This window comes from Heptranchias perlo, unplaced genomic scaffold (genome assembly GCF_035084215.1).
Source record: "Heptranchias perlo isolate sHepPer1 unplaced genomic scaffold, sHepPer1.hap1 HAP1_SCAFFOLD_54, whole genome shotgun sequence".
NCBI lineage: Eukaryota > Metazoa > Chordata > Chondrichthyes > Hexanchiformes > Hexanchidae > Heptranchias > Heptranchias perlo.
Window position 1 is genome coordinate 1528478 of NW_027139559.1, and position 144179 is coordinate 1672656.

Below are 144179 nucleotides of genomic sequence, written 5' to 3' on the forward strand. Positions count from 1 at the left end.
TAAAGAGCAACCTGTGGAATTATTGTCACTGGGATATATGCTATCAGTTTTTTTTGTACTATCATTTCTTGTTTCTTGTAAAAGATTGACTACAACCTGTAGTTTTTGGTCATTTTACCAACTGTGCTTGGATGAAGTTTACACTTTAGCGAATATCGTCAACACAGTTTCATAAAGCCCTGATTTATCAAGCGTATCAGAGAACACAGAGTGCATTCTCGGAGGATTGGACAGAATATGGGAAGAATTGAGTTATGACGATGGGTCATGAGGGATACAAGGAAGTAGTGGAGATGGCTTATCTGTGATCGAGACAATGGGAATAGAGATGCCACATAAGATGACAAGGTCAAGCATGTTGCCGTGAATATGGATTTTATATGGAGCGAGTCCAAGGTGGATGTCTGAGTCCTGTGGTGGGAAGAAATTGAGTTGCAGACCAGGTGGAGACAGCTTGAAGCATCGACATTCAATGTTCGCCTTCGTGACAGTATGGGATAGGAAGTGATCCCAGGAGGTGTTCGACGTGCAGAGTATCAGTGGGCGTACAGCTGGAGGTGAGCGGGAAAGGTAACAGTGTCTGTCCCTTTAACTGGCGACCGCACAGTAACAGAGGGCGCACTATCCCTTTAAGAGCCGACCCTTCCTCGCTACAACATTTTCTTTTGTCTAAAATTAATAATAAAACTCCAGAAAATCCAACACATTTATTTATAAATACTATAATATTCTGGCTCACCACACTGTTGCCTTTTTCATTTGTTGTTAAAAACGTCATTCTTTTTCAATAATTAATATTTTGAAAAATAATCCTTTATTTAAAAGATAAATGAATAAACATCCCCGGCCCGTCTCCTTTCGTGTTCAAGACAAAGAGACACTGGGTTTGGATCCATCGCACTGGTCAGCAGAATCCCGCCCCCTCCCTACTGTGAGTGGACGATGAACAGACTATCGGACTCCAGTCCATCTCCGCGCTTACTATTGGTAATGAACTAATGTCAATCATCTACACCCGCCAAGTTTGATTTGGGGGGGAGGGGGCGTCGGTGGCTGGAACTGAGGCCCCAGAACAGAACTCCGGCCAAGCAACAGAATCGGTAACAATCGAATTTTCAATTTGCCAATTGAAATAAAGGGCTCAGGCGGAGGGTCACTCCGGGTCTCAGGTTTCTGATAGGGGAAAGAGTGGCGGGTCGCTCCGGGTCTCAGGTTTCCGATAGGGGACAGGGCGGCGGGTCGCTCCGAGTCTCAGGTTTCTGATAGGGGACTGGGCGGCGGGTCGCTCCGGGTCTCAGGTTTCTGAAAGGGGACAGGGCGGCGGGTCGCTCTGGGTGTCAGGTTTCTGAAAGGGGACAGGGCGGCGGGTCGCTCCGGGTCTCAGGTTTCTGAAAGGGAACAGAGCGGCGGGTCGGCTCCGGGCCTCCGTTTACTGTTTAGTGTTAAATAAAAAGAGAAAACTCTGCAAACACTCAGCAGGAATGTTTAGTGTCGCCTCTTCACTCGGCGCTGAAAACCCGCTTCTCGCCACGGTAAATTTCAATCAGGAATTCGGGATCTCAATGGCAGGTGCTAGTACCCAGAATACCCGGGAGCTGGAAAACGGCCTATTCATACCAGTGTAACCCAGCGCGCAGGCTCAGTATATGTTTGTTGCCAGTTGCAATGTTGTCAGGGGGTGCAGACAGAGATCGAGGACCGGGGATCGATACACACCACGATGGGGTGGGGCAGGCGCCGGGAGATAGAGAGCGAGGGCCGGGGATTGATACAAACCACGGCGGGGTGGGGCGGGGTGGGGAGATAGAGAGCGAGGGCCGGGGATTGATACAAACCACGGGGGTGGAGACAGCGAGCGAGGGCCGGGGATCATTTGACACCCCGAGAGGTGAGATAGTGAGCGAGGGTCGGGGATCATTTTAAACCCCGAGAGGTGGAGATAGTGAGCGAGGGTCGGGGATCAATGCAAATCCCGAGGGGTGGAGATAGTGAGCGAGGGTCGGGGATCAATGCAAATCCCGAGGGGTGGAGATAGTGAGCGAGGGTCGGGGATCAATGCAAACCCCGAGAGGTGGAGATAGTGAGCGAGGGTCGGGGATCAATGCAAACCCCGAGAGGTGGAGATAGAGAGCGAGGGTCGGGGATCATTTTAAACCCCGAGAGGTGGAGATAGTGAGCGAGGGTCGGGGATCAATGCAAATCCCGAGGGGTGGAGATAGTGAGCGAGGGTCGGGGATCAATGCAAATCCCGAGGGGTGGAGATAGTGAGCGAGGGTCGGGGATCAATGCATACCCCGAGAGGTGGAGATAGAGAGCGAGGGTCAGGGATCAATGCAAACCCCGAGGGGTGGAGACACACTCTTCGGAAACACGACTGTGGGTCTGAGGACCCTGAGCACACGGAACACGTGCGTGTCCAGAGGGCGGCATCTGCGATGATCTCTCCCATGTGATGGCACCGGTATACCAGATAACCAGCCGCCATCTTGGAAGAGGAAGTTGGGAACAGTTCAGTGATCAGCACGGCGCATGTGCGGCCCACTTGCTACAGGAACAAGGAGTGGGCGCGGATTCAGGGTCTCAGTGACCAGGAGTAAAGTTTGGGCGAGGCTTCCGGATTTCAGTGATCAGAAGCAAAGCGTGGTCGGGACTTAAGGGTCCGAGAAAACAGGAACGAAGACTTGGGAGGTTTCAGTGTCCCACTAACCAGGAACAAGTTATGGGAGGCGGGGGGGCGGGGGGGGGGGCGGTGGGGGCCGGGTCACTGTGAGCAGGAACAAAGCCGGGTCGTGGCTTTAGGGTCCCAGTGGCCAGGAACAAATTATGGGCTCGGGTTCCGGGTCCCAGTGAGCAGCAACAAAGCCTGGTCGGGGCTTCATGGTTCCAGTGACCGGGAAGGTGAAGTGAGAGTGACTGCCCTTGACATCAAGGCAGCATTTGACTGAATGTGGCACAAAGCAACCCAGTAAAATTGAAATCAATAGGAATCGGGGGAGAACTCTCCAGTGGCTGGAGTCATACCAAGCACAAATGGAGATGGTAGTGGTTGTTGGAGGCCAATCATCTCAGCCCCAGGACATGGCTGCAGGAGTTCCTCAAAGCAATATCATAGGCCCAACCATCTTTAGCATTTTTTTATTATTTCATGAGATGTGGGCGTCACTGGCAAGGCTAGCATTTATTGCCCATCCCCAATTGCCTTGAGAAGGGGGTGGTGATCCGCCTTCGTCAACTTCTGCAGTCCATGTGCTGAAGGTTCTCCCACAGTTGCTTCATCAATGACCTTCACTGCATCATAAGGTCAGAAATGGGGTTGTTCGCTGATGATTGCACAATATTCAGTTCCCTTTGCAGCCCCTGACATAATGAAGCAGACCGTGTCCGCATGCAGCAAGAACTGGACAACATCCAGGCTTGGGCTCATAAGTGGCAAGAAACATTCGCGCCAGACAAGTGCCAGGCAATGACCATCTCCAACAAGAGAGAGTCTAACCAACTCCCCTTGACATTCAAGAGCACTACCATCACCGAATCCCCTACCATCAGCATACTAGGGTCATCATTGACCAGAAACTTAACTGGACCAGCCATATAAATACTGTGGCTACAAGAGCAGGTTAGAGTCCGGCTATTCTGCGGCAAGTGACTCACCTCCTGAGTCTCCAAAGCCTTTCCACCATCCACAAGGTCAACTCAGGAGTGTGATGGAATACTCTCCACTTGACTGGATGAGTGCAACTCCAACAACACTCAAGAAGCTCGACACCATCCAGGACAAAGCAGCCCGCTTGATTGGCACCCCATCCACCACCCGAAACATTCACTCCCTCCACCATCAGCGCACCGTGGCTGCAGTGTGTACCATCCACAGGATGCACTGCAGCAATTCGCCAAGGCTTCTTCGACAGCACCTCCCAAACGCACGACCTCTACCACCTAGAAGGACGAGGGCATAAGGCACATGGGAACAACACCACCTGCACTTTCCCCTCCAAGTCACACACCATCCTGACTTGGAAATATATCGCCGTTCCTTCAACGTCGCGGGGTCAAAATCCTGGAACTCCCTTCCGAACAGCACTGTGGGAGAACCTTCACCACACGGACTGCAGCAGTTCAAGAAGGCGGCTCACCACCACGTTCTCAAGGGCAATTAGGGATGGAAAATAAATGCTGGTCTTGCCAGTGACGCCCACATCCCATGAACGAATAAAAATAAAACAAAGGGTATGCGAGGCTTCAGCGCCCCAGTGACCAGGAACAAATAGTGGGCGGTGATTTCGGCTCCCAGTGAACCGCAACAAATAGTGGGCGAGGCTTCAGGGCCCCACCGACCAGAAACAAAGTACGGGCGGTGTTTCAGGGCCCCAGTGACCAGGAACAAAGAGTAGTAGGGCCTTCAGTGTCCCAGTGACCATGAACAAAGTATGGGCGGGGTTTCAGGGTCCCAGTAACCAGGAACACAGAATGGGCGGGGCTTCAGAGTCCCAGTGGCTAGGATCAAATAGTGGGCAGTTTTTCAGTGTCCCAGTGACCAGCAGCAAATAGTGGGCAGGGTTTCAGTGTCCCAGTGACCAGGAACAAATAGTGGGCAGGGTTTCAGTGTCGCAGTGAACAGGAACAAATAGTGGGCAGGGTTTCAGAGTCCCAGTGACCAGGAACACATATTAGGCAGGGCTTCAGGGTCCCAGTGACCGGGAACAAATTGTGGGCAGAGTTTCAGTGTCCCAGTGAACAGGAACAAATAGTAGGCAGGGTTTCAGGGTCCCAATGACCTGGCGCAAATAGTGGGCAGGGTTTCAGGGTCTTAGTGACGAGGAATAAATTGTGGCAGGGTTTCAAGGTCCCAGTGACTAGGAACAAATAGCGGGCAGCGTTTCAATGTCCCAGTGACCAGGAACAAATAGTGGCAGGGTTTCAGGGTTCCAGTGACTGGGAACAAATAGTGGGCAGGGTTTCAATGCCCCAGTGACCAGGAACAAATAGTAGGCAGGGTTTCAGGGTCCCAGTGACCAGGAACACATATTAGGCAGGGTTTCAATGTCCCAGTGACCAGGAACAAATAGTGGCAGGGTTTCAGGGTTCCAGTGACTAGGAACAAATAGTGGGCAGGGTTTCACTGTCCCAGTGACCAGGAACAAATAGTAGGCAGGGTTTCAGGGTCCCAGTGACTAGGAACAAATAGTGGGCAGGGTTTTGGAGTCCCAGTGACCAGGGACAAATAGTGGGCAGGGTTTCAGAGACCCAGTGACCAGGAACAAATATTAGGCAATGTTGCAGGGCCCCAGTGACCAGGAACAAATAGTAGGCAGGGTTTCAGGGTCCCAGTGACTGGGAACAAATAGTAGGCAGGGTTTCAATGCCCCAGTGACCATGAACAAATAGTAGGCAATGTTTCAGGCTCCCAGTGACCAGGAACACATATTAGGCAGGGTTTCAATGTCCCAGTGACCAGGAACAAATAGTGGCAGGGTTTCAGGGTTCCAGTGACTAGGAACAAATAGTGGGCAGGGTTTCACTGTCCCAGTGACCAGGAACAAATAGTAGGCAGGGTTTCAGGGTCCCAGTGACTCGGAACAAATAGTGGGCAGGGTTTCGGAGTCCCAGTGACCAGGGACAAATAGTGGGCAGGGTTTCAGAGACCCAGTGACCAGGAACAAATATTAGGCAAGGTTGCAAGGCCCCAGTGACCAGGAACAAATAGCAGGCAGGGTTTCAGGGTCCCAGTGACTAGGAACAAATAGTGGGCAGGGTTTCAGAGTCCCAGGAACCAGGAACAAATAGTAGGCAGGGCTTCAGGGTCCCAGTGACCAGGAACAAATAGTAAGCAGGGTTTCAGAGTTCCAGTGACCAGGAACAAATATTAGGCAGGGCATAAGGGTCCCAGTAACCAGGAACAAAGAGTGGGCGGGGCTTCTGCTTCCCAGTAACCTGGAGAGAAAATCAGTCACACATTTATTGTATTCTCACTCTGCACACAGTGGGTGTAGAACTGAACCCAACCAGAGTAGAGCGAGGGACAGAACTGGGAGTGGAAGAGAGGAATGTTGGAGATGGTGCGATAGGTTTGGATTTCAGCACAGGGAGGAGGGAGAGTGTGTGGGACGGGGATTTACAGCTTTGGGGGAACAAGAGAGGAAACATGTTCCATAGAAACTAGAATTCTGTGTTCTGAATTCCTATCCTGTATTTACAGTGATGACAGGGTATTAGAAGGGGAGGATTTGCAGACGGGAAACTTAAACCAAACATCACATCAAGCTCTGACAGAGGCACTCGATTCATCAGGACCTCAATATCATCGGCCTTTGAATGTGGAAGAACAAATGTTTCTCTGTTCTGTCTGTGGGAAAATGTTTCAAACATCAGTGTGACTAGAAAAGCACGGAGACAAAAACCCGAGTGAGAGTGTTCCAGTGCACTGACTGTGGGAAGAGCTTCAACCAGTTACAGAGCCGGAAAAATCATCACACCATTCACAGCGGGGAGAAGCCGTACACGTGTTCTGTGTTTGGACGAGGCTTCAACCGATTGTCCGACCTGTAGAATTACAGGGACAGCCGGACCACGGAGAAGCCGTGGAAATGTGGGGTCTGCGGGAATGGATTCAATTAACCATGTGAGCTGGAAACTCATCATCAACGCAGTCACACTGGGGAGAGGCTGTTTACCTGCTCCATGTATGAGAAGAGATTCACTCAGTCATCCCACCTAGTGAAACACAAGAGAGCTAAAACTGGGGAGAGGCCGTTCACCTGCTCCGTGTGTGGGAAGAAATTCATTCATTCATCCCACGTCTCTGCACAGCCAGTTGACATGTGACTGCAGGCGTTGGATTCTGCTTTTATTGTTGCTGTCAATCACATTCAAGATTGAATCATGTGCATTCTGGCAGATGGGCTATGGATCTGCTGATGTTAAGAACCCCAATAACTGGGCTAGAGTTTAATAGTATGATATCGGTCAAATAAATCAGCTTTGCGTCAAACACACAGTGTGTGGAGTCCTTAATCTCTCCGGGATAAGACGAGAATATTTGATGTCCTGTTACTCATTTCCTGATATTGAGAAGAGCAATTGTTCCAACACCACTCTCTGTTTTCTGGCCTTTACCCAACTTCCTATCCATGTTGTTATGATCTGGAATTCACTGCCTGAAAGGTGGTGGAAGCAGATTCAATAGTTACTTTCAATATGGAATTGGATCGGACGAATTTGCAGGGTTATGGGCTAAGTGGAGGAGAGTGGGGCTAATTGGATCGCTCTTTCAAAGAGCCAGCACCGACACGATGGGCTGAATGTCCTCCTTCGGTGCTGTAACTTTTCTTTGATTCTTTCTATGATTCTATGATTCTACCTGCGTCTTTTCTCCTCATGCCTCTGCGTAATATCATGGCACTTTTCTCTCGAGTGCTCAAGTTCGAGCTTTGTGTTGCTGGTGTCACTGCGGGGCATTTCCTGGATCGCACGTTTCCCGAGGTGGTCACCCCACAGCTACAGAGAGTTCAGGAGGATAGTAAGTGGGTGGTCATCCGACAGGGTAGGAAGAGGCAGGCAGTTCAGGAATCCTCCTGGAGTGTGGCGCTCACGGACCGGTTTCAGTGCTGAATACCAGTGATGGTGACGCGAACTAGGGGAATCCAATCTGGAGCACATCCACGGCACCGTGGGGCAAAGGACTACACAGTGGTGGGGGGGGGGGGGGGGGTGCACAGCCATGTATAGAAATGCACACAAATGATAGGTGATTGATAGTCAGTGGGATAGTCAGGCGTTTCTGCAACCGCCGACATGAGTCCTGCAGAGTGCTGTCTCCCCGGTCCCAGGGTAAAGGACGTCATGGAGAGGTTGCAGAAGATTATGCGTCTGGGAAGGGGAACAGCCAGAAGTCGTGGTCCATGTTGCAATCAATGATATGGGAAGGAAAGGGTTTGAGTTCCTGCACACAGAGTTTCAGGAGCGAGGGAGGAAGTTAAAGAGCGGGACCTCAAATGTGATAATCCCTAGATTACTCCCAATGCCACGTGCTGATGGGTATCGGACCAATGTCCTCGTGAAGTGTTTAACTGGTGCTCTGGGTGAGGATTTAAACTAAATTGGCAGGAGGAGGGGCACAAGGATAAAGAATTAGAGAGGAGAAACAAGGTGCATAGAGGACTGGGAAAGACAAACAGCATTAGCATAAAGAGTATTTCAGAAATTGGAGGGAGCATACAGGGGGTAACGTGAGGCAGACTAAGATGAGTTTTGAGTGCATGTGCATAAATGCACGGAGCGTGATAAATTCAGTTCGTAAGCTGCAGACGCAAATTACCACGTGGGATTATGAAATAGTTGCAAATTGGAGGCCTGGCTCATACATATCAACTTAATATTTCTGGCTACAAGGTATTCAGGACAGGTAGGGAAGGAAGACTAGGAGAGAGGGTGAGGGGGCAGGGTTGATCAGTGATATTGTTACAGAACTGGAAAGGGTGATATAGAAGAGGGTTCAAAGACAGAAACTATTTGGTTAGTATTGTGGAAAAAAGAGAAGATATTACGATCCTGGGTGTATACTGTCGGCCAAAAAATAGTGGGAAGGAGATCGAGGAACAAATCTGCAGGCAAGTTGCAGAAAGGTGCAAGAAATATAGAGTCGTGATAATGGGGGTCTTCAATTATCCCAGTTTCGTCTGCGAAAGTAACAGTGTGAAAGGAAAAGAGGGGGATGAATTTCTAAAATGTGTACAAGAGAACTTTTTGACCAGTATGTTTCCAATCCAATGATGAAGGAAGCAGTGATGGATCTAGTACTGGGGAAGGAATTGGCGCAAATGAACCATGTTTCAGTGGGGGAGGATTTGGGAAACAGTGATCATAATATCAAGGGGTACTTATGGAAAATGACAACGAACATCAAATGTGAAAATACTCAACTGGAGGAGGGCTCATTTCAGCGAGTTGAAAGGGGACGAGACACTTTCCCACGAGGGGGAATGGGGAAGCATCGAAAGCTAGAAATAGATGATTAAGGATATAGCGACGAAAAAGAAACATAAAAAGGAGGCTGATGATAAATGTTAGGCTCATAATACAGTGGAGAATCAAGCTGAATACAGGAAGTACAGAGAAGAACTGAAAAAGGAAATAAGACGGGCAAAGAATATGTATGAGAATAGATTACCGGGTAACATAAAGTGGAACCCAAAAGTCTATTCTAAACATGTAAATAGTAAAAGGATAGTCAAAGGAAGGCTGGGGCCGATTAGGGAAAACGAGATCTTCTTGTGGAGTCCGAAGGCATGGCTGAAGTCCTCAATGAGGAATTTGCATCTGTCCTCACCAAAGAAGAGGATGCTGCCAATGTCACAGTACAGGCGGAGGTAGAAGAGCAATTTGAAAGGATAAAAATAGATAATGAGGAGGTACTTAAAAGGTTGGCAGCGCTCAAAGTAGAAAAGTTACCCGGTCCAGAGGGGATGCATTCTAATTGGCTGAGGGAAGTAAGGGTTGAAATTGCGGAGGCTCCGGCCACAATCTTCCAATCTTCCTCAGATATGGAGGCGGTGCCGGAGGACTGGGGGATTACAAATGTTACACCCCTGTTCAAAAAATGGAAGAGGGATAAACCTGGCAACTACAGACCAGTCAGTATAACTTCGGTAGTGGGGAAAGATTCAGAGAGAATAATTGGAGACAAATTTAATTTTCATTTGGAAAAAGCATGGGCGAATAAATCACAGCCAGCATGGATTAGTTAAAGGAAAATCGTGTTTTACTAAATTGATGAAGTTCTTTGCTGAAGTAATGGACAGGGTTGAGGAAGTTAGTACAGTTAATGTTGTGTATATGAACGTTCAAAAGGCATTTGATAAAGTGCCACGTCATAGACCTTTTGAAAAATTAAATCCATTGGATTAAACGGGCAGTGGCAGCTTGAATAAGAAATTGGCTAAGGGACAGAAAGCAAAGAGTAGTGGTGAAATATTGTTTTTCAGACTGCAGCGAAATATATAGTGGTGTTCCCCAGGGGTCGGTAATATGACCACTGCAGTTTTTGATATATATTGATGACCTGCACTTGGGTATAGAGAGTATAATTTCAAAGTTTGCAGATGACACAAAACTCGGAAATGTAATAAACAGTGAGGAGGATAGTAACAGACTTCAGGAGGACATAGATAAACGGGTCAAATGGGCAGACACATGGCAGATGAAATCTAACGCGGAGAAATGTGAGGGGGTGTAGTTTGGTAGGAAGAATGAGAATAGGTTTTATATATATATATATATATATATATATATATTCGTTCATGGGATGTGGGCATCGCTGACAAGGCCAGCATTATTGCCCATCCCTAATTGCCCTTGAGAAGGTGTTTGTGAGCCGCCTTCTTGAACCGCTGCAGTCCGTGTGGTGAAGGTTCTCCCACAGTGCTGTTAGGAAGGGAGTTCAAGGATTTTGACCCTGCAACGATAAAGGAACTGCGATATATTTCCAAGTCCGGATGGTGTATGACTTGATACAAATCGTTCACTTTTAAAGGTGGTGCAGGAACAGAGAGACCTGGGGTGCACGTGCACAAATCTTTGAAGGTGACAGGGCAAGTTGAGAAGGATGCGCAGTCAAAGGGTCTCCACACCTGCCATATTCCTATTCCTGCTCCCTAATGTAAAGCAGTCACACAAGTATGTGGCCCTAGATTCTTCGAAACATTCTAAACTCATATTATTAGAGACATAAACGTCTTCCAGTTGCGTTAGTATGTTTAGTTCTTCAATGAATCGTGTGTCGAAGTGCACACTCCTGGCGAGACACCTGAGAGCTGCGTTTTGATAACCCGACGCCGACCCGGAAGCAGGTTCCGATCTCTGAAGGGAAATGATGAACCAATTGGATCTTTGTGACAATCCGGCAATTTTTTTTTGCATATTCTTTTCCAAGATTATTATCTTTAGCTTTCCAACTCGCAATGATATAATTGGACCTCACTGCCTCTGATTTCTAGTTCCCGATATTAATAAAGTACACAACACGGATTTACTTACAATACAGTAGTAGGACAGGCCTGAATATCCTCAATTTAAAACATGAATTAACTTATTTCAAAGATAGTCTGACTTCGTAATATGAGGTCCTGATATCACTGTAATAGTATATTGTTAACGTGGGCATTTTTAACTTTCAGTTAACACCCTGCTGCATTTCCTATGCCCTATGCAAGGGTATTCGATATTTAGGCAGGACAGGCAAAAAGGAAAAGGAGGTGGGGTGGCGTTGTTAGTAAAGGATGAAAACAGAACAATAGTGAGAAAGGATATTGGCTCAGAAAATCAAGATGTAGAATCAGTTTGGGTGAAGTTAAGAAGCACCAAGAGGCAGAAAACACTGGTCGGGTTGTCTATAGGCCTTCAAACAATAGTGGTAATATAAAGGATGGGAACAAACAGGAAATTAGAGATGCGTGTAACAAAGCTACTGCAGTAATCATGGATGACATTAAGCTGCATAGAGACTGGCCAAACCAAATTAGCAATAATATTGTGGAGGATGAATTCCTGGAGTATGTACGAGATTTTTTTTTTAGACAAGGACACTAAGGAGCCAACAAGGGAACAGGCCATCCTAGATTGGGTATTGTGCAATGAGAAGGGGTTAATTAATAATCTTGTTGTGCAGGGTCCTTTAGGCAAGAGTGACATAACTTGATAGGATTCTTCATTAAGACGGAAAGTGAAGTAGTCCAATCCGAAATTAGGGTCCTAAATCTAAACAAAGGAAACAACGAAGGTATGAGGAGTGAGTTGGCTATGATAGATTGGGAAGCTTCATTAAAAGGCATGACAGTTGATAGACAATGGCTAACATTTAAGGAACAAATGCATGCATTGCAATAATTATACATTCCGTTCTGGCACAAAAACACAAAAGGAAATGCGGCCCAATCATGGATAACAAAAGAAATTAAGGATAGTATTGTAGCCAAAGAGGATATAAAGTTGCCAGAAAAAGTAGCAAGACTGAGGATTGGGAGCAGTTTAGCATTCAGCAAAAAAGGACCAAAAGATTGATTGAGGGGAGAAATAGAGTATGAGAGTAAACTTGCAAGGAACATAAAAGTGGACTGTAAAAGCTTCTACAAGTATGTAAAAAGGAAAAGATTAGTGAAGACAAATGTAGGTCCCTTACAGTCAGAAACGGGAGAATTTATGATTGGGAACAAGGGAATTGGAGAGCAATTAAACAAATACTTTAGTTCTGTCTTGACTGAAGAGGACACAAATAACTTCCCAGAAATGCTAGGGAACCAAGAGACGAATGAGAAGGAGGAATTAAATGAAATTAGTATCAGTGAAAAAAATAGTGCTGGAGAAATTAATGGTACTTAAAGCCGATAAATCCCCAGGTCCTGATAATCTACATCCCAGAGTACTAATAGAGGTAGCCATGGTAAGAGTGGATGCATTAGTTGTCACCTTCCAACACTCTATACAGTATGGAACAGCTCCTGAAGAATGGAGGGTGGCAAATCTAATCCCATTATTTAAAAATGGAGGGAGAGAGAAAATAGGGAACTACAGACCGGTTAGCCGAGCATCAATAGTAGGGAAAATGCGAGAGTCTAATATAAAGGTTGCGATAACAGGACACTTCGATACTATCAACGGAATTAGGCAAAGTCAACATGGATGAATGAAAGGGAAATCATGTTTGACAAAGCTACTGGAGTTTTTTGAGAATGTAACTGGTAGAATAGATAAGGGAGAAACAGTGGACGTGGGTTATTTGGATTTTCAGAAGGCCTTTGACAAAGTCCCATGTGGAAAACTCAAAGCACATGGGATTGGTGGTAATATACTGGCATGGATTGAAAATTGGTCAACATTCAGGGAACAGAGAGTAGGAAAAAATGGGTCTTTTTCTTGGTGACAGGCAGTGACTAGTGGGGCACAGCAGGGATCAGTGCTTGGGCCTCAGCTGTTCACAATATATATATGAGAATACCTACGAGGTGCCCCTCTAATGAAATGCATATGTAGTAAGCTTTCAGTAGCTCAATAAGATGCCTCCATAACAAAATGGCAGTATGGTAAACCAAGGGTTCATATAAGTGGCCCATTTTGCTAGCTAGAATTAGAACAATGAGCTTTTCAATTAGCTTTTCTTTGATCATTCGTTTATGTTATTAATTTTCTGTATGAAATGTATGCTTTATGATCAATCAAGCAAAGAGATACGATAAAGCTGAATTCTGGGGTAAGGAGTTGTAGGGAGTGTTGTTTTGCAGCTACCAAATGAATGGATCCTTATTTCAGAAAAGGTCGAAAAACATCCCAGGCCTGAGATAAGCAAGACTCCCTTTCCTTTGACCTACGCACGAACAGGTATCACCTGTGAGTGGTCGGTCATTATGTCAGTTAGTATGGCTTGCCCAGACTCAGCTTATGATTGGTTTTAACCCCTTGCTAATCATGTCCCTCCCCACTCTGAAAATGTAAAACTGTGTGAACTCTGACGATGTAATTTGCCTGTTCTATGAGATTGACCAGACTCTGTCAAGAGTTGAAATTAATTCTATAGATGGGTCAGCTGCAGCTAATAAAATTGTGTTAAAACTTTCAAGTGTATTCGCTTTCAGTTTTTGCTGAAACAGACTAAGAGTAAAGAATCCGGTCTCGTCATTTGGGGGCTCGGGTCCGGGATCTCAACGGTCGATCGCCGAGAGTTCGCGGCATAAGAGACGAATTGTCTTGGACACGGACGAAGGAGAGGGCGCCCCGGGTGAGTAAACACTTCTTTACCATTCCGGCTTTCCTAAATCTGTCACGTCTGACGACGAATCGTCCCATCGCTAACTCTTGCGTGGCGTCCTTACGAGATTCAGCCTAGTACATAGTCTGGCGAATACACGGATATAGGTTCGTGATTAACATCACTTCGGTTCAGTCGGCGTACTGAGGGAGTGGTAATCAACATACCACTAGGTCAGGCTTTGAGTTCCGGGTCATTGAGTATAAACCGAAACTCTGAAGCGGTCGGTCAGTGATCAACAAACATCACTGAGTCCAGTTCGCGTTCCTGGTCATTGAAAATAAACAGGAAGTGCGAATACGGTGCGTTAGTGATCAAAATATCACTCGGTTCGAGTTCCTGGTGATTGGATATAAACAGGACCTTTGAACACGGTGGGTCAGTGATCAATATCACTAAGGGTTAGGTTTCAAGTCTCTGGTGATTGGGTATAAACCAGTACTTTGAATCCTTGGGCATTGGATACAAACAGGAACTGATTGCTTGTGCTGATCGACTACAGAAGGAAGTGCCTGTCACACACCCCGCCTTAGACTGGTTGTTAAGAGAGGAGATCCTCCACGCGAAGGTCAGGACCCTGAAGTGGGTGTAGGCACAAAGGGCACTTAGGATTGTGAGGCACAAGCAGTCAGGACCATCATTAAATCCAGTAAGTAACTGGGTGGCGACATACGGTAGCGTTAACTAGTTGACTTGACTGGGTAGCGACCAATACAGTTGTGTTAACTGGTCGACTAAGGGTAACAAAACAAGATAAGATGGGTAATTGTTTGGATGTCACTACGGAACCGGGAAGTCCCTTACAAATTTTGTGTGAAAAATATCGAGACAAGGTAAAACAATTAAGACAGTTGTCAGGGGGGCTGAATAAAAGACTGGGCAATGAGGAATGGCCATTGGGGGGCAATAAAAACCTAGATGCCGTCACTGAGGCTGAGGAACTAATTTGGAAAAATAAAGGAGGTAAACCAGCCAAATGGTTAATTGCTTTATGGAAACAGCACTGTCAGGAATTGAGAGGAGCGTCAGTATAAGCCAGCTGGCAAGATAACGCGTTAAAGTTAGGAATAGGACTCACTGAAGGAGGAATAGTTAAGTCTGCAGAACTCCTAGAAAAAGAATGTGCTCATGCAGAACGGGAGTCTGAAAAGACTTCGGTCGAGTCGAAAACACTTGATAGGAATGGATTACGTCATCCAATGGTTGGCATGGCTTTGACCGGGGAAGACGATGAATTCGATGAATGGAACTTCAGGTCCCATGTAACTCCCCAGGGTCCTAGTGCTCCTCCTGCATACAGTAGTCTCTATCCCTCAGCAGCTCCGAGACCGGTTGTTCAAACCGCTGTCATAACGCCTCAAATTGTTTCCCCAGTCTCCTCCCGTACCAGAAGTCAAACTAAGGGCTTATTGGCTCCAACTTTTAAACCCTCAGCCAACCCACCTAGTTCCGGACAGCAGCTGACACTGGACAGTCAGGGACTTAGAGACACAGACACTGGAGAGCCGGGTGACGACTTGATATCACTAGACTCAAGACGTAATACTGAGACACTAGTTAGATATGAACCGACCCCTCGTCAGTTACCAATGAGACAGGTGCCGAATCTTGCCTATGTCGCGGCTAACGCCGGAGACGCTGACAACCCCCAAACGATAAATGTGTACTGTCCATGGAGACCCCACGAAATAATGGCCATTCTAACCGGGATACCGGATAGAAAACAAGCACCTACCTCATTCGTGGACTTTCTTCGGACTACCATTTCCGTCTATAATGCCGAATCAAGGGACTTATGGTCGCTAATACAGCAAGTTTTAACCCCTGCTGAACATACTAAATTCCTAGCAAAGTTCACCTATCAGAATCATGCCGCACTGGTGGAACAGATAGCAAATGATGAACAACGCCAGCAGCGTCTTTTTGCTGCCCTTAGTGCTATTCTACAAAAAACAGTTGACATAACCAAGATCTTAGACACCAAGCCTAAAAAGGGAGAGGGAGCAGAAGAATATTTGGAAAGATTCTCTGAAATATACCAGAATCAGTCAGGGGATGTAGCATACCGTGACAAAAAGGACTCACCACAGTACTGCGCTATGCTATTGAACTGCCTACCGAGTCAGGTTGCTCAAGCAATTAAGACTAATAATATGAACTGGTCAGAGAATACTCCCACCCAGATGAATAGGGCAGTAAAATACTACTGGACGAAGAATAAGCACCAGGAAGGTCAAGCCCAGGTTAGGGTCAAGACTGAGTATGTGATGAAAAAGGAAGAGCCAAAACTCATAACAGGATATCAGATGGAGCCTCAGTCTTGTGTCCCAGGATGGGTGGACAGGGAAGGGAATGGATATGTTACACATCCTAACGGACCAACCGCCCCTAATTATGGCCCACCCTATGTTCCCCCGAGACGTAATTCTGAACCGAGAAGAGGAGGAGGGAGACAGACAGGGTCAGATGGCTGTTTCAATTGTGGTCAGCGGGGCCACTGGAGCAAGGAATGTCCCTCCCGTAGACAACAAAAAGGGGAACAGATGCAGGGGCAGCGAAGAGGAGGTTGGCAAGGGAGTCAAGGACGAGGAAGATATACGGACTTTTCCCAAAATAATCCCTTCCCCCAGTATTGACTAGCTAACCTTGTGGTGAACGGGATCCAGTCAGAACAGGAGCCCGTTCTGTCATTAATGATCGAAGGAAACCCACATACATTCTTAGTAGACACCGGAGCAACTATGTCATCTGTCCGATCGGAGCTCAATCTCCCTGAGTCCGGGCAAAGACAGAGTCTGTCTGATTTCCAGGGACAAGTGAACCAATACCCGATATCTAAACCAGTGGAAGTATATTTTGCAAAATGACTCAATAAAACACCAATTTATAATCACAAATGGACTAGACTGTAACCTCATGGCTAGAGACTTGCTCTGTACATTTCGCCTGAGCATTGAGTGCGGGGACAAAGGACTGACTGTGAAACCATGGGCCCCCAAAAGGCAGTGTTATGTTTCTATCACCCCACAATGGTGGTCTCTAGATTTTAAGGATGAGGGTCCCCTTCATGTAACCTTGGCTTACGATATGAGTGGGAAGAATAAGGAATTGGAGGACTTTTACCGAAGCTATGTAGGAACGGAATGGGAAGTTATCCGTCGAGCTGTGGTTACAGGACCAGAAGGGAGAGCAGAGTATGTTGAGATCCCCTCAGAGTTGTGGAAGGAAGCACCTATTATAGGTTACATCGCTCGACGTGCTGCAAAAACAATGGGATGGGATCCAGGATACTTTGAAATAAAAGGAGCCCCACATATCACCCGGGAGGTGAATTACCCGCACCATGCGAGGAATCTAGGACCCATGGTAAATCGGGCAGTCGAACAAGCTGATCCAAATAACCGGCAGAAGCAGATCCTGTCAAATGGCTGGACTATTCTGTTTTATCAGACACCAAAGATTAACAGGGCACAATTGCACCACCATGTGGGCAAAGAAAAACCAGAATATGTCAATCCGCAAGTGTGGGCAGAGGACCCCACACAAGTAGGATGCGTTAAGATGACGCCTATTCATGTGGCCCTGCAGGACAATGTTGCATTACCCCCTATTCGACAATATCCACTAAAGCAACAGGCAATACCAAGCATTGACAAACTGATCGCTGGGTTGTTAAAGCAAGGGATTTTGATTAAATGTCAGTCCCCGTGTAACACGCCCATTCTTGCAGTTCCGAAGCCAGGGAAACCAGACCAGTACAGATTAGTACAGGACTTACGATCTATTAATGCTATTGTACAATCGCTACACGCACTTGTACCCAATCCGGCCCATATTCTGGCTCAAGTCCCGGCAGCAGCTAAAATCTTTGCAGTAGTTGATCTCCAACATGCCTTTTTCGCCTTGCCGCTTGCCCCATCGAGCCAGTATCTTTTTGCCTTCACTTACAAGGGACAGCAATATACGTGGACCCGACTGCCACAAGGCTTCGTTAACTCCCCAACGTTGTTTTCTAGATGCCTACAGGAACAATTACAGACATTGACTTTAAAACAAGGGTCTGCTCTAGTCCAGTATGTGGACGATCTGTTGATAGCCAGCCCTGATGAGCAGAGTAACCGGGAAGACACTGCCCAACTGCTAAATCACTTATCCTCGCTAGGGTACATAGTATCCCAGTCGAAAGTACTGGTGGCCCAACAGAAGGTTAAGTTTCTTGGCGTCTTGCTATCAGCAACTGAGCGAGGCTTAGAAAGAAGCAGGATTGAACCAATCTGTCAATTCCCTGAACCTCGCACTGCAAAGGAGGTACGGCAGTGGATGGGAATGGTAAACTATTGCAGACAGTGGATCCCTAATATTGCCTTGGACATTAATTATTAACGCCATATACCAACAAAGAGGGCGAATTTCAACTAGATTCCGAAGCTTTAGAGGCATTCAAGAGATTAAAGGCAGCTTTGTCACAAGCACCCGCATTGGGGAGAACCCTGTACGACAGACCCTTTCAGTTGTACTGTACTATCCTCACTGATTGCTCGACTGCTGTTCTGACTCAAAAACATGGAGACAAGCATAGACCGGTAGCGTACTACTCTTCGAAGCTAGACCCGGTAGCACTGGGACATCCAGTTTGTACTCAGATTTTAACGGCCATTTACAATAGCCTGCAGTCGGCTGCTAATCTGACTTTACAACAGGACATCACTGTATACAGTTCACAATCGGTAACTGCATTATTAGGACAGCTGCAGACTCAACATCTTACCATGGCCCGACAAAATAAGTATGAGATATATCTGCTGAATAATCCTAAGCTGCGATTTAAACATTGTACTACCATCAACCCAGCATGTTTTCTCACAGAACCACCCTTTGAACAAACTGACCCAGGACACGATTGTTTATCTTTAATTAAGGAAGACACCTCTGTCAGAGACGATCTGTCTGATGTCCCAATAAAGGATCCAGACTTAACTATGTATGTAGATGGGAGTGCCTCTATTGGTTCCTTTGGGGAGAAACTTTCGGGATATGCAATCGTGAATCAATACCGTGAAACTATTGAATCTGCTGCTTTTGAATTTCCATATTCTGCCCAACAAGCGGAACTGTTTGCATTAATAAGAGCCTGCATTTTAGGAAAAAACTTGAGAGTGAACATCTATACAGATTCGAGATACGCTTTCGGGGTAGTTCACGATTTTGGACAGTTATGGAAAAACAGGGGATTTCTGACTTCTGCAGGTACGCAGATTTCCCATCAGATGTTAGTCTCAGATTTATTACAAGCCCTTATGCTACCAAGACAGATCTCGGTTATGAAATGCTCCGCCCACACGAAAGGACAGACCTCAGTAGATATAGGGAATAGATATGCTAATCGGGAAGCAAAGGAAGCGTCCCAGACACAGAGGGTGGTTGTCCCTAGAATGATGAGTCAGACTAAAAGCTCAAGCAAGAGCAAGTCTCCCTCTGAAAAACCAATGCCAACCATCCAAGACGTCATTAAGTTACAGGAGGACGCTCCTGGCTGTGACAAGAAATTGTGGGAACAACTTGGTTGTACTTATGACTGTGTATCTAAATTGTGGCTTACCACTGCGGGGCAGACTTGTATGTCGGATGAATTAGCAGTATGGGTTATTGAATGTGTACATTTTGCAACTCATTGTGGGGCCAAAGCTGCTAGCGATACACTGCTGGCCACTTGGTGGCATCCTAGGTTGCAAGCCCTAGCCCAGGGCATCAGCAGTCGTTGCCTTATTTGTCAGAAACACAACCCTGGAAAGGCAGTGTCTTGCGAAAAGGGAAAAACCCTTTTCCCTGAAGGTCCCTTTGAGACCCTCCAAATGGACTACATTGAGCTGCAAAGATGTCAGGGTTATAAATATGTTTTAGTTATTGTTGATGTATTCAGTAAATGGATAGAGGCCTATCCGACAACGGATAATAAAGCCTCCACTGTTGTAAAAGTTCTGATGAAAGAGATCATTCCTAGATACGGAATCCCAAATCAATTGAGTTCAGATAACGGCCCTCATTTTGTAGGCCAGGTGAATAAGGAATTCTGCACCCAGATGGGCATCAAACAACAGCTACATTGTGCCTACAGGCCACAGGCCGCTGGGTTGGTTGAGCGTGCTAACCAGACTTTGAAAAATAAACTGACCAAGCTACAGGCTGAGACTGGTACTACTTGGCTCAAACTTCTTCCTATAGCCTTATTTCAGATACGTACTACCCCGGCTGGGGCAATGCGGTTAAGTCCTGCTGAAATTATATATGGGAGACCCCTCAAGACCCCGTGGAATCAAAACGTTCCGAAGACTGTCCATTTTCACCACATGACAACAGAAATGACTAACTATATTTTGTCATTAACTAAGGCATTGAGAAGCCTTCACTCTCGGGTACGAGCTGCCTACATCGAACTTCCTCCTATAGCCAGTCCATCTAAAATCGAACCTGGAATGTATGTGTTAATCAGGAATTGGACAAGGAAAGGACTGGAACCTCGTTGGGAGGGGCCCTATCAAGTCTTACTCACCACCCCTACCGCTGTGAAAGTGGAGGGGAAGAGTGCTTGGGTTCACCTCCACCACTGTAAAACTATCAGTCCCACGTTTTAAATTTAAAATGCTAACTTCTCTTTTCTTTCAAGAAATCTTTCCTATACAGGTCCCGTGACCAGCCATGAAAGCCTTACTACGGATCTCCTCTATTCTACTCTGCTTCACCCTGGGAGTGAACAAACAGGATACCTGTCAGCGCGACCAGCCTGAACGCATATACCACCTATGCTCAGGAGACGTACTTCGATGCAACGACCCAGATGGATTCGGAATATGGAACGTCACCCAGGTGGACGCCTCTACCGGGCTCTTGCGGCAGCCCTACCGCACGCTGATATTGGGAGCACAACAAAGGAACAGTCACTTACCATGTTACTGGATTAAATGCAAATTTGATTTTGTTTGCCACCAAAACGAAAGTGAATTCCCAGCCCCAGATCCATGCTCTAAAGGAGGGATCAGGCGCTCTGTGACTCGGGTGTCTAGGGGACTGTATTTAAATACTTTTCTCTGTATGTCTCATCTCTATGCCCAAAGCTTAAACATGTCCTCCTGCTGGGTGTGATCCCATATCCCTACCCATTCCAAGGGAGGTATCCCTCTAAGGCCGATTCCCCGAACTTCCCCAGAAATGGCAGAATGGGTGATAAATCGGAATGAAACTGACGGGAACGGCATTAGAGACAATGGCTATGTACGAGCATACGATTTAACAGTGCCAGTTCCAGTGGGGGAGCAATGGAGAAAATACACCAACCACACCAAGTGTGGGATCAAATTTAAGGGGTGGTACCAACCCAATTACAATCGTACCTATAAGCCCCCATTCCTGATGCTCACCAACACGTCAAGGCCTCAGGGGGTAATATGCCTCTCTAAAAACACCACGGGTGGACTCGTAATGGGATGGAGCGGTTGTACTCAATACATCAATGTGACAATGTACGCCAGCCCCAGTACCATCCAATGGACCGGCTGCGGAAATGGGTCAGTATTGCAGCACAGACTCCGGGGGCGGGGGGGGAACAACCTCTGGGACCAGACGGGGTGCCCCCATTCACGGAATTGCCTTTCAATCTGACAGCCTATAATGGTACGTATTTCATATGCGGCCATAAATGGACTGGGTCCTGCTTTTTGGGATATGTGATACCATACATCCATCACTTGCCCTCCCTAGCAGATCATCGCCATTACCGACTCAAAAGGGAAATCACAGAGACAGAACGATACTTCGCTATTTTGTTCCCTGGGTATGGGGTTGGCAGGACAATCAAGGAAATTCGGCTTATCGCTTCCGTCTTAGAACAGGTAGCTAATGAAACAGCAGACGCACTGCAGGACATTAACGCCGAAATGATAGCCATGCGTACAGTGGCCTTGCAAAATCGCATGGCTCTAGACTATCTGTTGGCCGAAAAAGGGGGAACATGTGCGCTGATTGGATCAGAGTGCTGCACCTACATACCAGATAACTCAGAAAACATAACTAATCTGGCTAAGCACATACGGGACGAAGTAAAGAAATTACGCCAAACCCCAAGGGAGGGTTGGTTAGACTGGCTTTTCGGTACCTCATGGGGAGCGTATCTCGTGCATGGATTGGTTATCCTAATTGCAGCAATACTCATTTTCGCCATAACCGTTCTTAGCATCAAAATTGTCTGCAAGATAGCCATCAACCAAATCCGAGTATAGAGCCTTGACCAATCAGAACTGTTGATTGAGCAAAGATTAGTTATCATAAATGATAAAAGGGGGGAATGAGAATACCCACGAGGTGCCCCTCTAATGAAATGCATATGTAGTAAGCTTTCAGTAGCTCAATAAGATGCCTCCATAACAAAATGGCAGTATGGTAAACCAAGGGTTAATATAAGTGGCCCATTTTGCGAGCTAGAATTAGAACAATGAGCTTTTCAAATGAGTTTATCCTTGATCATTCGTTTATGTTATTAATTTCCTGTATGAAAATGTATGCTTTATTATGAATCAAGCAAAGCGATATGATAAGCTGAATTCTGGGGTAAGCAGGTGTAGGGAGTGTTGTTTTGCAGCTACCTCATGAATGGATCCTTATTTCGGACAAGGTCGAAAAACATCCCAGGCCTGAGACAAGTGAGACTCCCTTTCCTGTGACCTACGTATGAACAGGTATCACCTGTGAGTGCTCGGTCATTATGTCAGTTCGTATGGCTTGCCCAGACTCAGCTTATGATTGGTTTTAACCCCTTGCTACTCATGTCCCTCCCCACTCTGAAAATGTATAATTGTGTGAACTTTGACTGTGTAAATTGCCTGTTCTATGAGATTGACCAGACTCTGTCAAGAGTTGAAATCAATTCTATAGATAGGGTCAGCTGCAGCTAATAAATTGTGTTAAAACTTTCAAGTGTATTCGCTTTCAGTTTTTGCTGAACCAGACTAAGAGTAAAGAATCCGGTATCGTCAATGGTATTTGAACTTTTATATAATTTTATAATGCAGAATGGTGTGGATTTCATATACATATAGAGAGAGAAATATATAAAAGTTGCCAGTTTGTAATGATTGTTTTCATTCGTAAAGGCCCAAGATACTGAGCCCAGAACGGTAATACGTTTGGATCCCCAAACAACCATCATCAGGTGTGGTTGTATGTATTGCCTTTTAAGTGTATGTTTACGTGGTGTGACATGAGAACATAAGAACATCAGAAGTAGGAGCAGGAGTAGGTCATATGGCCTCTCTCAAGCCTGCTCCACAATTCAATTAGATCCTGGCTGATCTTCGACCTCAACTCCACTTTCCCGACATATCCCCATATCCCTTGATTCCCTTAGTGTCCAAGATCTATCTATCTAAGCCTCGAATATACTCAACGACTGGGCATCCGTACCCCTATGGAAGTAGATAATTCCAAAGATTCACAACCCTCTGAGTGAAGAAATGTTTCTTCATTTTGTCCCAAAATGGCCGACCCGTTATCTTGAATCTATGTCCCCGAGTTCTAAACTCTTCAGCCAGGGGGAACGGCCTCTCAGCATTTACCCTGGCAAGCCCTCTAAGAATGTTATACATTTCATTGAGATCACCTCTCATTCTTCCAAATTCCAGAGAGTATAGGCCATTTCTATTCAATCTCTCCTCAAAGGACAACCCTCTCTTCCCAGGAATCAATCTGGTGGACCTTCGTTGCACCCCCTCTAAGCAAATGTATCCATCCTCAGGTTAGCAGACCTAAACTGTACACAGTAGTCCAGGTGAGGTCTCACCAGAACCCGATAAAAATGAAGCAAGACCTCATTACTCTTGTACTCCAACCACGTTGCAATACAGGCTAACACATTATTTGCCTTCCTAATTGCTTGCTGTACCTGCATGTTAACTTTCTGTGATTCGTATACAAGGACACTCAAATCCCTCTGACTACCAACATTTCTCAGTCTCTCACCTTTTAAAACAATGTTCTGTTTTTCTATTCTTCGTACCAAAGTGGATAATTTCACATTTCACCACATTTTACTTCATCTGCCATCTTCTTGCCCCATCTTAACCTGTCCATATCTCTTCCCAGCCCTTTTGCATCCGCCTCACAGCTTACTTAACCACCCAGCTTTGGATCGTCAGCAAACATGGATACATTACACTCGATCCCTTCATCTAAGTCATTGATATATATTGTAGACAGCAGAAGCCCAAGCACCGATAATAGTAACAGTCTGCCAACCTGAAAATGACCCGTTTATTCCTACTCTCTGTTTTCTGTTCGTTCACCAAATCTCGATCCATGCTAATATATTACCTCAAGCCCATGAGCCTATATCTTGTGTAACAACCTCTTCTGTGGCTTCTTACCGAATGCGTTTTGAAAATCCAAATATACTCCATCCATTGTATGTGTAATAATTCAGTGAATCCTTTCATGTCACATTGAATGTGATAATGTTCACATGTTTAATGTTTGAATGTTGTGGAACCCTTAATGTTGAAGAACCTTATTGATAACCTTTTGCGAACAGGACTGTTGGAAAGATTTCAGATCTCCATATCATTTAATGAATTTAACAATTAGAACAAAGGGAAATTTCACCGCATTCTTCAACTGCTCTCTGAATTTCGTCTGGGTCACAGCATAAATACAGGTGTTCGTGCAGCAACTCAGGAGCTGGAACATGAATCCCAATTCTTGTATAAATTCATGTAAATATACTGAATAAAAGCCCAAATAATGCATTCGGTTCCATATAGAATACACCATGAAAAATCCCCATAACAGTATGAAATTCCCCGAGATAACAAACAGTAAAATAATGGATTTCCTTCTGCTCTTCATCTCTGGGTCACTTGGACTCTCCCAACCGCTGTGAACACGAAGTCTCCTGCGAGCTTTGCTGACCACTAAAATGTGTCGGACGGTTAAAGCATTGAGCAGCAGAATAAGAACAAATGGGACCCCCGGGGTTAGAATATAATGAAGGGCTTCAACAACAGCCCAAATCCGTGAAGCCATAACACTGGGTGTGACAGCACAGAACCAGGGTTCATTGCCAAGCATGTAGCCACTCGAATACATAAAGTACCAGAACGTATCCTTTAAACATCTCAGCACAGTCACAGTTCCTATAACCACAGCCGCCGTTTTCTCGGTGCAATACGTAATTTTCAGCTTCTGGCAACAAATGGCCGCAAATCGATCAAAGGTAAAAGTGACGGTGAACCAGACAGAACAGTCTGTAGCTGCATAAAGCAGGACGGCGTGGATATTACACACGGGGATGGACCGCACGAATCGAAACTGGGACCAATAAGCAATTGGAATCTGCCTCAATATAACATCGGTGATAATGACCAGTAGATCCGCCGCTGCCATGGCCACCAGGTAGCGAGTGACACATTTGGAGAGACCGCACTTTCCCCGAGATAGGATCACAATCGTCACTAAGTTAACTAAATGAAAAAGAAGAAATAAACGCAAAAAGGAAACATTAAGTGTGAGGAACAGTGTGATTGGGTTGGCAGTTAAATGTCCAGCTGTGTTCCTCCATTCAGTGATAGAATCTGATCATTGGGTCAGTGAGAAGCTCCTTCTCATCACTCTACAGGTGATGGGGGTTTTCATCTGATCATTGGGTCAGTGAGAAGCTCCTTGTCATCACTCCACAGGTGATGGGGGGTTTCCTCTGATCATTGGGTCAGTGAGAAGCTCCTTCTCCTCACTCTGCAGGTGATGGGGGTTTTCCTCTGATCACTGGATCATTCAGAAACTTCTTCTCCTCACTCTACAGGTAATGGGTTTTTTCTTCTTCTATCACTGGACCGGGGCCGCTTTGTTTTGGTCAGAGTCAGCGATTAAAATAGAAATAATCATTGATTAATTCGCAAAGAAATAAATAGATGTTAAGAGTAAATAATGGAATGAAGGATAATGAACGGGAGCTTCCCTCCACCACTCTGACTGGACTGACTGATCACTGTTTCATCGATCTATAAAGACCAGAAACGTTTGGTGAGTTAGTCTAACTCAGGTAGTGCGGCTATGGCAGCAGGTTTGGCCGAAATATCCACTTCCCTTGCCCACAGATTTCGGGAAGAGTTGTCTCTGTTTGTTCTTGTGATCACTGTACAGAGGTACAAGCTGAAAGGCTCCAGTGCCTGGAGGCGAGATACGGACAGGATTGGACGCGGCTGTCATTCTCCACAGTCCGATGGTCTTCAGACTTACACTGCCAGGCTCACACGAGAACCAGGTTTTGCCGAAGTTACCAGAGGTCAGTCATGGCTTTAGAATGTGACCCTGGGAAGAGGCAGCGCTTTCAGGAGAGGAAAGAAACTGAAACATCATAGCAATAATAATAATAATAATAATAATATTAAACATACTAATATAACAATAAAATTAATATTCATAACACTGGAAACAATTATTTGAACAGCTGAAATGGGCTCTTCGTCCCAACAGGCCACTGGAAGTGCACAATGGGGAAGGAGAGGAACATGAGCAGCAGAATGTGAGCAGAGTCCTCCACAGCGACAGCGATGTCAGATGTTCCATTGTGGACTGGAACATCCTTGGCTGTGATTCCCCAGAATGTACTGGAGGGGACCCAGGGGTCAGGAACCGAGCTGAGAACTTCAGGGCGGAAAGATGATCGTATCATAAGGAGTTTCACACGATTCTTAAACTGCTAATGTGGCGCCTTTCACATCTTACTGGAAACCATAAATGTTTCCACTGGACACAAGAATTATTGCAGCTCGTCAACTGGATAATATCCAACGAGGGACAGCTGGAGATTATAGAAAGTCGGGCTCGGGCTTGCTGACAGAACCATTGGTCTGAACGAAGTGGGCTCGTGTTGTTATCTCAAAACTGTGATTAAAAATAAATCCTTTGAAAGATAACTGAATATACATTTCATTAGAACATAAATTACACTTGCAATCATCGCCCCGCCATCAATAAGCAGAGAGTTACACAGTGCGGGGGTGTGAGAGGGAAATAGCTGACTGGAAACCTAATTGACAGTGAAAAATGTCCAAACTTTCTGAGTAAACTGTGATCTGTCTGTCAGGACTGGTCTCTGCAATTCGACAGAATTTCCCCTCCTGTGGAAAAGAAAATAAATCAGGTGAACACATAGACCACGTGACCAGTGTTCCACCCGTGTTCAGTGCAGCCAGCAGATTGCACGCTGTCCTGTTCAAAGATTCATCAGTAACATTGCTCGTGGTGGGGACTAAACGGACACTAAATAAAACCGGATCATACAGAGCTGATAGGGAGGACTGAGAATCTATTATTCATTCAACAGAGACCTGTGAATGGCCGACTGTGCACCAATCGCATCAAGGGATCACGGTGGATTCTCAAACACATAATAGGAATACATGAATTATAAATAATAGCTGGATAAAATCACGAGAATAATACAGTTAACAAGTTTACAGAATAAATAGTTGGATAGAATGAGTTACCAGGAACACCAATAGCAGCGAGAATGGGATAGTAAATCATCTCTATATCCCAAAGTGCGAATAGAACCTTCATATCTGCTCCTCAATCGCGACACCTAATTTTGTTGTTAATCAATGATTCTTGTTTGTGATAGAAACAGTGCTCCAATTTATACTGTGAGGTTACATATTGAATGGAACCCTGATTCATAAGGGAGGGAATCCCTCCGCAGAGACAAGCTGGGGCCATGGAGAGCTCCATTAATCACAATCCTTGAACAAACAGGTTCTGTTTGCTCATTTCAGCCCAACCTTTTTTTCTGCTTTTCTTTCTGCTGACCAAAAAACTGAAACCACCAATAACTCCTAATCTCATTTTTAGGAACTATTGGGATGGCGACTAACCGTGAAACAGAAATTTGTCCAGCACTGATGTGACGTAAGAGTCTGATATCATCTTACCATTTCAAAGAGGTTTTAATCCACGTTGTAGTGATGAAGTGTACCCACAAACAAGGGAATTTATTGATTTAAGTTACCAAGGGCGTTGTTTTTTTCACAGAGATCTCTCCTGTTTATCTCTCCTCCTCACTCTATTCACTTACAATGCGTCTGTTGATAAAGTAGAAATCAGTGTTCGGGTATTGCAGTATGAACACATAACCAGTTCGTCACACACTCCTCAGTCACTATTATAATTCTGCTGTGACAAAATGTATTAATAAATGTTTGCACCACACACTTCACATGCAGAGCAAAGCTCCACACTCTCATGTTAAGCATTTGTAAGTCAGGCATATGCTAACTGAATTTGAGTATAAGACTCGCTCGATACTGTCCCATTCTGTGCACCCAGGTCAGGGACAGAAGACATTGAGTGCGAAATAAAGCGCCCTTTTGAAAGTATGAGGCGCTGGAAACTTCCCAATATGTTTGGATACGAGGATCACTGGAAATTCTGCTGGCCTCACGAGCCCTGTTCATGGCCGATCAGGTTTTAATGTTACAGACAGGGCTTTCCGTGCGCATGTCTGTGTATGTGTGTTGGGGAGTGTGGGGGTGGAGCGTGTCATGGTGTGAGGGGAGGTGGGTTGGATTGTGGTGGGAGTGGTGTTGAGTGGGGATGTTGGTGGGGTTGGAGGTGTTGGTGGGAGGGAGTGATGGTGGGTGGGGTGGTTGGGGGTGATGGCGGGTGGGGGTGATGGTTGGAGGGGTGGTTTGGGGTGTTGGTGGGTGGTGATGTTGGTTGGGGTGGGAGTAATGGTGGGACGTTGGTTGGGGGTGATGGTGGAGTTGGGGGTGTTGGTGGCGGTGGGAATGTTGGTGGGTGGGTGTGATGGTGGGTGCGGTGGTTGGGGGTGATTGTGGGAGGGCGTGATAGAGGTTGGGGTAATGGTGGGAGAGTGTGATGGTGGGAGGGTTCGTCGGGGGTGATGGTGAGAGGGAGTGATTTTGGGAGGGGTGGTTGGGTGTGATGGTGAGAGTGGGTGATGGTGGGAGTGGTGGTTGGGGGTGTTGGTGGGAGTGGGTGATGGTGGGAGAGGTGGTTGGGGCTGATGGTGGGAGTGGTTGATGGTGGGATGGGTCGTTGGGGTTGATGGTGAGAGGGGTGGTTGGGTTAATGGTGGGAGGTGGTGATTGTGGGATGGGTGGTTGGGGGTGATGGTGGGAGGGTGTGATGGTGGGAGGGGTGGTTGGAGGTGATGGTGGGAGGGGGTGATGGTGGGAGGGGTGGTTGGGGGTGATGGTGGGAGGGGTGATGGTGGGAGGGGTGGTTGGAGGTGATGGTGGGAGTGGTTGATGGTGGGTGGGGTGGTTGGGGTGATGGTGGGAGGGGGTGATGGTGGGAGAGGTGGTTAGGGCTGATGGTGGGAGTGGTTGATGGTGGGAGAGGTGGTTGGGGCTGATGGTGGGAGTGGTTGATGGTGGGATGGGTCGTTGGGGTTGATGGTGAGAGGGGTGGTTGGGTTAATGGTGGGAGGTGGTGATTGTGGGATGGGTGGTTGGGGGTGATGGTGGGAGGGTGTGATGGTGGGAGGGGTGGTTGGAGGTGATGGTGGGAGGGGGTGATGGTGGGAGGGGTGGTTGGGGGTGATGGTGGGAGGGGTGATGGTGGGAGGGGTGGTTTTGGGTAATGGTGTGAGGGTGTGATGGTGGGAGGGGTGGTTGGGGGTGATGATGGTGGGAGGGTGTGATGGTGGGAGGGGTGGGTGGGGGTAATGATGGGAGGGGGTGATGGTGGGAGGGATGGTTGGGGTTGATGGTGGGAGGGTGTGATGGTGGGAGAGGTGGATGGGGGTAATTGTGGGAGGGGGTGATGGTGGGAGGGATGGTTGGTGTTGATGGTGGGAGGGGGTGATGGTGGGGGTGGGGATGTTGGTGGGAGGCTGTTATGGTGGGAGGGATGGTTGGGAGTGATGGTGGAAGGGGCGATGGTGGGGATTGCGTTTTTTGATGGGAGTGGTGGTTGGGGGTGATGGTGGGAGGGTGTGATGGTTGGAGGGGTGGTTGGGGGTGATGGTGGGAGGGTGCGATGGTGGGGGTGGGGGTTTTTGATGGGAGTGGTGGTTGGGGGTGATGGTGGGAGGGGGTGATGGTGGGACGGTGTGATGGTTGGATGGGTTGGTGGGGTTGATGGTGGGAGGGTGTGTTGGTGGGAGGGTGTGATGGTGGGAGGGGTGGTTGGGGTTGATGGTGGGAGGGGATGTTGGTGGAGGTGGGGATGTTGGTGGGGGGGTATGATGGTTGGAGGGGTGGTTGGGAGTGATGGTGGAAGGGGTGATGGTGGGGGTGGGGGTTTTTGATGGGAGTGGTGGTTGGGGGTGATGGTGGGAGGGGGTGATGGTGGGACGGTGTGATGGTGGGAGGGGTGATGGTGGGGGTGGGGGTTTTGATGGGACGGGTGTTTGCGGGTGATGGTGTGAGGGGGTGATGGTCGGAGGGGTGGTTGGAGGTGATGGTGTGAGTGGTGGTTGGAGGTGATGGTGTGAGGGGTGGTTCGAGGTGATGGTGTGAGGGGTGGTTGGAGGTGATGGTGTGAGCGATGGTTGGAGGTGATGGTGTGAGGGGTGGTTGGAGGTGATGGTGTGAGGGGTGGTTGGAGGTGATGGTGTGAGGGGTGGTTGGAGGTGATGGTGTGAGGGGTGGTTGGAGGTGATGGTGTGAGGGGTGGTTGGAGGTGATGGTGTGAGCGGTGGTTGGAGGTGATGGTGTGAGGGGTGGTTGGGGGTGATGGTGTGAGGGATGGTTGGAGGTGATGGTGTGAGGGGTGGTTGGGGGTGATGGTGTGAGGGGTGGTTGGAGGTGATGGTGTGAGGGGTGGTTGGAGGTGATGGTGGGAGGGGTGGTTGGAGGTGATGGTGTGAGGGGTGGTTGGAGGTGATGGTGTGAGGGGTGGTTGGGGGTGATGGTGTGAGGGATGGTTGGAGGTGATGGTGTGAGGGGTGGTTGGAGGTGATGGTGTGAGCGGTGGTTGGAGGTGATGGTGTGAGGGGTGGTTGGAGGTGATGGTGGGTGGGGTGGTTGGAGGTGATGGTGTGAGGGGTGGTTGGAGGTGATGGTGTGAGGGGTGGTTGGATGTGATGGTGTGAGGGGTGGTTGGAGGTGATGGTGTGAGGGGTGGTTGGAGGTGATGGTGGGAGGGGTGGTTGGAGGTGATGGTGTGAGGGGTGGTTGGAGGTGATGGTGGGAGGGGTGGTTGGAGGTGATGGTGTGAGGGGTGGTTGGGGGTGATGGTGTGAGGGGTGGTTGGAGGTGATGGTGTGAGCGGTGGTTGGAGGTGATGGTGTGAGGGGTGGTTGGAGGTGATGGTGGGTGGGGTGGTTGGAGGTGATGGTGTGAGGGGTGGTTGGAGGTGATGGTGTGAGAGGTGGTTGGAGGTGATGGTGTGAGGGGTGGTTGGAGGTGATGGTGTGAGGGGTGGTTGGAGGTGATGGTGTGAGGGGTGGTTGGAGGTGATGGTGGGAGGGGTGGTTGGAGGTGATGGTGTGAGGGGTGGTTGGAGGTGATGGTGTGAGGGGTGGTTGGAGGTGATGGTGTGAGGGGTGGTTGGAGGTGATGGTGTGAGGGGTGGTTGGAGGTGATGGTGTGAGGGGTGGTTGGAGGTGTTGGTGTGAGGGGTGGTTGGAGGTGATGGTGTGAGGGGTGGTTGGAGGTGATGGTGGGAGGATTTGTTTGGTGTGATGGATGTTCGGGTTGTTGATTGGTTGAGTTGGTGATGGTGTCGGTAGCTGGGTTGTGTTAAATTCTCCATTTATCCTCCTTTCGGTGATTGCTGTCATTATTCAGAGCAATTAGCCCGCAAGATTTGAACACAAAGAACAGACGTGAAAAGGTGAAAAGTCACGCCCAATACACGGGAACACCTGCCCATATCCTGGATTAGATTTCAATCTGTCTTTCAGGGTACAAAGCCCAGAATCTAACACACTTTAACATCGACTCGCTCTCTGGCCTGCACTGAACCCAGGGCCAATGGTGAAAGGGAATTCTCAAACATTACTTTGTTTGTAATTATTTTGAAACAGCCATGAAACTCACTTTTTATCAATATGTTCTGATGATGCGACTATATTTTAAAAGATGTTTTGAATAGTTAAAGGCTCACACTTGCATTGGACCCACAATTATAAGACCTTTGGCAAATGGGATCTGGCGTTGTGATTCGCTCTTTAAACAGGGTCACTGTGTTAATGGTGAGAATCTCTTCAAACAGGTTCATGATGCTGATTGTGAGACTCTCTATAAACAGGGTCATGGTGTTGATGGTGAGACACGTTCTTTAAAGAGGGTCATGATTCTGGTGGTGAGACTCTCTCTTTTTCATGGCCATGATGTTGATGGTGTGATTCTCTTCAAACAGGGTCATGATTCTGGTGGTGAGACTCTCTCTTCAAATATAATCATGATGCTGATGGTGAAACTCTATCTTTCAACAGGGTCATCATGGCGATGGTGAGAATCTATTTCAACCGGGTCATGATGTTGATGGTGAGACTCTCCCTTTAAACAGGGTCATGATTCTGGTGGTGAGATTCTCTATTTAAATATGGTCATGATATTGATGGTGTGGCTCGCTCTTTAAAGCGGGCCATGTTGCTCATGGTGAGACTCTCTATCAACAGGGTCGTGATGTTGCTGGTGAGACTCTCTCCTTAAAAAGGGCCATGATGCAAATGGTGAGAATCGCTCTTCAAACAGGGCCATGATGCTAATGATGAGACTCTCTCTTGAAACAAGGCCATGATGCTAATGGTGAGACTCTCTATAAGCAGAGTCATGTTCTTGATGGTGAAACTCTGTACAAACAGGGTCATGATGCTGATGGTGGGACTCTCTCATTAAACATGGTCTTAATGTTAATGGTGTGACTCGCTCTTCAAAACCTGGTCACGGTGCTAATGGTGAGATTCTCTTTAAACAGGATTATGATGCTGATGTTGATACTCTCTCTTTTAGCAGGTTCATGAGACTGGTGGTGAGACTCTCTCTTTATACCTGGCCATGATTTTGATGGTGAGGCACGCTCTTCAAACAAGGTTATGATGCAGATAGTGAAACTCTCTCTTTAAACAGTGTCGTGATGCTGATGGTGAGAATCTCTCTTTAAACAGGGTCATGATGTTGCTGTTGAGACTATCTTTCAACAGGGTCATGATGCTGATGATGAGACTCTCTCTTTAAACAGGGTCATGATACTGGTGGTGAGACTCTCTCCTTATAGCTGGCCATGATGTTGATGGTGAGAAACGCTCTTTCAACAGGGACATTATGCTGATGGTGAGACTCTCTATAAACAGTGTCATGATGCTGATGGTGAGATTCTCTTCCATCAAGGTCATGATGTAGATGGTGAGGCTCTCTATAAACAGTGTCATGTGCTGATGGGGAGACACGTTCTTTAAACAGGGTCATGACTCTGGTGGTGAGACTGTCTCTCATTACATCTGGCCATGATGCTGACGGTGAGACTCGCTCTTTAAAATGGGTCACGGTGCTAATGGTGAGAATCTCTCTTTATGCCTGACCATGATGTTGATCGTGACACACGTTCTTTAAACAGGGCAATGATGCTGATGGTGAGATACTCTCTTTAAACAGGGTCATGATGTTGCTGCTGCGACTCTCTCTTAAAACACGGCCGTGATTCCAATGGTGAGAATCTTTCTTTAATCAGGGTCATGATTCTGGTGGTGAGATTTTCTCTTTAAATAGGGTCATGATTCTGATGTTGAGACTCTCTCTTTAAGCACAGCCATGATGTTGCTGCTGAGACTCTCTTTTTAAAAAGGGTCGTGATGCTGATGGTGAGAATCTCTCCTTAAATATTGTCATGTTTCTGGTGGTGAGTCTCTCTCTTTAAACATGGTCATGATTCTGGTGATGAGATTCTCACTTCAAACAGAGTTATGATGCTCATGGTGATACTCTCTATAAAGTGGTTCATGTGCTGATGGTGAGACTGTCTTTAAACAGTGTCACGATGCTAATGGTGAGACTCTCTATAAACAGGGTCATGATGCTGATGGTGAGACTCTCAAAAAACAGGGTCATGATGCTTACGGTGAGACTCTCTATAAACAGGGTCATGATAATGATGGTGAAACTCTCCATAAACAGGGTCATGATGCTGATGCTGAAACGCTCTTTATACATGGCCATGATGCTTACGGTGAGACTCTATAAACAGGGCCATGATGCTGATGGCGAGACACTCTTTAAACTGGGTTATGATGCTGATGGTGAGACTCTCTTTAAACCGGGTCATGATGTTGATGGTGAGACTCTCTTTAAACCGGGTCATGATGCCGATGGTGAGACTCTCTTTAAACCGGGTCATGATTCTGATGTTGAGACTCTCTCTCTAAGCAAAACCATGATGTTGTTGCTGAGACTCTCTCTTTAAAAAGGGTCGTGATGCTGATGGTGAGACTCTCTCCTGAAACATTGTCATGATTCTGGTGGTGAGATTCTCACTTTCAATAGAGTCATGATGCTCATGGTGATACTCTCTATAAAGAGGTTCATGTGCTGATTGTGAGACTGTCTTTAAACAGGGTCATGATGCTAATGGTCAGACTCTCTATAAACAGGGCCATGATGCTGATGGTGATACTTTCTATAAACAGGGTTACGATGTTAATGGTGATACTCTCTTTAAACAGGGTTATTATGTTGATTTTGAGACTCTTTTTAAACAGGGTCATGATGCTGATGGTGATAATCTCCATAAACAGCGTCAGATTGCTAATGGTGAGATTGTCTTTAAACAGGTTCACGATGTTGATGGTTAGACTCTTTTTTAAACAAGGTCATGATGCGAATGGTGAGACTCGCTCTTTAAAGGGGTTCACGGTGCTCATGGTGAGACTCTATCTTTTTTCCCTGGCCATGATGTTGATGATGAGACACGCTCTTTAAACAGGGCCATGATGCTGATTGTGAGACACTCCCTTTAAACAGGGTCCTGATGTAAATGGTGGGACTCTCGAGAAACAGGATCGTGATGCTGATGGTGAAACTCTCTATAAACAGGGTCATGATTCTGATGGTGAGACTCTCTCTTTATAGCTGGGCATGATGTTGATGGTGAGAGACGCTCTTTAAACAGTGTTAGGATGCTGATGGCGAGACTATCTTTAAACAGGACAATGATGCTAATTGTGCGACACTCTCTTTAAACAGGGTAATAATGCTGATGGTAAGATTTTCTCTTTTAACAGAGCTACGATGCTTATTGTGAACATAGCAACATAGGAACATAGGTACAGGAGTAGGCCATTCAGCCCCTCAAGCCCGCTGCGCTATTTGATAAAATCATGGATGATCTGTGATCCAACTCCATATACCTGCCTTTGGCCCATATCCCTTAATAACTTTGGTTGCCAAAAAACGATCGATCTCAGATTTAAATTTAGCAATTGAGCTGGTATCAATTGCCGTTTGCAGAAGGGATTCCAAACTTCTACAACCCTTTGTGTGTTGAAATGTTTTCTAATCTCGCTCCTGAAAGGTCTGCCTCTGATTTTTAGACTGTGCCCCCTACTCCTAAAATCCCCAACCAGCGTAAATAATTTGTCTCTCTCCACCCTATCTGTACCCTTAATATCTTATAAACTTTGATCAGATCACCCCTTAACCATCGAAACTCCAGAGAATACAACCCCAATTTGTGTAAACTCTCCCCGTAACTTAACCCTTGAAGTCCGGGTATCATTCCAGTAAACCTACGCTGTACTCCCTCCAAGGCCAATATGTCCTTCCGAAGGTGCGGTGGCCAGAACTGATCACAGTACTCCAGGTGCGGTCTAACCAGGGTTTTGTATAGCTGCAGCATAACTTCTGCCCCCTTGTACTCTAGTCCTCTCGATATCAAGGCAAACATTCAATTTGCCTTCTTGATTATTTTCTGCACCTGTTCATGACACTTCAATGATCGATGTTCCTGAACCCCGAAGTACCTTTGGACATCCACTGTTTTTAACTTTTAACCTTTATAAAGTACCCTGTTCTATCCTTTTTTGATCCAAAGTGGATAGCCTCACATTTGTCTACATTGAATTCCATTTGCCACAATTTTGCCCATTCACCTAATCTATCAATATCGCTTTGTAATTTTATGTTTTCATCTACACTGCTTGCAATGCCACCAATCTTTGTGTCATCGGCAAACTTAGATATGAGACTTTCTATGCCTTCATCTAAGTCGTTAATAAATATTGTGAATAATTGAGGCCACAAGACAGATCCCTGCGGGACTCCACTAGTCACATCCTGCCAATGTGAGTACCTTCCCATTATCTCCACTCTCTGTCTCCTTTCGCTCAGCCAACTTCCTAACCAATCCGTACTTTTCCCTCGATTCCATGGGCTTGTATCTTAGCTAACAGTCTCTTATGTGGGACCGTGTCAAATGCCTTCTGGAAGTCCATATAAATAACATCCACTGACATTCCCCTGACCACTACTTTCGTCACCTCCTGCAGCCATGTCTCCGTAATAGCTATCATATCATATCATACCTCCAATTTGAATTTGTACCTGTAGTTCATTTAATTTATTCCTTCTACTCCGTGTATTTGTGTATCGAACTCTTAGTTGGGGCACACACCCCAGCCTGACCTTTAGCTTTGATGCTGGATTAATCGCTTTAGACCTTCTAGTTTTTACTTTATCTGTAGTGCCAAAAGTACATTTTCTTTCTGCTGCTCTACGCTTTTCCCTTTCACTTGTTCTTGAACAACCATTTGTACTGTTTGTGTTGTAAATTTCTCTTGATCCTCCTCTCCCTTGTTGCTTTCAACTTTACTCTATTATGACTCCCCGCTCAAGTTCCCATCTCCCTGCCACTCTAGTTAAAACCCTCGCCAACAGCAGTAGCAATACCCTGCGAGGATATGAGCCCCGGATCTGTTGAAAAGCAATCCATCCGGCTTGTACAGGTCCCACCTTCCCAAGAATCGGTCTCAATTCCTCAGGAATTTATATTCCTCCCTCCCGCACCAACCCTCCAGCCACGCGTTCATCTGCTCTATTCTCCGTTTCCTATACACACGAGCACGTGTCACTGGGAGTAATCATGAGATATTTACCAGTGAGGTCCTGCTTTTTAACTTATTTCCTATCTCCTTATATTGTGCTTGCAAGACCTGGTTCCTCTTTTTACCTATGTCGTAGGTACCGATATGTACCACTTTCTCTTTATACCGTCCGTGATGTTGATGGAGAGATACGCTCATTAAGCAGGGTCATGATGTTGATGGTGAAACACTCTCTTTAAACAGTCCATGATGCTAATAGTGAGACTCAATCTGAACAGGGCGATGAGGCTGATAGTGAGACTCTCTATAAACACTGCCATGATGTTGATGGTGAGACATTCTTTAAAAAGGGTCATGATGTTGATGGTGAGGCTCCTTTTAAACAGTGTCATAATGAAGATGTAGAGAATCTCTCTTCAAACAGGGTCATGATGCTTTTTAAAGTGGGCAATGATGCTAATGGTCAGACTTTTTTAAAAAAATAGGGTCATGATGCTGATGATGAGACAATACCTGTAAACAGGGTAATTATGCCATTACAGACCTCATTACATCCTTGATCCAAACATGGACAAAATATCTGAATTCCAGATGTGAGGTGAGAGTCACTGCCCTTGACATCAAGGCAGCAGTTGACCGAGTGTGGGACCAAGGAGCCCTAGTAAAATTGAGGTCAATGGGAATCAGGGGGAAAACTCTCCAGTGGCTGGAGTCATACCTAGCACAAAGGAAGATGGTAGTGGTTGTTGGAGGCCAATCATCTCAGTCCCAGGACTTTGCTGCAGGAGTTCCTCAGGGCAGTGTCCTCGGCCCAAACATCTTTAGTTGCTTCATCAATGACTTTCCCTCCATCATAAGGTCAGAAATGGGGATGTTCGCTGATGATTGCACAGTTTTCAGTTCCATTCGCAACCCCTCAAATAATGAAGCAGTCCGAGCCCGCATGCAGCAAGACCTGGACAACATCCAGGCTTCGGCTCAAAAGTGGCAACTAATATTCGCGCCAGATAAGTGCCAGGCAATGACCATCTCCAACAAGAGAGAGTCTAACCACCTCCCCATGACATTCAACGGCATTACCATCGCCGAATCCCCCACCATCAACATCCTGGGGATCACCATTGACCGGAAACTTAACTGGACCAGCCTTATAAATATTATGGCTACGAGAGCAGGTCAGAGGCTGCGTATTCTGCGGCGAGTGACTCACCTCCTGACACCCCAAAGCCTTTCCACCATCTACAAGGCACAAGTCAGGAGTGTGATGGAGTACTTTCCACTTGCTTGGATGAGTGCAGCTCCAACAACACTCAAGAAGCTCGACACCATCCAAGATAAAGCAGCCCGCTTGATTGGCACCCCATCCACCACCCTAAACATTCACTCCCTTCACCACCGGCGCACTGTGGCTGCAATGTGTACCATCCACAGGATGCACTGCAGCAACTCGCAAAGGCTTCTTCGACAGCACCTCCCAAACCCGCGACCTCTACCACCTAGAAGGACAAGAGCAGCAGGCACATGGGAACAACACCACCTGCACGTTCCCCACCAAGTCATATACCATCCCGACTTGGAAATATATCTTCATTCCTTCAACGTCGCTAGGTCAAAATCCTGGAACTCACTTCCGAACAGCACTGTGGGAGAACCGTCACCACACGGACTGCAGCGGTTCAAGAAGGCGGCTCACCACCACCTTCTCAAGGGCAATTAGGGATGGGCAATAAATGCTGGCCTCACCAGCGACGCCCACATCTCATCAATGAATTTAAAAAAATCCCTTAATACCTTTGGTTGCCAAAAATCTATATGTCTCAGATTTAAATTTAGCAATTGAGCTAGTATCAATTGCCGTTTGATGAAGAGAGTTCCAAACTCTTACAACCCTTTTGTGTCGAATGTTTTTCTAATATCGCTCCTGAAAGGTCTGCCTCTGATTTTTACACTGTGTCCCCTACTCGTAAAATCCCCAGCCAGCTGAAATAGTTTCCCTCTATCCACCCTATCTGTTCCCATTAAAATCTTATAAAGTTCGATCAGATCACCACTCAACCTTCGAAACTCCAGAGAATACAACCCCAATTTGTGTAATCTCTCCTCGTAAATTATTCCTTGAAGTCCGGGTATCATTCTAGTAAACCTACGCTGCACTCCCTCCAAGGCCAATATGTCCTTCTGAAGGTGCGGTGCCCAGAACTGCTCACAGTACTCCTGGTGCGATCTAACCAGGGTTTTTTATCGCTGCAGCATAACTTCTGCCCCCTTGTACTCTTGTCCTCGAGATATAAAGGCCAGCATTCCATTTGCCTTCTTGATTATTTTCTGCACCTGTTCATGACACTTCAATGATCTCTGTCTCTCAACCTCGAAGTCCTTTTGGACATCCACTGTTTTTAACGTTTTACCATTTAGAAAATACCCTGCCCGCAATATAATGGGAAGAGCGGACTTCAAATATCACCCTCTGAGTCTGAAGAACAAAATCTGCGCACAATATAATGGGAAGAGCGGACTTCAAATATCACCCTCTGAGTCTGAATAACAAACTCTGCCCACAATATAATGGGAAGAAGGGACTTCAAATATCACCCTCTGCACAAACACAAGATTGCAGGGTGTGAGAAAGACAAATCAACGGTCTTCTGATCGCTCGATAAATAACACATTTATCTGGGGAAGAACAGAAATAAAACTCATTTCTTGGCATTATCTATATTTAACATTATAGTTGCGGCTTTAATTTTGAAAACCGCCCTTCGCTGAGCTGTGAGTGCGACTGAAAACTCTGTCGTTCAAGTAAACGATCAGTTAACACAGTTGGTGTCGGGAACACATGAAAAAGAAACAAAATAGAATCATAGAAATGATAGAAATTTACCGCACAAAAGGAGGCCATTCGGCCCGTCGTGTCTGTGCCGGCCGAAAAAAGGGCAATCCGGCCTTCTCACACTTTCCAGCATTTGGTTTCTCGCCTTATAAGTTAAGGCAGTTCAAGTGGATATCCACGTAATTTTTAAACGCGATGACGGTTTCTGCCTCTTCCAACCTTCCAGGCAGTGATTCCTGATCCCCACCACCCACTGAAAAACATTCTACTCTCCCCTATAATCCTTCCACCAAGTCATTCTTCAAAATCATCCACCTTCTTCAAAATCATGACGGGTCCAGACAGAGCAGATTGAGAGAAGCTGTTCCCATTGGCGGAAGGGTCAAGGACCAGAGGAGATAGGTTCAAGGTGATTGGCAAAAGAACCAATGGTGACATGAGGAAAATCTTTTCGACACAGAGATTGGTTCGGATCTGGAATGCACTGCCCGAGGGAGTGGGGGAGGCAGATTCAATCATGGCCTTCAAAAGGGAACTGGATAAGTACTTGAAGGGAAAGAATTTGCAGGGTTACGGGGATAGGGCGGGGGAGTGGGACGAGCTTGATTGCTCTTGAATAGAGCTGGCGCAGACTCGATGGGCCGAATGGCCTCCTTCCGTGCTGTTACCTTTCTGTGATTCTATGAATATAAGTGGATGGAGCTTGCACGACTGAAACTGTGCTGTGTTGTCTCTGAACATCAAACTCACCGTGTCCCTTAACTGCTGTATGTTGGAGAGCTCAGACCACCAATGTGGAGACCATTGTTTTTTTCCAGCTGTTATTCACATCTTCTCTTTCAGTAATTTTCCCGGTAGCTGAGAATGAAGTGAGCTGAAATGAGCAGGTCCAACGAGCTGGTTTGGAGCACAGGCCAATGACTGATCGCAGCTTGTTACTCAGCCAGTCAGCTCCGTTACAGCCGCTCCTGTCAGTAACAATTGAAGAGAAACTGTAAATCTGAAACTAAAATAGATAATTTACAATACTTTATATCATCCCACACTTCTCTGTTTCACAGTTTGTCAAACCCAAAACAGCCTCTGTCTGAGAATTGAATGGTTATCGGGGCCGTCACTTAATATCGGAACTCGTTGATTTTTCGGGGCTGATGCTGGTTTATTTCTTTCAGTGAGTGACCCATTTTACACCAAGTGAAGGTCCAATTCTCAGATCAGAGTCTGGGACACTCTGCTATGTCCAGTCTCCGTTTTGCGAAATTCTAAACCCCTCTGGTCCGGTCATTTCTTGGGAATGAGTCCGAAGCAGTCGGGCCACTCGTTTTTAATATCTGTGTCCTCACTGCTAAATAATAAGATTGCGGGTTTCCTTATCAATAATTGTAAATTATTATACTGACTGTTGAGAATCCAATGGAATTGAGCCCCAGATATTCAGTCTGTGCATCTCCTCATAATTGTTGGTGTTTCTCCACAAGTAATAAAAGCAACCGTCTGGTGAAGTAACTCATTGCACAAATATTCCCCGCAATTAATTCCTCTCTTGTTTAATGCAAGGCGAGTGTAGCTCGAATATTATTTTGACGACTATAATTATTTCCCGAATTTCTTTCCACATTGTGCTCCATTTTTTAGGATGATTTGTGAATGATATTTACCAAATGAGCATTTCCTGCTCAGTGGTGATTTATATTTACCTCCAGCAAAAGCTGATTTCTCCTGACATATTACTCCTGCTCCTAACTACAACAACAAGCTTGGTGTGAAATATATGAACGAAAGTGTTTAATAAAATGGAATAGGGAGAATTTAGATATTCACAAAAGTTTGCCCAACATCAGATTCACAAGAACAGAGTGAAAGAAGAGGTAAAATATATTGGGTTCTGTGGCGCGACGGACAGCACATTGGACTTTTAGTTCAAGACTGTAACGACATTTGAAAGGTTCTGGGCTTGAGTTCTCTCAGAGTTATATTTCACATCACGACTCTATAATAATGATGCTGTGTTCCACTAGAGTTCTATTTCAGATCACGACTCCATAATAATGATGCTGTGTTCCACTGGAGTTATATTTCAGATCAGGCCTCCATAATAATGATGCTGTTTTCCCCCACAGTTAGATTTCAGATCAGGCCTCAATAATAATGATGCTGTGTTCCCCCAGAGTTATATTTCAGATCAGGGCTCCATAATAATGATGCTGTTTTCCCCCAGAGATATATTTCAGATCAGGGCTCCATAACAATGATGCTGTGTTCCCCAGGAGTTATATTTCAGATCACGACTCTATAATAATGATGTTGTGTTCCACTGGAGTTCGATTTCAGATCACGACTCCATAATAATGATGCTGTGTTCCACTGGAGTTATATTTCAGATCAGGCCTCCATAATAATGATGCTGTGTTCCCCCACAGTTAGATTTCAGATCAGGCCTCTATAATAATGATGCTGTGTTCCCCCAGAGTTATATTTCAGATCAGGGCTCCATAATAATCATGCTGTTTTCCCCCAGAGATATATTTCAGATCAGGGCTCCATAACAATGATGCTGTGTTCCCCAGGAGTTATATTTCAGATCAGGGCTCCATAATAATGATGTTGTGTTCCCCAGGAGTTATATATCAGATCAGGGCTCCATAATCATGATGCTGTGTTCCTCCAGAGTTATATTTCAGATCAGGGCTCCATAATAATGAGGCTGGGTTCCCCCAGAGTTATATTTCAGATCACGGCCCCATAATAATGATGCTGTGTTCCCCCAGATTTATACTTCATATCATGGCTCCATAATAATGATGCTGTGTTCCCCCAGATTTATATTTCAGATGAGGGCTCCATAATAATGACGCTGTGGGTGAAACAAAAATCCAAGCTGATGTCCATGAAAGGCAACTGCCGCCCCGACACTTCCTGTTAAGCGAGTGGCGCCGGTCCACCCCGACTTTCTCAATCCTGAATTCCCTTTGATCTGGATTGACGAACCGCTCTCAATGATGACGTTTTAGGCCTGCACTGTTCTGGTCTCCATATTACGGAAACGGATATAGAAGCACTGGAGAACGAAAATAAAATATTCACGAGAATCATAACAATTCTAAGAGGTTATACCTATCAGGAAAGACTGAACAGTGTGGGGCATTTTACTCTAGAAGAGAGAAGACTAAGAGGTGACCTGGTCGAGGTCTTTACAATTATGTCGTGGTTTGATAGGTGCGGATGGAGAAGATGTTTCAACTTACGGGGAGCCGAAATTTTCGGGTGATCAGTAGAAAATAATCACTAATACCTTCAATTAGGAATTCAGGAGAAACATCTATACTCAGACAGTAGTGAGAATGTGGAACTTACTGCTACATGGAGTAGTTGAGGAGAATATCTTAGAAATATGTAAGGGGACGCTAGATAAGTACACGAGAGAGAAAGGAACAGAAAGATATGCTGATAGTTTTAGATGAGATGGAGTAGGAGGAATATTGTGTGGAGCATAAACACCAGCAGAGACCAGTTGGGGCGAATGGCCCGTTTCTGTAAATTCTATCTGGAATCTATGTATTGTTTTATCGCAGGGTTACTCTGTCGTATTGTGTAGTGTTTTGTTTTAAACACAGGTTCTGGATCTGAGACAATATAGTACACAGGCGAAAGTAAAAGGTACTACTTTATTGTAACACTTATAACATACAAGTACTGTAACAGACAAACAAACAATCACAAGCTCACGTGCGTCTGCCCGTCGGGGACCCCTGAAGTCGACGGCTGGTAATTGAGCCTGTGGTTCTCCAAGGCACCGTATGCACTCGCAGTCCTCGGTGAAGTCCCCAGAGTCTGGAAAGTCCCCGATAGTTATACTGGGGCATAAACAAGTGCATTTGTGGCGGACGGCCAGGTCAAGCAGCTGGTGGCATGAGGCGTCTTGCGCGTTGAAAACACATTCAGCTGCTGACAACACTTGTGATATGTCATAGAGTTCACCCGAATGTTCCAGTGCCCACATGAGAACACGAAGAAGGAGATGCTTCAGGGAACAGACCAGCTGTCCCTTGAACTCCGGTGGAAATGTTAGAAGCAAAAGTTTAAACTGCTCCAGGTGAGGCTCGAACTCACAACCTCGGCATTTCTTGAGCCTGAATACTGTTATATAAGTACCGCGCGCTCACCGATTGCGCCACTGGAGCCGCGTTGCTTTAGTAGTCTCATCAAACACACTCATTTTGGCCTGTAAGACTGCATATTCTTTCAGGCAGGTTTCCAAGTGGACAGATGCCGCCACCTGCCACTTGGGCATTGGTGTTTTGGAAATCGAATTCTTTCCTGCCACACACGAAGCAAGTGTTCGATTAACGCCCAACGTCGGAGCATTTTCATTCTGCATTCATGACATCGCGTGAATTGCGATAAATTCATATTCAGCTTCGATCTGCACAACATCTTGAGACACTTTCTTTTCTCCATGTGTGTTGTTTTCAGTTCACCTCGGCTTCTCTACGCAAAGGGTGGGAGACGTTTTGGAACGCTCTTCTGCAGATGGTAGTTGATGGTAGCGCACTTGTGAATGCTAATTCTGAGATTGATAGATTTCTGTGAAACAAGGGTATTAAGGGATATGGGGCGAAGCCGGGTGCATGGAGTTAGGTCACAGCTCCGCCATGATCTCATTGAATGGTGGAACAGGATCGACGGGCTAAGTGTCACTGCCACTTGCTGCCTCCTGATATGCGCCACCTTCACCTGCAAGAAAGCGGGATGTGTGGCTGAGTGATGTGCCTGTCATGGTTAAATAGCTGCCAGTGTGTGTGACCTATGAGTTGTGGGTGGGCGGCTTGCAACAGTGGTAATGTGTAAGAGTGAGAGGAAGCCTCTGGTTACAAGAGTTGAGTGCTGATGGAAAGAGTTTGTTGGTATGTGGGGGATGGGGGTGTATTGCGTGGTGCATTTGGGCGGAGATGCCACTTGAGAGTTGCCCTCACTCACCTTGACCACTCACGTCAAAGTATTGAACGTGTTCCTGCACTGCATCCATGTTCATGATGCTGTGCGCCTGGCATTGACTTCGTACCCCGCTGCCTCCCACTGCCTTTTGGATATATGTCTGGAGGGCCTCTTGCCCGCGCCCACCCCTGTGGATAAAGCATGCTCCTCCTTCTGTTCAACTGCACCACAGTCTCTCAGCATCATCAGAGAACCTTGGTGCATGCACCCTCCAGGCCTGGTACCAAATCAGATCGGCAGATTGGTGAGGTCTGGTGTGCAGATTGGAGGATGTGGGATTTAATTGTGCACAACTTATATTCAATGTTTCAACATAACTCATCAGTTTGCAAACATTGGGATGGAACCTGCATCTGTGTTTTATGTGTACAATGTCTAATCTCCGTTCAGACTCCGTTTGGAAAGTAGACTGTTCTTTTAAGCAAATAACAGGTACCAGCGATCTTTATTCGATTTCTGAGAAACATCCTCCTTTAAAGAGATTGAGCTCCCCCCGGCGGTGGAAAGTGCGAATTGCATTGATTCCACGTCCAAGGCCCGAAAGAGAACGCTGATTGCAGGTGAGTGCTCGGGCAGCTGAATCTTGCGTCCTGCCTGCCCAAGAGTCATTGGGCACGGGGTAACAGGGCATCACACTATCTGCGACCAAAAACTACCCTTATCCAATCTTTCCCCCAACGTTTCCTGCGTGCGCCAGTCGACAGGATTCGAAAATGGAGCCACTGGAAGAATGATTGCATTTAGATAGCGCCCGTCGCCACCTCGGACGTCCCAAAGCGCGTTACGGACAATGTAGCACTTTTTGAAGTGTAGTCACTGCTGACATGTAGGAAACGAGGCAGTCAATTTTCGCACAGCAAGATCCCAAACACAGCGATGTTACAATGAACAGATAATGTATTATAGTGATGTTACTGGAGGGATGAATATTGAACAGGGCTCCGGGGAGAACTGGTTCCCCTTAAAGGTGAAGACAAGGTGATTGTATCAGTTCGAGTTTTGACCTTTGTAATGTTTTTCTTTCCTTATTTTTATCTGTTTCAGATTCCAATTGATCAGAAACTGAAAACTAAATTCTTAATGAATTTTCGATAAATCTGTCACTCAAAATAAACAATGTTATAAATAAAGAAATAAACCGGATTGAGACGGTTCACTTCACTTCACTGAAACGTCTAATTCCGGTTAAACCGGCGCGCGGAGTCACAGCAGCTCATCGCTGATCTGCACCCCAACTCCATTTAGCGAATTAGAAACTGGAAATCTCATGTTTCGAGACGAGTTTACTAATTTCCTGAAAAATGACTATCACTAAATCAGCAAAACATTCCCTGCCCTGTTTAAACACACAGCAAGGGGATGTGTCGAATATATAGCAAGAAACCCGCGATTTTATTATTACACGGATAGAATCCCGTGCTCAATATTAACATTAACACTGAGCGCCAGGTCTGGATCTGTCCCGTTTACCCCTTGGTGCGGGACCCCGTCCGCGTTTATATTTACCAAAAAAAGAAAAACAGGAAATAATAATCACACTCAGAAGAATTGGGGATTGTTCGTATTTTACAGGACAGGATGAGGCCACTCGGCCCGTCAGGCTTGGATAGTAAATTCTGTTCACATTCTCCGCTCGGTGTTGTTCTCCGTGTACATTTTTATTGTACCTGTTTGTCTTTTCTTTTATTTCCCCACTCTCTATTTTGCAGACTGAGTGCGAAAGAGATTCGCTTTCGAGGCTAAACATTTTGATCAAAGATTTGAACATTGTTTATTCTGATTGTAGGTTTCTCGCAGACCCAGCGGGAGTTCAGTTCTCAATTTCCTGATTAGTCGGAAACAGCATGGGAATTTGCTGCAAGAGAGAAAACAATAAATTAACAAAATCAACAAAATGAAAGTAAGAGAAAAATACAAGCAGAGTCTTAACCACCTCTGCCAGGAGTTTAACATCATTTGGAGAGGCGTCTGACTTCGGTATTAATCGAGTTGTTATCAGACGATTGCAGGTTCGAGTCCTGCCGTGGTTGTTTTACTCGCTGGGTGAAAATGTGTCCAATATGCGGCGGAACTGTTTTGCACCCGACCGTTTGGAACAATCGGATCGAACGGAAATCAGTAAATTCCTTTGTTTACCGAAGTTGACTCTGCACTTTCAACATTGTCGATCTGGCTGCTCGGGCAGGACAGAGTGTAAAAGTGACTTTATTTCTACTGATTGGATTCAGAAATGGTCGGCTAATCCACTGTGCTCTGTACGTATGCGTCCGAATCCCACCCTCGTCGTTATTGTTTTGAACTTATGATGCGGCCCGACATAAGTTTTATACAATCAAAATGGGCTTGAATGATATTATTATCAATCCGACAAGGGAGTTTTAAGTCTGTGTCCCTGGATTGTTTATATTTTGTTTAAATGGAGAGGGATAATTTCAATTTTTCACTTGCAGTAATGGAATAAATGTCGAGTGGAGAGGACGGATCGGAGGTACATCTTTTTCTCCTTCCTTGCTGCCTCTGGGGTTTGCAGCGAATGAAAGATTAACGGGAAATGCAAATGATAAGGGAGCTGGAACATAAAGGGTTAACTTTACCAATCAGGAAGAAATCTAATTTCAAAACTTTTTAACAATCTTGAACCAGTGCAGTTATTAGATTTGCACCAAATCTGCACATTTTTCCGTTCAATTTAATTCCTCCACCCGCTCATAATCAAGAAAAATTAAATTTCGAAGGAAGTCCGGTCCAGATTTGAGCCCCGGATCTCTCTCATTGTTAACAGTCTCCCGTTTTGAACTAGAATCTCACCCATGGCTCGGTTCCCAGTAACTGCTGCAGAGATTGAAGGACTTCGGTCCCTCTTGCATCTCCTGCATTTCACCATCTCCCGATTATTCGATCGGTATTTGGGAACATGGGAGAAAGGCTGGGTTTAATTCCCCAACATTTTAATCCCCAACAATCCGTCTGTTGATCCCATTCCACGGTGTCTTTAGTTAACAATAACCGCGGGAGCGCAATTGGAATCCAGTCCGCAGTTTGTTTCCTTCTCTGTTCCTGTTCCCTATCGGTGTCTCTAAAAGACGACACACTGTTTGGATCAGGAACCGAGTTCTGATCAGCCCTGTGACAGACAGACAAGAATCCGTCACTGAAACCCCGAGACACAGGGAATGCTGTTCATTCTGTTCCAGGGACACTTCGTGAGTCGCTGAAACGTTCGAATTCCCATTCCCACAAAGGACAGAGCCAAGCGCAGGAGGGACGTGTTTCTCAATGATCGGACATTGGAGCCCATCGAAGTGTGAGGTCCGATGGTCGATGGGAGGCTGCGGAACGCCTTGAGGGCTTTGGTTTCCTCCCTTAAACTTGGACCCTTCAGTTCGCTCTTAGTGTTCAGCTGTTTTTGGTGGTGTTACTGAGTCAGGAATTTTGGTCAAGACAGCGGGAGAATTCTCTGCGCTTCTTTCAACAGCGCTGGGGAATCTTTAACATCCACCGACAGGGCCTCATTTAATCGTCTCTTCTGAAACCTCCCGCCACTTATCCCTCAGGACTGCACTGATCTGGGACACTAAGGACATTCAATTAATCAGCATTTTAAACAGAAAACATCAATCCCTCCCACATCCTGATACATTGCGGTATCTGTACTTTCATTCGTTACCTTGTTTTCTCTCCATGAACCGACTCTCATTCTCTGCTCCTCCTTTTGCTCCGATGCTCTTTGCTTCCAAACGGTTCTGCCGTGAGCTTCACCTGCCGGCTATTTCCCATCGCGCTCCCGGTAGCCTGCAAGTTCAGCCCCTAATGGGGAGCGTTGAATCCGTCCTGACAAAGAATGGGGAAGTTTACCTGTGCGGTGTGCTGGTTGCTACTGGAATTTAGTTGTTGACATGCAGTTTTCCCCCTGCAGACACTCGGGGTCCCCAAGCCTGGGCCTTCCGAATCGGCATCAGGAGAGAGAGAGAGAGGGGAAGTTAGAAGGATAGAGAGAGAGAGAGAGTTTTAGCGAGAGAGATAGAGAGAAAGATAGAGAATGTCTGTACGAGAGAAAGAGATGGGGAACGCTCCATGTAATGTGCAAACACAATCTGTAACTGTGTAGATGATTCAGTCGCTGATTTGAGCACCCTCACTCCACAAATCACACTTGGCTTTCGAGCTGTTTATATTATAACGTGGCTATTGTGAAGTATTGGGCTTTTAGATCAAATCCAAAACAGGGATTTTAAAAGTTGTGAGCTTCATTCCCAGTGGAGTCGAATTTTAGGCCAGCTGCTTTCGGCGCTGAAATCTTGCATTAAATCTTCAACTGGTTTATTCAAGTCCTTCGAGGAAGGGAAACTGCCGCCTCAACACTTCCCGTTGTACAAGTGGATCCTGTCCCAACCGTCTTTCTTGATGTGTCATTGTCTCTGAACTGGATTGACGAGACACTCACAACAAGAAGGTTTCACCACCTGCTCAGAGCAAGTTGGAAAAAAAACAAATTTTAAAAATTGGTACAAAGAAGTCAATCCTTCCAGACCGCTTCTGTCCATCCAAATTCGCTTTCTAAACCAATGTACAGCAATATCATAGAACTATAGAATCACACAGCCCAGAAGGAGGCCATTCGGCCCATCGTGCCTTTACCTGTTCTTTGATAGAGCTATCCTGTACTCCCCTGCTCTTTCCCTGTAGCACTGCAATGTTTTATCCAATTCCGATTGAAAGTTATTGTTGAATCTGCTTCCACCACCCGTTCAGGCCGTGCATTCCAGATCACAACAACTCGCTGCATGAAACATTTCTTCCTCAAGTCGACTCTGGTTCTTTTGCCAATCACCTTAAAGACTAAGGCAGTCTTAATGCAGTTGTACGGGTTTTAGGGAGAACTCAAGTGGAGGTCTGCGTACAGCTTTATTCTCCTCATCTAAGGAAGGATATACTTGCCTTACAGGCGGTACAACAAAGGTTCAATAGATTAATTCCTGGGATGAGAGGGTTGTCCTCTGAGGAGGGAATGAGTAGATAGAGCCTGTACTCTCCCGAATTTAGAAGAATGAAAGGTGATCTAATTGAATCATATCAGAATATGAGGGGCCTTGACAGGGTAGATGCTGAGAGGTTGCTTCCCCTGGCTGACGAGTCTATGATTCGGGGGAATAGTCTGAGGATAAGGGGTCGGCCATTTAAGACTCAGATGAGGAGGAATCTCTTCACTTAAAGGGTTTTGAGCGTTTGGAATTCTCTACCCGAGAGGGTGTGGATGCTGAGTCATTGAATATATTCAACGCTGAGATCGATAGATTTTTGGACTCTGGGAGAATCAAGGGATATGGGGATCTGGCGGGAAAGCGGAGATAAGGAAAAAGATCAGCCATGATCATAGTGGATAGTGGAGAGGGCTCGAGGGGCCGTCTGACCTACTCCTGCTCCTATTTCTTATCATCTTATGTTCCGAAGCTTTGTATCAAATGTAAGCGAGATTGTTGAATGCAAAGCCGCAGAACGAATTCTGGTTGTTTTTAGATCCTGTTCTCCGCAGGAAAAGAAATAATGTTAAAAAGAGACATTTAAAATTTTGAGAGAACGCGCTACAGACCAGGCAGGAAACTGAGACGGGAAACAAAAATAACATCAACAACTTGCATTTTTATTGCGCCGTTAACCTAGTAAAACGTCCCAAGGCTCAGTGAGTGTCGAATCCAACAGCGTAACCTTTCGCCGTAACAACCAGCGTGCAGGTAGCAGAGGCTGAGGCTGATCTGTTTCATGTGGGAGCAGAACACAATATTTCTGCTGTGTATATTAATTATCCTGCAGAATATTTAATAATGTTCTCAACATCTTACATTCCTGATAGGAACTTGGAAGGGGGAAGAAGTTGTCGTGGGCCATGTTGGGAGCAATGACATCGGGAAGATCAGGGAGGAGGTCCTGCCAAGGGAATATCAGAAGTTCGGAATGAAATGAAAAGAACAGAACCTCAGGGGTGGTAATCTCGGGATTGCTACCCGAGCAACATAATAATTGGCACAGGGATAGGCAGATCAGGAAGGTGAATGCGTGTCTGAAAGACTGTGGTGTGAAGGAGCGCTTCCATTTCATGTGACACTGTCATCAGTACTGGGACAGGTTGGAGCTGCACCGCTAGGACGGGCTCCACCTGAACGTGAATGGGACCAGTGTCCTAACGGAAAGGATAAACAGGTCTTTGAATAGGACCTAGTAAAATGGGGAGGGATCTCTTCAAAATAACATAAGTCTGAAGATAAAAGAAATAGGATATGAGAGTAATGATCAGACCAAGGTAAGAAACGAGCGTAACATAAACTGTCAGGGAACAAATACAGGTATAGAATATACGTACGAAATGACTGTTAAAAATTGAGGGAGGTGTAACAAATATTAAAAATGTATTAAATTGCCTGTACAGCATCGCGTTGAGCATCCAAAACAAAACAGAGGAACTGGAGGCAATAATTCGGAGCGAGGAGCCAGATGTTTTCGGGGTAACTGAAACATGGTTACATAAAGAACAGGACTGGCAGTTCAATATTGCAGGATATGACGTATTTAGAAACGATAGGGAAGGAAGGGGTAGCTGTAATAATTAGAGACAATTTAATGGCAAGAGAACAAAAGGGACATTATTAATATTAGGATAGAAACAGAATCCATGTGGATTGAGACAACGAATATGAAGTGATGAACCACGGTAATAGAGGTATACTGCAGACCAGCTAATAATGGAAGGCAAGTTGAGGAAGAAATATGTCCGCAACTCTATGAAATGAGTTAAAAACAACGAATAATAATCATGGGACATTTCAACTACCCCCAAATAAACTGACAGGAAGAGGTAGGGAAAGGGGAAAGGGAGATGTTTTTACAGTGTGTACAGGACTCCTTTCTTACTCAGTATGTGAGAAGCCCAACAAGAGAGGAATCACTGCTGGATCTAGGAATTGGAAAATAAACCGGATCATTGGGGAACATGTAGGCAATTACGATCAGATCATTATAAGATTTAAAATAATGATTGAGAAAGGCATAAGTAAGACAAAGACCAAAGTAATAGATTGGAAAAAAAAGAATGGAACTGGTGAAGATAAACTGGAAGAAATGTAGAAACACGAAGAGTGAGAACAGCAGTCGGAAATATTTAAAATGGTGATCAGTAGAGAGAAGGAGAAATATATCCCTCTCAAAAACAAACGCAACTAGCCAATAATGAAACACCATGGATGAATAAGGAGCTGAGGGTAAAAATGAAACGAACGAAAAAGACATCTTCTAAGTATGTAGACAATAAAGGAGAAGATGACAAAAGGGAATGAGAAGAGATTAGGAAAAATGTCAAATAATAATTCGGAAAGCAAAGAGGAACTACGAAATTAAAGTATCAAGGAATGTTAAAAAAATAATTAAAGTATTCTACAAACACATAAATAACAAAATATAAACCAGGATAAGGGTAGGGCCACGAAGGGATGCACAAGATAAGCTCACAGATAATGGCAGCTAAATGGCAGAAGTATTGTTTCGTTAATTTGCCTCAGTATTTAGCAGGGAGACTGATAAGGTGGGTATGATATTAAATGAAACACAATGAATGAATAGAGAGCGAATGGTAAAATTGAAACTAAAGAGAACGGATCTAAAGATATCGAAGATAGAAGGGGTGGAGATAATTGATAAACTAATCAAACTTAGAGAGGATACAACCATCAGTCCAGATGGATTACATCCATGAATGTTAAAAGATATTAGGGAAGAGATAGCAGAGGCACTATTGCATATATCTAAAAAATAATTAGAATAGGTAATAGTGCCGGAGGACTGACGGGCAGGTAATGTTTTTCCTGTATTTAAAAAGTGAGATGGAACAAGTCCAGGGAGCTATAGACCAGTTAGCTTACCGTCTGTGGTAGGAAAGATAATGGAATCTGTACTCAAAGATGTAACAGAAAAAAAACATCTGGAAAAAGAAAATATAATAAAAAGAAATCAGCAGAGATTTCAGAAAGGAAATTCATGCTTGACCAAACTTATTGAATTCTTTGAAGAAGTAACAGAAATATTAGAAAAGGGTAATACAGTAGATGTAATATATTTCGATTTTGAAAAGGCCTTCGATAAGTTACCACCTTGCAGACTCATGAGTAAGGTCAGTGCAAGTGTAGTCGAGGTACAGGTAGCAGAATGGATAGCAAGCTGGCTACAAAACCGAAAACAGAGAGTAGGGATTAAGGTTAGCTACTTCAAGCAGCGAAGGGTGGGAAGAGGTATTCAACAGGGATCGGTGCTGGGATCACTGTTGTTCACAATTTACATTAACGATTTGGACTCATGAATTTCAAAATTTGGGGAATTCACAAATCTGGGAGGTGCAGTTAATAGAAAGGCATAATGTGTCAACATGAACGAAGACATTAATAAACTTACAGAATGGGTGTGTAATTGGCAAATTAATTTTAATATAGATAAGTGTGAGGTGATGCATTTTGGGAGGTAGATTAAGGAGGTCACATATTGCTTGGATAATAAGAGTCTAAATGGAGCACTGGAGCAATGGGTTCTAGGGGAACAGATACAAAATTACTAAAAGTAATGACGCAGGTTAATAGGGCGATAAAAAAGGCAAACCAAACATGGGTTTTATTTCGAGAGGGATAGAATTGTAAAGGAGAGCAGTAATGTTAAATTTGTATGTAACCTTGGTTAGACCACAATTGGAGTAGTGTGCACAGTTCCGGCCTAAATATTATTAAATGGAGAGTAGGCAAAAAAGTTTCAAGAATGATCCCAGGACTGAGGTTATATAATTATCAGGAAAGGCTAAACGGGCTGGGGCTCTTTCCTCTAGTAAAGAGAAGGCTGAGAGCTAACGTGATAGAGATCTTGAAGAAAATTAACGAATTTGGTCGGGTGGACGTGGAGAAAATGTTTCCATTTGTGGTGGAGTCCAAAACTAGAAGTTATCAATGTATGATCGTCACTAATAAATCCAATAGGGAATTCAGGAGTAACTTCTTTACCCAAAGAATAATAAGAATGTGGAACGCGCTACCTCAAGGAGTAATTGAGGCAAATAGCATAGATGCATTTAAGGGGAAGCTCGACAAGCACAGTCGGGGGAAAGGAACAGAAGGTTGTGCTGATAGGGTCAGAAAAAGTAGGCGGGAACAGTTTTGTGTGGAGCATAAATGCCGAAAGGCCTGTTTCTCTGCTGGACACTCGATGTGACTCGATATAAGTATTGGAGGGGTTTAGAATATTGCAATGATTGCTGAGATTTTTTCCCAATTTTATTAATTCCCTGCAAATTTAAAATAACTAAACCCGCGATACATTCTCTGCCGAGATTGTATACATAATACAGGGCATGTGTCGAGTAGAAAGCAAGAAACCCGCCATTTAATTTATTAAAGGGCGAGAGTACATATATTCGCACTGAGCGCCAGATGTGTATCGCAGCTGTTAACAACAGGTAAGGGACCGCGTCCGCCTTTAGATTTAACATAAAAAGAAAATCTGAAGCCACTCGGCCCGTGCGGATTGGACAGTAAATTCTGTTCACTCCATCAGCTCTGTGCTGTTCTAAGTGTGGAGTTTAATGTGACTAATTTGTCTTTTATTTTATTCCTTCACTCTCTATTTTCTGGGTGGAGTGTGAAATAGGTTCGGTTTGGTGGCTAAACATTTAAATGAATGATCTGAACATTGTTTATTCTGATTGTAGATTTCTCGGAGACTCAGCGGGAGTTCAGTTGTTAGTTTTCTGATAATTCGGAAGCTGAAGAGGCAACTTACCAAATGAAGAGAGAAGACAATAAATGAACAACATCAACAAAGTGAAAGGAAGAGAGAGATGGAATCTGAGTGTTTAATCACTGCTCCGGGTTTAAGATCATTTGCAGATAACTGTTTATAATTGATCGCGTGGCGTAATGGATAAGGCGTCTGATATTGGTTAGTGCGCTTTGATATCAATCAGAAGATTACAGGTTCGAGTTCTACTGCTGTTGCTTTATACACTGGGTGAAAACGTGTCTTACTTTGCCTGGAACTGTTTCACACCCGACCATTTCTAACAGTCCCTGACCTGATGCAACGAAAATACATTAACAAATCGACACAAAAACACACAGCAATTACATTTATGGAACGCCACAGCCCGGCCCCAACCGCTTCACATACAATGAATTATATCTTAACTATCATAGAAGGTACAGCAAAGGAAGAGGTCATTTGGCCCATCGTAACTGTGCTGCCTCTTTGAAAGAGCGATCCAATTAATCCCATTCTATTCCCCTGTTCTTTTCGCAGAGCTCTGCAAATGTTCAGTGACGGAGTTGATCAATTGTCTCTGTGACGCAATCGATCAGCGCGTTGGGCCATTAATTAAAAATGTTGTTGTAGATTCAAGCCCCTCCAAGGACGGGTCTTTCGAGTTTATTTATAACGTTCACAGTCTGACAATTTCACCTTTTCAATGTGCCTTTTGGCTGCAACGTTGTGTTGAGTACAGGTTAAGTTCCTGCACCCCCCGCAACAAAAGTCCCGGGAAACCTCTGCCTCCCGCCCATTAACACTCTGGTCACCGGCACCGAGAGATCCGGGATTTCCTCTTCCTCCCGCCCCATTAACACACTGATCACCGTCACTAACAGACCCGAGATCTCCTCTGCTTCCCGCCCCATTTACACAATGGTCACTGGCATCTACATACCCGGAATCCCCTCTACCTCCCTGCAATTAACACACTGGTCACCGTCACCAACAATCTCGCGATCTCATCTACCTCCCGCCCCATTCAAACACTGGTCACCGGCACCTTCAGATCCGGGACCTCTTCTACCTCCCGCCCATTAACACACTATTCTCTGGCACCTACAATCTTCCTATCTCCCCAACCTGGGGGTTCAATTACTAGCCAAATATTATTTTACAACGTGAGATACAAACTTTGACAAACGCTGCAATATGAGTTCATAAATACCCTCAGGTTACAAAGGGTTCAGTGTTTGCAGAATAAACACATCCTGTTATGTAGAATCACGGTCTGGTGGGGAGAGAATCAGACACCGTATGACACATAAATGATTCAGTTCATCGAAAATCTTCATATCTTCTCATTATTTGATGAATTTAACAATTAGAATGAAGGGATATTTCACCACATTCTTCAACTGCTTTCTGAATTTAGACTGTGTCACCGCATAAATACAAGTGTTTGTGCAGCAACTCAGGAGCTGGAGAATGAATCCCAGTTCTTGTACAAACACAGGTAGAAATATAGACCGAAAACCCAAAAACCACATCCTGTGCCATATAGTAAACACCATAAACACCACCCATAACAGTATAAAGTTCCCTGATATAGCAAACAGTAAAATGATGGATTTCCTTCGGCTCACCATCTCTGGGTCTCTGGGACTCTCCCCACTGCTGTGATTCCGGAGTCTCCTGCGGGCTCTGCTGGCAAATAAAATGTGCCTGACGGTGAAAGCATTGAGCAGCAGAACCAGAACAAATGGGACCCCAGGGGTGAGAATATTATGAATAAATTCAATTGCTCCCCACACCGGGGAAGTTAGAACATTGTCTGTTATATCGCAAAACCAGGGGGAATTACGCGGGGAATATAGACCAGTGAACATAAAGTACCAGGAGATGTTCTTCAAACAGCTCAGCACAGTCACTGTTCCGAGAACCACAGATGCCGTTTTCTCGGTGCAATATTTAATTTTCAGCTTCTGACAACAAATGGCCACAAATCGATCAAAGGTGAAAGTTACCGTGAACCAGACAGAACAGTCTGTGGCTGCGAAAAGCAGGACGGCGTGGATATTACACACGGGAATGAAGAACCTGAAATCAAACTGTGCAGGATAAACAATTGGAATGTGTCTGAGTATCAGATCGATGATAACGACCAGTAGATCCGCCGCTGCCATGGCCACCAGGTAGTGAGTGACACATTTGGAGAGACCGCACCTTCCCCGAGACAGGATCACAGTCGTCACTAAGTTAACTGTAAGGAAGGGAAATGAAGAGGGAAAATATACATCAGACAGGGCGCCCTGTGTATATTAGTACCGTCTCTAAGTCCACTGTAAATATTAGTAACGTCTCTGGTTTCGCTGTAAATGTTTGTACCGTCTCTCGCTGCACTGTAAATATTAATACAGTCTCTGGATTCACAGTAAAAAGTAATACGGTCTCTGGAACCCCACTCAATATTAGTACTCTCTATAGATCCCCTGTAAACATTGGTACCGTCTGTGTAACGCCTGTAAATATTAGAACCGTCCCTGCTCCGCCTGGAATTATTAGTACCGTCTCCGGAACTTCTGAAAGTATTAGAACTGTCTGGTTCCCCTTTAAATATTAGAACAGTCTCTGGATCCCTGATATATATTTGTAACATCGCTGGAAAGCCCATAAATATTAATACCGACTCTTGGTCCTCCTGCAAATATTAGTACTGTCTCTGGTTCCCCTTTCAATTATAGTACCGTCCCTGCATCCTCTACAAATATTGGTAACGTCCCTTTATCCCTTGTAATTATTAGTACTGTCCCTGGTTACCCCAATAAATATTCGTCCCGTTTCTGCATCCCATCTAACTATTAGTACCTGCTTTGCATCTCTTGTAAATATTCGTACCGTCTCTGGATTCCCTGTAAATATTGCACAGTCATTGAATCGCATTGAAAACATCAGTATAGTCTCTGGTTCCCCTTTAAATATTAGAACAATCCCTGGGTCCCCTATAAATATTAGTACCGTCTCTGGAACCCCCGTAAATATTTGTACCGACTCTGGATCACCTCTAAAATATTAGTACTGTCTCTGGTCCTCCTGAAAATATTGGTACTGTCTCAGGTCCCCCTTTCAATAATAGTACCGCCTCTGGGAAAACCTGGAAATATTGGTAGCATATCTGGATCATGTGTAATTAGTAGAACCGTCTCTGGATCCCCTGTAAATATTAGTACCGTCCCTGTAGCCCTGTAAATATTCGTACCATCTCTAGATCCCTGGTAAATATTAGTACCAAATCTGGATTATCTATAAATAGTAGAACCGTCTCTGGTTCCCCTGCAAGTATTCGTACCATCTCTTGATCGCACTGTAGACATTAGAACCATCTTTGGATCCCTATAAATATTCGGACTATCTCTGGAAACCACTGTGAATATTAATGCTCTCTCTGAAATCGCTATAAATATTGGCATAGTCTCTGGTTCCCCAGTAAATAATCGTACCATCTCTGGAACCCTGTAAATATTAGCACAGTCTCTGCATCCTCTGTAATATTAGAACCGTCTCTGGATCACCTGTAAATATTACTAACTTCTATGCATTGCATTGTAACTAATAGTACCGTCTCCGGATCCCTTGGAAATATTAGCGACTTCACTGGATTCCACTGAAAATATTAGTACCTTCTCTTGATTCCCCTGTAAGTGTTAGTAATTCGCTGCAACCCAATGTAAGTAATAATGCCGTCTCTGGATAAAACTGTAAATATTAATACTTTCTCCGGATCCCCTGTAAATAGTAGCACCGATTCTGGAACTTCCTGTAAATATTAGTACCGACTGTGCATCCCCTGTATACATTAAAACCATCTCTGGATCGACTTTTAAATATAAGTATAAACGCAATGTAAGGTCTTCGACAAGTATGTAAAAACAAAGAGAGTAGCAAAAGTAAACGTTCGTATATTAGAGGCTGAGACAGGAGAAATTATAATGGGGAATCAGGAAACGGCAGATGTGTTAAACAAATACATTGTATCTGTCTTCACTGTAGAAGACAATAAAAGCATACAAGAAATAAAGGGAACGAAGGGGCTCATGAGAATGAGGAACTTAAAATAATTAATATCAGTCGAGAAAAAGTACAGGAGAAACTAATGGGACGAAAAGCAGATAAAGCCCCTCGACCTGAGGGGTGGTTGGATGTGATGGTGTGAGGGGTGGTTGGAGGTGATGGTGTGAGGGGTGGTTCGAGGTGATGGTGTGAGGGGTGATTGGAGGTGATGGTGTGAGGGGTGGTTGGAGGTGATGGTGTGAGGGGTGGTTGGAGGTGATGGTGTGAGGGGTGGTTGGAGGTGATGGTGTGAGGGGTGGTTCGAGGTGATGGTGTGAGGGGTGGTTGGAGGTGATGGTGTGAGGGGTGGTTGGAGGTGATGGTGTGAGGGGTGGTTGGAGGTGATGGTGTGAGGGGTGGTTGGAGGTGATGGTGTGAGGGGTGGTTGGAGGTGATGGTGTGAGGGGTGGTTCGAGGTGTTGGTGGGAGGAGTTGTTTGGGGTGATGGATGTTCGGGTTGTTGATTGGTTGAGTTGGTGATGGTGTCGGTAGCTGGGTTGTGTTAAATTCTCCATTTATCCTCCTTTCGGTGATTGCTGACTTTATTCAGAGCAATTAGCCCGCCTTGCGGCCAGATTTGAACACAAAGAACAGACGTGAAAAGGTGAAAAGTCACGTCCAATACACGGGAACACCTGCCCATATCCTGGATGAGATTTCAATCTGGCTTTCAGGGTACAAAGCCCAGAATCTAACACACTTTAACATCGACTCGCTCTGTGGGCTGCACTGAACCCAGGGCCAATGGTGAAAGGGAATTCTCAAACATTAATTTGTTTGTAATAATTTTGAAACAGCCATGAAACTCCCTTTTTATAAATATGTTCTGATGATGCGACTATATTTTAAAAGATGTTTTGAATAGTTAAAGGCTCACATTTGCATTGGACCCTCAATTATAAGACCTTTGGTAAATGGGATCTGGCGTTGTGATTCGCTCTTTAAACAGGGTCACTGTGCTAAAGATGAGAATCTCTTCAAACAGGTTCATGATGCTGATTGTGAGACTCTCTATAAACAGGGTCATGGTGTTGATGGTGAGACACGTTCTTTAAAGAGGGTCATGATGCTGGTGGTGAGACTCTCTCTTTTTCATGACCATGATGTTGATGGTGTGATTCTCTTCAAACAGGGTCATGATTCTGGTGGTGAGACTCTCTCTTCAAATATGGTCATAATGCTGATGGTGAAACTCTATCTTTCAACAGGGTCATGATGGCGATGGTGAGAATCTATTTAAACAGGTTCATGATGTTGATGGTGAGACTCTCCCTTTAAACAGGGTCATGATTCTGGTGGTGAGATTCTCTATTTAAATATGATCATGATATTGATGGTGTGGCTCGCTCTTTAAAGCGGGCCATGTTGCTCATGGTGAGACTCTCTATAAACAGGGTCGTGATGTTGCTGGTGAGACTCTCTCCATAAACAGGGCCATGATGCAAATGGTGAAAATCGCTCTTTAAACAGGGCCATAAAGCTAATGGTGAGACTCTCTCTTTAAACAAGGCCATGATGCTCATGGTGAGACTCTCTATAAGCAGAGTCATGTTCTTGATGGTGAGACTCTGTACAAACAGGGTCATGATGCTGATGGTGGGACTCTCTCTTTAAACATGGTCTTAATGTTAATGGTGTGACTCGCTCTTTAAACATGGTCTTAATGTTAATGGTGTGACTCGCTCTTTAAACCTGGTCACGGTGCTAATGGTGAGATTCTCTTTAAACAGGTTTATGATGCTGATGTTGATACTCTCTCTTTAAGCAGGTTCATGAGACTGGTGGTGAGACTCTCTCTTTATACCTGGCCATGATGTTGATGGTGAGACACTGTCTTTAAACAGGGTCATGACGTTGCTGCTGAGAATCTCTCTTAAAACACGGCCATGATTCCAATGGTGAGATTCTTTCTTTAATCAGGGTCATGATTCTGGTGGTGAGATTTTCTCTTTAAATAGGGTCATGATTCTGATGTTGAGACTCTCTCTTTCAGCACAGCCATGATGTTGCTGCTGACACTCTCTTTTTTAAAAAGGGTCGTGATGCTGATGGTGAGAATCTCTCCTTAAATATTGTCATGTTTCTGGTGGTGAGTCTCTCTCTTTAAACATGGTCATGATTCTGGTGATGAGATTCTCACTTCAAACAGTCATGATGCTCATGGTGATACTCTCCATAAAGTGGTTCATGTGCTGATGTTGAGACTGTCTTTAAACAGTGTCATGATGCTAATGGTGAGACTCTCTATAAACAGGGTCATGATGCTGATGGTGAGACTCTCTCTGAACAGGGTCATGATAGTGATGGTGAGACTCTCTATAAACAGGGCCATGATGCTGATGCTGAAACGCTCTTTACACATGGCCATGATGCTAATGGTGAAACTCTATCAACAGGGCCATTATGCAGATGGCGAGACACTCTTTCAACAGGGTCATGATGCTGATGGTGAGACTGTCTCTTTAAACCGGGTCAAGATGCTGATGGTGAGACTCTCTTTAAACCGGGTCATGATGCTGATGGTGAGACTCTCTTTAAACAAGGTAATGATGTTGATTTTGAGACTCTTTTTAAACAGGGTCATGATGCTGATGGTGATAATCTCCATAAACAGCGTCAGATTGCTGATGGTGAGACTGTCCATAAACAGGTTCACGATGTTGATGGTTGGACTCTCTTTAAACAAGGTCATGATGCGAATGGTGAGACTCGCTCTTTAAAGGGGTTCACGGTGCTAATGGTGAGACTCGCTCTTTTTTCCCTGGCCATGATGTTGATGATGAGACACGCTCTTTAAACAAGGCCATGATGCAGACAGTGAGACACTCCCTTTAAACAGGGTCCTGATGTAAATGTTGGGACTCTCTATAAACAGGGCCATGATGCTGATGGTGAGACACTCCATTTAAACAGGGTCCTGAAGTAAATGGTGGGACTCTCTATAAACAGTGCCATGATGCTGATGGTGAGACTCTCGAGAAACAGGATCGTGATGCTGATGGTGAAACTCTATTTTAACAGGGTCATGATGCTGATGGTGAGACTCTCTCTTTATAGCTGGGCATGATGTTGATGGTGAGAGACGCTCTTTAAACAGTGATAGGATGCTGATGGCGAGACTATCTTTAAACAGGACTATGATGCTAATGGTGCAACACTCTCTTTAAACAGGGTAATAATGCTGATGGTAAGATTTTCTCTTTTAACAGAGCTACGATGCTTATTGTGAATATAGCAACATCGGAACATAGGTACAGGAGTAGGCCATTCAGCCACTCAAGCCCGCTCCGCTATTTGATAAAATCATGGATGATCTCTGATCTAACTCCATATACCTGCCTTTGGCCCATATCCTTTAATGCCGTTGGTTGGCAAAAGGCTATCTATCTCAAATTTGAAATTAGCAATTGAGCTAGCACCAATTGCCGTTTGCAGAAGAGAATTCCAAACTTCTACCACCCTTTTTGTGTAGAAGTGTTTCCTAATCTCAATCCTGAAAGTCCGGCTCTAATTAGTAGACGATGCCCCCTTGTCCGAGAATCGCCTAACACCGGAAGTAATTTGTCTCTCTCCACCCTTTCTGTTCCCCTTCATATCTTATGAACTTCGATCAGATCAACCCTTAACTTTCCAAACTCGAGAGAATACAACCCCAATGTGTGTAATCTCTCCTCGTAACTTAACCCTTGAAGTCAGGGGATCATTCCAGTAAACCAACGCAGCACTCCCTCCAAGGCCAATATGTCCTTCCGAAGGGGCGGTGCCCAGAACTGCTCACAGGACTCCAGGTTCGATCTAAACAAGGTTTTGGATAGGTGAAGCATAACTTCTGCCCCCTTGTATTTTAGTCCTCTAGATATAAAGGCCAGCATTCCATTCGCCTTATTGATTATTTTCTGCACCTGTTCATGACACTTCAATGATATATGTACCTGAACCCCTAAGTCCCTTTGGACATCCACTGTTTTTAACATTTTTACCATTCAGGAAGTACCCTGTTCTATCCTATTTTGGTCTAAAGTGGATGACCTCACATTTGCCGACATTGAATTCCATGTGCCACAGTTTTGCCCATTCACCTAATCTATCAATATCCCTTTGTAATTTTATGTTTTCATCTACACTGCTTTCAATGCCACCAATCTTTGTGTCATCAGCAAACTTAGATATAAGACTTTCGATGCCTTCATCTAAGTCGTTAATAAATATTGTGAATAATTGAGGCCCCAAGACAGATCCCTGCGGGACTCCACGAGTCACATCCTGCCAATGTGAGCAACCATCCATTATCCCGACTCTCTGTCGCCTTTCGCTCGGCCAACTTCCTAACCAAGCCCGTACTTTTCCCTCGATTCCATCGGCTTCTATCTGAGCTAACAGTCTCTTACGTGGGACTTTATCAAATGACGTCTGGAAGTCCATATAAATAACATCCATTGACATTCCCCTGTCCACGACTTCAGTCACCTCTTCAAAAAAAAACAATCAGGTATGTCAGGCACGACCTACCTTTCACAAATCCATGCTGGCTCTCCCTGATTAACTGAAAATTCTCGAGGTGTTCAGTCACCCTATCCTTAATTATAGACTCAAGAAATTTCCCCAAAACAGATGTTAGGCTAACTGATCTATAATTCGCTGGTTTCCCTCTCTCTCCTTTCTTAAAAGGCGGAGTAACAGATGCAATTTTCGAATCTGCAGGGACGTTTCCTGAATCTAGTGAACTTTGAAAGATTATATTTAGGGCATCTGCAATGTGCTCCCTTTAAAACCCTGGGATGAAAATCATCTCGTCCTCGGGATTTGTCACTCTTTTATGTTATTATTTTTTACATTACTGTAGTTTTACTTCTGTTAATTGTATTGATTCAATATTAGTTTTCTTGGGATTTCTGGCATCTATTTTTCATCTGTAAATACTGACGCAAAGTAATTATTCAACATTTCCGCCGTTTCCCATTGTCAATGACAATATCCCCCACGTTCAGTTTTTCGGTGGCCAACACTGCTCCTGACCAACCTCTTTTTCCTAATGTAGCGATAAACGTTCTTCGTATTGGTTTTGATATCCCTTGCAAGTATATTTTCATACGCCCTTGTTGCACCTCTTATTATCTGTTTTGTGACCCTTTGTTGAACTTTATATCTTTCCCATTCGCCAGGATCTGTACCATTTTTTGCTTTTTTTATGTCCTTTCCTTATGCCTTATACTGTCCCTTTGCTCTTCAGTTGTCCATGCCTGTTTTTTTGGCAAGTGCAGTTCTTGCCCCTCAGAGGTAGAAACCGGTTCTGTATCACATTAAATGTTTCTTTAAACATTTCCCACTGATCGTCAGTGGTTTTACCCATTAACAGATTTGCCCAGTTTACTGTGGACAGTCTCTGTCTCATCCCATTGAAGTTCGCCTTACCCAGTCTAGAATCTTAGCAGCTGATTCATTTATTTTTCTTTCCAACACAACTTGAACTCGATCATGTTATGATCGCTATTGGATCGATGTACAATCACAGTTAAGCTCTTCACTAAATCTGGTTCATTCGTCATTATTAAATCCAGGATGGTTTGCCCCCTTGTTGACTCTCGGACATACTGCTGTAGAAAACTATCCTGGACACAATCAAGAAATTCACTACCTTTCTGATAGTTGCTTGTCTGCTTTTACCATTAAGACCACTATGCCTTTGTTACACGCATTTCTGATCTCTGGATTTATACAAACTAGCACTTCAGAGCTACTGCCAGCAGTCGTATACACAACTCGCACCATAGCCTGAGATCATTTCCTATTTCTCAATTCAACCCATAAGGTCCCTATTTGCTGCTTACCTCTCGTTATATCATCCTTTATCATTGAAGTGGTTTCATCTCTGATTAATAAGGATACTCCTCCCCCTCTTCCATTTTCCCTGTCTCTCCAGTAAAACTTATAACCCGGTACATTTAGTTCCCAATCCTGACCATTCATAGGAACATAGGAACAGGAGTCGGCCATTCAGCCCCTCGTGCCTGCTCCACCATTTGATAAGATCATGGCTGATCTGTGATCTAACTCCATATACCTGCTTTTGGCCCATATCCCTTAATAACTTTGGTTGCCAAAAAACTATCGATCTCAGATTTAAATTTAGCAATTGAGCGAGTATCAATTGCCGTTTGCAGAAGGGAGTCCAAACTTCTACAACCCTTTGTGTGTAGAAATGTTTTCTAATCTCGCTCCTGAAAGGTTTGCCTCTGATTTTTAGACTGTGACCTCAACTCCTAAAATCCCCAACAAGCGGAAATAGTTTCTCTCTATCCACCCTATCTGTACCCTTAATATCTAGTAAACCTACGCTGTACTCCCTCCAAGGCCAATATGTCCTTCCGAAGGTGCGGTGGCCAGAACTGATCACAGTACTCCAGGTGCGGTCTAACCAGGGTTTTGTATAGCTGCAGCATAACTTCTGCCCCCTTGTACTCTAGTCCTCGAGATATAAAGGCAAACATTCAATTTGCCTTCTTGATTATTTTCTGCACCTGTTCATGACACTTCAATGATCTATGTTCCTGAACCCCAAAGTCCCTTTGGACATCCACTGTTTTTAACTTTTAACATTTATAAAGTACCCTGTTCTATCCTTTTTTGATCCAAAGTGGATGACCTCACATTTGTCTGCATTGAATTCCATTTGCCACAATTTTGCCCATTCACCTAATCTATCAATATCGCTTTGTAATTTTATGTTTTCTTCTGTACTGCTGACAATGCCACCAATCTTTGTGTCATCGGCAAACTTAGATATGAGACTTTCTATGCCTTCATCTCAGTCGTTAATAAATATTGTGAATAATTGAGGCCACAAGACAGATCCCTGCGGGACTCCACTAGTTATATCCTGCCAATGTGAGTACCTTCCCATTATCCCCACTCTCTGTCTCCTTTCGCTCAGCCAACTTCCTAACCAATCCGTACTTTCCCCTCGATTCCATGGGCTTGTATCTTAGCTAACAGTCTCTTCTGTGGGACCGTTTCAAATGCCTTCTGGAAGTCCATATAAATAACATCCACTGACATTCCCCTGACCACTACTTTCGTCACCTCCTGCAGCCATGTCTCCGTAATAGCTATCATATCATATCATACCTCCAATTTGAATTTGTACCTGCAGTTCATTTAATTTATTCCTTCTACTCCGTGTATTTGTATATCGAACTCTTAGTTGGGCCACACACCCCAGCCTGACCTTTAGCTTTGATGCTGGATTAATCGCTTTACAACTTCCAGTTTTTACTTTATCTGTAGTGCCAAATGTACATTTCCTTTCTGCTGCTCTACGCTTTTCCCTTTCACTTGTTCTTGAAAAACCATTTGTACTGTTTGTGTTGTAAATTTCTCTTGATCCTCCTCTCCCTTGTTGCTTTCAACTTTACTCTATTATGACTCCCCGCTCAAGTTCCCATCTCCCTGCCACTCTAGTTAAAACCCTCGCCAACAGCAGTAGCAATATCCTGCGAGGATATGAGCCCCGGATCTGTTGAAAAGCAATCCATCCGGCTTGTACAGGTCCCACCTTCCAAAGAATCGGTCCCAATTCCTCAGGAATTTAAAGTCCTCCCTCCTGCACCAACCCTCCAGCCACGCGTTCATCTGCTCTATTCTCCCTTTCCTATACACACGAGCACGTATCACTGGGAGTAATCATGAGATATTTACCAGTGAGGTCCTGCTTTTTAACTTATTTCCTATCTCATTATATTGTGCTTGCAAGACCTGGTTCCTCTTTTTACCTATGTCGTAGGTACCGATATGGACCACTTTCTCTTTATACCGTCCGTGATGTTGATGGAGAGATACACTCATTAAGCAGGGTCATGATGTTGATGGTGAAACACGCTGTTTAAACAGTCCATGATGCGAATAGTGAGACTCAATCTGAACAGGGCGATGAGGCTGATAGTGAGACTCTCTATAAACACTGCCATGATGTTGATGGTGAGACACTCTTTAAAAAGGGTCATGATGTTGATGGTGAGGCTCCTTTTAAACAGTGTCATAATGAAGATGGAGAGAATCTCTCTTTTAACAGGGTCATGATGCTTTTTAAATTGGGCAATGATGCTAATGGTCAGACTTTTAAAAAAAAATAGGGTCATGATGCTGATGATGAGACAATAACTGTAAACAGGGTAATGATGCCATTACAGACCTCATTACATCCTTGATCCAAACATGGACAAAATAGCTGAATTCCAGATGTGAGGTGAGAGTCACTGCCCTTGACATGAAGGCAGCAGTTGACCGAGTGCGGGACCAAGGAGCCCTAGTAAAATTGAGGTCGATGGGAATCAGGGGGAAAACTCTCCAGTGGCTGGAGTCATACCTAGCACAAAGGAAGATGGTAGTGGTTGTTGGAGGCCAATTATCTCAGCCCCAGGACATTGCTGCAGGAGTTCCTCAGGGCAGTGTCCTCGGCCCAACCATCTTTAGTTGCTTCATCAATGACTTTCCCTCCATCATAAGGTCAGAAATGGGAATGTTCGCTGATGATTGCACAGTTTTCAGTTCCATTCGCAACCATTCAAATAATGAAGCAGTCCGAGCCCGCATGCAGAAAGACCTGGACAACATCCAGGCTTCGGCTCATAAGTGGCAACTAACATTCGCGCCAGATAATTGCCAGGCAATGACCATCTCCAACAAGAGAGAGTCTAACCACCTCCCCTTGACATTCAACGGCATTACCATCGCCGAATCCCCAACCATCAACATCCTGCGGATCACCATTGACCGGAAACTTAACTGGACCAGCCTTATAAATATTATGGCTATGAGAGCAGGCCAGAGGCTGGGTATTCTGCGGCGAGTGACTCACCTCCTGACACCCCAAAGCCTTTCCACCATCTACAAGGCACAAGTCAGGAGTGTGATGGAATACTTTCCACTTGCTTGGATGAGTGCAGCTCCAACTACAATCAAGAAGCTCGACACCATCCAAGATAAAGCAGCCCTCTTGATTGGCACCCGATCCACCACCCTAAACATTCACTCCCTTCATCACCGGCGCACTGTGGCTGCAATGTGTACCATCCACAGGATGCACTGCAGCAACTCGCAAGTGCTTCTGCGACAGCACCTCCCAATCCCGCGACCTCTACCACCTAGAAGGACAAGAGCAGCAGGCACATGGGAACACCACCACCTGCACGTTCCCCACCAAGTCACATACCATCCCGACTTGGAAATATATCTTCATTCCTTCAACGTCGCTAGGTCAAAATCCTGGAACTCCCTTCCGAACAGCACTGTGGGAGAACCGTCACCACACGGACTGCAGCGGTTCAAGAAGGCGGCTCACCACCACCTTCTCAAGGGCAATTAGGGATGGGCAATAAATGCTGGCCTCACCAGCGACGCCCACATCTCATCAATGAATTAAAAAAAATTCCCTGAATACCTTTGTTTGACAAAAATCTATATGTCTCAGATTTAAATTTAGCAATTGAGCTAGTATCAATTGCCGTTTGCGGAAGAGAGTTCCAAACTCTTGCTACCCTTTTGAGTCGAATGTTTTTCTAATCTCGCTCCTGAAAGGTCTGCCTCTGATTTTTACACTGTGCCCCCTACTCGTAAAAACACCAGCCAGCTGAAATAGTTTCCCTCCATCCACCCTATCTGTTCCCATTAAAATCTTATAAAGTTCGATCAGATCACCACTCAACCTTCGAAACTCCAGAGAATACAACCCCAATTTGTGTAATCTCTCCTCGTAAATTAATCCTTGAAGTCCGGGTATCATTCTAGTAAACCTACGCTGCACTCCCTCCAAGGCCAATATGTCCTTCTGAAGGTCCGGTGCCCAGAACTGCTCACAGTACTCCTGGTGCGGTCTAACCAGGGTTTTGAATAGCTGCAGCATAACTTCTGCCCCCTTGTACTCTGGTCCTCCAGGTAGAAAGGCCAGCATTCCATTTGCCTTCTTGATTATTTTCTGCACCTGTTCATGACACTTCAATGATCTCTGTCCCTCAACCTCGAAGTCCCTTTGGACATCCACTGTTTTTAACTTTTTACCATTTAGAAAATACCCTGCCCGCAATATCATGGGAAGAGCGGACTTCAAATATCACCCTCTGAGTCTGAAGAACAAAATCTGCCCACAATATAATGGGAAGAGGTGACTTCAAATATCACCCTCTGAGTCTGAATAACAAACTCTGCCCACAATATAATGGGAAGAGCGGACTTCAAATATCACCCTCTGAGTCTGAATAACAAACTCTGCCCACAATATAATGATGTGGAGATGCCGGTGATGGACTGGGGTGGACAAATGTAAGGAATCTTACAACACCAGGTTATAGTCCAACAAATTTATTTTAAAATCACAAGCTGACGAAGGAGATAATCTCCGAAAGCTTGTGATTTTAAAATAAATTTGTTGGACTATAACCTGGTGTTGTAAGATTCCTTACACAATATAATGGGAAGAGGGGACTTCAAATATCACCCTCTGCACAAACACAAGATTGCAGGTGTGAGAAAGACAAATCAACGGTCTTCTGATCGCTCGCTAAATAACACATTTATCTGGGGAAGAACAGAAATAAAACTCATTTCTTGGCATTATCTATATTTAACATTATAGTTGCGGCTTTAATTTTGAAAACCGCCCTTCGCTGAGCTGTGAGTGCGACAGAAAACTCTACGTTCAAGTAAACGATCAGTTAACACAGTTGGTGTCGGGAACACATGAAAAAGAAACAAAATAGAATCATAGAAATGATAGAAATTTACCGCACAAAAGGAGGCCATTCGTCCCATCGTGTCTGTGCCGGCCGAAAAAAGGGCTTTCCAGCCTTATCACACTTTCCAGCATTTGGTTTCTCGCCTCATAAGTTAAGGCAGTTAAAGTGGATATCCACGTAATTTTTAAACGCGATGAGGGTTTCTGCCTCTTCCAACCTTCCAGGCAGTGATTCCAGATCCCCACCACCCACTGAAAAACATTCTACTCTCCCCTATAATCCTTCGACCAAGTCATTCTTCAAAATCATCCACCTTCTTCAAAATCATGACGGGTCCAGACAGAGCAGATTGAGAGAAGCTGTTCCCATTGGCGGAAGGGTCAAGGACCAGGGGAGATAGGTTCAAGGTGATTGACAAAAGAACCAATGGTGACATGAGGAAAATCTTTTTTACACAGAGAGTGGTTCGGATCTGGAATGCACTGCCCGAGGGGGTGGGGGAGGCAGATTCAATCATGGCCTTCAAAAGGGAACTGGATAAGTGCTTGAAGGGAAAGAATTTGCAGGGTTACGGGGATAGGGCGGGGGAGTGGGACGAGCTTGATTGCTCTTGAATAGAGCTGGTGCAGACTCGATGGGCCGAATGGCCTCCTTCCGTGCTGTTACCTTTCTGTGATTCTATGAATATAAGTGGATGGAGCTTGCACGACTGAAACTGTGCTGTGTTGTCTCTGAACATCAAACTCACCGAGTCCCTTAACTGCTGTATGTTGGAGAGCTCAGACCACCAATGTGGAGACCATTGTTTTTTCCAGCTGTTATTCACATCTTCTCTTTCAGTAATTTTCCCGGTAGCTGAGAATGAAGTGAGCTGAAATGAGCAGGTCCAACGAGTTGGTTTGGAGCACAGGCCAATGACTGATCGCAGCTTGTTACTCAGCCAGTCAGCTCCGTTACAGCCGCTCCTGTCAGTAACAATTGAAGAGAAACTGTAAATCTGAAACTAAAATAGATAATTTACAATACTTTATATCATCCCACACTTCTCTGTTTCACAGTTTGTCAAACCCAAAACAGCCTCTGTCTGAGAATTGAATGGTTATCGGGGCCGTCACTTAATATCGGAACTCGTTGATTTTTCGGGGCTGATGCTGGTTTATTTCTTTCAGTGAGTGACCCATTTTACACCAAGTGAAGGTCCAATTCTCAGATCAGAGTCTGGGACACTCTGCTATGTCCAGTCTCCGTTTTGCGAAATTCTAAACCCCTCTGGTCCGGTCATTTCTTGGGAATGAGTCCGAAGCAGTCGGGCCACTCGTTTTTAATATCTGTGTCCTCACTGCTAAATAATAAGATTGCGGGTTTCCTTATCAATAATTGTAAATTATTATACTGACTGTTGAGAATCCAATGGAATTGAGCCCCAGATATTCAGTCTGTGCATCTCCTCATAATTGTTGGTGTTTCTCTACAAGTAATAAAAGCAACCGTCTGGTGAAGTAACTCATTGCACAAATATTCCCCGCAATTAATTCCTCTCTTGTTTAATGCAAGGCGAGTGTAGCTCGAATATTATTTTGACGACTATAATTATTTCCCGAATTTCTTTCCACATTGTGCTCCATTTTTTGGGATGATTTGTGAATGATATTTACCAAATGAGCATTTCCTGCTCAGTGGTGATTTATATTTACCTCCAGCAAAAGCTGATTTCTCCTGACATATTACTCCTGCTCCTAACTACAACAACAAGCTTGGTGTGAAATATATGAACGAAATTGTTGAATAAAATGGAATAGGGAGAATTTAGATATTTACAAAAGTTTGCCCAACATCAGATCGTCCCCAGATTCACAAGAACAGAGTGAAAGAAGAGGTAAAATATATTGGGCTCCGTGGCGCGACGGAAAGCACATTGGACTTTTAGTTCAAGACTGTAACGACATTTGAAAGGTTCTGAGCTTGAGTTCTCTCAGAGTTATATTTCAGATCACGACTCTATAATAATGATGCTGTGTTCCACTCGAGTTCTATTTCAGATCAGGCCTCCATAATCATGATGCTGTGTTCCCCCACAGTTAGATTTCAGATCAAGCCTCCATAATAATGATGCTGTGTTCCCCCAGAGTTATATTTCAGATCAGGGCTCCATAATAATGATGCTGTGTTCCCCCAGAGTTATATTTCAGATTAGGGCTCCATAATAATGATGCTGTGTTCCCCCAAAGATATTTTTCAGATCAGGGCTCCGTAACAATGATGCTGTGTTCCCCAGGAGTTATATTTCAGATCAGGGCTCCATAATAATGATGCTGTGTTCCCCAGGAGTTATATATCAGATCAGGGCTCCATAATCATGATGCTGTGTTCCTCCAGAGTTATAATTCAGATCAGGGCTCCATAATAATGATGCTGTGTTCCCCCAGAGTTATATTTCAGATCATGGCCCCATAATAATGATGCTGTGTTCCCCCAGATTTATACTTCATATCATGGCTCCATAATAATGATGCTGTGTTCCCCCGATTTATATTTCAGATGAGGGCTCCATAATAATGACGCTGTGGGTGAAACAAAAATCGAAGCTGATGTCCATGAAAGGCAACTGCCGCCCCGACACTTCCTGTTATGCGAGTTGCGCCGGTTCTCCCCGACTTTCTCAATCCTGAATTCCCTTTGATCTGGATTGACGAACCGCTCTCAATGATGACGTTTTAGGCCTGCACTGTTCTGGTCTCCATATTACGGAAACGGATATAGAAGCACTGGAGAACGAAAATAAAATATTCACGAGGATCATAACAATTCTAAGAGGTTATACCTATCAGGAAAGACTGAACAGTGTGGGACATTTTACTCTAGAAGAGAGAAGACTAAGAGGTGACCTGGTCGAGGTCTTTACAATTATGTCGTGGTTTGATAGGTGGGGATAGAGAAGATGATTCAACTTACGGGGAGCCGAAATTTTCGGGTGATCAGTAGAAAATAATCACTCATACCTTCAATAAGGAATTCAGGAGAAACATCTTTACTCAGACAGTAGTGAGAATGTGGAACTTACTGCTACATGGAGTAGTTGAGGAGAATATCTTAGAAATATGTAAGGGGACGCTAGATAAGTACACGAGAGAGAAAGGAACAGAAAGATATGCTGATAGTTTTAGATGAGATGGAGTTGGAGGAATATTGTGTGGAGCATAAACACCAGCAGAGACCAGTTGGGGCGAATGGCCCGTTTCTGTAAATTCTATCTAGAATCTGTGTATTGTTTTATCGCAGGGTTACACTGTCGTATTGTGTAGTGTTTTGTTTTAAATACAGGTTCTGGATCTGAGACAATATGGTACACAGGCGAAAGTAAAAGGTACTACTTTATTGTAACACTTATAACATACAAGTATTGTAACAGACAAACAATCAATCACAAGCTCACGTGCGTCTGCCCGTCGGGGACCCCTGAAGTCGACGGCTGGTAATTGAGCCTGTGGTTCTCCAAGGCACCGTATGCACTCGCAGTCCTCGGTGAAGTCCTCAGAGTCTGGAAAGTCCCCGATAGTTATACTGGGGCATGAACAAGTGCATTTGTGGCGGACGGCCAGTTCAAACAGCTGGTGGCATGAGGCGTCTTGCGCGTTGTAAACACATTTAGCTGCTGACAACACTTGTGATATGTCATAGAGTTCACCCTTATGTTCCAGTGCCCACATGAGAACACGAAGAAGGAGATGCTTCAGGGAACAGACCAGCTGTCCCTTGAACTCCGGTGGAAATGTTAGAAGCAAAAGGTTAAACTGCTCCAGGTGAGGCTCGAACTCACAACCTCGGCATTTCTTGAGCCTGAATACTGTTATATAAGTACCGCGCGCTAACCGATTGCGCCACTGGAGCCGCGTTGGTTTAGTAGTCTCATCAAACACACTCATTTTCGGCCTGTAAGACTGCATATTCTTTCAGGCAGGTTTCCAAGTGGACACATGCCGCCACCTGCCACTTGGGCATTGGTGTTTTGGAAATCGAATTCTTTCCTGCCACACACGAAGCAAGTGTTCGATTAACGCCCAATGTAGCAGCATTTTCATTCTGCATTCATGACATCGCGTGAATTGCGATAAATTCATATTCAGCTTCGATCTGCACAACATCTTTTCTCCATGTGTGTTGTTTTCACTTCACCTCGGCTTCTATTCGCAAAGGGTGGGAGACGTTTTGGAACGCTCTTCTGCAGATGGTAGTTGATGGTAGCACACTTGTGAATGCTAATTCTGAGATTGAAAGATCTCTGTGAAACAAGGGTATTAAGGGATATGGGGCGAAGCCGGGTACATGGAGTGAGGTCACAGCTCCGCCATGATCTCATTTAATGGTGCAACAAGATCGACGGGCTAAGTATCACTGCTACTTGCTGCCTCCTGATATGCACCACCTTCACCTGCAAGAAAGCGGGATGTGTGGCTGAGTGATGTGCCTGTCATGGTTAAATAGCTGCCAGTGTGTGTGACCTATGAGTTGTGGGTGGGCGGCTTGCAACAGTGATAATGTGGAAGAGTGAGAGGAAGCCTCTGGTTACAAGAGTTGAGACTTTTCAATTGCTTTCTCTACCTGCCTTTCAATGATTTATGTGCTTGGACTCCCAAATCTCTGTGCTCCTCTACAATCCCTCGCTTCTAACCATTCAGAAAATTCGCCGATTTACGTGTCCAAAGTTGATGACCTCACACTTGCCCACTTTGAACTCTATTTGCCATAGTTTTGTCCATTCTCTTAATCTGTCTATGCGCCTTTGCAACTTCCTGCTCCCCTTTTCACTTACTGTCCGTTCTAACTTAGTCACATCTGCAAACTTAGATATCCAACCCTGTATTCCTTCATCCCAGTCATTAATAAATATGGTGGAGAGTTGAAGCCCCAGAACAGAACTCTGGGGAACATCACTGTCACATCCCGCCAATCAGAATACCTAAACTTTATCCCCACTCTCTGCCTCCTAAATCCCAACTAATGTTCAACCCAAGTCAAATGGCTCGCTCCAATTCCGTGCCCTCTCATTTTGGCAAAAATAATTCTTTCCCATTTTATTAAATTCCCGCGAGTTGAATATTAACAATTTCGCTAAATATTCCCTGCAGAAATTGAACACACATTACAGGGCATGTGTTGAGTGCATAGCAAGAAACCCGCGATTTAACTGATAAACAGTGAGAATGCACATATTAACACTGAGCGCCAGATCTGAATCGAACTCATTACCCCGAGGTTCCGGTACCCCCACCACACTCACACACTCTCACAAATACACTGCGTTCATATTTAATACCAAATGAAAATCAGAAAATAGTAATCACGCCCAGTGGAATTGGAGAATGTTCGTATTTTGCAGAACAGGAAGAGACCATTCGGCCCGTCGGGGCCCGCAGTAAATTATGTTCGCTCTCTCTGCTCTGTGTTGCTCTCAGTATAGATTTTCAGTTCACCAATTTGTCTTTTCCTCTCTCTATTTTACGGACTGATTGTGGAAGAGGTTCGGTTTGGCGGCTAATCATTTCGATCAATTATTTGAACATAATTTATTTTGATTGTAAATTTCTCGGAGACCGAGCGGGAGTTCAGTTGTCAGTATTCTGAAAGATTTATTTCGATTTCGGAAGCTGAAAGGCCAACTTGGTAAAAGAACAGATAATCAATTAAATGACCAACATCCACAAAGTGAAAGCAAGAGACAGAATGAAGTAAAGGCTTTAATGAACACTGTTCCGAGTTTTGGATCATTTGGTGATCGTGGTCTAATAAAAAAAGCACCTGATTTCGCTCTTTATCGTGATGTCATCACAAGATTGCAGGTTCCAGTCCTGCTCTGGTCGGTTTTCACACTGGTTGATAACGTGTTCTACATGGGTCGGAACTGTTTTACATCCGACCATTTCTAACTGTCCCAGAAAAGACTTGAGGTAAATACATACATTCCTTGTCTTCCTGACTGTGCGATTTCAACATTGTCGATCTGGGTGCACGGGCAGGACATTTTGTACCGGTCACTTAATTCACACTGTTTGGATTCAGAAAGAAGGAAATAAAACGGCTTTTGGAAGCTACCGGTGCATCGAGGTGGCCGAAATCTTGAGGTGATGCTGATCTACTGCGCTCTGACCTATGATATAACTCGTTCCACGGACATTCCCCATAATTAATTCTCCTTCTGGATTAATTCCAATATGATGATGATGAGGATTATGATCGTTATTTTCATTATTATCGTTACTGTTTATCATTTTCCCCATTTCATTTCACGATGTGTTTAATTTGTGAGGATCTATTTTGCGTTGTTATTTGCCAAATCTGCATTTCTGCCTGTCCCTTTGTCTGCACGTGCTGTATTCTCAACAGCACATTTCAAATACAAGGGACTTAGAATGTCGAATGAAATCTCTTTCTCTAACATTGGGGAGTTGCTGTTTCGTGTTAGAGCTGAGCGCAACAATTGTAAGGATCTGCTGCTCCTCAATTTCTATGCCCGTCCAGTAAACCGGGTACATCGAGGAGGCGGTTTGTAGATCGAGAGCAGCTTTTGTCACGGGCACTGCTTTTCCGTGAAATCTAGAACTCTCTCCCCGAAAAGGCTGTGGTGACTCCATGAAATGAAAATATCAGGACTGAGATCGAGAGATTTTTGTTGGTTCAGGTTATCTGAGGGTGTGGATAAAAGACGGGAAAATGGAGCTGAGGTACAGATCAGCGAGGAACTAGTTGAATGATGATGTGGAGATGCCGGTGATGGACTGGGGTGGAAAAATGAAAGGAATCTTACAACACCAGGTGATAGTCCAACAGTTTTATTTGAAAATCACAAGCTTTCGGAGATTATCTCTTTCGTCAGGTGAGTGAGTGAATGAGAGGTTCTCAAATCGCATATCTTATATTAAGCTGGGATTCAAAGGTGTCGTTGGTGTTCAGACAGGTTAGCCACGGAAAACAGTATGTCCCAGTATACTGAATACACAAGGGTCAAATTACACAGACAAGAAGCGAATGAGACCCGAAAGGCAGAGAGAGAGAAGAGAGAATGTCCAGTTGTATTAAAAACAGATAACTTTTTTTTCCCGCTGGTGGGGTTACGTGTAGCGTGACATGAACCCAAGATCCCGGTTGAGGCCGTCCTCATGGGTGCGGAACTTGGCTATCAATTTCTGCTCGACGATTTTGCGTTGTCGTGTGTCTCCAAGGCCGCCTTGGAGAATGTTTACCCGAAGATCGGTGGCTGAATGTCCTTGACTGCTGAAGTGTTCCCCGACTGGGAGGGAACCCTCCTGTCTGGCGATTGTTGCGCGGTGTCCGTTCATCCGTTGTCGCAGTGTCTGCATGGTCTCGCCAATGTACCATGCTCTGGGGCATCCTTTCCTGCAACGTATGAGGTAGACAACGTTGGCCGAGTCACAGGAGTATGAACCATGTACCTGGTGGGTGGTGTCCTCTCGTGTGATGGTGGTATCTGTGTCGATGATCTGGCATGTTTTGCAGAGGTTGCCGTGACAGGGTTGTGTGGTGTCGTGGACGCTGTTCTCCTGAAAGCTGGGTAATTTGCTGCGAACGATGGTCTGTTTGAGGTTGGGTGGCTGTTTGAAGGCGAGTAGTGGAGGCTTGGGGATGGCCTTAGCGAGGTGTTCGCCGTCATCGAGGACGTGTTGAAGGCTGTGGAGAACTTGGCGAAGTTTCTCCGCTCCGGGGAAGTGCTGGACGACGAAGGGTACTCTGTCGGTTGCGTCCCGTGTTTTTCTTCTGAGGAGGTCTATGCGATTCTTCGCTGTGGCCCGTCGGAACTGTCGATCGACAAGTCTAGCGTCATATCCCGTTCTTACGAGGGCGTCTTTCAGCGTCTGTAGGTGTCCATCGCGTTCCTCCTCGTCTGAGCAGATCCTGTGTATCCGCAGTGCCTGTCCATCGGGGATGGCCTCTTTGACGGAGTTTGGGTGGAAGCTGGATCGGTGGCGCTTCGTGTGGTTGTCCGTGGGCTTGCGGTAGAGTGAGGTGCTGAGATGCCCGTCTTTGATGGAGATTTGTGTGTCCAAGAAAAAAAACGATTCTGAAGAGTCGTCCATGGTGAGTTTGATGGTGGGATCGGTTCCTTATAGTTGAATGATGGTACAGGCTCGACCAGATGAATCGCTTCCATTTGTTCCTACGTACAGATCAGCCAAGATCTAATTGAATGGCTGAACGGACTCGAGGGGCTGAATGGCCTCCTCCTGTGCTGCACCGACAATGATCCTGTGATATCCCGGCCGCTCTGTGCTGCTGCCCTTGGAGTGTTTGATGGGACAGTTTAGAGGCAGTTTTACTTTGGATTTAACCCGTACTGTACATGCCCTGTGAATGTTTGATGGGGCAGTGAAGAGGGAGATTGACTCTGTAATCTAACTCGTGCTGTACCTGCCCTGTGAGTGTTTGACGGGACATTGTTGAGGGAGCTTTACTCTCCATCTAACCCCAGCTTCCCAGTTTTCACCATATCCATCAAACCCAACTAAGTCCTTCTCTCCATGCCTCTCAACCCACTTATCAAGCTTCTCACAATATCCCTCAACCCCCATCTCTCAGTCTGCTGTCGTAGCTCTGTAGCTCTGTTTAGATGTTTGGCTGATAAAAACGTGCGTGTGAAACCCCACGGAAAATCTGTGGGAAGTGCAAATCTACCGAACGGCTTGCCCGGTCGGTTCAGCACTCAGCAAAATTGACCTTGCTGCTTTTAGCTCTGTGACGCAATGGATACGTCATTGTGAGTAAATGAAACGGTTTTAAAGGTTGTGGGTTCAAATCCCACTTGCGTTGTATTTTAGATAACGGCGACATATGAATGATACTGAAGGGTGGGACCTTGTAATAAAAACCCAAGCTGTTCACCGATGTCCTTCATGGAAGGCAAACAGCCATCCCGACGCTTCCTGTTTTAAGAACATAAGAAACAAGAGCTGGAGTCGGTCATACGGCCCCTGGAGCCTGCTCCGTCATTCAATCAGATAATGGCTGATCTTCTACCTCAACTCCACTTTCCCGCCCGATCCCCATATCCCTTGATTCTCCGAGAGTCCTAAAATCGTTCTATCTCAGCCTTGAATATATTCAATGAATCAGCATCTACAGCCATCTGGGGTAAAGAATTCCAAATTTCACAACCCTCTGCGTGAACAAATTCCTCCTCATCAAAGTCTTGAATAACCGACCACTTGTCCTGCGACTATGCCCCTGGTTCATTTCTATCTAACTAGGAGAAACAATCTCTCAGCACCTAACTTGTCACGCCCCCTCACAATGTTTTACGTTTTAATGAGATCACCTCTCATTTTTCTAAACTTCAGAGAGTTTAGGCCCATTCTACTCAACCTCTCTTTATAGGACAACCCTCTCATCGGAGGAATTAATCTAGTCAACCTTCATTGCACGTTCTCCAAGGCAAGTATATCCTTCCTTAGATAAGGAGAGCAAAACTGTTGGCAGTACTTCAGGAGAGGTCTCACCAAAGCCCTCACAACTGCAATAAGACTTCGTTACTCTTGTCCACCAACCACCTTGCAATAAAGGCCAACATGCCATTTGCTTTCCTAATTGCTTGCTGTACCCACGTAATAAATGTTATGACCTAGGTCACCCAAGTCTCTCTGAAGACCAACCTTTAATAGATTCTCACCATTGAAACAATATTCTGTTCTTCTATTCTGACTGCCAAAGTGAATAACTTCACATTTCTCCACGTTATACTCTATCTGCCACCTTCTTGCCCACTCAGTAAATCTTTTTATATCCCTTTGCAGATTCTTTGTCTCCTCCTCACAACTTGCTTTGCCGCCGAGCTTTGTATCGTCAGCAAAGGTGGATACAGTACACTCGTTCCCTTTATTTAATTCATTAATATAGATTGTAAATAGCTTAGGCCCAAGCACCGATCCTTGTGGCACCTCACTAATTACAGACTGCCAACCTGAGAATGACTCGTTATCACTGCTCTCTGCTTTCTCTCCGTTAACCAATCTTCTATCCATGCTAATATATTACCCCCAACCCCATGCGCCCTTACTTAATGGAACAACCTTTTACGTGGGAACTTATCGAATGCCTTTTGAAAATCCATGTAAACTACAGCCACTGGTTCCCCTTGATCTACCCTGCTGGTTACATCCTCAAAAAACTCGAATAAATTAGTCAAACAAGGGGCTCCAGTCCCACTCGACTTTCATGACACTTAATTCCCTCTGATCTGGATTGGCGAATCGCTCTCAAGGAGGAGGCTGATCTCCAGCTCAGGGGATTCATAGAGAAGAAATTAAAACATGGCCAGACCAAAGTGAATTTGCTGGCCTCCCATTCCAATCTCAGCACTCAGACTCCATTCAGTCTCACTGCCCGTCTGGACATTATAATCTCCAGGAAGTAAAGATCATCTCACCGAATTGAAACACCTCTTGATGAAACTCTTTGAACGGGATCCAGTGTCCGCGGAAGCCTCACTTACACGCTGAAATCCCCCAGGATAATGTGACACTTCAGCCAGTTCCTTTGTCTGAACACAGAGACGGAAGGAGTGCGGGCGGGGTCGCAACATGTGAGGAAACCACGTTCGATACAGACAGAGAGGGAGAGAAACGGGATAAATTAGAAAATGATAAGTCGGTGTAATTAAACTGAGTTTTCAGTCCTGAGAATTATCGGCGGAAGGGAAGAGTGATGGAACGAGGAAAAACAATATAAACTAAACGGTATAATTCTAATAGGGGTGCAGGAACAGGGAGATCTGCGGGTCTATGTACACAAATCATTGAAGATGGTAGGGCAGGTTGAGAAAGCGGTTAAGAAAGCATACGGGAACCTGGGCTTTATGAATAGATGCATAGAGTTCAAAAGCAAGGAGGTTATGATGAACCTTTATAAAGCAGTGGTTGAGCCACAACTAGAGTATTGTTTCTAGTTCTGGGCACCGCACATTCGGAAGGATGTGAAGGCCTTAGAGAGGTTGCAGAAGAGATTTACTGCAATGATTCTAGGGATGAGGGACTTCAGTTCCGTGCATAGACTGGAGAAGCTGGGGCTGTTCTCCATTGAGCCAGAAGTTTGAGAGGAGATTTGATCGAGGTATTCAACATCATGAAGGGTCCAGGCAGAGTAGATAGAGAGAAACTGTTCCCATTGGCGGAGGGATCAAGTACCAGAGGACATAGATTTAAGGTCATGGGCAAAAGAACCAAAGGCGACATGAGAAAAAAGTTTTTGACACAGCGATGGTTGTGATCTGTAATGCAGTGCCTGAGGGGGTGGTGGAGGCAGATTCACTTGTGGCTTTCAAAAGGGAATTGGATCAGTACTTGAAGGGGAAAAAATGCAGAGCTTCGAGTATAGAGCGGGGAAATGGGATTAGCTGGATTTCTCTTGCAGAGAGCCGGCACGGACTCGACGGGCCGAATGTACTCTTTCTGTGCTGGAACCATTCCATGACTCTATAATTCTAAGAGTGTTGTAGATAAGAACACACTGGAGAGCGCTGGCTCCGAATCTGCGGTTAATTCACTCCCTGCAGTTTGAAACACTCCGTTTTTCTTATATTGAGAAGAATCTTGTTGCTGGAACTGAAAAACCAATTTGAAATTTCACTTCCTGTCCGGTCTCGAGAATGAGGGGATGAAACTTTTGAAATTGTCGAATGTTTTCCTGTTGAAGTGAAGTGAACCGTGTAAATCCGGTTAAACCGGCGCGTCTGAATCCCCTTAGATTTAGAATCCAGCTCTTCAATCCCTTCGCTAAAACAACTCTGGTTTAAGAATTAAAGTCGTTGACCAGAAGCGGTCCCGCGGTGTTGGTCTGTGTTTAATCTCCACCATGAATGTTTAGCTCTCCCCGAGAATCAGTTTGTCCAACGTCCTCAGACAAAGATTCGTTCCCTCCTGTCGACTTGATTTGGGAAAATACAGAATATCAGCGAACAGCTGAATTTTTATTCCGCAATTGATTGATATTATTTAATGGAAATATAAAGGAGCAGGGCGCACTTTAACCTCACGGAGATGATTCGATGCAATTGGAAACCCGTGGATGGGAATCTCTGGAACTAATTTAAATCGGCAGTCAACACAGAGAGTCTGGGAAGCAAAAACGAAGGGCTTCTGGAGGCTGCCAATGAGGAAGAGGAAACATTGATCTCGCTGCGCTCTGGAGCACAACGGGTGGAAAAATGGAAGCAAAGAAACAAACAACATGAACTTGAAGGCACCGCTGGGATTTGAACGCAGGATCCCCTGTTTACAAGACAGGTGCTTTAACCACTGAGCCACGGCGTCCACATTTGCACAAATCTTTCCCAACGTTATGGTATTGATACCTTTGTCAAGCGACTTTGTTGAGCCTTCTCCTTCAGAGCGTCTGCGCAATAACATCGATCTTTTGTTCAACGGTCTCAGCCTGAGAAACCATGGATATCAGTCATGACCTTCTCTTCCTTATCCCCTGTCAGTACATCTTATATCTAGTCCTATTCATCCTGTTTTAATCCCACACTCTATCCACACTACCTGGTCTTACCCTATTGCATTTCTGATCTCTTCCCACGAAATGTTGGTGAGTACTGTGTGTGATACACCCGGCCCTGACCTCCTCCTGTGGGTGACCTCCGACAACTGCTGCACAATAGTTGGTTTTACATTAGGAAATGTGTATTAGCGCTAGTCTACCCGGTGTACCTATTCTCACACAAAGGGCAATTTTGCTTCAGATCATTTTAATTTTAGTAAGTCTTAATGGATAAGACAAATTGGACATTCAAAATTTTGTGACGAGATGTTGATATTGTTTACTTGAAATAATTAGTGTACAACTCGATGATGCTGTACATCGGAATAGAAAGCGAGATTGAATGAACAGGTACCGTCTGAAAGGATGGCTGATCGGCTGTGGGTGGCTGCGAAGTTTTACATGGCTGCATGGTCAATTGCCAGCGTTTCGTTGAACTTCGGGTCTTATTTTCACTTTGAGGTTTTCACTGATTCATAAATGAGAAGTCCGGAGATCGAATCCCAGTTAAGTCCCACTCCGCTTCCATTTTAAGCGAAAAATCACCAATTGGCGTCTCAGATTTTTTCAGAGCTGCAGACGGCAGGAACGTATTTTTCCACGAAAGCTGGCAGTGATGGATAGAAGGAAGGAAGATGGGAGGGAGCAGAAATAAACTCGACTGAAAAGGAACAAAAGACTGAGCCTGAGAGTGAGATGGCTGGAGAGAAGCTGAGAGGCTGAAGTCTGTGACTTTTCTCAGTCACTTCTTGCTGCCTCATACTTTATTTGCCGTTATTGTCCAATCTTAATTGGCTGCGGCGCGAATAATTGCGTAAATACAGCGAATTGGCGATCGCCGTTGACGGCAACCGTGGGCTGAGCGACGAAAACAACTTTTATCGTTTAACCGAGTCTTTCGGAGGAGCGGCGGAAATGTTCCAGAAATTATTGGGCAAATCACAAATTCCCGTATCTCACTTTCTGCAACATTTACCTATCGATAATGGCGCACGCTGTGAATTCATCATTGTGGCTCGAGGTCCCAGCAATTGCAGGATTAGAATGATAATGAAATAATTCTGGTCCGACAACAGTGAGACCTTGTTCCGCTCCAGGTTCCAACAGCCTTTCTCTGTCCCTGCTCTGTCCACTTATCCCAGTTATCCACACAGAAAATGAGGCAGGTCCAGTATTGTAACAAACTGGTGAAAGAGAAAATCTGTCTCCTTCACACGGAGAGAACAAGCGTCGAACAGAGAACCAAAGCAAATGGCGGCAGAGAACAGGCCTGGAGATCTCAGTGAATCAGCCGTCGGTGACATTAACCTCTCCATCAGGTCAATAAACAGCAGACAGTTGTTTCTATCTCTCTGCCTGATGCTGAATCCAGATATAAACGGTGGTCCCTGGGGCAATTGGTGAAAGCAGAGGGAAACCGATCAGGAAGAAAACAGTGTCGGCGACAGAGACCAGACCGGGATCCCGAGCCACACGGGCTGGATCCAATCACTGAGCAGTTCATCGCTTCAACCACCTTCGAGATTCCTCCTCGGATCAGTTTCACCAAAACCGCTTCCTGTTTCTGGGTCAAATTCAATCTGATCGAGCGGATCAAAAATAAAAGTCGAACTCATATTTCTCCAGGAGCGCAGTGGGCAAGATATGGTTCCAGATCATAGTCCTGATTCTTGGAACACTAATCCCTGACTCGCCAGCACGGGATGCAAAGACAATTCTGATTGAACAGCAAAAAATGAGGGTTTTCAATAAAGTCCCGTGGTGGAGATTTACTGCAGTGCTCACGGATACCTCTGTGGGGAAACAACGTTGGATTTCAAGGATTCCTCAAAATATTAAGGAACCGGATTTCAGTGAACACTCGGGAATGTGCTCCAAATATTTCCTGGATGAATGAATAGAAAGTTTTGTATCCAAGTTTGCAGATGACAGTTAGATCGGAGGCACAGTTACCTGTGTGGATGGTATCAGAAAGGTACAAAGGGACAGAGACAGATTAAGTGACTCGCAAAACTGTGTTAAATGGAGTTCAATGAGGGGATGTGTGAGGTAATTCACTTTGGATCCAATCAATCGGAAAATGTTCTCAATGTCGAGGGATTAGGAACAGTGGAGGAGCAAAGGGATTTGTGTGTCCATGTACACAAATCACTAAAAACGATTGGACAATAAAAAAGGTCATCAAAAAGGTTAAAGGGATGTTGACCTTTATTTTAAGGGGACTGGAATATGAAGAGGAGGAAGTTATGCTTCAGGACATCTGTAGAACTGCGTTCAGTTCTGGGCACCGCCCCTCAGGAAGGATATATTGGCCTTGGAGGGGGTGCAGCGCAGATTACAAGAATCATACCTGGTCTTAAAGGTTTAAATTATGAAGACATGTTGCCTAAACTCGGATTCTGTCGCCTTCAGTTTGAATGGTTGATCTGATTGAGGTATTTAAAATGATAAAACAATTCGGAAGAGTAGATACAGAGAAGCTATTTCCTCTGGTGGTGGGGGTGGGGCGGGGCATAAAATTAGAGCTCGGATTTTCACTGGTGAAATCAGGAAGCACTTTATTACGTTGCACATACAGACAATAATGCAGTTTCTGACCTCATACATTCTGCAAGGTCTTACTTGATAACGCAAGTCGCACATTGAAAACGATTTTGGTAAAGAAGGCCTGATAGCGTCGGCTTGAAATAGATAATGTATAACATGGACTTGGATGGACGGGGCAGAATTTCAAAGTTTGCAGAGGACGAGACAGAGAAAAGATAAATATGTGCAGACTTGGTACAAATCTAATAACTGGGCTGATTGAAGATTGTTGAAAAGGTTTGAAATTAGATTTCTTCTTGATGGATAAAGTTAACCCTTTATGTTCCACCTCCCATATCATTTGCTGTTCCCGCCAATCTTCCATTCGCTGCAAACCACAGAGGCAGCAAGGAAGGACAGAACAATCTCTCTCCGAACCTTCCTCTCTACTCGAACTTTATCCCATGAGATGAGGTGAAAAATTCCAATTATTCCTCTCCATTGAAACAAAATATAAACAATCCAGGGACACAGACTTAAAACACCGGTGTCGGATAGATAATAATAACATTCAAGCCCATTTTGATTGTTCAAAACTTACGTAGGGCCGCCTCAAATGTTCAATACAATAACGACGGGGATGGGATTCGGACCCTTCCGTACAGAAACAATGGATTAGCCGACCATTTCTGTATCCAAACAGTAGAAATAAAGTCACTTTTACACTATTTCCTGCCCGTGCACCCAGATCGACAATGTTGAAAATGTCGGGTCCACTTCTGTAAGCAAAGGAATTTACGTATTTCCGTTCCATTCGGTCAGTAACTGTCAGAAACGGTCGGGTGTTTAACAGTTCCGGCGCCCGTTGGAAAAAATGCAAAAATGACCGCGGCAGGACTTGAACCTGCAATCTTCTGATATCATCGCGTTTAATACCGAAGTCAGACGCCTTATCCATTAGGCCACGCGGCCGGGGCTGTAAACTTTCTGCAAAAGATGTTAAACCAGGGGCAATGGTGGTTAAGACTCTGCTTGGATCTTTCTCTTCCTTTCATTTTGTTGATGTTGTTCATTCATTGTTTTCTTTCTTGTCGCAAGTTGGCTTTGCTGTTTCCGACCAATCAGGAAACTGACAACCGAACTCCCGCTGGGTCTCCGAGAAACCTACAATCAGAATAAACAATGTTCAAATCTTTGATCAAAGTGTTCAGCCTCCAAAGCGAATATCTTTCGCACTCAGCCTGAAAAATAGAGAGAGGGGAAATAAAATAAAAGACAAATCGGTAAACTAAAAATGTACACGGAGAACAACACGGAGCGGAGAATTTGAACAGAATTTACTATCCAACCCGACGGGCCAAGTGGCCTCATCCTGTCCTGTAAAATACGAACAATCCCCAATTCTGCTGGGTGTGATTATTATTTTCTGATTTTCTTTTTTTTGGTAAATATAAACGCGGACTGGGTCCCGCACCACGGTGTAAAAGGGTCAGATCCAGACCTGGCGCTCAGTGTTAATGTTAATATTGAGCACGGGATTCTATCAGTGTCATAATAAAATCGCGGGTTTCTTGCTTTATATTCGACACATCCCCTTGCTGTTTGTTTAATCAAGGCAGGGAATGTTTTGCTGGTTTAGTGATCTTCATTTTGCAGGAAATTAGTAAACTCGTCTCAATACATGAGATTTCCAGTTTCTGTTTCGCTAAATGGAGTTGAGGTGCAGATCAGCGATGAGCTGCTGTGACTCCGCCGCGCCGGACTAACCGGAATTAGACGTTTCAGTGAAGTGAAGTGAACCGTCTCAATCCGGTTTATTTCTTTATTTATAACATTGTTCATTTTGAGTGACAGTTTGATCGAAAATCCATTGAGAGTTCAGTTGTCAGTTTTCTGATCAGTTTGAATCTGAAGAAGATAAAAATAAGGAAAGAAAAACATTACAAAGGTCAAAACTCGAATTGATACAATCACCTTCTCTTCACCTTTAAGGACAATTAATTCTCCCTGCTACCCCGTTCAATATTCATCTCTCCACTCGCGTCATTACAATACATTATCTGGTCATTGTCACATCGCTGTGCTTGGGATCTTGCTGTGCGAAAATTGACTGCCTCGTTTCCTACATGTCAGCAGTGACTACACTACCAAAAGTGCTTCATTGTCTGTAAAGCGCTTTGGGACGTCCTGGGGTGTGAAGGGCGCGATCAAAAAACATTCTTTCTTTCGGTGGCCCCATGTGCCAGGTCCCATATCGGAATCCTGTCCACCTGCGCACGCAGGAATCATTGGGCGGTAATTTGGACAGGTGGTCCAGTTATGACACAATGTTTTCTCTGCTGTGAACTGGGTTCAATTCCACGTTAAAAAATACTTTTTACAAAAGAGCTGAGAAGTCAATAATATTAAAGATAACTAATCATAGTCTAAAAACAATTATTAAAGCCCTGCTCAGAGTGTGAATTTCAAAGATTCGATGATACTGAGGGTGGAACTCCCGATTCGTGTATAGTTTTAATTTAAAATGTTTATTTCTTTATTTGAATTGATTTCATACCAAAATCGTAAACAGTCTATTCCGATCCTTGTTTTGCCGAATCAGTATTTACAATCTTATTACACGAGCTGAATAATCTGGAACAAAACCAGTCAGAAAAATGCACCAGACGACTTCAAATGTACACCCTGTGATAAGGACAATATTACAGCCGAAGGACACATTGAAACGGTGAACGTCTCAGACTGTAAATCTGACGGACAAGTCAATTAATTTTCCGTTTACGGCCCTGGGTGGGCTCAAAACCACCAACTTTTCAGTTAATAGCCGAACGAATTGATTGATTGCGCCACAAAGACGGTGAAATAATTGAGATACTAAACCATTAGTTGACCGAGAAAATGATGCGACCGCAGTAACAGCGGTCTGTAATGATTCACCATCTTATTTGAAAATACCAAAATTAACTGACATTTCTTTTGCTCTGCGTTTCGTTTAATGGCTTTGCATTACGTTGTTTCTGTGCAAATGGAATAACATTTCAGATTTGAAGTTTTGCGTTTGTCCGACATTGATCCCGAGGATCTGGCGTGGCCGGTGAAGAAGTCAGTGACTGAACCCCAATGACTAACACTGACCCCTCTCTACACTCAATATCAGTCGTCAGCGGCTTATGGCCTTACCAGCGTTTTATACAGTTCCTTCATTACATCACTGATTTTGCATTCAAAACATCGGCGAATAGCGGAGAGCATTTCGTATAACTTCTTCACAACCTTATCTACCTGTACTGCCACCTTCAGGGACCTGTGAACATGCACTCCAAGGTCCCACACTTCCTCTGCCCCTCTCAATATATTCCCGTTTCCTGCGTATTCCATTTTACTGTTTGCCCTCTCTAAGTGCGTTACCTCACACTTCTCCGGGTTGAACTCCATTTGCCACTTTTCCGCCCACTCCGACAACCCATTGATATATTCTTGGAGTCTACAGCTATCCTCTATACTATCAACGACACGGTCAATTTTTTGTCATCTGCAAATTTGTCCCCGACATTCAAGTCCAATTCATTAATGTATACCACAAACAGCAATGGACCCGACATTGAGCCCCGTGGCACACCATTGGAAACGGATTTCCATTCGCAAAGACATCCATCGACTTTTACCCTTTCTTTCCTGTTACTGAGCCAATTTTGGATCCGATTCGCCTCATTTCCCTGTATCCCATGGACCTTTACCTTTCTGACCAGTCTGCCATGTGGGACCTTGTCAAAAGCCTTACTAAAATCCATGCAGACAACATCCACTGCACTTCCCTCATCAATCCTCATTCTCACTTCCTCAAAGAATTCAATCAGATTTGTGAGGCTTGACCTTCCCAGAACAAATCCAAGCTGACCATCCTTGATTAAACCATGCCTTTCCAAATGAGAGTTTATCCTATCGCTCAGTATTGATTCTAACAGTTTGCCCACCACCGAGGTACGATTGATTCGCCTATAATGTTTCAGCCTTTCCTTCGTACCCTTTCGAATCAATGGTACTATGTTTGCAGATGTCCAGTCCTCCGCTACCTCCACTGTATCTAGTGAGGATTGGAAAATGATCCGCAGAGCATCCGCTACTTCCTCCCTGGCTTCCTACAATTGCCTCGGAAACAATCCATCCGGCCCTTGTGACTTATCAACTTTCAAGCATTCCAGTCCCTCTTGTTCTGCCTCTCTCGTTATATTTATCTTATCCAATATTACAGGAAGGACATAAATGCTCTGGAGAGAGTGCAGAGAATATTTACAAGTATGTTGCCACGGCATGAAAATTGCAGCTACGAGGAGAGATTGGATAGGCTGGGGTTGCTTTCCTTGGAGTAGAGGAGGCTGAGGGGCGACTTGATTGAGGTGTACGATAATATGAGGGGCCCCGTTAGAGTGGATAGGAAGTATCTGTTTCTCCGAGCGGAGAGTTCAAGAACTAGAGGACATCGATTTAAGCTGATTGGCAGAAGGATTAGAGGGGACATGAGGAAAAACTTTTTTACCCCAGAGGGTGGTGGGTGTATGGAATTCACTGCCCGAATTGGTGGTAGAGGCAGGGACCCTCAACTCTTTTTAAAAATACCTGGACCTGCAACTGAAGTGCTGTAAGCTGCAGGGCTACGGACCGGGTGCTGGAAGGTAGGATTTGAATGGGCACCTGGTTGTCCTTCGAGCCGGCGCGGCCACGATGGGCCGAATGGTCCCCATCTGTGCTGTTTCTTTTTTATTGTTCTATGGTTCTATGGAAAGAATGCAGGATTGGATATCGATATTTTCAGATGAGGATAAATGATGAGGCACAGTAAGTAGTGTAGACGGGAGCAGCAAATTGCAAAGGGACATAGACAGATTAAGTGAGTGGACAAGATTGAGACAAATGGAGTTCAAGTGGGCAAGTGTGAGGTCACCCATTTTGGACACAAGAAATATAAATCAGACTAATTTCTAAATGGGGAGAAGCTCGGGACTATCGAGGAGCAAAGAGATTTCAGAGTCCATGTTCACAAATCATTAAAAGTCGGTAGACAGGTAAAAACAGCAATCAAAAAGCCTAATTGAATGTTAATATTGACCTTTATCTCAAGGGGGTTCGAGTACAAAAGTGACGATTCAGTTGCACTATGCCTTGGTCAGACCCCATCTGGAGTTTTGCGTTCTGCTTTGGATCCCGAACCTCAGAAGGATACATTGGCCTTGGGGTGTGTTTAGCGCAGATTCAGCAGATTGATACAAAGGCTAAACGGGTCAAATTATGAGGAGACATTACACAAACTAGGCTTATTTTCCCTGGAACATAGAAGGTTGAGGGATGATTTGTTTGAGATTTTTGGATTTTTAAATGAATTGATAGGGTAGATAGAGATAAACATTTTTTCGCTGTTGGGAGATTCTAGGACAACGTGACATAACCTTAAAATCAGAGCCAGGCCGCTCAGGAGAGAAGTTAGGAAAGACTTTGTCTTCGAACAAAGGGCGGTAGAACTGTGGAACTCTCTCCCACAAGAAGTAGTAGGTGCGAGCTCAATTAATAATTTTAAATCTGAGATCGATAGATTTTTGCTGACCAAGGTTAATAAGGGATATGGAGCCAAGGCGGGTGCATGCAACAAATTATACAGATCAGCCATGATCTCATTGAATGGCGGAACAGGCTCGAGGGGCTGAATGGCCTACTCCGCTTCCACATTCCTTTGTTTGATCGCAATAAACTGTTTAAAATTTCCGCATGAAATCAATTCAATTCAGTTTCCTAGAAGTAAAGGGAATTAGGGGTTACGGGGAGCGGGCAGGAAATTGGACACGAATTTAGATTTGAGGTTAGGATCAGATCAGCCATGATCTTATTGAATGGCGGAGCAGGCTCGAGGGGCCGATTGGCCTGCTCCTGCTCCTTTTGCTTATGTTCTTATGTAATAAATAAAGAATAAAAATGCTCATTTTTGTAAAACTGTGGAAGAATTGTGAGTTCAATTCTCAGTGACATTGCATCACAGAAAACCACCAAACACTGCAAAAATTATTACTTATTCAAAATTTAATTGGTTACTTTAAATTGATTCGGTTCTCAAAAGGATAATCTTCCATGTGGGAATCGAGCCCGGGTTGCGGGCGCTGAATTCTAGCCCTAACACCACCACGGACCTGCATGGATGGTGGGTTAAGGCTTTCCTGAATCAACAAGCGACAGGGCTCCAACCTGCAATCCGGGCCACGGCTCCACCGAAAGGAAGACTTGCATAAAATAGCGCCTTTCACCTCCGCAGGACGTCCCAAAGCACTTTTCAGTCAATTAAGTGTTTTTTGAAGTTTAGTCACCGTTGAAATGTGGGAAATGCGACAGTCAATATACGCACAGCACGATCCAAAAAAAGCAGCGAGGTGATAATGACCAGATAATCCGTTTTGGTGATGTTGGTGTGGGGATAAATATTGGACAGGACACTGGGGAGAAATAATGGTCCTTAAAACTGGAGACAAGGTGATTGTTTTAATTCGAGTTTTGGTGTCATTTTGTCGCTTTCCTTATTGTTTCCCTTCATCAGCTTCCAAGTTATCGGAAAACTGACAACTGAAATCTCAATTAGTTTCAATCTGTCACTCAAAATAAACACTGTTAGAAATGAAGGGATAAAGTGGATTCAGAAGGCTCACTTCACTTCATTAACCGTATAAATCGGGTCAAACCAGTGCTTAGGTTCCCATTCGATTTAGAATCCAGCTCTTTACCCTCGTTGCTAAAACAGTTCAGGTTTATGGATTGTAGCCATGAACGAGAAGCGCTCCTGTGGTGCTCGTCTGTGTTTAATCTCAACCCTGAATGATTAGCTCCAAACTAGAATCAGTTTGTCATCTAGAGAAAAGTTTCAGCAGCTACCGAGCGGGAAGCAGATGCTGAGGCAGAAAATGCAACTTACCCCGGGAGGCGGGTTCAACCTCCTCACAAAAAGATTCGCTCCCTCCTGTCTCCCTCACTGGGGAAAACTGAACCACATGGAACAGCTGAATTTTTATACCAGGATTGATTCATATTTTTGTCACGGAAATGTAAAGGAGCAGTGGGAACATTTTCCTCACAAAGGTGCAACTTTAGAATTGAACACGTGGATGGGAATCACTCGAACTAATTTGACAGGGAGAGGAGCACCTGGATGAAGAGAGGGAATGTAAGGTGCGCAGAGGACTGGGAGAGACGAACAGCAGTAGAGTTAAGAGTAGTTCAAAAGTAGGAGGGGTCAGACGGGGGAAGCGGGGGTGGGGGGGGAGGGTGCGGAAAACGTATTTAAGAGTTCAAAGATAGAATCGATTCGGTTCGAACTAAGGAACAAGAGAGGATCTATTACGCTGCGAAGTGGATATTAGAGCCCAGCAAATAGTGGGAAGGAGACAGAGGAGCAAATTTAAAGACTGATTGTAGAAACGTTCAAGAACTTTAGAGTCGTGATAATGTGCAGACTTCAATTAGACTAATATAACCAAAGAGTGTAAAGGAAAAGAAGGTGAGGAGTTCCTGAAAGGTGTACAAGAGAACTTCAATTATCAGTCGGTTTCCAGCCCAAAGAGGAAGAAAACAGGGGTGGATTATCATATTCATTATATCACTGTGTATTGGTTATCATTTTCAATTCAACAGTTCAATGTAATATTGTTACTTTGTGTATCACTTATCATATCCAATTTAACAATAACTTAATTTCTCTTCCATTGATTATCATATCCAATTTAACATTAACTTGATTTCTCTTCTATTGATTATAATTTCCAATTTAACATTAAATTGATTTCCCTTCTATTGATTATCATTTCCAAATTTAACAATAACTTGATTTGATTTCCCTTCTATTGATTATCATTTCCAATTTAACAATAGCTTGATTTCCCTTCTATTGATTATCATTTCCAATTTAACATTAAATTGATTTCCCTTCTATTGATTATCATTTCCAATTTAACAATAACTTGATTTCCCTTCTATTGATTATCATTTCCAATTTAACATTAACTTGATTTCCCTTCTATTGATTATCATATCTAATTTAAAAATAACTTGATTTCCCTTCAGTTGATTATCATTTCCAATTGAACAAAAACTTGATTTCCCTTCTATTGATTATCTTTTCCAGTTTAACATTAACTTGATTCCCCGTCTATTGATTATCACATCCAATTTTACAATAACTTGATTCCCCTTCTTTAATTATCATGTCCAAATTAACAATAACTTGATTTCCCCGTTTTCATATCGAGCTTTACGATTAACTGTAACTGCCTTTCTCTGTGTATTTGTTATCATATCCTAATTAGCAGTGAACTGAAAATGTATTCCGCTTTGTATTGTTTATCATATCCAATTTAACAATTAACGAATGCTTTTTTGGCTGTGCATTATCTATTATTGCCTAATTATCTATTAACTGGTTGATGAAGTGTTCTTATTCATAATGTACTGCTCAACTCAATTAAATTTTTAATCTTTGAAAGCCAGTTGTCTTACAGGAACATAGGAATAGGAGTAGGCCATTCAGCCTCTCGAGCCTGTTCCGTCATTCAATGAGATCATGGCTCATGTGTATCCTAACTCCATCCACCTACCTTGGACCTATATCCCTCAAGGTTCTTGGCTAACAATAAACTATGGATCTCAGATTTAAAATTAAGAATAGAATTAGCATCTACTGCATTCTGTCTGAGAGAGTTCCACACTTCTACCAACTTTTGCGCCTCAAAACTTCTCTCCTCAATGGCCTGGGACGGATTGCAAGGTTATATCCCTTTTTCCGAGCCTTCCTCAGAAGCAGAAACAATTTTAGCTCTATGTACCCTCTCAATGCCTTTCAAATTCCTAGAAGTCTCAATCAAACATCTTCTATATTTCTGGGAGGACTAGTCTATTATATGTACTGTCTCATAAATTAAGCCACTGAAACCTGGTAACATTCTGGACAATATGAGCTAACTTCGTTCCAAGGTCAACATATCCTTTCTCGGGTATGTAGTAAGCATACAGTACAAGCAATAACACTTAAACCTGTTCTTTAAAGGCAATATTTATAAGAAACCTGTGAATGGAAACTTGTTACAGTTCTGAGCTCAGTATCTTCGGCCTTTGTGGAACCGAACCCATATTGCACACCGACAGTTTTGTACGTGGTTCTAACTGTGTCTACGTGACAATCCATAAATTCTGCATAACATAATTGTATAAAAGTTAAAATTGCAACTTCAGAAAAGGTGAATTTATGCGTTTATCCCTTAAAATTATTTGTATTTTCCTTACTTAAAAAGCTCATTTTCCTGTTGCACGAATTATATCTGCCTTACTTTGTTATCGTGCCTGTTGTTTCGCTATTTATCCAATAATTGCCATTCTAGCAGGTGAAACCATCAATTATAAGTCTGCCTTTGTTTGTGCATCATTCGGATAATGTTCACCCAGGCGTTTTCCTTTGCAGCACAAACTGTTCACCCACTCTTTCATCAAATGCTTCAGTATTGAATGGCAGTCTTTAAATAAACCTCTTATTACTTCATCCTGAAACTGACCATTGCTGCAGGGTAAGTCAGGCCCAATGGAACAGTGCTACTTTAAATTGACTGAGAATTCCCCACTGAACAGGGAAGGGCTAAAGTTGAGCATTTTTACAATATGAAGACAAGTCAAAAGCAGAACAACATTAACAGACTTCAGGACAGTCTTAGTAAACTTCGGTACCGCTGGGATCATTTCTTTGGCCCGAACTATTCACGGGAATGCAGGCAGTGACTAGTGGGGTACCGCAGGGATCATTTTTTGGCACGAGCTATTCACGGGTTGGCAGGCAGTGACTAGTGGGGTACCACAGGGATCATTTTTGGCACGAGCTGTTCACGGGGTGGCAGGCAGTGACTTGTCGGGTAACGCAGGGATCAGTGCTTAGGTCCCAGCTATTCACAATATGTATCAATGATTTGGATGAGGGAACCAAATGTAGTATTTTCAAGTTTGCTGACGACAGAAAAATAGGTGGGATCGTGAGTTGTGTGGAGGATGCAATGAGGCTTCAAGGCGGTTTGGACAAGTTGAGTGAGTGGGCAAATACATGGTAGATGCAGTATAATGTGGATAAATGCGAAGTTATCCACTTCGGAAGGAAGCACAGAAAGACAGAGTATTATTTAAATGGTGATAGATTGGGAAACGTTGATGTGCAAAGGCTCCTGGGTGTCCTTGTACACCAATCACTGAAATCAAACATGCAGGTGCAGCAAGCAGTTAGGAAGGCAAATGGTATGTTGGCCTTCATTGCAAGAAGATTTGGGTACAGGAGCAAGGATGTCTTACTGCAGTTATACAGGGCCTTGGTGAGACCACACCTGGAGTGTTGTGCACAGTTACCCTAAGAAAGGATATACTTGTCATAGAGGGAGTGCAGCGAAGGTTCACCAGCCTGATTCCTGGGATGGCAGTTCTGTCGTATGAAGAAAGAATGGGTCGACTCGGCCTGTATTCACTTGAGTTTAGAAGAATGTGAGGGGATCTCATTGAAACGTATAAAATTCTAACAGGGCTGGACAGACTGGATGCAGGGAAGAAGTTTCCCCTGTCTGGGGGTTCCAGAACGAGGGGTCTCAGTCTTAAGATACGGGGTAGGTCATTTAGGACTCAGATGAGGAAAAATTTCTTCACTCAGAGGGTGGTGAACCTGTGGAATTCTCTTCCACAGGAGGCTGTTGAGGCCAAGTCGCTGAATATATTTAAGAAGGAGCCAAATAGATTTCTTGACACAAAAGGCATCAAGGAGTCTAGGGAGAGAGCGGGAATATGGTATTGAGATAGAGGAAGAGCCATAATCATATTAAATGGCGGAGCAGGCTCGAAGGGCCGAATTGCCTACTCCTGCTCCTATTTTCTATGTTTCTATGTTTAAATCTTTGCTTACACCAGTCTATGTGAAAATTAAAATCTCCCATTATAACAACATAGCTTTCGTTACATGCTTCCCATGTCTCCTTATTGATACATCCCCCATTAAATTACGACTACACAATGATCTGTGGACAATTCCTATCAGAGTCTTTAATGCTTGCTGTTACGTCGTTCAACTCATAGTCCATCCAATGCCTGATCTATTTAATTTTTGAGGAGTTCACTTGTAAGATAGGCATGGGAGTGTCTTAAGGTGTTGTGTAAACGGACTTCCAGAAGGCATTCGTTAAAGCTCCACACAAAAATTATGCGCAGAAATGAGAGAGTATGGAATTGGAAGTGGCATTTTGATCTGTGTTGGGAATTGTTTGGGAGGTCGGAAATATATCGTGGAGATAAAGTGTTTGTTTTCTGATATTCTAAATATGACAAGTTGTGTTCTCCGGGGATCTCTTCCGGGGAGTCAACTTTTCGACATATTTATTGATGACTTGGATGAAAGAATAGAGGGTTGTATATTTAAGTTTGGAGGTTGCACTAAATTAGGAGGAACAGTAAGTAGTGTAGAGGGAAGCAGAAAGTTGAAAAGGGACAGAGACAGATTAATTGAGTGGGCAAAACTTTAACAGACGGAGTTCAATGTGAAGTCAGTTTGGACCTGGGAAAGGTAACTTAAGAGTATAAATGGAGAGAAACGAGGAACTGAACAGTATACAAACAATTAAAAGCAAGTAGGCAGGTACAAAAAGCAATGAAAAAGACTAATGGAAGAATGACCTTTCTCTCAAGGGCCTGGAATACAAAGGGGAGGAAGTTATGCTTCAGTTGTATAGAGGCTTGGTCAGATCCCATCGAGAGATACTGCGTTCAGTTTTGGGCAATGCAGCTCAGGATGTCCATATTTTTAAAATTCGTTCATGGGATGTGGCCGTCGCTGGCGAGGTCGGCATTTATTGCCCATCTGTAATTGCCCTTGAAAAGGTGGTAGTGAGCCGCTTCTTGAACCGCTGTGGTCCGTGTGGTGAATGTTCTCCCACATTGCTGTTAGGAAGGGAGTTCCTGGATTTTTACCCAGCGACGATGAAAGGAGCGGCAATATGTTTCCAAGTCGCGATGGTGTGTGACTTGGAGCGGAACGTGCAGTTGGTGTTGTTCCCATGTGCCTGCTGCCCTTGCACTTCATGGTGGTAGAGGTCGCGGATTTGGGAGGTGCTGTCGAAGAAGCCTTGGCAAGTTGCTGCAGTGCATCCTGTGGATGGTACACGCTGCAGCCACGGTGCGCTGGTTGTGAAGGGAGTGAATGTTTAGGGTGGTGCACGGAGTGCCAATCAAGTGGGCTGCTTTGTCCTTGATGGTGTCGAGCTCCTTGAGTGTTGTTGGAGCTGCACTCGTCCAGACAAGTGGAGAGTATTCCATCACACTGCTGACTTGTGCCTGGTAGATGCTGGAAAGGATTTGGGGAGTCAGGAGGTGAGTCACTCGCCGCAGAATACCCAGCCTCTGACCTGCTCTTGTAGCCACAGCATTTAAGTGGCTGGTCCAGTTAAGTTTCTGGACAATAGTGACTTCCAGGATGTTGATGGTGGGGGATTCGGCGATGGTAATGGCATTGAATGTCAAGGGGAGGTGGTTAGAATCTCTCTTGTTGGAGATGGTCATTGCCTTTCACTTGCTTGGCACGAATGTTACTTGCCACTTATCAGCCCAAAACTGGATGTTATCCAAATCTTTCTGCATGCAGGCACGGACCACTGCATTATCTGAGGGTTTGCGAATGGAACTGAACAATCTGCAATCAACAGCGAACTTCCCGATTTCTGACCTTATGATGCAGGGAAGGTCATTGGTGAAGCATCTGAAGATGGCTGGTCCTGGGACACTGCCCTGTGGAACACCTGCAGCAATATCCTGGGGCTGAGATGATTGCCGTCAAACAACACTCAAGATTATTGGCCTTGGAATCTGGCAGAGCAGTTTCACTCGAAGGATACCAAGCTTAGATCCTTAAACAATAACGACAGGTTGCATAAACTAGTCTTATAGTCCATTGAGTGCAGAAGATTGAGTTGTGATCTGATGGAGTTGATTAAAATTTTAAAAATTTTCGATAGGTTCGATACAGGGAAACGATTTCCTCCGTTCCTGAAATCAAGAACGATGAGGCACAATCTTCAAATTACAGCTTGGCCATTTCGGAGGGAAGTCAAGAAGAACAGAAAAATAATCAGAAAAAAATCGATTCTGAGCCGAAGAAGATGTGATGTCTAAATGATTGGAAAAAGAGACACATTTTAAGGAGTTTTAAACGTGGAAGAGCGACGTGGAGAGAAAGGACGGTTCATGAATGGGATTCCAGAACCTATGGCCGAGACGACTGAATGCTCAGCCCCCATTTGTGGGTCGCCGGGAAGGGGTGGTCCACAAGATGTCGGAGATGGTTGAACACAGATTTATCAGGGGGCTGTATGGCTTGAACAGTTTACAGAGATAGGACGGGTGAGGCTATAAAGTGATTTAAACACAAGGATGACAATGTAAAATTTTAATCTTTAGGGGACTTGGAGCGAAAGTAGATCAGCGAGCACAGGGGTGACGGTCAGCAAAGTTATGAATGAGCTCGAGTTCATGGAGAGTGGAAGATGGGAGATCGGCCTGGAGACCGTTGGAATTTTCGAGTGTGGAGGTGACAGTGTCATAGATGAATGTTCCTGGAGCAGGTGGATGAGGTATTCTGGTACAAGTGATGTTACAGAGGCGAAAGAAGGCTGCCTTCGTGATGGAGATGATATGCGGTCGGAAACTCATCCCAGCATCAAATAGATTGCGAACAATCCTATTCCAACCGAACAGAATGACCGGAGAGCGGGATGGAATTGCTGGCGAGGGTACGGAGTTTGTAGAAGGAGCAGAAGACGATGGCTTCAGTCTTTCCAATATTCAATCGGAGTAAATTGTGGCTCATCCAAGTCTCGATTTCGGACATGCAGTCTGCCAAGACAGAGGTAGTGGACGGGTCGAGAGAGCTGGTGGTAAGTTAGAGCTCGGTGTCATTCACGGACATGTGGGAGCTGACCCCATGTGTTTGCATGATCTCACCAAGGGGCAGCGTGCATATGAAGGCGATGGGGTGAAGGGTAGATCCGTGGGAGACTCCAAATATATCGGCACGGGATTGGGAATTGAATGCATTGCTGAAGATACTCGGGCGACGATTGGATCGGCAAGAATGCAAACAAACGTGGGCAGTCCAACTTAGCTCGACAAGAGAGGAGAGGCGTCGGTGAAGGAGGGGGTGGTCTAACCTGCCATTGACTGCAGACAGGTCGAGAAGGCTGAGAAGGTAGAGTGCATCACGGTCACAGTCACAAAAGATGCCATTTGCAACATTGATTTGGGCCGTTTCAGTGATGCTGCAGGGGCGCCAATCTTATTGGAGAGATTCAAACAGGGAGTTGCGGGACAGGCGGGCTTGGATTTGAGGAGAGGAAACCGTTAACAATAACTAATCACTTGATGGCCAGGAAGTTGGGTGGTCCGACGTTTAGTGGTGTAAAGAACAGGAGTTTGGTCCGATGGGAATTATGAGCAGGGAGACGGTATGAAATTAGAAAGGAGAGAAAGTAGAGAAAGGGCCAGGTTCAGGGTTAACTGATGGAGATGCCTGGGGGAGGTTTTGCTTGATGGGTAAGGGGTATATCCCAGAGGCAGATGAATATATGTTCTGAATAGTGACAAACAAGTCCGTCAGTTACTCGCAGTTGTTAATGGTGAGGGTGGAGGGGCAGTGGAGAGAAGTTTAACGAGACGGTTGGCAGTGGAGAAAGGAAGACAAGGGTTATGTTTGCGTCCCAGGATAATCATGGAGTAGTGGGCTGTTTTATCAGAGGAGACCAAGGCCCGATAGGTTTTGATCTGGTCGAGGCAGATCTGGCAATGGATGGCTGAACCAATTCGTTACTCTGTGGCTTAAGGGAGTGAAGATGAGGGATGAGCCAGGAGACTGATCAGGGTGGAAGAGCGTAAGGGTTTTATTGGGGTTAAGGACATCAAGGTGTCGATGAGTGAGTGGCTGAGCAGATGGATAAATGGAGAAATATCCTGGGAAATGGACAACTAAAGGCGAGTAAGTTGGGAGTTTTAAAGTGTCGCTCTAAATGTCTTGGCGAGCGAATACTTTTTCCAGCGGCGGACACAGTAGGAAGTGAGGTTATAATGGAACTGGAGATGTGAATGGTAAGGGCTGCTGGGGTTTGGTCGGTTATGTCCATGCATGTGACCGGGAAAATGGAAGTCGAGAAGCCACGGGAGATCGCAAGGTCGAAGAAATCAAGGAGACAATCACTGCAGTCAGAATGTGGGTTTCACATTGTTTGCCCTTCCCCATTGTTATTAATATTAATATATAGTGCTGGGGCAGTTCCTCTGTACAATCATGTAACATTTGATCAATTATATTTAGTTATATAAAAAGTGCTGGGTTTAAAAGAGGTTAACTGAATGTGTTTGTTCAGTGAATGTAATTAATGTCAGTCTCCATGGACACTAATTGAGTCACTGGAGGGTTTCCCTCTGCTATAAATCAGGGATTTAACTCAAGGTATTACTCAATGGTATCAGTCAGAGCATCACCCTAAGCACAAGCACGGAGCAGCGGCTATCAGGAGAGGGGAGGAATGCTCCTTCAGTTTCAGATACTTGCGGCCGTTCATGCCGTACAGAAGATATACTACCCCATCCTGGCTGCTGTCGGGATCCCGGGTAAGGAACTACCTCCTGCTATCCATGTTGTAAATCTTGTTTAACTGTGTGACTGTATTTTCTGTGTGACTTGCTGAGTACTTCCAGCATTTTCCGTTTTTATTATTAGTTTTAATCTAGTCGGCTTCAGGCAGTCAATTAAATTTCATCAACAGTTATAGGACTCTAGGTTAGAACTGATCGAGTCCGGTTCAGATACTTAATCACATCTCACCAACAGTTGCACGACACCAGATTAGAGCTTATCGATTCGGGTTTAAACACTTAATCAAATCACACCAACAGTTACAGGACTCCAGGTTAAAAATTATTTAGTCGGGTTAAGATGCTTAATCAAATCTCACCAACAGTCACAGGAATTCAGATTAGAACTGATGTAGTCGAGTTCAGATACTTAATCGAATCGCACCAACGATTATAGGACTCCAGGTGTGAACTGATCCAGTTGGGTTCAGACAATTGAACAAATCTCACCAACAGTTACACGACACCAGATTACAATTGATCGAGTCGGGTTCAGATACTAAATGAAATCTCAGGAACAGTTACTGGACTCCAGATTAGAACTGATCCAGTTGGGTTCATACTATTAGTTAAATCTCACCAACAGTTACAGGACTCCAGATTCGATCTGATCAAGTCGGGTTCAGATACTTAATCAAATCTCACCAACAGTTACAGGGCATCAGAATAGGACTGATCTTGTCGAGTTCAGGGAATTAATGAAAACCCACCAATATTTACAGAGCTGCAGATTAGAATTTATCGAGTCGGGTTCAGATACTGAATCAAATCTCACCAAAAGTTACAGGGCTTCAGTTTAGAACTGATCGAGTCGGGTTTGGACACTTAATCAAATCTCAGCAACAGTTACTCGAATCGAGATTAGAACGGATCCAGTCGGGTTCAGATACTAACTGAAATCTCACCAACAGTTACAGGACTCTAGATTAGAACTGATCCAATCGGGTTCAGATAATTAATCAAATCTCACCAACAGATACAGGACTCCAGATTAGAACTGATTTCGTAGGGTTCAGATAATTAATCAAATCTCACCAACATTAGCAGGACTCCAGATTATAACTAGTCTAGTCTGGTACAGGCACTTAACCAAATCTCACCAACAGTTACTGGACTCCAGGTTTGAACTGATCTCGTCGGGTTCAGACACTGAATCAAATCTCACCAACTGTTACAGGACTCCAGATTAGAACTGATCTAGTCGTGTTCAGATACTGAATCAAATCTCACCAAGGGTTACAGGACTCCAGATTATAACTGCTCGAGTCGGGTCCAGGCACTTAAACATATTTAACCAACATTTAGAGGAATTCAGGATAAAACTGATCTAGTCGGGTTCAGATAATGAATCAACTCTCACCAACTGTTAAAGGAGTACAGATTAGAACTGATCTAGTCGGGTTCAGATACTTTGTTAAACCCCAAGGTGGTAAATTATATTCATTTTATTATTAAATACAAAGAACGAAATCTGCATTCACACAGCTGGTTATAATGTGAATCATTTGCGATGTTCTAAAAAGGGTGATTGGAATTAGCGTTCATTATTCTCCACGGCCTGTCTCTCCCCATTGACTCGGGTTGTTTAAAGGGCGGCTGATTCCACATTGTTCATTATACACCACGGCCTGTCTCCCATCCATTGACTCGGGGTGTATGAAGGGCGGCCGATTCCACATTGTACATTATACACCACGGCCTGTTTCCCATCCATTGACTCTGGGTGTCGAAAGGACAGCCGATTCCACATTGTACACTATACACCACGGCCGGTCTCCCACCCATTGACTCGGTGTTTAAGCGGCGGCCGATTCCACATTGTACATTATACACCACGGCCGGATTGCCATCCATTGACTCGGGGAGTATAAAGGGCGGCTGATTCCATTCAACAGAAAGTAGGAATAAACGGGTCTTTTTCCGGGTAGCAGGCAGTTTCTAGTGGGGTACCGCAGGGATCAGTGCTTGGGCCCCAGCTATAAACAACATATATCAATGATTTGGATGAGGGAACTCATTGTAACATTTCCAAGTTTGCAGATGGCAAACAGCTGGGGTGGAATGTGAGCTGTGAGGAAGATGGAAAGAGGCTCCAGTGTGATTTAGACAAGTTGGGTGAGTGGGCAAGACGATGGCAGCTGCAGTATAACGTGGATAAATGTGAGCTTATCCACTTTTTTTGTAAAAAACAGAAAGGCAGATGATTATCTGAACGGTGATAGATTGGGAAAAGGGGAGTTGCAATGAGACCTGGGTGTCCTTGTGCACCAATCGCTAAAAGCGAGCATTCAGGTGCAGCAAGCAGTTCGGAAGGCGGAAGGTATGTTGGTCTTCATTGCAAGAGGATTTGAGTACAGGAGCAGGAATGTCTTACTGCAGTTCCACAGGGCCTTGGTGAGACCACATCTGGAGTATTGTGTGCTGTTTTGGTCTCCTTTTATAAAGAATGATGTCCTTGCAATCGAAGGAGTGCAAGGAAGGTTTACCAGACTGATTCCTGGGATGGCAGGACTGAGGTATGAGGAGAGATTGGGTCGACTTGGCCTATATTCACTCGAGTTTAGAAGAATGAGAGGTGATCTCATCGAAACATATAAAATTCTAACAGGACTTGACAGACTTGATGCAGGGAGGATTTTCCCAATGGCTGGGGAGTCCAGAACCAGGGGTCACAGTCTCAGCATACGAGGTATGCCATTTAGAACAGAGAAGAGGACAAATTTCTTCACTCAGAGGTTGGTGAACCTGTGGAATTTTCTACTTCGGAAGGCAGTGCAGGCTAAGTCATTACATGTATTCAAGAAGGAGATGGATATATTTCTTAATGCTAAAGGGATCAAGGGATATGAGGAAAAAGCGGGAACAGGGTACTGAGTTAGACGATCAGCCATGATAATTTTGAATGACGAAGCAGGCCCGAAGGGCCGAATGGCCAAGTCTCGCTCCTGTTTTCTATATTTCTATGTTTCTATGCACATTATACACCACTGCCTGTTTACCATCCTTTGACTTCGGGTGTATAAAGGGCGGCCGATTCCACATTGTACATTTTCACCACGGCCGGTCTCCCATCCATTGACTTCGGGTGTGTAAAGGGCGGCCGATTCCCCATTGTACATTATACACCACGGCTGGTCTCCCATCCATTGACTCGAGGTGTATAATGGGCGGCCGATTCCACATTGTACGTTGTACACCAGCACCTGTCGGTATAAATACCCCGAGTATCTGCAGAGAGAAGAGGGAAGTCACCAGTTTGGACGTGAACCCTTCTCAAAACATGATTGGTCATATCATTAGATTATTTAAAGTGAACATTGTTTGTACGTCGATTGAAGATTCTGTGATTGGAAAGATTTTTTAAATGTTTCTCAATAAATATTTTACATTCAGTTGACTTGAAGTTTCAGATTTGAGTTGAAGTTCAAGCAATGTCCGGTTTAATTAACAGTTTATTTAACACCTAGTGTTATGTTTCCATGATTTAATCCCACACCCGGATTCGTTTTACAATTTATTACTGAGCAGTTAGTTCTAGTTTTCATTGTAATTCCTGTCTCCAGCTGAAAGCCCGTTCACAATGAAAGTTATTCAATTCCATGATTGGAAGCAATAACAAGTCTGGAAATTTCACCCCAACTCAATCAAACCTCTGATTTCGCTCTCATCCTGCTCCTAATGTGTCTGTTTGTTTCTCTTCTTACCAGTTAACTTAGTGACGATCAAGATTCTGTGTCAAGGAACGTGCGGACTCTCCAAATGTGTCACTCGCTATCTGGTAGCCATGGCAGCGGCGGATCTACTGGTCGTTATCATCGATCTGATATTGAGGCAGATTCCGATTGCTCATCAAATAAGCATTGTGCGATCCATTCCCGTGTGTAATATTCACGCGGTCCTGCTGTACGCAGCCACAGACTGTTCTGTCTGGTTCACCGTTAGTTTCACCTTTGATCGATTTGTGGCCATTTGCTGCCAGAAACTGAAAACTAAATATTGCACCGAGAAAACGGCGGCTGTGATTCTCGGAACAGTGAGTGTGCTGTCCTGTTTAAAGAACATTTTCTGGTACTTTATGTATCAACCTTGGTACACGATGTATAATAAACCCTGGTTTTGTTATGTGAGCGTCCGTGTTAAGACTTCAGGATTATGGACAGCAATCGAACTCCTTCATTATATTCTCACCCCGTGTGTCCCGTTTGTTCTGATTCTGCTGCTCAATGCTTTCACCGTCAGACACATTTTAGTGGCCAGCAGAGCCCGCAGGAGACTCCGGGGACACGACAGTGGGGAGAGTCCCAGAGACCCAGAGATGGTGAGCCGAAGGAAATCCATCATTTTAATGTTTGTTATCTCGGGGAATTTCATCCTGTTATGGGCGATGTTTATGATGTGTTCTATAGCTCAGCGAACGTGGTATCTTGGTTATATGTCTTTAGAACCACCTCTTTTTGGACGAGAAATTGGATTCATGCTCCAACTCCTGAGTTGCTGCACAAACACTTGTATTTATGCAGTGACCCAGAGTAAATTCAGAGAGCAGTTGAAGAATGTGGTGAAATATCCCATTACTATAATTGTTAAATTCATTAAACGTTGAGAGGAATGGAAGAATTTCCAGCTTCAGTATTCAATCCTGGTTCATGTTCCACCCGACCCGATAGTCCCCGCCGCACTGTCGGAGTGTCAGTACTGAGGGAGCGCTGCACTGTCGGAGGGGCAGAACTGAGGGAGAGCTGCACTGTCGGAGGGTCAGTACTGAGGGAGTGCTGCACTGTCGGAGTGTCAGTACTGAGGGAGCGCTGCACTGTCGGAGGGTCAGTGCTGAGGGAGCGCTGCACTGTCGGAGGGGCAGAACTGAGGGAGTGCTGCACTGTCGGAGGGTCAGTACTGAGGGAGCGCTGCACTGTCGGAGGGTCAGTGCTGAGGAGTGCTTCTCTGTCGGAGGGTCAGTGCTGAGGGAGAGCTGCACTGTCGGAGGGTCAGTGCTGAGGGAGCGCTGCACTGTCGGAGGGGCAGAACTGAGGGAGTGCTGCACTGTCGGAGGGTCAGTACTGAGGGCGAGCTGCACTGTCGGAGGGTCAGTACTGAGGGAGAGCTGCACTGTCGGAGGGTCAGTGCTGAGGGAGCGCTGCACTGTCGGAGGGGCAGAACTGAGGGAGTGCTGCATTGTCGGAGGGTCAGTACTGAGGGAGAGCTGCACTGTCGGAGGGTCAGTACTGAGGAGTGCTGCTCTGTCAAGAACTGCTGTCTTTTGACTGACACGCTAAACCTCTCAGGTGGACTTGATTGATCCCACCGGGCTATAACGAAGAAGAACAGTGGAGAGTCCTGGACAATATTTATCACTCAACCAACATCACTGAAAAACATGATCATTGTCACGTTGCTGTCTGTGGGCTCTTGTTGTGCACAAATTAGCTGCCGTGTTTCCTACATTAGCACCGCAATGACTACACTTCAAAGTACTTCATTAGCTGTAAAGTGCTTTCGAACAACCTGCGGTCGTGAAAGGCGCGGAATAAATACAAGTCGCTCTTTCTCAGATGGCGCAAATGAGCATTTCCTAATGTAAAACACACACACTCCAACTAGTTTTGCTGCAGCTGTAGGAGGTCACGTACAGGACGAGGTCAGGGCCTCGTGTATGACAAACATTATTCACTAACAGTTGATAGGAACAGATGAGAAATGTTATTCCCATAAGACCAGGTAATCTGGAGAGAGTGTGGGAATGCAAGATTATGAACAGGACTGGGTATAAGATGGGTTTTATCATCGAATTGATGAAGAAAATGTATTAACCATAAGTCACAGTATTTACTAGCCCCCGAATTTGTACTAATGATAAAGATCAACGACTGTCCCACAAACCCAACCTAACTGGCGAGCTGTCTGGGCTGGAATTGATTGGGTATTTGAATGTCTGATTTGGGTCGGGTCATCTCTCGTCAGACCCATTTCAAGCTGATTGCGGAATATGGAGGATCTGGGCGAATATATAGATGAGTACTCGGTGCATCATGGCGAGACATCTCGAACGATCAGTGATCTTCTGGGAAAGACAGAGTCCTTGATTGAGTTAGCATAGGTCATTAAAAAGGACATTCTGCAGATCTCGAGGAAGGTTAGAACCAAAATTGCATTGCTGCTCGTGGCTGAGATCCGAGTCCAATAATGGTCTCAGAAAGGTGTGAGAAAGATTGAAGGAATGAAATAAACAGCTACAAGAGGATAGGGCGATGGAAGTACACGATGAGAAGGGGAAGGCAGAGAAAGAGTTAAATATAAAGGTAGAGAAAAGAGATAAAGCTGAGACACTTGCTGCACAGGTTTGAGCAAGTAGGATTCCACGTGCTGAAGTTCTGCTAAAGAGAAGTCGAGGGGTGGAGGAGTTAGAAAGCGCTGTAGCGGAATTATGGATGAACAATGGTCCAGCTTTCGGCAGACACAGCCGATTTTACAGGAGTAGGGACCATCAGGCAATTCCGCTGTAGTTACAGTGTTAGAGAATGAGTCGTGTCCATCTGACGCATCTCGTTCACCCTGTTCAATGAATAGTCACCAACATCTGTTCCTCCACCTCCACTTTATCCACCGTTACCTGCCGCCCCTGTGCTATTCCACACTACGCGTCACTTCCATCAACTCCAACCCAACCCCAACCCATCATTCATTTCCAGCTGCGTCACCTCCACCTCACACTTCCCCACCACTCCAAGCTGCCCCAACACCAAGCCCAACCTATCCTCCACTTCCAGTCGCTTCAACTCCACGTCCCACCGAAACACGTCTCCCATCTGTCCCAATCTCCAGACCGTGGCCTTCCGCCATCCACTGGCCCCCACTCCAGCCCGAATATGTCCATCAGCAACTCCTTGTCTGCAGGTGGAATCCATAATCTCCTCAACCGCTAATCAGTGAAAAGAGGATCCTCGTGGAGCAGTGCGTGTCGGTTTAGGAGATTTGATTTTCGCTTCGGTATTTTCACTGATTGAAATACGAGTTTAAATCCCTCACGAGCGCGGCTGTGATACCATTTTAAGTCAAAAATCACCCATTGGCTTCTCACATATTTTCAGCGTCATCACCAACGTCATCTTATTGACCATCACCTGGGACCAGTGAGGATTTTCACCCTATTCCGCCACCTCCTCATCACCGTTGTCATAGTCATCAAAATTCACACACCCTCATTCTGAAAAAAGACCTTTGGAGAGGAAATGAAGTCTGTGCAACCCCCAGAGATTGTGCCAAGATAGAGACTGTCTGTAGTTCGTTCTTCGAAGTGGTGCATCAAATGGAGGAAGTTCACCCAGTCAAACACTGTCAGGACACGCTCGCCAGTAACGACATTGTGATTTGGATCAAAGGCGGTTAAATGGAGTTACGATGGAGATCAGCCAGAATCTAAAAGAACGGCTCGAGGGGGTGAATAGTCAACACCTGTTACTTTAGTCCGAAGGTGTCGCCAACCTTGAGCCAAGTTTCACTCGAAGCCATGATGCCAATGCAATCATCCATAGTATGTACTTGGGTGGAAATCTGAACTATAAGATTCTATGACTCTGACACATTTCCTCTGACAAACCCCAGTCAGGGGCTTGTTTGATGCATCTGCTCAAAGCAGATTGGCGCAGGTCCCCTGCAGTGTTGTATGGCATCAATAATACAAGGCCAGCAGCGGGTGGTCACAACTTGGTCAGTGCTTCTCCAGTGAGGCAGAGCCGCAAAAATTATGTCTTGTCTGACATCCCCACGTACCACTACGATGATTTTTAATTCGGTTCCAGGGGCATTGTTGCCAGAAGTGCCTTCAAACCTGAAAATGTTTTCCAGTGTTACCTTTACCCAGATCATGCATACAGAACATCTGAAATCCGAACAGGAGTAGGCCATGCGGCCCTTCGAGCCTTCTCCGCCACTCATTAAGATTATGGTTGAACATCGACCTCAACTCCATTTTCCTGCCTGATCCCAATATCCCATGAGAACCCTAGTGTCCAGAAATCTATCAATCTCAGCCTTGAATATACTCAAACACTAAGCATCCACAGCCCTTTGGAGTAGAGAATTCCAAAGATTCACAACCCTCTGAGTGAAGAAATTTCTCCTCTTCTCAGTCTTAAATGGCCGACCCCTTATTCTGAGACTATGCCCATTAGTTCTACACTCTCCAGCCAGGGGAAACAACCTCTCAGCATTTACCCTGTCAAGCTCCTTCAGAATCTTATATATTTCAATGAGATCACATCTCATTCTTCTAAACTACAGAGAAAATAGGCCCATTTTATTCAACCTCTCCTCATAGGAGATCTCTCTCATCCCAGGAATCAATCTGGTGGACCTTCGTTACACCGCCTCTAAAGGCAAGTATATCCTTCCTGAGAAAGTGAGAACGAAACTGTGCACAGTCCTCCCAATGTGGTCTCAACAAAGCCCAGTACAACTGTAGCAAGATTTCCTCACTATAAGGAAGTATTGCTGCAATTGTTACAACCTTGCAATAAAGGCCAACATTTAGTTTGCCCTCCTAATTGCTTGATGTTCCTGCATGCTAACTCTGTGTTTCTTGTCCGAGGACACACATATCTCCCTGAACACCAACATTAAATATTTTTCACCATTTAAAAATATTCTTCTTTTTTGTTCTTCCTACCAAAGTGAATAACCTCACATTTCCCATTCAGCGTGGATAGATTCTCCTATTCTTGTAGACCTGCCCTTTTTACATCAGTGGTAGGGACCAAGGCAGCGTGACATTGACCATTGGAAAAATGCAGCCTGCAGTACAGAAAGGAACAAGAACAGGGAAAGCTACCTATGTACACTTGTACGAATGGAGGAACACAGAAACATCTGATCCACACTGCAGCTCGCAACCCTCCCAATTGCTGGTGTTGTAACGAAAGAGTTAGTCTGACGAACTTGAAGTCTGTTGATGTAATATAGTTTCCTTCATTTTGTAATGACGTTAGTTCTTAGTCCTTGTTTCGTTAGTCTGAAGGATGAATCAAAATTCTCAGATAATTGGCACAAGAAGCATAGGGGAAATGAGGTGACATTTTAAGCAACGAGTTGTTATGATCTGGAATTGCCAGAAAGGTTGGTGGATGCAGATTCAATAGATTGTAAAGTTCATAGAATGATGTAGTCATAGAAAGGTTACAGCACAGAAGGAGGCCATTCGACCCATCCTCCCCGTGCCGGCTCTTTGTCAGAGCAATCCGATTAGTCCTATTGGCCCGTTCTTTTCCCGTAGCCCTGCACGTTTTTTTCCACTGCAAGTATTTATCCAATTCATTTTTGAAAGCCACGATTGAATCTGCTTCGATCACACTTTCAGGCATCTCATTCCAGGTCATAACTACTCATTGCATAAACACGTTTTTCCTCCTGTCGCCTTTGGTTCTTTTGCCAATCACCTTCGATCTGCGTCTTCTGTTTCTCGAGTTTTCCGCCAATATGAACAGTTTCTCTTTCTTTACATTATCTAAACCCTTCATGATTTTGAACACTTCTATCAAATCTCCTCTTAACCTCCTCTGCTATAAGGAGAACAACCGCAGCTTCTCCAGTCTATCCACGTAACTGAAGTCCTTCATCCCTGGAACCATTCTGTAAATCGCTTCTGCACCCTGTCTAATGTCTTCACTTCTTTCCTGAAGTGCAGTGCCCAGAATTGGACACAATACTCCAGTTGTTGCCGAAGCAGTGTTTTATAAACGCTCAACCTAACTTCCTTGCTTTTGCACTCTATGCCTCTATTTACAAAGCCCAGGATTCCGTAGGCTTTTTTAACCACTTTCTCAACCTGTCCTGCCGCCTTCAAAAAATTCTAAACATTTACCCCAAAATCGCACTGTTCTTGCACATCCCCCCACCGCCTAGAATTGTATCATTTAGTTTTTTATTGCCTCTCCTCGTTCTTCCTGCGAAAATATATCACTTCGCACTTCTCGACATTAAATCTAATTTACCAAACGTCCGCCCATTCCACCAGCCTGTCGATGTCCTCCTGAAGTCATATACTATCCACCTCACTCTTCACTACGCTTCCAAGTTTTGTGTAATTTGCAGGTTTTGACATTGTGCTCTGTACACCCAAGTCCAAGTCATTAATATGTATCCAAAAAAGTCGTACGGTGCTCTGGGGAACACCATTATATACCTTCCTCTCGTCTGAAAAACAACCACTTCTCTCTGTTTCCTATCACGTGATCTATTTTTTATCTCTCTGGCCACTGCGCATCTCATTCCATTTGCTCAAATTTGGTGACAAGCCTATGATATGGCACTGAATCAAACACCCTGTGGAAGTCCATATTCACAATATCAAATGCATTCTCCTCATCAACCCTCTCTGTTGCCTCATCAAAAACGAAATCAAGTTATTTAAACACGATTTGCCTTTATCAAATCCGTGCTGGGTTTCCTTTATTAATTCACACTTGTCTAAGTGACTATTAATTTTGTCCCATATTATCATTTCTAAAAGCTTCCCCGCGACCGAGGTTAAACTGACTGGCCTGTAGTTGCCGAGTTTATCCTTACGCTCTCTTTTAAACAAGGGTGTAGCATTTGCAATTCTCCAGTCCTCTGGCATCACTCCCATATATAAGGAGGATTGCAAGATTATGGCCAGCACCTCTGCAATGTCCACCCTGGAGCGGGTGACATATCTACTTTAAGTACAGCCAGCCTTTCGAGTACCTCCTCTTTGTCATTTTTTAGCCCATCCAGAATCTCAACTACCTCTTCACTTACTGTGACTTTGGCAGCATCTTCTTTCTTGGTAAAGACAGTTGCAAAGTACGCATCTACTAACTCCGCTATGCCCACTGCCTCCATGAGTAGATCTCCTTTTTGGTCCTTAATCAGTCCCACCCCGCCTCTCACTGTCCGTTTATTATTTACATGCCGACAGAAGACTTTTGAATTCACTGTTATGTTTACCGCCAGTCTATTCTCATACTCTCTGTTTTCCATAGTTATTTCCCTTTTCACATCTCCGCTGCACTTTCTATATTCACCCTGGTTCGGACTAGAATTATCAACCTGACATCTGTCATAAGCCCCCTGTTTATGCTTCATCTTACTCTCTACCTCTTTCGTTATCCGGGAATCTCTGGCTTTGGTTGCCCATCTTTCCTCCTCGTGGGAATGTATCTAGACCGTACCCGAACCACGTCCTCTTTAAAGGCGGCTCATTGTTTGATTATAGTTTCGCCTTCCAATCTTTGATTCCAATTTACTCGGTCAAGGTCCGTTCTCAACCCACTGAAATTGGCCCTCCTCCAATTATGTATTTTTACTCTAGCCCATCTCCTGCTAAGTAATCTTGCGTTTGATTTTTCCTTGTCACTTTCTACAACTAACCTGAACCTTATGATTCCATGATGACTGTTCCCTAAATTTCCCTCCCCGTGTCACTTACTCCACTTGGCCCACCTCATTCCCCAGAACCAGATCTCGCAATGCCTCCTTCTTTGTTGGGCCATAAACATACTGATCAAGAAAGCTCTCCTGAACACAATTCAGAAATTCCTCCCCCTCTTTGTTCTATGCACTATTAATATTCCATTCTATTTTAGGATAGTTGAAGTCCCTCTTATCACTGCTCTATAGTCCTTGCACATCTCCGTAATTTCCCTGCAAATTCACTCCTCTATATCCTCCCCACTAATTGGTGGCCTATCGAATAAACTCAGTAATGCAATGACACCGATATTGTTTCTTAACTCTAACGAAATAGACTTTGTCCTTGATCCCTCAAGGACATCATCTCTCTCCAGCGCTGCAATATTCTCCGTAATCAATGCTGCCACCCCCGCCACTACCTCCCCCTACAAACCTATTTCTTGTCTTTCCTGAAAACCTTGTATCGAGGAATATTTAGTACACATTCCTGCACTTTTTTGAGCCAGGCCTCTGTTACTTCTACCATTTCATATTCCCATGTGAATATTTGCGCCTGCAGCTCACCAACCTTATTTACTACGCTTCGTGGGTTTACACACATCCACTCTATACCTATCTTCAACCTTCTCGTCTTCTTTCTTAGTCTGACCCCACCTAATAATGTGCTATTTCTTACTCTAGTGCTATCTCTCTCTCTCTCTCAATCATTTGTGCACCTCGTTTCTCCTTTCTAATGCTACATCCTGCTGCCCAACCCCCTTCCAAAATAGATCAAATCCCCCCACCACTTGTGAACCTTCCCATATGTTCATTGGTCCCAGCTCGTTTGCGGTACAAACCATCCAGCTTGAAAATGTTCCCCCTCTCCCAGAACTGGTCTCAATGCCCCAAGAATCTGAAACTCTCCCTCTTGCACATGTCTTTAGTCACACATTACCCTGTCTTATCTTCCTATTTATCTACTCACTCGCGTGTTGCACTGGGAGTAATCCAAATGTTACTAATGTTGAGGTCCTGCTTTTTAACTTCATCCGAGCTCCTGAAATTCTAGCCGCAGGACCCCATGCCTTTTCTTTCCTTTGTCGTTGGTACCCACATGGAACACGATATCTGGCTGTTCCGCTTCCCCCCGCAGAATGTTCCACACCCTTCACTCTGGCACCAGAGAGGCAACACACCAAGAGGGACTCCATCAATTAGTCTAACATAACCAAAGAGTGTAAAGGAAAAGAAGGTGAGGAGTTCCTGAAAGGTGTACAAGAGAACTTCAATTATCAGTAGGTTTCCAGCCCAAAGAGGAAGAAAACAGGGGTGGATTATCATATTCATTATATCACTGTGTGTTGGTTATCATTTTCAATTCAACAGTTCAATGTCATATTGTTACTTTGTGTATCACTTATCATATCCAATTTAACAATAACTTAATTTCTCTTCTATTGATTATCATATCCAATTTAACATTAACTTGATTTCTCTTCTATTGATTATCATTTCCAATTTAACATTAAATTGATTTCCCTTCTATTGATTATCATTTCCAATTTAACAATAACTTGATTTCTCTTCTATTGATTATCATTTCCAAATTGAACAATAACTTGATTTCCCTTCTATTGATTATCATTTCCAATTTAACAATAGCTTGATTTCCCTTCTATTGATTATCATTTCCAATTTAACAATAGCTTGATTTCCCTTCTATTGATTATCATTTCCAATTTAACATTAAATTGATTTCCCTTCTCTTGATTATCATTTCCAATTTAACAATAACTTGATTTCCCTTCTATTGATTATCATTTCCAATTTAACATTAACTTGATTTCCCTTCTATTGATTATCATATCTAATTTAACAATAACTTGATTTCCCTTCAGTTGATTATCATTTCCAATTGAACAAAAACTTGATTTCCCTTCTATTGATTATCATTTCCAGTTTAACATTAACTTGATTCCCCGTCTATTGATTATCACATCCAATTTTACAATAACTTGATTCCCCTTCTTTAATTATCATATCCAAATTAACAATAACTTGATTTCCCCGTTTTCATATCGAGCTTTACGATTAACTGTAACTGCCTTTCTCTGTGTATTTGTTATCATCTCCTAATTAGCAGTGAACTGAAAATGTATTCCGCTTTGTATTGTTTATCATATCCAATTTAACAATTAACGAATCCTTTTTTGGCTGTGCATTATCTATTATTGCCTAATTATCTATTAACTGGTTGATGAAGTGTTCTTATTCATAATGTACTGCTCAACTCAATTAAATTTTTAATCTTTGAAAGCCAGTTGTCTTCCAGGAACATAGGAATAGGAGTAGGCCATTCAGCCTCTCGAGCCTGTTCCGTCATTCAATGAGATCATGTCTCATGTATATCCCAACTCCATCCACCTACCTTGGACCTATATCCCTCAAGGTTCTTGGCTAACAATAAACTATGGATCTCAGATTTAAAATTAAGAATAGAATTAGCATCTACTGCTTTCTGTCTGAGAGAGTTCCACACTTCTACCAACTTTTGCGCCTCAAAACTTCTCTCCTCAATGGCCTGGCACTGATTGCAAGGTTATGTCCCTTTTTCCGAGCCTTCCTCAGAAGCAGAAACAATTTTAGCTCTATGTACCCTCTCAATGCCTTTCAAATTCCTAGAAGTCTCAATCAAACATCTTCTATATTTCTGGGAGGACTAGTCTATTATATGTACTGTCTCATAAATTAAGCCACTGAAACCTGGTAACATTCTGGACAATATGAGCTAACTTCGTTCCAAGGTCAACATATCCTTTCTCGGGTATGTAGTAAGCATACAGTACAAGCAATAACACTTAAACCTGTTCTTTAAAGGCAATATTTATAAGAAACCTGTGAATGGAAACTTGTTACAGTTCTGAGCTCAGTATCTTCGGCCTTTGCGGAACCGAACCCTTATTGCACAGCGACAGTTTTGTCCGTGGTTCTTACTGTGTCTACGTGACAATCCATAAATTCTGCATCACATAATTGTATAAAAGTTAAAATTGCAACTTCATATAAGGAGAATTTATGCGTTTATCCCTTAAAATTATTTGTATTTTCCTTACTTAAAAAGCTCATTTTCCTGTCGCACGAACTATATCTGCCTTACTTTGTTATCGTGCCTGTTGTTTCGCTATTTATCCAATAATTGCCATTCTTGCAGGTGAAACCATTAATTATAAGTCTGCCTTTGTTTGTGCATCATTCGGATAATGTTAACCCAGGCGTTTTCCTTTGCAGCACAAACTTTTCACCCACTCTTTCATCAAATGCTTCAGTATTGAATGGCAGTCTTTAATTAAACCTCTTATTACTTCATCCTGAAACTGACCATTGCTGTAGGGTAAGTCAGGCCCAATGGACCAGTGCTACTTTAAATTGACTGAGAATTCCCCACTGAACAGGTAAGGGCTAAAGTTGAGCATTTTTACAATATGAAGACAAGTCAATAGCAGAACAACATTAACAGACTTCAGGACAGTCTTAGTAAACTTCGGTACCGCTGGGATCATTTTTTTGGCCCGAACTATTCACGAGTTGGCCGGCAGTGTCTAGTGGGGTACCGCAGGGATCAGTGCTTGGACCCGAGATATTCACGGGTTGGCAGGCAGTGACTAGTGGGATACCACAGGGATCATTTTTTGGCACGAGCTATTCACTGGTTGGCAGACAGTTACTAGTGGGGTACCGCAGGGATCAGTTTTTGGGCACCAGCTATTCACGGGGTGTCAGGCAGTGACTTTTCGGGTAACGCAGGGATCAGTGCTTAGGTCCCAGCTATTCACAATATGTATCAATGATTTGGATGAGGGAACCAAATGTAGTATTTCCAAGTTTGCTGACGACAGAAAAATAGGTGGGATCGTGAGTTGTGTGGAGGATGCAATGATGCTTCAAGGCGGTTTGGACAAGTTGAGTGAGTGGACAAATACATGTTAGATGCAGTATAATGTGGATAAATGCGAAGTTATCCACTTCGGAAGGAAGCACAGAAAGACAGAGTATTATTTAAATGGTGATAGATTGGGAAACGTTGATGTGCAAAGGCTCCTGGGTGTCCTTGTACACCAATCACTGAAATCAAACATGCAGGTGCAGCAAGCAGTTAGGAAGGCAAATGGTATGTTGGCCTTCATTGCAAGAGGATTTGGGTACAGGGGCAAGGATGTCTTACTGCAGTTATACAGGGCCTTGTTGAGACCACACCTGGAGTGTTGTGCACAGTTACCCGAAGAAAGGATATACTTGTCATAGAGGGAGTGCAGCGAAGGTTCACCAGACTGATTCCTGGGATGGCAGTTCTGTCGTATGAAGAAAGAATGGGTCGATTCGGCCTGTATTCACTTGAGTTTAGAAGAATGCGAGGGGATCTCATTGAAACGTATAAAATTCTAACAGGGCTGGACAGACTGGATGCAGGGAAGAAGTTTCCCCTGTCTGGGGGTTCCAGAACGAGGGGTCTCAGTCTTAAGATACGGGGTAGGTCATTTAGGACTCAGATGAGGAGAAATTTCTTCACTCAGAGGGTGGTGAAATTGTGGAATTCTCTACCACAGGAGGCTGTTGAGGCCAAGTCGCTGAATATATTTAAGAAGGAGCCAAATAGATTTCTTGACACCAAAGGCATCAAGGAGTCTAGGGAGAGAGCGGGAATATGGTATTGAGATAGAGGAAGAGCCATAATCATATTAAATGGCGGAGCAGGCTCGAAGGGCCGAATTGCCTACTCCTGCTCCTATTTTCTATGTTTCTATGTTTAAATCCAGTCTATGTGAAAATTAAAATCTCCCATTATAACAACATAGCTTTCGTTACATGCTTCCCATGTCTCCTTATTGTTACATCCCCCATTAAATTACGACTACACAATGATCTGTGGACAATTCCTATCAGAGTCTTTAATGCTTGCTGTTACGTCGTTCAACTCATAGTGCATCCAATGCCTGATCTATTTAATTTTTGAGGAGTTCACTTGTAAGATAGGCATGGGAGTGTCTTAAGGTGTTGTGTAAAGGGACTTCCAGAAGGCATTCGTTAAAGCTCCACACAAAAAATATGCGCAGAAATGAGAGAGTATGGAATTGGAAGTGGCATTTTGATCTGTGTTGGGAATTGTTTGGGCGGTCGGAAATATATTGTGGAGATAAAGTGTTTGTTTTCTGATATTCTAAATGTGACAAGTGGTGTTCTCTGGGGATCTCTTCCGGGGAGTCAACTTTTCGACATATTTACTGATGACTTGGATGAAAGAATAGAGGGTTGTATATTTACGTTTGGAGGTTGCACTAAATTAGGAGGAACAGTAAGTAGTGTAGAGGGAAGCAGAAAGTTGAAAAGGGACAGAGACAGATTAATTGAGTGGGCAAAACTTTAACAGACGGAGTTCAACGTGAAGTCAGTTTCGATCTGGGAAAGATAACTTAAGAGTATAAATGGAGAGAAACGAGGAACTGAACAGTATACAAATAATTAAAAGCAAGTAGGCAGGTACAAAAAGCAATGAAAAAGACTAATGGAAGAATGACATTTCTCTCAAGGGACTGGAATACAAAGGGGAGGAAGTTATGCTTCAGTTGTATAGAGGCTTGGTCAGACCCCATCGAGAGATACTGCGTTCAGTTTTGGGCAATGCAGCTCAGGATGTCCATATTTTTAAAATTCGTTCATGGGATGTGGCCGTCGCTGGCGAGGTCGGCATTTATTGCCCATCTGTAATTGCCCTTGAAAAGGTGGTAGTGAGCCGCTTCTTGAACCGCTGTGGTCCGTGTGGTGAATGTTCTCCCACATTGCTGTTAGGAAGGGAGTTCCTGGATTTTTACCCAGCGACGATGAAAGGAGCGGCAATATGTTTCCAAGTCGCGATGGTGTGTGACTTGGAGCGGAACGTGCAGTTGGTGTTGTTCCCATGTGCCTGCTGCCCTTGTACTTCAAGTGTAAACAATTTTACAACACCAAGTTATAGTCCAGAAATTTTATTTTAAATTCACAAGCTTTCGGAGGCTTCCTCCTTCGTCAGGTAAATGTTCAGGAGCTCCTTGAAGCCTACGCATTTATACATCACAGAACAATACATGGTGTTTACAGACTGCCCCTGCAACTGCCCGTTGCCAAGGCAATCACCGTGTTCAGACAGAGAGGTGTCACCTGCAGAACCCCCGAATACACATTCAACAAAAAAACAAACAGGAAAAAAAAACAGAGAGAGGCAGAAACATCCGGAAGGCAGAGAAAGCCAGCAAAGATACACAAAGCCAACACACCCGGACGTCCCATCGTATCAGGCAACGGAACCCTGTGTGAGAACCTCTCTGGATACATCGAGGGCATCCTGAAACCCATCGTACAGGGAACCCCCAGCTTCTGTCGTGACACTACAGACTTCCTACAAAAACTCAGTACCCACGGACCAGTTGAACCAGGAACACTTCTCACCACGATGGACGTCTCGGCACTATACACCAGTATCCCCCACGATGACGGCATCGCTGCGACAGCATCAATACTCAACACCAACAACAGCCAATCTCCGGAAGCCATCCTACAACTCATCCGCTTCATCCTGGATCACAATGTCTTCACCTTCGATAACCAGTTCTTTACCCAAACACACGGAACAGCCATGGGGACCAAATTCGCACCCCAATACGCCAACATTTTCATGCACAAGTTCGAGCAGGACTTCTTCACTGCACAAGACCTCCAACCAACACTATACACCAGATACATCGACGACATTTTCTTTCTATGGACCCACGGCAAGGAATCACTAAAGAGACTACACGATAACATCAACAAGTTCCATCCCACCATCAAGCTCACCATGGACTACTCCTCAGAATCAGTTTCTTTCTTGGACACACGAATCTCCATCAAAGACGGGCACCTCAGCACCTCACTCTACCGCAAGCCCACGGACAACCTCACGATGCTCCACTTTTCCAGCTTCCACCCTAACCACGTCAAAGAGGCCATCCCCTATGGACAGGCCCTGCGAATACACAGGGTCTGCTCAGACGAGGAGGAACGCGATGGACACCTACAGACGCTGAAAGACGCCCTAGTAAGAACGGGATATGACGCTCGACTCATCGATCGACAGTTCCGACGGGCCACAGCAAAAAATCGCATAGACCTCCTCAGGAGACTAACACGGGACGCAACCAACAGAGTACCCTTTGTCGTCCAGTACTTCCCCGGAGCGGAGAAACTACGCCATGTTCTCCGCAGCCTTCAACATGTCATCAATGAGGACAAACACCTCGCTATGGCCATCCCCACACCTCCACTACTCGCCTTTAAACAGCCACCCAACCTCAAACAGACCATCGTTCGCAGCAAACTACCTAGCTTTCAAGAGAACAGCGTCCACGACGCCACACAACCCTGCCACGGTAACCTCTGCAAGACATGCCAGATCATCGACACAGATACCACCATCACACGAGATGACACCACCCACCAGGTGCATGGTTCATACTCCTGTGACTCAGCCAACGTTGTCTACCTCATACGTTGCAGGAAAGGATGCCCCAGAGCATGGTACATTGGCGAGACCATGCAGACGCTGCGACAACGGATGAACGGACACCGCGCAACAATCGCCAAACAGGAGGGTTCCCTCCCAGTCGGGGAACACTTCAGCAGTCATGGACATTCATCCACCGACCTTCGGGTAAGCGTACTCCAAGGCGGCCTTCGAGACACACGACAACGCAAAATCGTCGAGCAGAAATTGATAGCCAAGTTCCGCACCCATGAGGACGGCCTCAACCGGGATCTTGGGTTCATGTCACGCTACACGTTACCCCACCAGCGAACAAATGTTATCTGTTTTTAATATAATGGGTCATTTGCTGGCTCTCTCTGCCTTCCGGATGTTTCTGCCTCTCTCTGTTTTTTTTTCTCTGTTTTTTTTCCCTGTTTGTTTTTTTATTGAATGTGTATTCGGAGGTTCTGCAGGTAACACCTCTCTGTCTGAACACGGTGATTGCCTTGGCAACGGGCAGTTGCAGGGGCAGTCTGTAAACACCATGTATTATTGTTCAATATGTATAAATGCGTAGGCTTCAAGGAGATATTGAAACATTTGCCTGAGGAAGGAGAAAATCTCCGAAAGCTTGTGAATTTAAAATAAAATTGCTGGACTATAACTTGGTGTTGTAAAATTGTTTACAATTGTCAACCCCAGTCCATCACCGGCATCTCCACATCATAAATTGTCAGGCACTCCGTCAGATGGGACAATCCCCTTTCAACCAGCAGGGGTCCATGTTCGGCTCGATCGTATCGCTGGTGCACAAAGGTTGCACTGATTAAATGTTCCGCCGCTAAAGTCTCAATGTGAAGAAATTAAAAGCACAGATGACAGCAAGCGAGGAGAGTTATGGAATTTGCTTATGCAGCCAAAATATTACATAGAATCGGCTCCGCGGTCTGCACGTAATACACAGAAATATATAAAAGTTAGAACACGGAAACAGACAATTAGACTCAAGCAGACTGTGTCGCCGATTGCTCTCCAAACAAACAACGAGTTCTTATACATTTACCCACCCCTTTTCCAGATCGCTCAAACCGCTTTTCTGCCTCCACCTGTCCAATCTAATTTTGAATGTTGACATAATTTATCTATGGGTTCTCGTCTTGACCCCTCAACCACTGGAAACAATCTGTTTCTATCTACCCTGTCCCATTCTTCAATCATTTTAAATATATCGTTCCATAATCGAAGTTGTTACAACGAAGAAAGGCCCAATTTTCAAATCTATCATCATATTTATATTTCCTCATACGAAGCAGCATCCTAGTCAGTCTGTGTTGTAATATTCTTCCCACAGTGTGGAGCCCAATACTGCACACTGTATTGAAGCTGCATCCTAGTCAGTAGGTGCTGTAATATTCTTCCTATTGTCTGGAGCCCATTACTGCACACGGTCTTGCAGCAGCATCCTAGTCAGTCTGTGTTGTAATATTCTTCCTATAGTGTGGAGCCCAATACTGCACACAGTACTCTAACTGAGGTCTTATTAAGGTTTTATATAGGCTCATCATCACCTATTGGGTTTTATATTCTGTGCCTCTTATAATAAACCTAGAATTCCATTAGCTTTTCCATAGCATTATCAACCTGACGTGCTGCCTTTTATGTCCTGTAAACCCATATCCCCAAATCCCTCTGCTCTTCCACAGCACTGTGCCTACTTCCATTCAGAGTATAATTGCTACTCTTGTCTTTATAAAAATGCATCAACTCACAATTACTGATATTGAATTCCATCTGCCACTTTTCAGTCCATTCCCCCATTTTATTAATATCCCTTTCCAGCTTCCTTTGGCTCTCTAAATAATTAACTATACTCCTATTTTGGGATCACGTTCAAATTTCGATACCACTTTCTCCAGTCCTAGATTCAGATCATTGGTGTATGTGGTGAATGGAAGTTTCCCCAGAACCGAATTCTGTGGGATATCCCTACCCAATTCCAACTACTCTGGATATAGTGAGCTCTCTGAAACGAATTATGTGGGATATCACTACCCAATTCCAACTTCTCTGAATATAGTGAGCTCTCTGAACCGAATCCTGAGGGATATCACTACCCACTTCCAACCACTCTGAAAATAGTGAGCTCTCTGTGGGATATCACTACCCACTTCCAACCACTCTGAATATAGTGAGCTCTCTGTGGGATATCACTACCCACTTCCAATCACTCTGAATATAGTGAGCTCTCTGTGAGATATTACTACCCACTTCCAACCACTCTGAATATAGTGAGCTCTCTGTGGGATATCACTACCCACTTCCAACCACTCTGAACATAGTGAGCTCTCTGTTTCCTCTCTTCTAATCTCTTTTAATCCAGTTTACCCTCCTCTCCTTATTTCTATGCTCCATAATCTTGACATAATTTCCACTGTGGTAACTTGTTAAAGGCATTCTTAAAGTCCATGTACTTTGCAAACCAAACTGCAGGTCCGGTGCTGTTAATGCGGCTGATGCGAAGTTTGGGTTTCGTGGTTATCGCGGGGCGGCCGCTCCGTTTGTCACCGTAAAAAAAATATAGTAGTAATTATTTGAGAGAGCGCATTTTTGCTGTTTCCGATGGGTTGAACTGCCATATAAGTGCGGATATTATTCTTAATATAGCATTAAAGTGTCACCAAATTATTACACTGGGAGAAGTATGGAAGCACAATACACGTGGATGCAAAGTTCCCAACAGAGTTCCCATGAAGCGTGTGCTCCATATCTCTACTGATCTCTTCATGTAAATTGGATGAAGATTTCACTGGCGTGAGTGACTATGGATATAGGGGACATGAAGCAACACATCACAAACCGCGAGCTATACTCACTGCGAATGGTCTCTCCCTCTGCCCTATGCAAATCAGCTCACGCTCTCGCGATTTATAAGGACGGTGCTCAGATACACACGGTTACACAGCACAGTCGGTGTTGAGGTCTGGAGTTGGCCCTGTTTAAAGTGTTCACTGCTTGTGAAGACACAATGAATATTTTCTGGGTTTCGGTCCTTTTAGCCTCGTTACCGAGTAAGTGCATTTTATTAAAGAGATTAAATATTCCTTTAAGAAAACTGTGTGGCTGCCTACAAATTGTGGACATTTCCTTGCTTTTAACTCTTGTATTGTTTCAGAGACGCGATGTATTAAATATATTTTTCTCCATTCAGATGCCTTCGGTGGAAGAGTAGTCCAAACACCGACAACGGCAACGAAAGAGGCAGGCGAGTGGCTGACCATCAACTGCGTCTTAACTGATTCTGGCGCTGCTAAGTTTCATAGCGCAAGATGGTACCGGCAATATCCGGGTACAATAGACAAGGTAGACATATCCATTGGCGGACGATTTGTTGAATCGTTCAACTGGGGAGTAAAGTCTTCTCTGCGAATCAACGATCTGACAGTTGAAGACAGCGCCACTTATTACTGCAAAGCTTACTACGGACTTGGTGTACCACAGTAATGAATCTTGGGTTCCCGTAACACATAAACTGTACCCAAACCTCTTAATACAAAGTTAATACAGGTTATTCTCCAGGTGACTAAAAACTTCACGGTTAAATACTCACTGTCTCTGTCAAGCATTGGCTGATATATTAAAAACTTTGTCTATTAATTTAGGTGATTGTTGTGTATATGTTATAATCATATTAATAATGGAACTTTGATATTTCTCCAGGATTGGGATAAGAGACTGAGAATTCTAAACATCTGCTGGGATCCCAATATAAGGCAATGATTTGAATTATATTTACTGCATCTTTCAATCAATATCTTGGACTATCTGAAGGGATTTCTGTGACATTTGTAGCAATAGATTTCTTGTGCTGATCTGAAACGATGTGTGGCTGCAGTGACACACTGACACAGTGACTCGGGCCACGGCACAAACCTCTCCAACAGTTATTTGTTTTACTACTCGTGAAGATGACTGCTTAATGTGCTTTCTTCCTTATGGTTGTTACTTCATAAAGTTTGAAATCAATTCCAATTCGATCTTTGGTGATAATCTAGCTGAATTCCATGATATTAAATCAAGGGATTATCTTTTTCAGTGCTACAGGAGTTCGCATTGCACATTGTAAATATCTGGTTCGACAGAAACTGACGGAAAATTAAGATAGGTTAATGACTTCAGTGTATTGGAAAGGTCATTGCAGCCGTGTTGTTTTGGTGTATTTATTACCGCACCTTAATTTCAATGACCCTTTTTGAAGGAGGCTGACTGGGAGCTGAAAGACTGTGGCATTTACGGTTACTGTTCCTCTATTGGAACTGGCACCGTGCTGACTGTGAACTCTGGTAAGTGACCTCTCTTGCTACTTTATCAATAAGATTTTGTTCAGAGAAGATATGAAGAATTAGCATTCTCGTTAAAATGCTCTTAAGTGCACAGGGCAATAGCCGAAACTGTTTTTGGAGGTTCGGTTAGCTTCGCTGTCAGTTTATTTGGTTTAAACTTAATAATCTTTTTCAAAAGTGATTATGCTCGAGAATAAAACGAACCTATGTTTAAATATATAACAATCCTGTATTTAAATACATAACGAACCTCAACACAAGCCTGTTTTTAAATATATAACTTACCACCTATGGATCATTTAAGATGCTGATTTATATAGTTATGAATCTCGCCGGTGTGATAGTTGAAACAGTTAAAACACACCCAGCCTAGTGCTGTTATTCTCCTTAGTGAGGCGGCGCAGCATATCCCTAATATACATTATTTCTGATTCAAAGAATTAATAACATTCTGTGGCGAGGAAAGTTTGCTGCAAACAAGGAATTAGTTCAACGTGTAATTTTATGAAATATTGAGTACGAATTACTTTCCCCCTCTAAAATCACCCCTTATTCAATTAAAAAAAACTGTTAAACTAATACCGGTACCGAACCTTCGAATATATTGTCCATTCGAATCTTGACATTTGTGACCCTGGATTAACGGCGCATGCGTCACAGTGACCCAGACAGAAAACAAAATGATTGGGGCTGAAATTGGTCTGATCAAGGAGCGCGATAGCAAATCGGCCGCCCGTATAAACCGCGTCAGATTTTCCTTTATATTGACTTGGAAAATATTCGGAATATTCTTCCGATCAAACCAAGTAAAACGGACAGTGAAACTATCCGAATCTCCAAAAGAGCTCGAACTATCGTTCTGTCAAATTCAGTGGAAATAAGGCCTGGCGGGGTGTAAAACAAGCCGCCGATTCGCTCGGATCCCGTGTCGCGTTACTGGCGTCGGCCAATTTCATCCCAAGAACTATAGGTCTGTGGGAGGCCTGTTTCCATGGAAGCCAGTCTCCTGGACACTCATATTTCAGACAACAGAAACACTCTGTGTTTAAGATTGTGCCGAGTAGCAGAGAACATTGAAATTGCGGTGGGTTTGAGTGTGAGAAGTGAAATTCTCTTTTAATGTCTGCGTATAGAAATAAATATAAGGAGTCTTACAACACCAGGTTATCGTCCAAAAGCTGTTGGACTATAACCTGGTGTTGTAATTCTCTTTACATTTGTCCACCTCAGTCTATCACCGGCATCTGCACATTATAGAAATAAAGTAAACATTATTGTATGCCTCGTGGAGAATCGTGAAGACTTTGACTCACTGTTTATACATTTTACTGTCCGTTTCCTTATTTAATTTGAAGAAACAATGTGATTGTTTGGAGCCTGAGTGTTGGTCTGAGAGATTGGATATTCAGTCAGCATTTCGAAGAAAGGAGAATCCCAGAGCTGATGTGCAGAGTAAGGGGGGTGTTTTTGCCATCCCATGGTCTGGATATCGCTTGCCTGGAGATTGGACAGGTTAAGCGTCGGTGCAGATGATGGGAGGGGCGGGTCCGCATACCTGGGTACCAAGCGACACTGAATCCGAGAAAATATGTACCTAAAAATCATAAAACATTGAAGTCGATCTACATAATTCCATTAAATACACCCTGGTCAGGTACAATATGGGTTAGGTAGAAAAGAAGAATGTGTTTGCATTTACAAACGCATTTCCCATGACCTCGCGACGTTCCAAAGCGCTTTACAGCCAATGAATTTGTCGAGTAAATCCCCCTCTACACTGTGTCATACAACACTCCCAGTTCAGGAGCACTAGCGGTCAGATAGAGGGTACAGCTCCCGCTACACTGTCCCACCAAACACTCCCAATGCAAGTACAGCACAGGATAGATACAGGGTAAAGCTCGCTCGAGAATGTCCCGTCAAACACTCCCAGTTCAAGAGCAGTAGGGGTTAGACAGAGGATACAGCTTCCTCTACACTGTGTCATACAACACTCCCCGTTCAGGAGCAGTAGGGTTTAGATAGAGGGTACATCTCCCGCTACACTGTCCCACCAAACACTCCCAGTTCAGGAGCAGTAGGGTTTAGATAGAGGGTACAGCTGCATCTACACTATGTCATGCAACACTCCCATTTCAGGAGCACTAGGGGTTAGATAGAGGGTACAGCTCCCGCTGCACTGTCCCACCAAACACTCCCAGTGCAAGTACAGCACAGGATAGATACAGGGTAAAGCTCGCGGTACAATTTCCTGTCAAACAATCCCAGTTCAAGAACAGTAGGCGTTAGACAGACGGTACAGCTTCCTCTACACTGTGTCATGCAATAATCCCAGTGCAAGTACAGCACAGGATAGATACACAGTAAAGCTCCATCTACGCTGTTACAACAAACGGCCAGAGGGCAGGTACAGCACGGGGTTAGATACAGAATAAACGTCCATCTACACTGTCACATCAAACACTCCCACCGCAGGTACAGGGTTAGATATAGAGCAAAGCTCCCTCCACAATGTCTATCAAACACTCCCAGGTCAGGTACAACAAGGGTTAGATACAGAGTTACGCTCCCTCTCCGCTGTCCCATCAAACAATCCTAGAGCAGGTACAGCTCGGGTTAGATACAGAGGAAAGCTCCCTCTACACTGTCCCATCAAACACTCCCAGAGCAGGTACAGCACGGGTTCGATACAGAGTTGCGGTTCCTCGACAGTCTCCCATCAAACACTCCCAGGGCAGGTACAGCTCCGGTTAGATAGAGGGTAAAGCTGCTCTACACTCTATCCATTGGAGAAGGTAGATTGCCAACCTTACCGGATACAAGAGCAGATTACCTGAATGGCCCCTGACATGGAACCTGAGAAAATGTCCAGCATAAAGCTCCCAAAATGTGGCAGTCAGTAACATTAGAGAATACTGTCTTTGAACGGGAGCAACGAGATGCAGATTGTACTAGAAACACTGGTGAAGCGAAAAGTTTCATCACAGACATAGAACACGGCACTTATCGAAAGGAAAAACCTTCTAAGAGCAGAAGAATGTGCGCGGGCAGAAACTCCGATTGGTTCCTTTACACGGATCCATGCAAATTGTTCTCCCATGAATTCCCTCCGAAAACAATTGATACTCCCCAGTTTAAATAATCCTAAATCTTACAACTTTCTCTTCCGAAATCATAAGACCATCCACTTAATCTGTACGTTCCACTAAACCAGATGTCAACTGGTTTATTAAAAACGGGTTAACCCCTCTCGTAGGATAGTCAAGCGTTAACCGTGGTTCCCTGAGACGGCCAACAGTGATTTTTAGGGTTAATTTCCTTCCTTGCCTCCTCTGAGCGAAAAAAAGCAATGAAGCAATAGTATTAATATCTCTGTCAATGGTATTCACTTTACCACTATCATTGGGAGATCTTTTGATATAATCACCCAATTTACACAAAGATTGCAAATTTAGTACTTGCATTCTGTCGCCGTTGTTCAGATAAATAACTTGTTCACTTCCACCTCGTAGTTTCGTTAATTCATCTTACATGGTTTCAAAGATGTGTATCATTGCTTTAGTTTTGTAAAGCATCTGAAGTTGTCCTTTGAGATGTATCTCTTTCTCTCTGACTTATCCATTTTTTCAGCAGCCATTATTTTCCAGGCTCTTGTAGGAATCCAGCCCAACCCTGCCAATCATAGAATCATAGAATGATACAGCACAAAAGGAGGCCATTCGGCCCATCGGTCCTGTGCCGGATCTTTAAAGCTAGCCAATTAGTCCCACTCCCCTACTCTTTCCCTACAGAACTGCAAATGCTTTCACTGCAATTCATGATCGAATTCCCTTTTGAAAGTTATTATTGAATCTGCTTCTAACACCCTTTAAGGCAATGCATTCCAGATCTTTGAAATTCTCTGCTTAAAAAAAATCTCCTCCTCTCGCCTCCAGTTGCTTTGCCAATGACCTTAAATCTGTGTCCGCTGGTTACCGATCCGCCTGCCACTGGAAACAGTGTTTCCTTATTTACCCTTTCGAAACCTTTCATGATTTTCAACACCTCGATTAAATATCCCCTTAACCTTCTCTGCTCTAATGAGAACAACCCGAGCTTCTCTAGTTTCTCCACGTAACTGAAATCCCGCATCCCTGGTACCTGGTAAATCTCCTTTGCACCCTCTCTAAAGCTTTGATATCCATCTTAAAGTGTGGTGCCCAGAACTCGACACAATACTCCAGCTGGGGCCTAAGCAGTGATTTCTGAAGGTTTAACATAACTTCCTTGCTTTTGTACTCTATGCCTCTATTAATAAAGCCCGGGATCCCGTATGCTTGTTTATCAACCTACTTAACTTCGCGTGCGACCTTCGAAGATTTGTGTGTATATACCCCGAGGTCTCTCTGTTCCTGCACCCCCGTTAATATTGTACCAGTTTGTGTATGTTGTCTCTCCTCATTCTTCCTACCAAAATGCATCACTTTCAACTCACTGCGCTAAATTTCATTCGCCATGTGTTTGCCCATTTAATCAGTCCGTCTATGTCCTCCTAAAGTCTGTTAATATCCTCCACATTGATTACTACATTTCCGAGCTTCGTGTCATCTTCGTGTCATCCAGATCATTAATGTATATCACAAAGAGCAGTGCTCCGAATAACGACCCCTGGAGAACACCACTGTATACTTCCCTCCATTCTGAAAAACAACCGCTTACCGCTGCTCACTGCTTTCTGTCCCTTAGCCAATTTCGTATCTAGGCAGCCACTGCCCCTTTAATTCGATGGGCTTCAGTTGTGTTATGCTATGTTCCTTGCACATTGAAAGTATATCTATTTGATTGTATATCTCACTATAAGACATTCAGAGCTAGAAACCTCTCTGGCCCGTTGCACTTATTGCGAATTTGGGTCGACGCTTCGGAATGATTCATCATCTATTCATTTTAGTCATTCGCAAATTTTGAGGAACACATTCCAGAATGGCTGGAGCCTGATTTTAATAAATTAACCCCAGCCTTCTAATCTTCAAGTGAAAACAATGTGTTCTGTATCTCGCTATGCTTCTTTCCAACCAACGTGAAACGGCCCTCTCCCAGCCGTTGGTTTATCAGTCCATTGACATTTGGATTGAGGAATTTTGGAAATGTTATTGAGGAAGTTGTGGAGAAGATTTTTCGGAAGTTCCTTGGATAAGTATAAATACTAAAGAGTAAAGTTAAAAATTGGAACCAACTAACCTAAGGATGGGATTAGATTAGAGATGTAAAAGGGAATCTTCTCCAGAAAGATGAATGAATCGCAGATGTTAGACAAGGACTTAGTCTCGGTTTCTACAGAAAAGTGTGTTCGTGGGAATGGAAGGGTAGAGCGGGAGGGTGAGGGGCAATTAGATTGAATAACTAGAGATAAGTAAGGAGTGCTGAGAAGATTGTTGGAACTCATTCTATCCTCGAATGTTGAGAACAGACAAAAAGCAAATAGCAGATGCTCGGCCCACGAACATTCAAACATCCTAGGATGTGGAATTTGTGCCAGAGGACCGAGGTAAAATCTTTATCAAAGAAGGGAGAAAGGTTTACAGAGGGTAAACGTGGGGCCTTCGGCTTACCGTCAGTGCTGGATCATCTTCTAGAGTCATATTACTGGAGAAAATTAACATTGACTTACAGAGACATTGTTTCATTAAAGACAGCTAGCACGGATTTGTAGACGGCAAGTTCTCCCTGATAAATTTAGTTTGACAGGTCTTCGAAGAACTCTACTCATTTCCATGTTTAATTCTGGTCACTGCACCCCAGGAAAGTTAGATTGGCCTTGGAGTGGGTCGACCGCAGATTCACCAGAATAATACCGGGGCCAAAAGGGTTAAAATATGAGGCAAGATTGAATGGATCAGGATTGTATTCCCTTGATTATAGAAGATTAATGGGTGATCTAATTAATGTGTTTAAGATGACAAAATCATTTAACAGGGTAGATAGAGAGAAACTATTGCCTTTGTTGGGGGAATGCAGAACAAGAAGGCATAACCTTAAAATTAATGCTATGTCGTGTCAGGTGGTTGAAACGATACCAAATAATGGGTTTGTTAATCAAGTAAAGTTGTTCATTTTCAATATTCGCAAAGGACTTTGCAGAGGAAGCACAACATTATATTATCAAGGAATATAAAAAAGGAACAGTAAAGTATTCTACAGACACATAAATAATCAAAGGACAGAGTTAGGGCCACAAAGGGAAGCACAAGATAAACTCGCAGGTAATGGGCAGCGAAATGGCAGAAATATTGAATAGTTACTTTGCCTCAGTATTTACCAGGGAGAATAATAAGGTGGGCAGAATATTAGAAGAAAAGATTTTTAAAAACATAAGACTTTTAAGATAGAAAATGGGGGAGATAATTGATCAACTAAGCAAGCATGGAGAGGATCAAACCCCTGAACCGTATGGATTTCATCGGCTCATAATAAAAGAAGCTAGGGAGGAGACAGCAGAGGCACCATTAGATATATCTAAAAATTCATTAGAAAGGGGAATAGTGCCAGAAGACTGGTGGACAGCTAATGTGAAAACTATATTTTAAAAAGGAGATCAGAACAAGTCCAGGGAATTATAGACCAGTTAGCCTAACGTCGGTGTTAGGAAAGATAATGGAATCTTTGCTCAAAGATGTAATAGAAAAACATCTAGAAAGCGAAAATAAAATAAAGAATAGTCAGAAAGCAAAGCTATGCTTGACCAACCTTACTGAATGCTTTGACGAAGTAACAGGAAGGTTAGAAGGTTGGATTTTCAAAAGACATTCGATAATGTAGCACATTGTAGATTCATGACTAATGTTAGAGCATGTGGAGTCAGGGGACAGGTAGCAGAATGGATAGCAAGCTGGCTACAAAATAGAACACAGAGAGATTGGTTCAAGGGTAGCTGCTCAGAATGGGAGAATTTGGGAAGTGGCTTTTCACAGGGATCAGTGCTCGGGCCACAGTTGCTGACAATTTATATTAACAATTTGGACTGGGAATCGGGGTGTGTGGTTCATACAAACGTAGAATATGTCAGGTTGCAAGAAGACATTATTAAACTTGAAGAATGGGCGTGTCATTGGCAAATTAATTTCAATATATGTAAGTGTGAGGTGGTGCATTTTGTTTCGGAGAATAAGGAGGACACATACTGCTTGGATAATAAGAGTTAACATGGGGTAGAGGAGAAAAGGGATCTCGGGGTATAGCTATACAAATCAGTAAAAGAGGCGACGCATGTTAATAAGGCCATAAAAAGGCAAACAAAGCAATGATTTTCATTTCTAGAGGAATAGAATTGAAAAGGAGTGACGTTTTGTTAAACTTGTATAGAATCTGGCTTTTACCACACTTGGAGTACAGTGCACAGTTGTGATTTCAATATTATAAAAAGATACAGAGGCATTGAAGAAGGTGTAAAAAAGATTCAAAAGGATGATACCAGAACTGAGAGAATATACCTGTCGGGAAAGATTGAACAGGCTGGGGCTGTTTTTTTCTGGTAAAGAGAAGGTTCAGGGGTGACCTGATTGAGATATTTAAGATAATGAAAGGGTTTGATAGGGTAGACGTGGAGAAAATGTTTCCACTTGTGGGGGAGTCCAAAATTAGACATCATAAATATAAGGTATCCAGTGGGGAATTCAGGAGAAACTTCACTCCCCGATGAGTGGTAAGACTGTGGAATGCGCTAACATAAGGAGTATTTGAGGTAAATAGCATCGCTGCATTTAAAGGGAGACTAAATAAATACACGAGGGAGAAAGGAATAGAAGGATATGCTGATGGGGTGAGATGAAGTGGGGAGGGAGGAGGCTCATGTGGAGCATAAATTCCGACATAGACATGTTGGGCTGAATGGCCTGTTTCTCTGCTGTATTCTCGATATAACTGGATGATTTGAGCAACCTCAGACAGTTTAGTTGATTGGGCAGGTCGATACCAGATAACACGCAACATGGAGAATATAAAGTGATAAATTTGGAGAGGAAGAATGTAAGAAAATATTCACTAAATTGCAACACTTTCAAAGTAGAAGAAGAACAGAGAGACATAGAGCTTCAGATTGATAGATCTTTAAATGTAGGAGGCTGTGTCAGCAAGGTTAGAGAGTAATAAAGCAAGGACATAACATTAGATTTAAAAATCATTTGCTTAGGCCAAAGTTGAAGATTGTGTCCAGTTTCGGTGCCTTAATTTACGTAGGATGTCAAGGCCACGGAGAGGGGGCAGAAGAGATTCACCACGATTATGCAAAGGATGAGAGGCGTTAACTATGAGAAGAACATAACAACAACAACTTGCATTAAAATAGCTCCTTTAACGGAGTAAAACCGTCACAAGGCGCTTCACAGTAACGTTAACAATCAAAATTTCACACCGAGCCGCATAAGGGATATTGGGACAAATGACCAAATGATTGCTCAAAGAGGTAGGTTTTAAGGAGCGTCTTAAAAAGGAGAGAGAGAATGAGAGAGGCGGAGAGGTTTAGCGAGGCAGTTCCAGAAATTAAGGCCTTGGCTGCTGAATGCACGGCCGCCAATTGTGCGGCAACGGAAATCGGGGATCGGCAAGAGGCCAGAATTCGTGGATCGCAAACATTTCGGAGGGTTGTGGGGCTGGAGAAGGTTCCAGAGAAAGCGGGGGGAGGGGCGATGCTATGGAGTGATTTGTAAACAAGGTTGAGAATTGTAGGATCGGTGGGTTGGGAACGGAGACAAATGTGGGCTCTTTTCTTGAGATCTCGAAAGTCAAGAGGCAGTAAAGTTTTAAGTGTTTTCGATAAGCTAAATTGAGAGAAACTATTTGCCGTGGTTGATAACAGGCGGGTATAAGTTTAAATGGAGATAACGATTTGCCGTGGTTGATAACTAGTGGGTATAAGTTTAAAGGGAGAAAAACCATTTACCGTGGTTGAAAACTAGTGGGTATAAGTTTCAGATCATCAGCCAAAGATGAATGGAGATATTAGTAGATTTATTTTTATTATGGAGATGGCTGTTAGGACACAGAACCTCCTACCAAAAACAAAAAAACAATGCTGTTTGCAGAATCATAGTATCATTGGAGGTACAGCACAGGCCGGAGGCCATTCGGACCATTGTGCCTCTGCTCGCTCTTTGAAAGAGCTACCCAATTAGTCCCACTCACCTGCTCTTTCCCCATAGCCCTGTAAATTAGTTTTAAATAGGAAGTAGGCAAATATTTGAGAAACAAGGTATCGGGAAAGAAGAGGCGAATGGAACTGCGCACATCCAGCCCCTGATTATAGGTCCCTTCAGGTGAATAGATATAAAATCACAAGCCAAGCCAGGAATGTACAATTTCCCCATGTACACTCCCGCCGTGCGGCCTGGGCGGGCCCAGCGGAGTTTCTACTGCTAAGCGGATAGCTCTGACACAGAGCCCGCAGTGTCGCGATGGGCCGAAAGAATCCTTCTGTGCTGTAAAATATTTTAATTCTATCGCTCCTTCACCTAACATTACCAAAACCATTGCTGTCTCTGACCTCTGATGTTACAAACTCGTTGCTGCAATCGTCTAGAAATCCAAACAACTCCTTCCTTAAGAAACGCCTATTGCAAAATATTTCCCGGTAAAGTGACGACATGAAATTGCTCCATCCCCAGGAAAATTAAAGCATGTTACTGGTAACAATAATCGATGTACATTTAATATCTGACTGTCACTACACACCACTGCACAGTATCGATATTTTTTCGCATAGCACATTGATCATTATTCACTCCGAAATTAACAAGTGATAAGAACATTATTTGAATGTTCGTTCATGACCGGAACTCATTTATCCCAACACGCCCACTGTAATATCAGCACATTTAAACCCAGCTTCAATGCATCCATGTGTGTTAAATTTGGCGGTGTCCGTGGCTGCGAGCAACGTGATATTGACTAGATAATCTGTTTTCGGTGTTGGTTGGGGAATAAGTATTGACCAGGACTCGATATAAACGGTTTAATTGTCATTATAGAAGCGAGTAAGACTTTCTTTTTTAATTTTCTCAGTAAAACGTACTCCACCGATCATCAGTCTCCTCTACTCTGCAAGTGACGAACTGACAGCAAAAGGTTTTGTGCATCTGGTTTGCCTCATCAGCGAATATCAGCCAGAAAGCATTGCAGTGAGCTGGCAGAAGAACGGAAACGCTGTAAAATCGGGCTTTACAACCACATCCCCAGTTAAAAATTTGAATGGAGATTTCAGCTCCAGGAGCATCCTTAAAGTCACCCTGCAGGAATGGAACAGCGGGTCTCTTTACAGCTGCCAAGTGTCCCATTCTGCAACCAACAGTAACCAGCGGAAAGACATTAGAAAAACATCAGGTGAGAAAATGCAACCAATTCACAAGCTTGCACAGGTGAAACATGTTGACTTTCTTTCTCAGTATTGGATTAGTTGGGATGTTATTGTGATAATTTATCTGTGCCAGTTTATGGTGCAGTGAGACAGTAAAGATCATTGGGGATGTTTCAGCAGCAATGGCTGAGGTTCCTGAAGGTGCTCGCTGCCGGGCGGATGTTGCAAAAGGCATGACTATGAGATCTTGACAAATACATGAATATTATTCTATGGTCAGGGTAACACATTGATCAGCTCTTTCATGATATTACAAGCAATTTACAAATAATTGTGATACATACTATTTAATTAATTCACCAGATCAATCCAGGTGAAACAGAAAGGAAACAGAACAGAAATGTATGTTTTACACACAAGGGATCAAACTTTAACAATGCGGTTCTGTTACTTTTTACATTTGTGAGGATTTATTGTGTGTGATACTGGGTATCAGTACAAAAATGTGTTTAAAAAAATGAAACGGGTGAGAGACGGACGGAGATAGAAACGAGAAAGGCAGAGAGAGAGATGGACAGAGAGGGGGTGCTGTATAAAGATTGAACCTACAGATACGGACACAAAACCAACAATGAGCTGTTCTTCCTTTCAAAGATTTTGTTTAAACGATACGGGTAAGGGCCGGGGAATACGACTAAGTGGATAGCACATTCAGAGAGCCAGCAGACACGATGAACCGAATGGCCTTCTGAGCTGTCGAATTCATTCAATCTTTCTCTCTTTCTTTGTCTCCCTCTCTCTCTCTCTCTCTCTGTCTGTCTGTCTCTCTCTGTGCCTCTCTCTCTCTGTTTGTATCTCTCTCTCCCTCTGGTGTCTCCCTATATCTGTCTCTCTCTATTTGTCACTCTCTGTCTCTCTCTGTTCCTTTCTCTCTCTCTCTGTCCCCCTTTCTCCGTCTTTCTCTGTCTTTTTCTCTGTCCCTATTTCTCTTTCTATATATATATATATATATATATATTTCTCTCCCACCCTGTCTCTCTGTAACTGTCGTCCTGTCTCTCAGTTTTTCTTTTTCCCTGTCCTACTCTCTCTCTGATTCTCTCCATCAGTCCCTTTCTCTGCCTCTCTCCCTATCTGTCTGTCACGCTCTGTCTCTCTATGTCCCTCTCTCGCTCTATGTCTTTGTTTCTCTCTCTCTCTCTTAGCTTCGTTGAGTTGTACATAGTTTTGATTCGACTCAACATACGCGCAAACACCAAATTATTTTTAAAAATTCAATAATAATCAGTGAGAGACATATTCACATCATACCGTGTTATGGATTATCAATGAAATTGAAATCCTTGATAAATTTCCGAAACCATCAACACTAAATCATCGCCCCGATTCTGAATCTCTCGTTTCTCACTGACAGAGCTCACGGTATTTCTCAGAGATCCTTCCGTTGTCGAAGTTTGGATCAATAAAACTGCCACCCTGGTGTGTGAAGTGGTCTCTCCGGTTCCCACTGAGGTTACCATCTCTTGGACAGTGGGTGGAAAGATAAGGAATGAAGGAGTTCAAATTGAACCAGCTAAAAAGGATGGAAACCAGTACCTGACAATCAGCCACTTGACCAGCAGCGTGGCAGAGTGGGATAGCGGGGTTGAATACTCGTGTTCGGCACAACAGGATCAATCATCTCCTCCGGTATTAAAACGAATCGGAAAGATAAGAGGTGGGTAAAATATCTATAGACATGTTTTCGGATAGCAATGGATGGAACACTAACACTTATTGAACTTCCGTTACAGTCGAGCCAGTCAAGCCAAAGCTCCGCCTCCTTCCTCCATCACCAGAGGAGAGTCAAAGTAGGAGCGCCCCGACTCTCACATGTCTGATAACAGGATTCTACCCTGACAACATAATCGTTTCCTGGGAGAAGGACGGAGCTGCTTTAAGCACGAACGTTACCAGTTTCCCCAGTGCTCTTGAACAGGACCTAACCTTCAGCACAAGGAGCAACCTCATTTTGCCTTCAGAGGAATGGAAGAAAGGATCAAGATACACCTGTATCGCCTCACATCCCCCTTCACAATCCGACGTGAAGGCGACCATCCGCAATCTGAAAGGTACGGACCGTTTTTCAAAATACATTTACACAATCAGTGATTTTTACTTAAATCTCAGACCAAACTCGTACCACACACGCACTTGTGATCGGATCCCCATAGGTTACAGGTATAGCAAAATATATGGATATCAATGAATGCGCCTTTAATTCACAGACAGCAATTGGACGATAAAATGATCAGCACTCTGAATGTGTTCGCCGCCACAAGCTATGTGAGGACCCAATGGTAAGAAGGGGCACGTTAAGGATCTCTTCAAACTCACTGCACGGTACCCTGGTGATTGTGGGCTTTCTTTAAACAGGAATATGCAGTAGCTAAAGACACTAAATCCACTTATCACCAGGCAGAGTGTTCCATACTATGTGGGGAGAAGACTTTGAGTGGCGTTTACTTCACTCTGCACTGCCTGGTTTAGGTTTAGCTGGACACTGAGTGGTTGCCAGCAGCGAATTTAAAGACAAAAAAGCAGATAGTACTCAGGGGACGCAACCAATTGATGTGAGGAACTTTGTACATTTCATGTTTTCAAAGCTTCTGAACCGCCAGCGCTAAACGTCAGAGGAGACAGAAACGTGTCAATTGACTGAACTCAATGATGTGACCTTCTGTTTCAATGAGTGTAAACTCCGCTCGTGTGATGAGTTTGTTTAATCTCTAATTGTTTTTTTCGATCAAATTGAAGAGTTTGCACAATAACCGGCCCAGCACCACCGTGCTAGGCGTGGGGAATCGTTCAAACCTCTGTAGATCTTAGGTTGGTTCCCCGATTACTGCTGAGTTCGTTGATCTCACCTGGTGGCGTTCGGGACCTTATAATCGAGCTTAGTGGCCCGCGATTCGTGAGGTGGCAATAGCGCATTGTTCTGCTCCTGGTCTCTGGTAAGTGCGTGTATGGTCATTCTGGGAACAACAAGATAGGAGTTGCCTGCGATGCCCTGACGATGCAATAGCCTACTGATACTGCGTATGAGCACTCGCGAAGTATCGACCCCTGAGAATTGGATGAGGTACCGGACGTCGACCTATAGTTCACATACACTAGTGAGGAAAAGAGAGGATATAATAGCAAACCCGGCAATTAGACTCAAACTCGAGCTCCTCCGATTGGTAAGCTCCTGTACACTAGAATGGCCCTGTACAGTAAGAAGGTGCTGTGTTTCACCCCCGGATCTTCACTGAGTTAACTGATCTCAACTGGTATCTTTTTTGGAAGTTCCGGTGGACTACGCACATCCGGGTTACTGTGGAGAAACCCGTTCTTGTCTCTTACTCGGTTCGGGGGAGACCTTGTTGAAGTCGGGGTGTTTACACCTCTGCTGAGGGCAGGATTGGACGGGGCTTTGCTGCTTTCACTGTAGAGTAGGCTGTTGATGCGCAGTCTTTCTGCTGATTCACGAAGAATGGCCACTTGAGAGATACTCAAGGCGACCTTCTCCAGTGAAGCTTGTACCGGAGTAGCAATAAAAACAGACATTTATATATCATCTTTAAGCGCCTCATACCATTTCACAGAGTTGTAAGGAAAACATAACCAAGTTAAATAAGGGAAGATTATGAGGCGTGACCAAAAATCTTGCTGGGTTTGAAGGAGGGTCTTAAAGTGGGAGCAGGAGGGGGAGAGGCGGGGAGGATTAGGTCGGAAAGTCCAGCGCGAGACCTGGGATCTAATCAAGGTATCACCACCTTCCTTATGAATGAAAAAGTGTTGTCCGTTTTGTTATTTCTTGTCCTATTCCCGGATCAGTGGAGTTCCACAGAATGATCAGCGGACTGAAGTTCATCCAACACCGACATGGTTTATTTCAGCCACTCAGTGAATGAGAGTCAAAGTAAAAGATCATCGTTACAGCTACAAACGCCACACTTGTTGCTGCTATAAGAGCTTCCTTACGTTTTCACTCAATCTTTGGCTCCCTCAGATATCAAGGTTAAGTCCCTGAATTATCCCTTTTGGTTATCGCTCGCTTCTGACTACTCCAAAAACGGTCTTTTTTTGATAAATTTGAAAATGTCAGTTGACTTTTCAGTGGATTATTCCATGAAAGCAGCAGCGGATCGACGCTAGAATCTTGTAGAGAAGTACAAATAATTACCATCCTGGAAAGCCGGCTCCATTAACCGAGAGTACAAAGGCCATTTTCCAGCGGTTGCCCAATTTATTATTAAATCTTCGATCATTCGTACTCTGCACAGACCCAGAAAGTTGATATTTCATATGTCCCCTGAATATCCAAGTGCATTTAGGTTTCTACTCAAATAGTGGCGGCATAAAGCCTAATGTGGACTTCCCAGAACAATGGTTTGTACAAATGTCACTCCATTTTCACTGGGATTGTTAGACGATCATTAATAATATCCTGTAAAACGTACAGCAGAATTTTCCTCCAGTTCTGCTGCTCTGTAAACTGTTACATGATTCTCCCTGTTTGGGTTTGGTTCTAATTTTCCAATGTGGCATCGTATTGCCCTCAGGTAGAAGCCATGCATTAACAGACTTTTAAAATACCAGGAGGCGTCTGGGATGCTTCCTTACTTCGTTCGTTGGGAATCCAGGAATATATCCCAATTAGTACAGTTAAAATTAAAACTAAACCGAGTATGTTGTAAATCAGAAATTAGAACAGAAAGTGCGAGAAAAACAGAGCAGGCCCTTCAGAATCTGTAAAGATAGATGGTGTTGTATGATCCTTACTGAGAACTGAAACCACTCTCTGGAACTGTCTGACCTCCTCAGCCCCACGCTATCCTTTCTGTGTAGAGATGCCTCAAAGTTGCTGACTATTTGCAGCATTTCCTGTTGTTATTAACGATATTATCCCGTCGGGTCTGCTCATCCAATGCGAATCAAATGCTGTGACTTCCTTTGTAGCACACACTTTTTTCGCCTTTTAGTATATTACAGATCCCAGGTCGATCTTCCCCGAAACTAAAGTCGCCCATTGTCTTCATTTTAGAAGACTGAGGTGAAGATCTCATTGTTGCAATCAGACCATTTCCTTCAGGTGGAATTTCTGCTGCTTGTTGCTTCCAAATACCCCTGTGTTGAAACTCAGTTTACTGCTTCAACTTATGGAGATGATTCACCTTGTTACAACCAATCATCTATTTTCTTCTTACCCTCCTATCATTTCATTTTACTGTTAAAGGATGGTCATTTTTGGAAATGAGGTATTGCACAAACCCCTTCAGATAAGAGTGACCTAGTAACACACACTGTGAAATAAACCGCACTCATTTTATGAAAGGACGATAACCTACTGTGATTAAATCAGAGATCCCAGTAGACAAGTATATAGTCATATCTGAGAAGGTGGAAGGAGAGAGAATGGAAGTGATTGTAATCAGTCCGGTAACAGTTTTTATAACACTCCCCTCTGGAGCATTGGCATCATTGAGAGAAATGGAGCAATTTTAGTGTAAGATTACAAAACAGAGTTACAATATTGGACATGTGCAATGGGCCCGTCACTTTGGTCCACTGTGGGGCGTTGGAAAGTTCAGAGTTGAAATCCCAGGTGAATATAATGAAGGCGGAGTCTATAATTTTCAGGGCAATACATTAAGCTTTTATCGAGAACGCGGTGGGAGGATTCCTTAAGATTGTATCTCATGCATAAAGTAACGATTTCGACGCTCAGAGTGGCTCTTTTACTTTAAAACTGAAGGCATGCTCTCCCACTTTCTGGTAGTACTTCCGTTCCTGCTCTCAAGGTACGGATACTAGAGAAAACCTTCCCACTGTTACTAGTGTAGATATAGAGCAGGACTGGACCAGGTATATCATCGTGAAATCATAGAATTCCTCACTTTACACTCTTCAAACGATGCCTCTTAAAACTCAACCTTCCAAAAGCGCTCCCTCCTCGGTCTGATTGGCAGTTTGTATTTCTCTACACTGTCTACCTTCTCTAAGTGAGAGAGCAAAATCGGTGCCAAATGACGCAGAACATCCGCAGATTGGTGCTGAGGGCACGTTTGCTTTCGCCGTTGATTTGATTGGTCGGTCCGAGACAATCTCATTTCAGACCCAAGCTTTCGAACTGGAAAAGAGAGGACCTTTATATGAGGTGTATTGGAACCCGCTACATACAGGCCACAGGGCAGCGTTTGACCTCCAGCATCAGTCAGTCTGAAGGGTGAAGGCTTGCATCACCAGAGCGGGCAAAAAGAGGTCCCCATTTTAAAACAGTCAGTTCTCGAATAGTGGAATGTTGGGATATATTGTGGAGGAAATCATTCAATGAAGCCAGAGGGACGGAAACAACGAGCCCAGATGGGCTCTGTCTTATTAGCTCAGCAGAAATAAGCTGAGAAAACTCATAACGGCCGACAGTAAGTATGATTTAACTTTTTGAATATGTTGCAGTCGTTATTACCCGTGGTTTCAACATGACACTTTGAAATTACCATTCCCTCTTCTTTCCAGAAGTATGTCATGGGACAGACATTTCTGTCACCATACTGAACCCTTCTTTTGAAGAGATCTGGACCAAACGAACAGCGACCATTGTTTGTGAAGTCGTTTATAGCGATTTAGAAAACGTCAGCGTGTCCTGGCAAGTGGATGGGAGTCGGAGAACGGAAGGAGTGGAGACTCAGGCTCCTGAGTGGAATGGAAGTAAATCCACAATCGTTAGTAAACTGAAAGTCACCACGACAGAGTGGGGCAGTGGGGTTGAATATTTGTGCTTTGTGGAAGACGGTGAATTGCCAACACCAGTGAAAATCTCCACCAGAAAAGTAAAGGGTAAGCACAGATAATATTCGTTCAGAGACTGACCCTACTCCATCAATGGTCGTTAAAGATCATTCATTTTCTACAATAAGGATAGTGATAGACTTCAAGATGATATAGACAGGCTGGTGGAATGGGCGGACACATGGCAGATGAAATTCAACGCAGAAAAGTGTGAATTGATACATTTCGGTAGGAAGAAAGAGGAGAGGCAATATAAATTAAAGGGTACATTTCTAAAAGGGGAACAGGAACAGAGAGACCTGGGGGTATATCTGTCTAAATCGTTGAAGGTGGCAGAGATAGTTGAGAAAAAGATTAATAAAGCATACAGGAAACTGGGCTTTATAAATAGAGGTAGACAGTACAAAAGCAAGGAGGTTATGATGAATCTTTATAAAACACTGGTTCGGTCACAAATGGAGTAATGTGTCCAGTTCTGAGCACCGCGCTTTAGGAAGGATGTGAAGGCCTTGGAAGGAGTGCAGAAGAGATTTAATGGAATGGTTCCAGGGATGAGGGGCTTCGGTTACGTGGTTGGACTGGAGATGCTGGGGCTGTTCTCCTTAGAACAGAGAAGGTTATGAGGATATTTGATAGAGGTATTCAAAATCATGAAGGACCTAAACAGTGTCGATAGAGAGAGACTGTTCCCATTGGCTGAAGGGTCAAGAAGCAAAGGACATAAATTTTCAGGGCTACGGGGATAGGGCATGGGAGTGGGACTAGCTGGATTGCTCTTACAGAGAGCCGGCACGGACTCGACGGGCCGTAACCATTCTATGATATCATGAAATGCTCGTATAATTAGTGAAACATAATCCGGGATCCTGCCATTCACCCAACGGGTAAAGAATAGCGAGACAATTGCATGCGGTTTGAAACTGTTGTGTCCCAACAGATTCAATGTTATCCAAATATGAGATTCTCTCCAACTCTTTGCAAGCTAACATTAGGTCACAATGAAAACCACCAAAAGAAAGAACATTAAAGAAATCCATGGCCCCGCAGTGGGATGTGTAAACTTTCTCAGATAACAATTCCAAATGTCCAAACGCGCATATTACCAGCAGACGGGAATGCGAAGTGAAGAAAGGACAAGAGACAGACTCAGTTTAACAAATATTGTTCTCTTTCCAGTTGACGGAATGTATCCTCCGAAAGTCTACGTCCTGCCTCCATCAGCGGTCGAGATTGAAACTGAGAAGACGGCAACCCTGGTGTGTTTAGCAACCGGCTTTTACCCTGCCGAGATTTACGTCGCGTGGTTGGCCAATGACACCCTTTTGGATTCAGGTTACACCACCCAACCGGACACGGAGAAGGAAAGTGGTTCCAGCTCCATTGTCAGCAGACTGAGAGTCACCGCAGCGGAGTGGAACAGCGGGACCACTTACTCCTGTTTAGTGGGACACCCGTCTCTCACAATGAATTTACACAGAAGTATAAATAAATCTTACGGTAAACCTATTTTAGTTAATTTTCCATTTATTCTAGCCGACAGTTTTCAATAGTGTACATAACCCCCCGTGGTTCAATAGCTTTTTTCTATAGAAGTGTTAGGGCTGTTATGTTCGAGCATCTGAGTCAGCGCGTCTCCCATTTATCGTGCGTCACAGTCACCGTCCAGTTCAGCTAACCATTGTTTAGATATTTCGCAAATCTGTGAAACTATATCAGTGAATGAAGGATAATTACGGTTAGAATCCGATAACGGTGAATAACCTTAATACCGCTTTATACAAGTTGCAATATTTTTGAAGATTCTTTGAAGGGTTTCGTGACGTTATTGGATAAACTGGAAATTATGCTTTCGTATGTATGTGTCTCCGCAAATTACAATAAATGCAGAATGAAAACCTCCTGACTTCCCGATTCGTTGTTTGTGTGCGTGTTATCTTCGAGATGATGGTTTAAGCCTTGATCCAGAAATCTATGGTGTCCATTGTCTAATATTCCACCTGTGCAACACGTTTCCATTCCCCAACTTTTTACAAACACTCGTGATGCTTTTAATCAGGTTACATTCATTCTCATCATAATTAGAGTCTTCAGGGGCTGCTGTGGTTTACAATTAACCCATGAGGTATCAACCTGTGAATGGAATTAATAAAGGTCGACAAACATCCGGTCACCCTTTAGAACGACAATTATTCACCAAGACTGGTAATTGCCTGGTTGCATTCTTATCTATCCAGTCATAGCTTGGGCATCTCCTGCAATGACTTCTCTTCCCGCTCCCACATCGTTACCTCTGGAGTCCCCCAAGGATTTAAATTTGGAAACTGCTATTTCTCATCTTCTGCTGCCCCTTGTCCACATCATTCGAAAACAAAATGTTTGATGCTTCATGTGTGCTGACGACACCCAACTGTAACTCACTAGCACCACTCTCGAGCCCTCCACTGTCTCTCATTTGTCACACTGCTTATCCGACATCCAGTACTAGATCCGCAGAAATGTCCTCAAATTAAATATTGGGAAGACCAAAGCCATTGTCTTTGGCCTCTACCACCAACTCTGTTCCCTAGTAACCGACTCCACCTCTCTACCTGCCCACTGTCTGAGGCTGAAGTACACTGTTTGCAACCTCGAGTTCCTAATTGACCCTGAGCTGAGTTTCCGACCCCAGATACTCTCCTTCATCATGACCGTCTACTTCCACCTCAATAACGTCGGCCGTCTCTGCCCCTACTCTCATCCATGCATTTGTTACCTCCTGACTTGGCTACTCCAATGTTATCCTGGCCGGCCTCCAATCTTCCATTGTCCGTAATCTTGACATCATCCAAAACTCTGCTGCCCGTATTATAACTCACAACAATTTCAGTTCCTCCATCACCCCTGTGTTCGGGGAACTACATTGGCTCCGGGTCTGGCAATGCCTCAATTTTAATATTCTTATCCTCTTGTCCTAATCCCACCGTAGCCACGCCCCTCCCTACCTCTGTAACCTCCTCCAGCCCTAGAACCCTCCGAGATCTCTGCGATCTTCCATTTCTGGCCTCTTGTGCATTCCCGATTTTCACCTCTCCACCGCTGGCGGACGTTCCTTCATCTGCCTTGGCCCTAACTTCGGAAATTCTCTCGCTAAACCTCTGCGACTCTCCAACTCTCTCTCCTTTTAGACCCTCTGTAAACCTGCCTCTTTATCCAAGCATTTGGTTACCTGTCCTAATATCTTCTTATGTGGCTTGGTATCAAATTTTGTCTGATTGCGCTCATGTGAAGCGCCTTGGGACGTTTTACTGCGTTAAAGGCGCTATATAAATGAACTTGTTATTGTTCTTATATTGAGCTATTAATCCATGCCATTGTAAAAGGTTTCATTGACTTTGGAACTATCCTCTTGTCAGTGTCGTGTCATCTTGGATCATTGACAGCTCTCTGGCTTCTGAATTCGAAGATTGTGGGTTCAAGCTCCTCTCCAGGACTTCGGCCCATAATCTAGGCTAACACTCCAGCACAATAATCATGGGGGTGCCGCATTGTCGAAGGTGTGGTGTTTCGGATGAGACGCTTCTCCTGGGCGCCGTCCGACTGTTCAAGTGGGTGTTAAAGATCCCATGGGAGAATGAAGGAGCAGCGAGCTCTCCCGGAGTGTGGGACCCGTATTCCATCCTGAACCTACACGATATATAAAACAGACTAAGCGTCCCATT

At 44.2% G+C, this 144179-nt stretch overlaps 2 protein-coding genes, 4 non-coding genes and 1 pseudogene across 6 annotated transcripts; 1 reads left to right on the forward strand and 6 right to left on the reverse strand.

The window, feature by feature from the left end:
* Window positions 1–24400: 24400 nt before the first annotated feature.
* LOC137315175 (probable G-protein coupled receptor 139) lies at window positions 24401–27400 on the reverse strand. The gene is made up of 2 exons (XM_067980056.1): window positions 27328–27400; window positions 24401–25299 (listed from the first exon to the last, which is right to left on the reverse strand). Exons 1-2 carry the CDS (start codon window positions 27398–27400, stop codon window positions 24401–24403), a joined length of 972 nt encoding a protein of 323 aa, XP_067836157.1.
* A 16360-nt stretch (window positions 27401–43760) lies between these two features.
* On the reverse strand, window positions 43761–43856 carry trnai-uau (transfer RNA isoleucine (anticodon UAU)). The gene is made up of 2 exons: window positions 43819–43856; window positions 43761–43796 (listed from the first exon to the last, which is right to left on the reverse strand). It is a non-coding gene; the product is annotated as a tRNA-Ile (tRNA).
* Window positions 43857–55799: 11943 nt separating this feature from the next.
* LOC137315176 (probable G-protein coupled receptor 139) lies at window positions 55800–73195 on the reverse strand. The gene is made up of 2 exons (XM_067980057.1): window positions 72706–73195; window positions 55800–56698 (listed from the first exon to the last, which is right to left on the reverse strand). Exons 1-2 carry the CDS (start codon window positions 73193–73195, stop codon window positions 55800–55802), a joined length of 1389 nt encoding a protein of 462 aa, XP_067836158.1.
* trnai-uau (transfer RNA isoleucine (anticodon UAU)) lies at window positions 73065–73160 on the reverse strand. The gene is made up of 2 exons: window positions 73123–73160; window positions 73065–73100 (listed from the first exon to the last, which is right to left on the reverse strand). It is a non-coding gene; the product is annotated as a tRNA-Ile (tRNA).
* Window positions 73196–81513: 8318 nt separating the features above from the next.
* Window positions 81514–81587, reverse strand: trnat-ugu (transfer RNA threonine (anticodon UGU)). Its single transcript has one exon. It is a non-coding gene; the product is annotated as a tRNA-Thr (tRNA).
* Window positions 81588–85224: 3637 nt separating this feature from the next.
* trnar-ucg (transfer RNA arginine (anticodon UCG)) lies at window positions 85225–85313 on the reverse strand. Its single transcript is given in 2 exon segments — window positions 85225–85260; window positions 85277–85313. It is a non-coding gene; the product is annotated as a tRNA-Arg (tRNA).
* A 14226-nt stretch (window positions 85314–99539) lies between these two features.
* On the forward strand, window positions 99540–142368 carry LOC137315177 (Ig heavy chain C region, secreted form-like; annotated as a pseudogene).
* The last annotated feature ends 1811 nt before the right edge of the window (window positions 142369–144179 follow it).

Excerpts from the sequence above, each read along its gene's own strand:
- LOC137315175 (XM_067980056.1), bottom strand. The coding sequence starts at position 27,400 with ATGAAGGTTCTATTCGCACTTTGGGATATAGAGATGATTTACTATCCC. Across the intron at positions 25,300-27,327 it reads CGCTGCTATTGGTGTTCCTG|TTAACTTAGTGACGATTGTG; the intron begins GTAACTCATTCT and ends TTTTTCATTTAG.
- LOC137315176 (XM_067980057.1), bottom strand. The coding sequence starts at position 73,195 with ATGAGTGTGTTTGATGAGACTACTAAACCAACGCGGCTCCAGTGGCGC. Across the intron at positions 56,699-72,705 it reads TCCCCGACGGGCAGACGCAC|TTAACTTAGTGACGACTGTG; the intron begins GTGAGCTTGTGA and ends CCTTCCTTACAG.